The 144,179-nt window shown below is 32.2% G+C and overlaps 1 protein-coding gene across 1 annotated transcript; it reads right to left on the reverse strand.

Annotated features, from left to right (window-relative positions):
- Positions 1–39,788: 39,788 nt before the first annotated feature.
- LOC114331717 (farnesol dehydrogenase-like) lies at positions 39,789–70,385 on the reverse strand. The gene is made up of 4 exons (XM_028281340.1): positions 70,236–70,385; positions 53,877–54,338; positions 40,844–40,990; positions 39,789–39,911 (listed from the first exon to the last, which is right to left on the reverse strand). The coding sequence occupies exons 1-4, from the start codon at positions 70,365–70,367 to the stop codon at positions 39,870–39,872; spliced, it is 783 nt and encodes a 260-aa protein (XP_028137141.1). The 5' UTR covers positions 70,368–70,385; the 3' UTR covers positions 39,789–39,869.
- Between the last annotated feature and the right edge of the window lie 73,794 nt (positions 70,386–144,179).

Genomic DNA, 144,179 nt, shown 5'->3' on the forward strand with positions numbered 1-144,179 from the left:
ACTATTCAACGCCTGCAAATGATTAATATTCAATAGGTTCCGATGTTGGGAATCCCCCATACAATTAAAAATATACAGCAGATTTATCAGCTCACTTAATATTCGTCAGGTGCTTTTTCACCTAACGCTTTTAAAAAAATGAGCAGCTGAAACGCCTACACAATTCAATTTATTGAAGAAAAATAGGAGGCCATCAATTGTCGGACGTTGATAAAAAGGGGGCATTTCAGTCATGAATCAATTCGTACTTGTGTATGTTTGAGACTAAAATTTAGCCACAATTGGACGCTCGCTCGTCCTCTTTCCTTTTGCAAAATTAAATAGATTTAAAAAACTAACCAGCTGTGTTTCTCCAAATGTGCGTTAGATTATTTAATCAATGAATATCAATTATATTTATTTTTCTACGACCGTTTAATAACATGCTCATTATTCGCTATTTTTTCATAGATAATAGCACCCATTACTGTACCTGTGAGTAATAATTCATTACTCACGGGCTGAAGTTACTCACCGGTCATTACTCACGGGCTGAAGTTAGATTTAAGTGACGCATGCCACTTTTAATATTAATCGTATATAAACTCCAAATAAAATTACTTAAAGTTGTTTATTTAATACAATAATTATTGTAATTTATATCAATAATTAACTTCGAAAATTTTTTAAAGGAATTTTAACTGTAACAATGTCAGTATATTTTTTACGTTTATATCTTGTTTACTAAAAATTTTGACGTTTATCATTTACTTTAGTGACAGTGACATTAGCTCATTTTCTTCTTCTTCTTCTTGTAACAGGACTATGTCCTGTTTCTTCTGTTACAGTCTTTGCTGCGATCCGGAGCTCCAACTCTCGTACCATCGTTTTTTGGGTCTTCCTATGGGTCGCTTGGTGTTGGGCTTCTGTGTTTTCGCCCAATGCGCCATACGTTCAGGGTCCATCAGATCTACGTGGTCCCTCCACATGCGTCGTCCCGCTCTTTTCCACCTCACTACGTCCTGAACGCCTAGCTCTCTCAATGTGTCTTCGTTTCGTACTCTATCTCTGAGTGTGATACCTCTTATGGATCTTAGGGTTTTCATCTCTGTTGTTTAGCTCATTAGCTCATTTTGTTTATGTTAATTGAAATTTATAACTAATATTGTGTTTATTTTTCAAGTTATATTGCGTTAAATATGTTATAACATAATTTGTATAGTTATATTATTATTTATATACCGGGTGGTGAATTGGAAAACGGGCCATAGGAAACTCAATGTAAAATTCTAAATTGTTGAATTCCTGCTTCCCTAATTATTTTACATCAAAAGTCATGAGAAACTATTTGTAGAGGATTAAAATCTGTATTAAAAACAAAAGTTAAAATTGTTCTACGATTTAAACAGAGTTTAAAATTTTGAAAAATAGAATACATTTGCCATACCTAAGTAAGTGCGTAAAAGGCCACACGTTACTATTTCTGACAGTACGCAAACTATTGACTGAATAAAACATCTTTATTATTACTACTTTCTCCTCAACTGAGGACATCTTTTCGACTTTATTGTTTTTTAAACAATAAAATAAAAATACTGACAGTTCAAAATATTGTTAATATAATAATTTCATTGTGACCGAAGGCAACCTTATACACATTCTTGCACTGTGTGTAGCCTAAATTTGGCAAATACTTTGATAAAATTTATTATATTTTACAACATTTTGGAATGTGTTTAATTCGTAGAACAATTTTAACAATTGTTTTCAATAAAGATTTCAATCCTCTACAAATAGTTTCTCATGTCTTTTGATGTAGAATAATAAGGGAAGCAGGAATTCAACAGTTTAGAATTTTACATTGATTTTCCTATGGCCCGTTTTCCAATTCACCACCCTGTATAGTTAAATGTAAATAAACATTATAACTATTGAAATACCTACGTCCACCGACAACATCCATTTCCTATTTATTAGACTAATTGACAGTAGGTACAAATTTAAGAATTTTTCGGAAACCAATAGAACTTATATTGACTATTTCTAGTTGTATTTTTACAATAAATAAAAATTTGGTAATAGTAGGCAACCAATTATTCAGCCACGTACTAGGGGTAAATAGCATTTAGGTATTCTTGTAAATTATTATAATTTAAATCTCGAGTAGTTGATAATTAAATTTTTTACTAATTAAAGTAAAAAACGGTCGTAGAAAAAGCATAGTATTCTACTCGCATGTAATGGCTATTACTCACTCTGATGAATTACGACACTCGCCTACGGCTCGTGTCGCAAACTTCATCATCGTGAGTAATAGCCATCATTATATGCTCGTTGAATAATATACTATTATACGCATAATAGGTCTGTATAATATAGGCATGTACATATTATATTCGCTCCTCGACTTCGTTAGTGCCATAACCCTAAAAAAATGGAAAATTGTTTTTTTGCATATGTTCATTTAGGTGTTGTCTTCATTGTGCAATAATTTCATATAATTTAGTTATCTTAAAATCAGGATATTGCGCCTGTGTCATTATGACGTTTTCCGGTTTTGGAGCTCCCAGCGACAGCTAGACCGCCACAAGACAGTTTGGGTCACGCTGTGGTCGAGAGGAAATGTGTGGTAAGTAGCTTTCATTTTTCAATAATGCCCTAACATGTGATCATGCATTTGTTAACCAAGAAAATGTACTGAAGTAAAACTTTTCTAGTGCCGTAACCTGTGATATGGCAGTAATGCGTATTGGAATTGTGGGTTTTTGTGATACACTCAACGTTGCTGACTCTCCTAACCTATGTTATGGCTTTAATGCAAACTTGATTAGAAATAGATTTCCGATGGTAGTTCAGTCTTATTTGCAATACTGTTACATTATGTGCTAAGGCGTTATTGTAGGATAACTATAACACAGGCCTACAAAAAAAAAATTTTTTTGGTGCCGTGAATCTTTAAGCTGATTATTACTATATTAGGGGCGATAAATCGAAATATGGATTCCGTTTATTTGTATCAGCTTTAGTTTTATGGATATGGCACATTCCGAAATTAGTAGTTTAAGTATTTGAGATAATGAATAATTTGCTATTCAAAGGAAGGAAACTTCCTCCTCAGTATATTTCTTGTTCTCGCAGTATTATGCTCTATTTGTGCGGGACATAATACTTTAATGTCGTTACATTACCAGTCTTTAGTCGAATCAGAGAAAATAATCTTACCACCTCTCCATACTAAGCTAGGCCTATTGAAGCAATCCGTTAAGGCACTTGATTCTAATGGACAATGCTTCGCCTACATAGAAAGGAAGCTGCCCCAGATAAATACGGAAAAACTTAAAGCTGGAATCTTTGATGGACCACAGATCAGACTTCTTACAAAGCATCCGGCTTTTGCGGGGTCAATGAATAAGGAAGATAGAAAAGCTTGGCTTTCATTTGTGGACATTATGAAAAATTTTCTGGGAAATCGCAAAAGTGAAAATTATGCTGAACTGGTAAACCGTTTGCTGAATTACTTCCAATCACTTGGATGTAATATGAGCATCAAAGTCCACTATCTTCACAGCCACCTGGACCGTTTCCCTGAAAACTTAGTGTGACACAAGTGAGGAGTAAGGTGAGATATTTCACCAAGACATAAAAACCATGGAGGACCGCTACCAAGGAAGATGGGACACTCATATGATGACAGATTTTTGCTGGAGTTTGAATAGAGACTGTTTAAAAGTTCATTCCAGGAAATCACGCAAGCGAAGCTTTCGTTACCTACGTCAAGTAAAGTTTTTTTTTTTGTATTTTGTTAGTTTTTCTTTTCTCAAAACTAATTGTATATCTGTTTCATTGTACCAAGGGTTTTATTGTAGTTAAATGGCTTAGAATATAACTATTTTCTAATTGTATGATTTTTATTTCAATTTAGTATATCCATATCAGCATATTCGTAGTTTAATGCATAAAAGCTATAGCATGACCTACGTTATCTTGAAAACTAGAGCTGATAGGGCAAAACTAAAGTCATATTCGGAATCAGCACCCCAAATATACCTAAAATCAGGTCTTAACACTTTGGCACCAAAAACACTGTAGGCCTGTGTAATTGATCAATGCTGGCACAAGACGCTATTACTTATTATTATTAGTCGTTTAAAGGTCGTATTTAAGAGATTTAAAGCGAATTTATAGCACCTTTTTTAAATCCTTAAACTGAATTTTTAATAGCTGTATATAATTTATTATGGAGTTGGTCCTTTATTGTTCGGAGTCAGAATTTCATTTTGACACATTGCATTATCACGTTTCTTAATACATGGGCTGCAATATGTATATATACACTCAATAAACATAATTAGTATTTTCCTTCCTATTCCTTTAGCACAATGAATACCAATTCAAAAGCCGCCTTGATGTTGCGCCTAGTTCGCGACAATTCCTTGCAATACGAAGTAGAAAAGGACGGTGATTATTATATAACGTCAGAAATTGATTTTAAGGCAGTTCAAAAACCAATGGGTGCCAACTTTAATGTTGATGAAGCTGGCCAGAAGCATAAGCTTACTGAAATCAAGATTGCAAGGTACGAAAGGCCGGTCTACTACTTAATAGGTACTTCGTACGAAGACATAGATGAAATGAAAATTTTTTCTTGACATGCGATGAAATGCAATGAAAACAGCGACAAAGCAACAAAAAAGCTGTCAGATTATTACTGACGCATGCCTACAAGAAAAAAAAAAGATGATATTTACGAAAAGAAAAAGCGTGATATTGAAGATTTGCTTAGTCAGCTAGTCATTCCTGAAGCTTATGGTCCCATTTTAAGAACCATTTTAAAGTCATGAATGATCTTATCATTTTAAATAATTATTATAGTCAAAAATGAATAACCATTTTCAATTTCGTTGCAAAACGAAAATACAGCCGAACCATATTCCAGTCCAATCAGAGAGTGCCGCAAGCACCTCTACCGGTTTCGAAACTTATTAGTCTCTCATCAGGAGGCACATATGCTGCTCTCCCTGATCCAACCAAAACAAAACCCAGCGTGCAGTCCCGAATTGCAACGAACGAAATGGCATAGATGCCCTAGCGGCAACTGCTAGCAAAAGACTAAGTTTTCACTCTAATGGCACATACCATATCCCACCAGAATGAAAACAATGGGAACCTTCTCTGGTTACACCTCCGAGGCTTCTACAATTTGCAAGCCATACGGATGCTGAGACTAAGGAAGATGAGGGAATTCTACAATTTACAATTCACGTCACATCTGCTCAGCGCGGTAAAGTTCCAACGAGACTGGTTCCCTTCATACTCCACACAGAGTAAATGTAAATCAAAAATGAATAACCATTTTCAATTTCGTTGCAAAACGAAAATACAGCCGAACCATATTCCAGTCCAATCAGAGAGTGCCGCAAGCACCTCTACCGGTTTCGAAACTTATTAGTCTCTCATCAGGAGGCACATATGCTGCTCTCCCTGATCCAACCAAAACAAACCCCGGCGTGCAGTCCCGAATTGCAACGAACGAAATGGCATAGATGCCCTAGCGGCAACTGCTAGCAAAACACTAAGTTTTCACTATAATGGCACATAACATATCCCACCAGAATGAAAACAATGGGAACCTTCTCTGGTTACACCTCCGAGGCTTCTACAATTTGCAAGCCATACGGATGCTGAGACTAAGGAAGATGAGGGAATTCTACAATTTACAATTCACGTCACATCTGCTCAGCGCGGTAAAGTTCCAACGAGACTGGTTCCCTTCATACTCCACACAGAGTAAATGTAAATCAAAAATGAATAACCATTTTCAATTTCGTTGCAAAACGAAAATACAGCCGAACCATATTCCAGTCCAATCAGAGAGTGCCGCAAGCACCTCTACCGGTTTCGAAACTTATTAGTGTCTCATCAGGAGGCACATATGCTGCTCTCTCTGACCCAAATAGGACAAACCCCGGCGAGCAGTCCCGAATTGCAACGAACGAAATGGCATAGATGCCCTAGCGGCAACTGCTAGCAAAAGACTAAGTTTTCACTCTAATGGCACATAACATATCCCACCAGAATGAAAACAATGGGAACCTTCTCTGGTTACACCCCCGAGGCTTCTACAATTTGCAAGCCATACGGATGCTGAGACTAAGGAAGATGAGGGAATTCTACAATTTACAATTCACGTCACATCTGCTCAGCGCGATAAAGTTCCAACGAGACTGGTTCCCTTCATACTCCACACAGAGTAAATGTAAATCAAAAATGAATAACCATTTTCAATTTCGTTGCAAAACGAAAATACAGCCGAACCATATTCCAGTCCAATCAGAGAGTGCCGCAAGCACCTCTACCGGTTTCGAAACTTATTAGTCTCTCATCAGGAGGCACATATGCTGCTCTCCCTGGTCCAACCAAAACAAACCCCAGCGTGTGGCTCCTGATGAGAGACTAATAAGTTTCGAAACCGGTAGAGGTGCTTGCGGCACTCTCTGATTGGACTGGAATATGGTTCGGCTGTATTTTCGTTTTGCAACGAAATTGAAAATGGTTATTCATTTTTGATTTACATTTACTCTGTGTGGAGTATGAAGGGAACCAGTCTCGTTGGAACTTTACCGCGCTGAGCAGATGTGACGTGAATTGTAAATTGTAGAATTCCCTCATCTTCCTTAGTTTCAGCATCCGTATGGCTTGCAAATTGTAGAAGCCTTGGAGGTGTAACCAGAGAAGGTTCCCATTGTTTTCATTCTGGTGGGATATGTTATGTGCCATTAGAGTGAAAACTTAGTCTTTTGCTAGCAGTTGCCGCTAGGGCATCTATGCCATTTCGTTCGTTGCAATTCGGGACTGCACGCTGGTGTTTGTTTTGGTTGGATCAGGGAGAGCAGCATATGTGCCTCCTGATGAGAGACTAATAAGTTTCGAAACCGGTAGAGGTGCTTGCGGCACTCTCTGATTGGACTGGAATATGGTTCGGCTGTATTTTCGTTTTGCAACGAAATTGAAAATGGTTATTCATTTTTGATTTACATTTACTCTGTGTGGAGTATGAAGGGAACCAGTCTCGTTGGAACTTTACCGCGCTGAGCAGATGTGACGTGAATTGTAAATTGTAGAATTCCCTCATCTTCCTTAGTCTCAGCATCCGTATGGCTTGCAAATTGTAGAAGCCTCGGAGGTGTAACCAGAGAAGGTTCCCATTGTTTTCATTCTGGTGGGATATGTTATGTGCCATTAGAGTGAAAACTTAGTCTTTTTCAATTATTATAATATTTATTTTTTTGGAATAATGTCCTCATTTGCATACTTATAAAATGACAAATTTAGTTTATTAAAAATACAGTACAATATATTGACAATTTTGATTTTACAATTTTGCAGTTTTATTTCGTTTAAAGTTCAAGAAAACGATGTCTATCTCAATAAATTAATACAGGTTCATAGGCCCTAAGCCTAGAATTTTAAATATGGGCGCCCCAGCAATAGTGCCTTACCATATTTTACGGGTGAATTTCAGGGTAAAGCAATGTCAAGAACCAAAAAATAAATACTAGCATTAGATGGCTACATATATGTTCAACATTAGTGCAGAATTTGGTTAATTTAGATACTGTGAGGTTAGGTTCTAAGTGAACTTAGGTTTTAAGTGAACTTTTAATTTTTTTTTCTCTGGAACTACAGTAGTTCCAGAGAAAAAAATGAAAAGTTCACTTAAAACCTTTAGTGGAGGAAATGAAGCTGAAAAAATGGCAAAACCTCGCAATTTTTTCTTCCAGCATCGATTTGTACAAAGATTTGGGATTAGGCTCATACACCCTCTAGTTCATTTTCTATATTGAGCCGTTGTACGCTTTTGGTTTTTTAAGGGTGAAAACTACCCCTAATTATAAAAAATTATAAAATAACCTTTTAAACTTTAATATTGTCAAAATTTGGTTCTTATTAGTCACATAATGATTGTTTTATACTCTAAGATATACTATCATAATATTTCAACCCTTAAAACCACCCTTGTTGGAGCTATATATAAAACATTTACTTATCCTAAAAGACTAATTTAGGCTTGCATCGATTTATATAAAAATTTGGGATTAGGATCATCTCACCCTGTACTTCATATTCTATATCATGCTTAAGGGCGTTGATTATTTTTAGGGGAGTAAACTACACCTTATTTTCAAAAATTATATAAAAACATTGTAAACTTTAATATGGGTAAAATTTGGTTTTGGTTGATTAAATAAAGATTGTTTTATACTTTTGGGTACAATACCATACTATTTCAACCCTGAAAAACCACCCTTAATAACATTATAGTTTTTATAAGTAGATATTTTAATAGATCTATACAAAAAAAGAGTAGAATTAAAGAATTACAAAAACATTTATTTACACAAAAATACGAATTTACAAATATGTACAAATACAAATACAAATAGTTTTTTAGTCATATTTCAGTATACGCACCAATTCTGTGGTATTATACATATATTGAAAATTATCCATAAGCGGACTATCCGAATTTTTCGAAAAAAAAATTGGTTTTATAAACATAGCTCCTTCATTATTGGCGATAAAAAGTTTATTCAAAAATGACTTTGTACGGGTTTTGAAGAGTTATAAGACTGTCTAACGTAATTTCCGTAAGATCCCTCAGTTTTTAATTAGGGTGGGTTTAAAGGGCTCGAATAAGGGGGTGTTTGCTCGTAAATAGAGGTTTTAAACAGCTATATCTCGCTAACTGTTCACTGTAATGAAAATCTATGTACAAAAGAATTTTAGTTATTAAAAAACTACAATTTAGTAATGTATCATTTTTTTCGTATCTCCAGTATTTTCGGAGATATTTTGAAGTAAAAGGTGAAAAATGGGAAATTTCAAAAAAACTGTTTTCCTTTAAACTCCAATTTTTCTAAAATTAGGCCTTTTAAATAGGTCAAACATCTTAGGTGTATTGATAATACAAATAAAAAAGGAATTAGAGAAAGGCGAAGACCAATTTTTAATTAGGAGGGTAGTTAGGGGGTTGTTTTCACTGATTTTTTCATAGAAAAAAGCAGGTACCGAATTTTTTTGATCATAAGTCTCCTAATTTTCATACTAGAAACTATTTTGAGAGGTCTAACTGTATACTTAAAAAAAGATCATTTAAATTTTCCTCGAAAAATGCAAAGTTTTTTCGTTATTTTACTTCAAATGTTTCAAATTATGCATTTGAGGAAAAAAAGCTAACATTTAACATGCCGTATCTCGGTGTGTATTGGTCTTAAAGATATCATAGAAAAGGAATTTGATTTGTGTTACTAAAAGGTACAATTTTGATATATACAGTTTTTTTTGATTAAATGCATATTTTTCGAGGTATTCTCAAAAAACCCTCTAAAAAAGTCGATTCTTTCATCGAAAAACTGTTACTTTCAAGCGCGAATAACTCGAAAAATACTAGTTTTACGAAGAAAATGTAAAGAACATTTTTTTCTTAGAATAACTTTTTACATCGATTTACATATTTAAAATGTAATAAAAAATTCCCGTCCCTCAGATGGGGTGGCAACCACCCCCAAGGTTTTAGCGTACAGCGGCATGATATAGAAAATGATCCTTGGACTATTCCCTACCTTCTGTGAAAATTTCACGTAAATCCATGCTTGACGAAAAAATTGCGAGCCAAAATGCTTCATTTCCTCGACTACTTGTTTTTACTCTCCTGAAAAGTTTGCGACTTCGGGGTTATGACACGAACGAAGTCGGGGAGCGATATGTGAAATTATTAATATGATTTCAGATTTGTGTGGACTGTATTAGGTTTTGCTATAATACAGACGATATTATAAGTTTATAAAAATCTTACCAAAGTCACTGTTCACTTTCGTATCTATCAGCGTCACATATGCGGGTTTCACACGTGGTTGTTTGTGGTAGGAGGTTTAATTGTTTTTAGCGGCTTAGCGGTTCCTCTATGTCAGATTAGCGTCTTATACATACTATATTGCATAGAGGGAAAGGCGTTTGTTCGGCGATTGTTGAACCCAGAGAAATTTTTGCGTACTGAGAGATGTGTTGCCTTCGACGGTTAACACAATAGTGGTCTTTAACCTTCGGTGGCCATCACAAGAGAGATAGTCTTTCGTTTTCCAATGTCAAAGAATTCCTGTACATAGGTAAATAATGGTGTGGAGTCACTAGTAGGAATTGTTAATAAGGGTTGGAGTAGGAATTAGTTTAAAATTGAGAATGAAAACTATAGATATATCACAGCGAAAAATATAAGAATATTTGTCGTATGTAAAAGCTTAACAGGTCGGTTAAGACCTATGGCATTTTTATAAAGCATAATCACATATTAGGTTTACTAATAACAATAAATATTTTAAATAAAACTGAAACTACACAAAATTCATAACTACTCTGGAGGATCTGATGAACAATATTTCTCTATTTATTTCAATTTTGTGATTTTCTTTTCTCAACAAGTAATTGGACTTCGTAAATCCTAGGTTTTCACCTAATGTGATCGAAAGTGAAACTGGAAGTCGATATTTGAACCGTTCGTGTAACTTTGTGTCGACTGATATACTATTTCACTAATTTTGAGTCATTTTTACTATACTTTCGGTCATAATTGTTTAAACGAAAATGACTTAAAAATCGGAACTAAAGATTCAAGCTCGACTTTTCAGTACGCTTCAATTGATATGTCACGTACTATTTCTCTGACTATACTATGGCACTTCCGGTTAAAACTTTTTAACCGAAAATGTTATAAAAACCAAAATTACACTTGATCTCATTTGGCTAAGGCACGTCGGGAAATATATTGCTTATACTGTTTCGTTGACTTTAAAACGGTACTTCCGGTTTCAATTCTAAAACGGGAAGTCTTCGGTCAAATTTGTCATATCATCCTTGGTTTATAAGCTTTAATTCGACGCCTCATTTGTCATTATATCTGTATTATTAAGGAAGTAGTTATATTCGCGGACGGACGGACAGACGGACAAACAATCATGAAACCCGAAATATATATTTGTTCCCGTCTTGCTGAGCCGCGTCGAATAACATATCACTTGTACTATTCGGGTGACCTTAAAACAGTACTTGTTGAAGTTATACTTCTTTACGGGCGTAATGACGGTGAAATTTTATATGGGAAAACCTAGCGACCGGGCGCATGCGCATTATAACTTTGTTCTGATTGGATGTTCAAATGACATGACAAAAATTATCCAATATGGCAGCTGTGGCACAGCTGTGGGACTGTGTTTGGTTATAATGTATGCTTGTTGCGTTTTAAAATTTGTAGGAAGAGAAACAACAAACAAAAAGTTAGTTAATGGTTATACTGCCTTTTTAAATAGTTTTCATATTATATTTTTGGACTTATTTACATAGAAGAGATGATTGTTGCATGCCAATGTGAAAGCTCATCAAACTGTGCCTAGTATGAGTGCCGCAGATCTCGCTTATTCAAAGCTAAAGAATCTTTCACTGGTAAGTGTTTTATAAATAGTTGATCAAATTTTGTTATGATATTTGAACATAGCCACTTTGCACGACGCAAGTGATTGCGAAATGTATTAGTCGTTATACGGGCTCCGATACCTACCTTGAACCTACCAAAATACATAAGTAGTATGTAATACTTTTTTTTACATAATTTGATTACCATCAAAATTTATATCAATATTCACCTAATATATTGTCTTCTTACCCTATGTTTTGTTGTATTTTTTCAATTCTAAATCATTTCAATTCAAAATCAAAATAATTTGATTTACATAAGTTAAAAATGTCAAAAGGTTAATCTGTTTAGTTAAACGATCTTCGCACATAATGACAAGCTGCCTCTGTGGTGCAGTTTTAATGCGGGTGAATCCCAATACAACGCAAATACCAGCCGCGTGGTAAGTTGGTTCGAATCCCAATAGAAACTTTTATTTTTTTATTTTTTTTTATACATTTTATGATTGTAAGTATATTTATTATATAATTTTATTTTCAGAAAATACGTATTTAGTTAAAAATTTTTCCGACAATTAATGTTCAGAAATCATTTGTGGCATTTTTAATGTGTTTGTGTGTGTTTTATTTTTTTATTATTTTAATTTTTGGCACTGTTTTAATAAAAATGTTTGAGAAGTATTAAGTATAAATTAATTTAATATTTAAATAAAATATAAATAAAAAGTATATTAATTTCGTTTATAATCATATAATCATATAATCATATAATAGAAGTATAACTTCTTACGTGCGTACAAAGTACACACACATTCTTTTTTTTCTTTTGTATTTATGAAACCGAAATTCTAGGTCAATTTTTTCACCTTTAGTACTATCCTTGGATTATGACCTTGCATTCGACATCTCATTTGTCATTCTACCTAGTATAATGACGGATGAGTTGTGTTTAGGGAAAGACAGACAGAAAGACGAACGGACGGACGGACAGACAGACGTGGATAATTGAAAGTTTTCACATTTTTTCAAAATTGAGTAAAAACAATATATTTTTCTCTTTATTTCTTAATATTCTCGCCAATATTTTATACACAGTGTATAGTAAGTCTCCATAGTGGTCTACCTCTATACTGCCGTGATAAGGTAAAAAGCAGTAAGAGCCAAAATAATGGTTTTGAGTTATTTGCAATTTAAGATTTTTCCTTTCACACAATTTATTATTTCTTTAATTTTAAGCAGAAAAACGTTAAGAAACATTAAAAATTATGTCTTAATTTTTGACAAATCAAACAATTGTGGTACCCACTTGTTTTTTGGCTGGAAATTCAGCAGTTACTGTTGTTTGCTCCAATAATGAAGTTGTCTTCTTAAGCAGAAATGTAAAACTGTCAGCTATAGGTAAATACCGGTTTTAAAAATAAAACAAAAATGCAGAATACAGCGGTAGTGTAATCAAATAAAAAATCAAATGTAATTCACATTAGAAAAAGAAAAAAATTTTAATTAATTACATAATATTGAAATAACTATTCGAAATTTATTAAGTCTTCTACGACATCTTCTTTTAATGAATGTCAAAAATGCCGTGTGTTTTCAGGTATGAGAGGGCACAGTTGCCAAATATACCTTGTTTCTTTTGCGTAGGGACACCTCTACAATTATCGCGTAGTTTACTGGCAATTTCTAGTTTAAAATTTGCTTTAAGAAAATTGTGTTCTTTGAAATTTTCGTCGTTAATATTATTTTTATAAAAAAGTAATCGACTGTCTCGTCTTATCAGTACCACAGATTATATCGCAAACCAAAGGTCTATCCTGTTTGGCTTTTGAATCTCCAGATTGCCAGTTTAAAATATATTCGTTTTTTAAACAAATTACGTTAATTTTTTTTTTCATTTGACTTTTCTATAGCTTTGATAAAGTCGTTAAAGTCGTAAATATTTCCTCCTTTTGTGATCTTCATGCTTTATTTGACACCGGGATGAACAGAATCCGCACTTATGAAGGTGTGGCCTGTCTCAAAGTATTTAAGGGTAATTTCAGAGGTGGCAATCATTTTTGAATTTACCATTGTGACAAACATGGTAAATAAGCACCAATTTTTATTTTGGGCTGAGCAATTGTCTGTCCAATACAATACTTTAAGGGCATCCCTTTCTTCAACTAAAGCTCTACAATATGCAGATGCAATTTCTTCTGCCTTTCTTCCAGCCACTCCTTCATGCCACAAGAATGATATGTTTTTTAGTGCTTCTACTCTCCTTGTTTGCCATTGATGCAAAGGTTAGGTGAAAAGCCCCAAGTCGTCTTGTAAAAAATGTCTTCTTGCTTCCGGGAATCCTTGGTAACATTATAACTTTCTGTAAGTGTACACTCCTTACTAGTTTGGTTTCCACTTTTTCCTGTGCTACATCCTGTTTGTATTCAAATCTTCCTTTTTGGCCTCTTCATAGTGCTGTAGCCATTTCATGCAAGTTTTACAAGTTGCTTAAAACTTAATGCTTACAGACTCAAGAGACATATTACTCGTTTATAACAAAAAGCGTTAATTTTAAAAACATAAAAATATACCTACCATCTTGAGCTGATGCTTCTGCTTGTGTTATTAAGGACACTAAATATTTACCGTGTGAGGTGAACATGTGATGTTTACGCAAATTGCAGTATCTGAGAAGATACTGGCTTATGTCATGATATAATAAAACTTTGAATACAAATGTGAAGGAAAATAGCAGTATCTACTTTGTTAACCTTCGGATGACCAAGCGGGGGAAATTGTGACCCCAGCGTATGTCTTTCTTTAATAAATTCAAAAGTATTTTCAATTTTTAACTCATTATTTTTTTATTTGACTTTGATATCATTCTAGATATCCTCATATTTTGAAATAAAAAAAATTCCCTATATTTTACGAATAAAAAATATATTCTGAAGTTGATATTTAGTAAAATACCGCCTATTATGTGTAATTCCAAGTAGTTTTATGACTAATCACGTCGACTTTGCAAAGTAACAAGACACTTACTCAACATACACACTACACATGACACTAATACTCATGTTGTGACTGGCTGAATGACATAAAGTCTATGTCATAAGAAAAATAAAAAAAAAACTTCATTTTTTGTTAATTGTCATTTTTGACATTTTTGACCTGGGGTCATTTTTCCCCCTTGGTCATCCGTGTAACAAAAAAAGGTTGGTCATCGGAAGGTTAAGTAGACACTGCTGTTTACATTCACATTAAAAATTATGTTCCAGACCTCTGTGTAGGCAAACAGCAGTAATTAGTTATTATATTGGATACTGCCTGTTACCTTCACATTGAGAGTTACCTTGTTAGTTACTGTTGTACTTGTAAGTTGACTATAAATGTGCACCAAACCCTTTGTAAAAGTAAGAGCAGTTACTACATAGGTAGGATACATTAATATCTCATTTTTGACAAAAATGTCACTTACTGCCTTTTACCTTAACACGGCAGTTTAGTGGTCACACTTCAATTTGTCTCCATTGTAATGCAGTGGACATATGTGGACTTCCTAAAAATCAGTTGGTGTTATTTCATTTTACCATACTTGCACTATTAGTTGATATATTTATATTCTTTCCTGCAGCTCTAGACATGATCTTTTGTAAGCATCTTATGTCATTTTTTCCAGAACTTCTGTTATTTTTGAAGAATAAAAATAAATAGGATTTATTTAATTTCTTAGAAGCAATTAACCGATTAAATTACATGAATAATATACGAGTAATAGTCCTGTCGCCAGGGGGGGTACAACGGCCTCCTGTATTCAGATGGACTTACCCAAGTTTTTTTTTATGTATTTTGACCTGTAGAACACGAATTTTTTGGGTAACAGTTGATCCACATGTCGATAAGATTGTTATAAACCAAGAAGTTGAGGAATCACATAACAGCGATTTCTCGCAAAACAAAACATTTTTTTGTATTTTTTGGGCCATTCTAACCAAAAAATGTTCCTACAAATTTTTTCGTAGGATGCATAGTTTTCGAGATAACCGCGGTTGAACTTACAAAAAATCGAAAAATTTCAATTTTTGTACCCGAATATCTTTTGATTAAAAAATAAAATAGAAATTCTGCTTACCGCATTTGAAAGTTCAAGTCAAATTATATCGGTTTTAATTATTTGTATTGCTAAAAATTTATTATTTTATTGTTAAAAAAAGCTATAAACACCTAGTGCTTGAGTGATGTTTTCAATGATTTCTCATTTAAAATCGAACGAGTAGGTAGAAGAGGTAAAAGTGCAAGCGGGGCTATTTCTACGTAGCATGCATTAAAACGCATGTATTAGGCACGGGAAACACTATGTGTTTATAGCTTTTTTTAACAATCAAAAAATAAATTTTTAGCAATGCAAATATTCAAAACAGATATAATTTGACTCAAGCTTTTAAAGGCGGTAAGCAGAATTGCTATTTTATTTTTTATTCAAAGGTTATTCGGGTTCAAAAATTGCAATTTTTCGATTTTTTGAAAGTTCAACCGCGTTTATCTCGAAAACTATGTATCCTACGAAAAAACTTGTATTAACATTTTTTGGTTAAAATGACCCAAAAAATACAAAAAAAAATGTTTTGTTTTGCGAGAAATCGCTGTTATGTAATTCCTCAACTTCTTTGTTTATAACAATCTTATCGATATCCGGATCAACTGTTACCCAAAAAATGCGTGTTCTACGGGCCAAAATACATAAAAAAAACTTGGGTAATTCCATCTGAATTAAGAAGGCCGTTGTAACCCCCCTGGCGACAGGACTTGAACTTGAGGAATTACATAACAGCGATTTTTCGCAAAACAAAACATTTTTTTTGTATTGTTTTGGGCGATTCTCAGCAAAAAATGATTTTACAAGTTTTTTCGTAGGATACATAGTTTTAGAGATAAACTCGGTTGAACTTTCCAAAAATCGAAAAAGTGCAATTTTTGAACCCGAATAACTTTTGATTAAAAAATAAAATAGCAATTCCGCTTACTGCATTTGAAAGTTCAAGTCAAATTCTATCGGTTTTGATTATTTGTATTGCTAAAAATTAAGTTTTTATTTGTTAAACACAGCCATAAACACATACTGTTTGCCGTTCCCAATGCATGCGTTTTAATGTACGTAATCTACGTAGAAATAGTCTGTATGCGCGCCTACTCGTTCGATTTGAAATGGGAAATGCATTGAAAATATTATTCAATCACTATGTGTTTATAGCTTTGTTTAACAATAAACAAATTAATTTTTAGCAATGAAAGTAATCAAAACCGATAAAATTTAACTTGAATTTTCAAATCCGGTAAGCAGAATTGTTATTTTATTTTTCAATCAAAAGTTATTCGGGTTCAAAAATTGCAATTTTTCGATTTTTTGAAAGTTCAACCGCGTATATGTCGAAAACTATGCATCCTACGAAAAAACTTGTAAAGACATTTTTTGCTTAGAATGACCCAAAAAATACACAACAATGTATTGTTTTGCGCAAAATCGCTGTTATGTGATTCCTCAAGTTCTTTGTTTATAGCAATCTTATCGACATCCGGACTGTTACCCAAAAAATTCGTGTTCTACGGGTCAAAATACATAAAAAAACTTGGGTAAGTCCATCTGAATTAACGAGGCCGTTGTACCCCCACTGGCGACAAGACTATAACTTTTTTTGTAGAACTCAACGTTTTTTCGTAATTTTTTATTATTTTACCCATAGTTCAATCGAAAAAAAAAATCGTTTTGATTTATTAAACACAACCAAGTGTCCTCTATAAGCAATGCTAAATTAGAATCTAAACTAGTAATCTCCAGGCCAATAAAAGTTAAATTGTCAATGTTTGAATAGAAATTGTGAAAACGTTGGAAAATAATTGCAAACCAATATTAAAATCCATATTTAAACTTTACACACGTGGTGTTACGGAAACTAGCAATATTTGTGTAAGCTTCCTGGGCAGAATCCTCATAATATTTTGAGGTCTAGAATCTATAAATCAAAAACTGGATATTCTTGTTGAATCACCCTTTATAAATGTGCGTTAGATTAGTTAAGAATATTTCATCAAATATAATTCATGGCTTGTTTAAAAATAGAAATGCGAGATACGAATTAAATTACATGCCCGCTTGACTCTGATTGGTTGAAACAGGGGTAGTTTTACACAAGGGAGATATATTTACATCCAGGGAATGAAAACTTAATTTTCATTTGTAATTGAGTTTATGCTGCCAGTATTGTTTATTTCTTCGTAGTCTTTTGGCATTTTATTTTCACGTTATAGTATTTGTCTAAAAATTAACTTCAATTATTAGAAACAAATGGCATTATTAAATTTCAAATATGAATTCAGTATAGGATCATAAAATTCGATTTCACCAATAAAATTGCTCGTAAAAGTACATTTTCCTTTTATTTTGCTAATTAGCCCAGAGTATAAGTACAAGTATTTAGTAGGTATGTAATTCTAACTCAGATTTAGTCCTGGATATAGTAGAGATATTACATGTAAATTTGAGTGTTGGTAAAATCAATGATTTATTAAATATCGTTGAAGCTCCTACTTCTATACTTTTTTTTTCTAAAATATGGAAACCATCAGCATATATTATTCATTATTGTACACTTGATTTATTTACCAAATTATTGTCGCTCAGGAATTGGGGATAATACTACAATCGGGACAAAAAACATTTTTTTTTGTACAACCGTGTTAAAAATGCAATTTTTAGCACTCCATAAGAGCGTTAAAAATGCTACTTTAAAACACTAGTTCTTTAAAAATTTTAAGGCACTGCAGTTAAAAGTGAATTGCCAAATTGTTAAATGTCAAAATATTTATATTTCATTTATTAACATTAATATTAATAGTACAACTTGCGCAATTTGAAATAGGTGGTTGAAAAGGTTTTTAAATTTAATTTAAACTGTATTATCGCAATTTTAACACGTTTGTAGAAAAAAACTGTTAACATTTGTTAGAATATACAACGATAAAAGTAAGATGTTATTCTATAGTTGTTATGATTTACGTATTGACAGTATAGGCAGTTTTGATGTAATGTCAAGAAAAATATAAAAATGGAATGTCAGTCAAGTTCAAGTAAAAGTTTTTGTAGATATTGTCCTGTAAATGAAAATGAATAAATTATAATGGTTGATATATAAGACGTTTGTAGAAAAAACATTGTATGATATACGTGATAAAAAGTACATTTTTAAGGCACTCATGTGAATTGCAGAATTCGCTTCGCTCATTCTGCAAACTTTCACATGCGTGCCTTAAACGTGTACTTTTAACACTTATATCATAAATAACTATTATGTTGTGTTTTAATAGCATGCAAAATATTTTACTAATCGGCATTTTGAAATAAATGGCATTTCAGCTAAAGCAGATTTAAATAAAAAGTCAGTATGTAATTATGTAAACCTGCTATATGTAGATTTTGGTCTAAAAATATTTTGGAGAAGATTGTCAAAATTATCTAGTTCTAACAAATCATAACTACAATATTCTTGTAAAAATTATTTTTAGTGTATCAGATTAGTGATAATGTCTTTTGGTCAACTGAGGTGGTACCTTAATTTCATATAGATATACATGTTACCGGCCAAACCCGATTTCAGGACAAACTAGTTTGGCCTAGGCCAAACTATTTTATCCTGATATAAATACACACACTTCAGGCCAAACTAGTATTGAGTTTCCTTTCCTATCGGTATTTTGTTTTTTATTAGATATCTCAGCATAGTGTAAATAATCTTTTGTAAAATAAAATGCTTGCAAAAAAAAGGATACTCTCGCTAAAATTTTTGCTCCAAAGTTTTTAAAACATCATGCAATATATCCAGGGATAGTTTTTATAAATAAAAACAAGTATTTGGACTTCGTGAGTCCTAGGTTTTCACCAAAAGTAATCGAAAGTAGAACTGCAAGTCAATATTTGAACTCTTCGTGTAACTTTGCGACGATTGATATACGATTTTACTAATTCTGAGTCATCTTTATTTACATTCATATCATATTTTGGGTGACTTTAAAGCAGTACTTACGGTTTCAACTCTAAAACCGAAGTCCTATGTCAAATTTCTGATTTTTAATAGTTACCGTCCTTGGGATATAAGCTTTTATTCGACACTCCATTTGTCATTATATCTGTATTAATAACGGAGGAGTTGTATTCGCGGACGAACGGACGGACAGTCATTAAACTGGAAGTATGTATATACATATCTGTTCTCGTCTTGCGAAGTCGCGTCGAATAATATATCACTTGTAATATTACGGTGACTTTAAAATAGTACGTCCGCTCACATTTCTAAAACCGGAAGTCCTTGATTTAATTTCTCACCTTTAGTACCATTCTTGGATTTTAAGCTTTCATTTGACACCTCATATGTCAATCTATCTGGTATAGTGACGGCGGAATTATACTCGCGATCAGACGGACGGTCGGCCTAGATCAAATCTCTCAACCTTTAGTGCCATCCTTGGATTATAAGCTTTCATTTGACACCTCATTTTTCATTCTACCTGGTATAATGACGAAGGAGTTGAGTTCACGGACAGACAGACAGACGGACAAACGGACGGACAGACGGACGTGAGTAATTCAACGTTTTCACATTTTTTCAAAATTGGTGAAAACAATATTAATTCGTACTCGATTTTATTCGTAAGTGTATATTTTCTTTTAATTTTTGGAGAAAACCTCATCTTTTTATTTATTATTTTTTATATTATTTAATTATACAAGAATATATTGATTTATAGCATGTATCAATATCTTCATTTAATGTATCATATGATACAATATATCGAATTCCCCGAAAGTAAAAGTCCTTACATGTTCGCTAAATTACTTTTGACTCGGCTAAATTGGGTTAGACTAGGCCGTAATAGTTTATCCTGAAATGGGAGTCTTTATTATATCAGGATCAACTAGTTTGGCCTGAAGTGTGTGTATTTATATCAGGATAAACTAGTTTGGTTTAGGACAAACTAGTTTGACCTAAGCCATACTAGTTTATATTAACACGCTTAGGACAAACTAACTTGGCCTAGTTCAAACTAGTTTGTCCTGAAATCGGGTTTGGCCGGTAACATACATAATACGGATCATATTTTTTTTAAATTTTACTTTGTAAGGTCCTACATTTTATGTACATACTTGATAATGCTATTAACTATAACCCAGCAAGAAAAATGGTTTTCTTTACTTATCAAACTTTATAATTAAGGATACGGTTAAAGCTGTCCTTTACTTTGCCAATACCGAATCTGAATTGCAAATTTTTACAGCGTATCGCAGTTAATCTATTTACAACTGTTGGATAAGCAAGGTATTAAGTATAATATTTACAATTCGGTAAATCAGAAATATTAGACTACTCTACTTTGGAATAAATAAAGAATTCTCGTTAAAAAGAAACTGTAGAATAACGCGTTTCAAGGATGAGAAATGCTCTTGGGATTTATCTAACAGTTAGTGGGATCTGATTTAATCTTTAATTGAACTGGATATAAAAGAGTTCAAACTAATGATTAAATTATATACCATTTGAGGTTAATTTACTTTAAGCGGCGTTAAATTAAATGACTTTTCATAAGGTAGTGTGAAAATCTATGGACAGTGGAGACTGGTCAGGAACAACTACGGAGCAGCGCAATTTGTAGAAATATGACGTAAAAGCAATTAATGGTAAAAATTTCATATTTCACATTCACACCTTTTCGTTGAAAGTTAATTCACTTTTATGTTAAAAATGTATTTCATTGAACTGTATTTACCTAACCGAATTTCATTTGTTTTAAGCATCCGCACTATACTCGGGGCTTATTTCATAGCTCCCGATAAAGACATGCGTTTACTATGGAAACGACAGGCAGTAACTATGTAATATAATTTGGAAGCCCATCGGGTCTCGAATACTTACCAATGCTCACCATAAAACTTACCATTCGATTCGTTGAGTATATTGAATATTACATTAGATACATACTAGTTAATTGTTTTGGGTTCATAAAGTCAATCCGAATTCATAAGAAATCATAATATGAATGTGTGAATAAATAAAAATAAAATTCAGCTCTTTGCTAAGAGTTTTTATGACTAGTGGTGCGTTTCTCGAATACTAAGAATTGACTAGTATTCGATTCTTGAAAGTTTTCGAGATGTCTCCAGAGCTTAAACCAAAGTAATCTAGTGCTACCTGACGATAATTCTAACAATTATCTACAATATCACTTTTAGGACCAAAAGTCAGTCTTCAAAGCCTTACTTCATATCCTTCCTTAAACTTATATACATGTGGCTCGGGTCTACCCCAAAATCCCGACAGCCAAAATCCCGACAGCCAAAATCCCGACGGCCAAAATCCCGACACGCCAGAATCCCGACAGGCCAAAATCCCGACACGCCAGAATCCCAACAGGTTTGATAAGTTCCTTTTTAACATATACCTAACTACATTCATTTCTGGTATTTGTTTATGGCCATCTGTTTTTTATTTTTTGTTACTAAACCAATGTATTTACCATTTAATATGAACTAATTTTCTAAATAAAATTTCTAAAATAGGTATATGAATTAAATTATTATTTTTGCCAATATATAGGCCAATAATACTTGTATAATCAAATCCTCAATTTAAGTTTACTTTCATATAATAGATATTTATGATCATGTCCCTATACAACCTTCCATTTCAGTAAGTATAGCTTTTACATTATAAAAAGTGTTTAATGATTTTTTCTTTTTAATAATAATTAGTACCCGTACTAATTAGTAAGTAATAAATTTTTCAATTTCAATACTGTATTATATGATTTAGTATTACGTTTGAAAAGGAAACAATAAATATTCAAAATGTAGTGGTCGGGATTTTTGCTTATGCAAGGATTGTTGCATATCGGGATTTTGGCCTGTCAGGATTCTGGCGTGTCGGTGTGTTGGCCGTCGGGATTTTGGCTGTCTGGATTTTGGGCCTCAGCGATGTGGGTTACATTTTACTTCTATTATGACCCTTCCTTGTGTTAAAATTACTTTAGTTGTTATGTATCTTAATTAGCAAAAAACATTTTTTCTTTGAAAAGTGGGTTTCCAAAACTCACTTTTCAAACAGTGGAAAACCAAATGGGTTTCCAAATAATGCAGGGAAATAAAACAATACGAAAGAAAACATGACAGTTACAATAAGCACAAAAATGCTATGGAAATGTTATCTCGAAGCCATCTAGGATTTTAGAAACATGAAAATTATACACAGAAGAATTATTTGCGTTGGACAAAATTGGATCATCAGCTAGATCGAGAAGGAGGAACAGGACCGTTTATCCTTAAAGCATAAATAGAAAATGCCACTACAGCACCAAAAACCAAACAGGCCGCGGGTTCAGAGAAAATACACAAAATTTTATGTAAATCAGACAAAGATCCCTTGATATTTCTACTTGCACTTTTTAACAACATAATAATATACAGAGAGAGTCTGTAAAGTGGAATAAATTCAATATCTCAAATACTAATTGTTTTTTTGGAAAATGCTCAGACCCGTCGATTAGTATTTCAAATTGTCCTTTTTGACATTCAATAAAAATGTATACCGGGTGTCCCAATTTAGAGATATGACGTCATCGTCGATTTTCTTAAATGGCAACACTGTCATTTTGATAGCTAATTTGATAGGGTTTGTAAAGTTATACATAACTGCAAAATATCAAATTTTTATTCTCTACCATTTACAAGATAATAGAAAATAACAAAGTTATATCTGTAATTTGGAATATATTCAATAATTAAAATACTAACTGTTTTTTTGAAAAATGCTCAGACCCGTCGATTAGTATATCAAATTGTCATTTTTGACATATAATAATAATGTATACAGGGTGTCCCAATTTAGAGATATGACGTCATCGTTGATTTTCTTAAATGGCAACACTATCATTTTGATAGCTATTTTGATAGCGTGTGTAAAGTTATACAAATCTGAAAAATTTCAAATTTTTATTCCCTACCATTTACAAGATAATAAAAAATAACAAAGTTATGAAGAACAAAAAGTAATCAAATAATAATTGAATTTATTTATTTCAATTAAGAAAATGCTCATAACGTTGCCCATTGACAATTTGACAATAATTGAGGGCAACATTATGAGTTTTTGCTTAATTTGATATTTTGCAGTTATGTATAACTTTACAAACCCTATCAAATTAGCTATCAAAATGACAGTGTTGCCATTTAAGAAAATCGACGATGACGTCATATCTCTAAATTAGGACACCCTGTATACATTATTATTGAATGTCAAAAAGGACAATTTGAAATACTAATCGACGGGTCTGAGCATTTTCCAAAAAAACAATTAGTATTTGAGATATTCAATTTATTCCACTTTACAGACTCTCTCTGTATTATATAATAGCGGAAAAATCCTGCATTAGACATTTATTACAATCCCGAAGAAACCAAATAAAAATCATACAGGAAGAACAGCACAAAGAAGAGATCTATATCACAGCGGACATGCCCGTCGAAAACCTCTCTTTTGAAGAAACCCAAAAGGCCTTAAATAAGCTGAAAAATCACAAAGCACCGGGTACGGACCAGACACCAGCAGAACTTCTGAAATATGGTGGAGACGCACTATATCGCCAAATCCACCACTTAATACCACAAATATATTATGGTTAGAAGAAAGGATACCAGCAAGAGGGAAGGAAAAGATCATAGTGCCCATCCACAAAAAAGGGTACAAAAGAAACTGCGCAAATTATAGAGGGATTTTACTCCTAAATACGGCATATAAAATCCTCTCAAACATCATTCTTAATAGACTAACCCCCTACGCTAAAAATGTCGTAGGAGAATATTAAGCCGGTTTTAGGGCAAACAGATGCACAAGAGATCAACTACAGTGGAACTTGCTTACAGCATCATTGAAGGGTCCAGTAAAAAAATGACGCTATATCAGAGTGACGTTATACAAGAGGTAGAAAAAAATGAGATTTTAACGAAGCAAAATTTTATTACAGCATTATTGCTGCATTTAGGATAAAAAAATAAGAAATAAAACCTATTATGTATATAAAATTTACATTTTATGAAAAAGTTCTCCAATGTTGAAAAAAGTCAATTATTTTCTTCTGCACAACCCTTTCCGAAAAATAAAGTTTGCAAACCGGAAACCCATTGCACTTTATCCTTCAAAAAATAAAAAAATGACAACGTCTGTAAAATTTTATGACGCTATAGACGAGGGTTACATTATTTTTAGCCGATAAAACCGGGTTTTTAATCATGTTATCGAATAGGTTTTGGCCGGACCTATTAAAAATTGACGTTACAACCGAGATGACGTAACTACCGAGGCCGTAATATCCAAGTTCCACTGTATTTACGTTGAGACAGCTTCTAGAAAAGAGATGGGAGTATCTCTTTGTAGACTTTCGACAGGCATGTAATAGCGTAGAACGAAGCCAAATATGGAATGCCATGGCGGATTTCTTAATACCAAAGAAACTCATTCAGATAACTAAAGTATGTATAAAGAGTGGAATATCAAAAGTACGTGAAAATATTAAACTATCTGAGAGCTTTGAAATCAAAAGTAGACTCGTTGAACAGGGTGATGCTTTATCTCCACTAATTTTTAATCTTTTATTAGAGAAAGCCATGAGGTCGGCCGAAATAAAAACAGAACTGCTATAGGTTTAAGGTCTCAAGTTATTACTAGCTTACGCAGATGACATTGATCTCGGTGGAGCCTCTATCCTATCCACAAAAGCCATCTTCAACAAGGTGGGAGGGAGGAGCAACAAGCGAAGTAGGGCTGATGATTAATGAAGAGAAGACGAAATATATGTGTATAGATAGAACGACACGAAGAGACAGGATAGGACAAAATGTGACGGTCAACACCTTTAATTTCGAAAGAGTACAACGTTTTAAGTATTTGGGGGCCGTAAGGTGACAACGTTGTTACTGAAGAAATAAAAGACAGAATCCAATTGCCGTTTATTCGCACTGGATAAGCTTATAAAATCAAAAGATCTTACAAGAAGTTCCAAGATCAAAATCTACAAATCCATCGTCAGACCTTTATTAACATAGGGATGTGAAACGTAGACCATGATCAAATCAAATGAAGAGAAGCTCAGACATTATGAACGAAAAATACTTAAAAAACGCTGGACGGAAGGGCCGCCCGAGAACTTTATCGTACCGATCTATTATCGTTATCGTAATAGATACTGGCATTCTATACAAATAACAAAGTTACTCGTTATTTTGATATTTTAGAAACACCTTGTATACTTGAAAATATTTTATGGTTCTACGCATAATTAATTCCCGCATTTGAGAAAATGTTCGGGGACACACTATAGATTATTGCATAAATCAATAGAATATTAGTCATACTTTCATTTCAAATTAGTCCATTTTTCTGAGAAATTAATAGTTTACAATATTTGCATTTTACTGCATGGATTGTAATGAAATTTTGGGAGTAGCCCAAAGCCCAATCTCCTAATTCAAAGTCTATCCTATATACTATGGCGCTTTTATCATGGGGGCGGTTCTCACCACTTCTCGGGGATAGAACATTTTTATTTTCGAATTGCATGGAGCAAAAGGAAGAATTTTAAGAAAATTTAAAAATGCGCTCTATAATTTGATCTTATTTTTTTCACCCGTCCAACTTTTTGAAAGTAGAAATAACACTATATTAGGAGGTATTGCAAAAGAAAAACAATGCATTTAGATTCTGGTGAATGAGGGGTTAAATGTATGTACTTCTCATTTTTCCTTAAAGTACATTAGTCATATATTTTTTTGCACCATATCTCGCTTAGTTTGAATGTAACCGACATTTAACGATGCTCGTTTTAAAGGCCTTTTCAAACACTACAAAAGCATGAGCACTTTGAGCATGCACCAAAAAACAAACTCTTTTTACCTACCATATCTCTTTTTGTATTATAAATAGAAAATTTACGAAGGAACGAATCTCTTTGTTATTTATAATTAAAAAAAAATTTATATAGTGTTTTTAGTTCGATGCATAGTTTTTAAGGTATTCACAAAAAACCGTCCGAAAACGTGTCATTTTTAAATGAAAATGGCCAATTTTCAACTACGCATAACTCAAAAAGTATTGAGTTCTCAAAAAAAGTATAGATCAGTTTTTGCTTAAAAATAGGTTCTCTAGCCACTTCCATGTTTATTTTGACCAATAAATTTTCCACCCACTTGAAGGGGTGGGAATTGCCCCAAGATAAAAGCGCCATAGTATATAGGGTAGATTTTGTTTCTTGAGCTATTCCCTACTTACTGTGAAAATATCAAGTACATCGATGTAGTAGGATGGAATTCGGAGCCAAATACCCTCACTGACTGCCCTATAATAATGCTCTGCTATGATCGCGTGAGAGGGGACACACACAAGATTCTAGCAAAATTTCAATTTTCTGTAACTTTTCGAGTTTTTGAGTTACAGCACCGAGTTCTATGTCATTGGAAAAATCATTTTACATTCTTTCAAAATATGTAAAAGTATGTAAAAAATGAAGATTTTTTTTTCATTTCCGGTTAAACCGGAAGCCATATTGTGGGTAAAATTTATTGTGCTAATAGATAACAAAGTACTATATATGTCTGCCAAACTTCAAATTTTAGTTTCTATTACAGAGGTAGTTACGGGTACTCGAATATTTTTTTGTAAAAAATTCATAACTCCCCTCCTATGAGGAGTTAAGAAATCTGACCAATATTATTCAATTTACTGATAGGACATCGAAAATATATCAAAAAATAAACAAATTCATGTCAAATTTTGACCCCTTAAATATAGGCAACCCATAACTTTTTCTGAAAAACGATAATATTCTTGTTATAGCTCCATCTTTAGGCTATACAAATGTTTTTTCAAATTAAATTTATCTTAAATAAGTTTTTAGATTGGTAGGGAAATGTATCGGGTGGGCGGTCGGCCATGCTGGCCGCCATTTTGGATTTGGAAATGTCAAATTCCGTATTTCTATTTACCTATCGATGAGCTAACTTTAAGTTAAATTTCATTCGTTTCGGTCAAAATTTGCAAAAATGGGCGCCAAATAACCCCCCTATTTCGGCCCCCCTTTGAGAGGTTTTTTTCAAAAGCTTAATTTCTCGACAAAATTCTCTTAAACTTACTCATACCGAATTTTATCGAAATCGGTCCAGTAGTTTTTGCTGGGCGGTGGCGACATACGTACGTACATACGTACGTACATACGTACGTACGTACATACGTACATACGTACATACTTCCGACATGTTTTTTTTATTTGCTTTTTAGACTCAGGGGGATTCAAAACGTCGAAAAAAAGTGAAATCTGAAAAAAAATTTTTTGCACGATCCTATAACTTTATCTATTATACTCATACTGCGTATGTAGTACGATAAAGTAAAAATTTTCGTACCTCACCACGACAATAACACAAACCAGTATAGGATCAGAACCAACATTAAAAGCACTACAATGACACCGATATTGTCCAAGAAATTTAATCACAGCGACTAAGATGGGCAGGCCAAGTGCACAGACTTCATAACGAGAGACTTGTAATACTAGTAAGGGAGCAGATTCCTACAGGCAAAATACCACTCGGATGTTTCAGAATTCAATCAGATCTCCGAAAAATAAACATTCCATTTGACCCTAGGTTAATGGAAGACCGAACAAATTGGAAGAAAGTTGTACAGTCAGCCAGGACCCACCCAGGGTTGTAACGTACGTGATGATAATGAAGAAACCAAATATCCAGCTTTGCGACTGAAACTAAACTACTACTAAACTTACTACCCACTTATAAACTTAGGGGGTTTAATTTAATTAACCCCACTTAATACAACCTATCAGTTACATAACTTAAGCATTCATAGAACATAGAACAACATGTTCTTCTTCCTCTTTATAAGAAATTCTGATTGTTCATTGGCGGATTAACTCCTCTATGGAAGATTGTCACTATATCTTTTGCGCGGTTGCGTCGGCCGATATTTCTTCTACCGATTGGTGACTTCTCTCTTGCTATTTTGAGCAACCACACGTATCTCCCCTTTTCTGCTTATGTGGTTATTCCATTCTTTTTTTTTATTTAGTGTCCAGTCGTTTATACAGGGTGTCCAGAAACTCTACCGACAAACGAAGACAGGATATTCTTCAGGTAATTTTAAGACAATTTAACCAAATTCATCTTGTCCGAAAATGCTTCCTAAGTCCAAAGGGAGCTAGAGCTCTTTAAAAATGGCGTCTTGTAATTAGTTTTTCTTAAATGCCTCCAGAACGCTTCTAGATAGAAAAACAAAAATTGGTAAACATATTTATCTTCCAGAGATAAATCGATTCCATCCATTGCGAATTTATAGTACCGGTCATAGGCGTCCGTTTCGGGTAGGGTAACAGTTATTTTACCGCATAACTTTTTTGTCTGTAAAATTTAAGCATTTTTCGCTTTGGATTATTTAATTGTGAGGTATGCTAGTACTAAAATGTACTCTTGATTTAAGTCGGTAGGACACCGTTTTCTAGAAAAATCGATTTTAAAATTTTTCGTCTCTTGAATTTGAAAAAAAAATGAAAAAAATTTAAAAAAACTACGGTGTATTTTACTAACATAAAGCAAGAGTATCTTTTACTACTAGAATTCCTTATAATTTAATAATCTAGTGTCAAAAATGCTTTAAAATTAAAGACAAAAAGTTATGCGATAAAATAACCGTTGGCCTACCCAAAACCGACGCATATGACCGATGCTATAAATTCGCAATTAGTGAAATCGATTCATCTCTGGAATATAATTAAACGAACAAGTTTTCGTTTCTATCGAGTTTTTTTTAAATTTTTTTTTAAATTTAAAAAACGAAAATTTTTAAATCGATTTTTCTAGAAAACGGTGTATTCTATCGACTTAAGACAAGAGTACCTTTTAGTACAAGAATACTTCACAATTTACTAATACAGAGTCAAAAATGCTTAAAAGATAAAGACAAAAAAGTTATGCGTTAAACTAACCGTTGCCCTACCCAAAACGGACGCCTATGACAGGTACTAGAAATTTGCAATAGATGTAATCGATTTATCTCTGGAAGATAGATAACCATACCATTTTTTCTTTTTCTAAATAGAAGCGTTCCGGAGGTATTTAAGAAAAACTAATTACCAGACGCCATCTTCAAATAGCTACAGCTCTCTCAGGATTAGGAAGCGTTTTCGGACTAAGTGAATTCGGTTAAATTGTCTTAAAATTATCTGAGGAATCTCCTGTATTCGTTTGTCGGTAGATTTTGTGGACAACCTGTATACTGTACGTTACATTGTCTTCTAATCTATTATTCTAAATGTGAAATAAGCCACAATTTAACTTAAGAAATGATTTTATTGATGTTTCGAATTCTAACTCGGACGTCCGAGAAAAATTTACTCGTAAAGAACTCAAAAAGTATACAGGGTGAGGCAGATAAAAGTCCTATTAGAAATATCTCGAGAACAAAAGCAAACAGAATCATGAAAATTGAAATGAAGGGGTTTTGAAGAGTGATATCTTTAATGAAAATATTTTCATCGATTTTCTACTTCCGGTTATACTGGAAGTGGCTTATAACTTCGTTTTTTTAAATGGAACATCCTGTATATTTTTACATTTTTGGATTCTCCTGGATGTCTTCTTTCTTAAAATATGAGGTTTTGTAATGTTGTACAGGGTGGTTTAAAAGATAATTACATTTTTTTTCTTAATTTCCTAGCAATATTCACACCCTGTAGAATTGTAGTAGTTTGACATCGAAAACTCTATTTATGTTCAAATGATTTTTAATATAGTCTACTATTGTTAAAAATTGTTAGTATAGCTAAATGTTGAATTGTACTATACAGGGTTGGTCGAAACTTGGAAAGAGTATTTTATGAGTTTTCTTAAATGGAACACCCTATATTTTATTATTGTAATACAATGATATTTTATGCTACTTTTTTATTTCTTAAGCATTCCCTATACCTAACTGCTTTAATTTGTGAGTTATTGGTGATTCAAGCCAAACATTAATTTCAACAAAAAATACGTGAAATTCTATTAGGTTGGCCGTGAAAATATTTAATCACAAATAATTTTTCGGAAATAAATACATATTAATCGAGACTGATCTTTAAAATTGCCAATAATGGTTGAGCTATCAAAATAACTAGGTAGTTAACATTCTTGACGCAATTAACAATTAAGCACAAATTAAAGCATTTAGGTATAGGAAATGCTTAAGAAATAAAAAAGTACCATAAAATGTCTTTTCATTGCAATACTAAAATACAGGGTGTCCCGTTTAAGAAAATTCAGAAAATCCTCATTCCGAGTTTCGACCAACCCTGTATACTAAAATTTAACATTTAGCTATATTAATAATTTTTAATAATAGTAGACTATATTAAAAATATTTTTAACATAAATAGAATTTTTGATATCCAACTACTACAATTCTACAGGGTGTGAAACTTGCTACGAAGTTAATAAAAAAACGTAATTAGCTTTTAAACTACCTTGTATAACATTACAAAACCGCATATTTTAAGAAAGAAGACATCGAGTAGAATCTAAAACTGTAAAAATATACAGGGTGTCCCATTTAAAAAATCGAAGTTATAAGCAACTTCCGGTATAACCGGAAGTGGCAAATTGATGAAAATATTTTCATTAAATAGATCACCCTTCAAAACCCCTTTATTGCAATTTTCATGATTCTGTTGCCTTAAGTTCTCTAAATATTTCTAATAGGCCAGTTATCTGCCTCACCCTATACACTTAGTGAAAAAATGTTACAGAACAAAAGATGCATAGCATTAGTCAGTTTATCGATTTTCGGACATAATTTGAACATATGTTTTTTCACCCACGTGAAGGGGTAAAACTCACCCCCAAGGGCAAAAGCACAAATCAGTACAATATAATTTATTTTCTTTGACATTTTATTTATCCTATAAGCCTAATTTTATGCCAATCCAAGCGGTTTTTTTTTAATATTAAAGGTTTTGCAATATTTTACCGTTAAGGACAACTAAATAATTCTACAGTTTATGAAAACTACTCAATGGAATGTTTCTAATGAAATACCCTCGTGAAATGGAACTCGAATCGACCATCTTATCTATTCCATCATACATTCCAGGGGTGTACTTCAAAGTGATATTGAGATCAAATACAACTTGATTTGACCTGAACTTTTGGGTAAATGAGGTTAACAATTTCATCTAAACGGCAATATATTGTTCCAAAATCTACCCCAGGATAACAAGCTAAATAGACGTTAAGAAAGGATCCCAACCCTTTAGGTAAAATCCAAAATACAATGGTATACAAAATTCTTAATTAAGTAAAAACAATAATAATCAGTTAGGAAGAATGTATTTAATCATTAGGGTGGATAAATTCTAAAAATGTTTATGTTGGGGAATAAAACAGCAAGAGTAAGACTGGGACTTTTGCTCGTAAAAATAAATAAGAAATTAAATTAGATTTAGCTTGACGAATACATTATAATTTGGCAGAATGTAAATGTATACTAGGTCTGGATCCCGCGTATGAAAAAAAAGTTGATTAATAGCAAGCTGAAAATTTGTTAATAGCTTAAGGGTGTCTAATCGGATAAACTTTAATATATGGGAACACTGAACAGGGGCAATTTTAATTGTGGAACAGGTTAAAAATTTGGAACGGTCACACCACGAAAATGGCACATTTATTTTTTTCCGACATAACAGACTTAAACTCTCCGAATAGAGATTAAACTCTCATGCAAAAATCAGACTGCTATTTATCACCTGTCATAATTCCTGTCATTTGACATATTCCACATGTTCCACTCATCAAAACGCCCATTTGGTGATAAATAGCAGCCTGATTTTTGCATGAGAGTTTAATCTCTTTTCGAAGAGTTTAAGTCTGTTCTGTCGGACAAAATAAAAGTACCGTTCTCGTGGTGTGACCGTTCCAAATTTTTAACCTGTTCCACAATTAAAACTTCCCCTGTTCCAGTGTTCCCCTATACCAAAGTTTATCCAACTAGACACCCTTAAGCTATTAACAAATTTTCAGCTTGCTATTAATCAACTTTTTTTTCATACGCGGGATCCAGACCTATACTGTAAGTGCAGCAAAAAACGTAAAATGTTGAATATTTTAATATTTACAAACAAGCTATCAGGTGGAGGGATAATCAGGGTTAATAAGCAAATCAATGCTAAAAATATTTTTAAAAACTTCAAGTTTTATATTACTTAGATAGACGAGAGTATAGTAGTACATACCTATATTATTCTGTATATTTTATGTATATTCTTCTACATGTGCTCTGTCCGCTGAGAACGTTGTCCTGTTAACATCGCAATTTTGATCTTGTTTACTTCACTTTTAAGGTTCTAGTCCAATTTTCTAGATCTACTAGATCCACTAGAATTTTCGAAAGATCAAAATTTCAATTTTTCCATTTTTCGTTTCCTTATAGCTTCAAAAATAAGTTCCTAAAATATTTTGGTGAAATTCAAAATTTAAAATTGTCTACAGATATCGGCCTTAATTAAATGCGTTGTCGGCTCTCTCGAGGGGTTTACTGTAAAGAGTCCGAAATTATTAGACCAAAAGCAGTAGACCGAACTCATTAGACCGAAAAGCACTTTACGGAAACCTCACTAGACCGAACAGTAGGAGACCGAAAAACAGGAGACAGAAAAGCATTAGGTACTAATACAGGGTGCTCAAACAGGATTGTAATCTGAGCAAAGTTAACATCAACCACCCCTCACCTTTTATTCAGGATTAAGACTGGCAGCACAAAGTACTGGCGAGTTTAGAGGTTGTTCTTTTTTGCTTTGGTTTTTTTTTGTTTTTATGTGTTTTTGTTTTATTTTTTATTTATTTAAAAATTTATAAATTTAAAAATTATTTGTACCCAGTACTTTAAAACTATTCGGTGTATCCTTATCATACTTGGCAGAAACTGTAGGTACTGTACACCATACTAAATTAAGATAAATAAACGTTTGTAGCTACTACCAGAGGCGTACGACAGGGGATAGTGGCGGGTTGAACCTTACCCAAATTCTACGCCACTGAAGAAATTGCTATTTTAGTGTAACTTTTTGATTTTGCAATACTTTTTATGTAAATAATGTACTCTTCATTCGTAACGATAAAATGATTAGTTTTCGAGATATTTGAAATTAAAAATGAAGCGACACAATACATTAATCAAAACAATCGTGTCGTTTCATTTTTAACTTCAAAGATCTCGAAAACTAATGACTTTATCGTTACGAATGAAGAGTATATTAGTTTCATAGAAAGTATTGGAGAATCCAAAAATTGAACTAAAATAGCAATTTCACCAGTGCCGTAGAATTTGGAAAGGGTCAACCATCCACTTTCCCCCGTCGTACGCCTCTGGTAATAACCAGAAACGTTTGTGTACCATAATTTAATAGTCTGTACAGTACCTATACTTCCTACCAGGTATGAAAAGGATACGTCGAATAGTTTTAAAATGCTGAGCAAAAATAGTTTTTAAATTTTTAGATAAAACACCCTGTAACTCAGTAATGAACCACATTTTATTTAAGTATTTTAGGCTAAATCTTAAGTATTTTAGGCTAAATCTAACTGTAACGAAAATTAAGAAGAAACCCTGGGGAGCTTAATTACAAGTAAGTGGCTGATTTTTTGGTACTGGTTTCATTTAAGGGCAATTGCCCATTTTTTAATGAGAGGCTGTTTCATTAAAAAAACACCCTTTTTATACCATCTGAACCGCTTATGCTAGAGTAAAAAAGCTTTCAGCAATTATCCATGTACTGGTGTTATTCACAAATTTCTATAATGCACCCTCATTTTTTTTCGGAATCAACCCAAAAAAAGGAGTATTAATAAAGAAAGTGATTTTTTGGGATCCTTCACACACCATGCCCTTCACTAAAATGCTTCATATATTATTTTGAGCACGTTCTTATTACCCATGCTGGACACCAAAAGCGATTATTTAATGCAACCCATGTAGCCAAAAATTGTTTTTTTTTTGCTTTTTGACCCATATGGAGATATGCTCCATCAATAGGGTTTTCCGTAAATATATATGATTACTGCAACATTCCTGCGGAAACTCTTGTAATTCTTGAAAATAAACTGCAGAAACTACTCCTATCCCTTGGAAAGCATGTTTTGACGATTTTCTCATTACCTATGCATTTTTTTAAAACAAATCTTATAAGGAATTACAGATTACTATTTTTTCTACAAATAAGGTCCTATGCATTTTTTTCGTATAAGCAACCGTTACGGCACAGTGGTGCCGTAAACCTCAGAAATGCTTTGGCGAGCTCCAGTTTTTGTTTTATTTTCGCCACCTATTCATTTTATGGATAACGTGCTTATGGAAAATAAAGGAACACACTGTCTGCTACACATTATGACCTATGCACATTTTATTTTCTTTGCACCCTAAAGCCACAGTGATGGCCCAAAATCAACTTTTGATTATTTTTTTTTAATTCTCCTTTTTTTTCGGGGTAGTTCTGGGGAAAATATGGGGGTGCATTATACAAATTTTTAAATAACACTAGTACATGAATAATCTTTGAAAGTTTTTACTCTAGCATAGGCGGTTGAGATGGTATAAAAATGGGTTTTTTAAAATGTAACACCCTGTAATTAAAAAATTTGAAATTGCCCTTAAATGAAACCTATACCAAAAAATCAGCCACTTACTTGCGATTAATTGCCGCGTGGTTTCTTCTTAATTTTCATTAAAATTAGGGAAAAATAATTTTTTTTAAAAACATCTTTTTTTAAAATTTGTCAACTTTGGGGCGCCTCCCCCGCTAAACGGTGGGTGATAGACATATGCTGTCGGGAAATATATAGTAGGAAATATTGTCCTTTTTATTTTACTATTAAGTAAATTTTTTGCAAAACGTATAGGAAGGGCTACATTTCGCAAAAACCACAAATTACCCCCTTTAAAGGGATGAAAAGGGGGTTCCGGGGCGAATTTTTCTAAGAAAAGTTAGTCTCATAATAAGCACACCTTGATATACTAGAAAAAAAAATAAAATCGGACTTGTGTCGATTTTGCGAGGTTCAACTTCTGTTTCCTACACTATATCCTTAGCATTATGTTGTTTTATACGTACGTAGAACGTATTAGTACGTAGCAAGAATATCATTATATTGTTTTGTATGCCATTAGAGTGAAAACTTAGTCTTTTTGCTAGCAGTTGCCGCTAGGGCATCTATGCCATTTCGTTCGTTGCAATCCGGGACTGCACGCTGGGGTTTGTTTTGGTTGGATCGGGGAGAGCAGCATATGTGCCTCCTGATGAGAGACTAATAAGTTTCGAAACCGGTAGGAATGCTTGCAGCACTCCCTGATTGGACTAGAATATGGTTCGGCTGTGTTTTCGTTTTGCAACGAAATTGAAAATGGTTACTCATTTTTCATTTACATTTACTCTGTGTGGAGTATGAAGGGAACCATTCTCGTTGGAACTTTACCGCGCTGAGCAGATGGGACGTGAATTGTAAATTGTAGAATTCCCTCATCTTCCTTAGTCTCAGTATCCGTATGGCTTGCAAATTGTAGAAACCTCGGAGGTGTAACCAGAGAAGGTTCCCATTGTTTTCATTCTGGTGGGATGTAGAATAGCATTATGTTGTTTTATATGCCATTAGAGTGAAAACTTAGTCTTCTTTTTAATTTTTTTGTATTGAACAGTTTTATAACTCAGCTAGTTATTCCAATTTATAAGTAATCATTTCAAAAGGAGAACAGTAAATTTTATTAAATTTAGTACGAATAAATAATAATTTATTTAAATAATTTTTTTTTTTGTTAAAACAAAGAGACATCAGAATTAAAGCTTGATTTATTAAGTAAGAAATTGTTGCAACAAATTTAGATTTTAGTATTTTTTTTAAATCTTTTTAATTATAGATTACATTTATATGATATTGAATGTGTTTAATTTCCCTGTTTTATCCTGGAAGGAGTAAGCAACTAGAGATACTAGAAGCCACAAATCAAAGGTATTGTGTCGAATACAAAATTAGCCCTGAGAATAAAGTTTATTAGAAAATTTATTTTGAATTTGGTTTTGCTTGACATAGGCAGTAACTAAATTAATTGAGTAATTAATTAAATTCAGAATTTGCTAGTCAATCTAATAAAAGAGATAAAATAGAGCATATTTCCTTTGTTTTCGTTTTGAATTATTTACCAACCAAGTTTAATTTGTGTATATTATATTGCGCTTGTGGAAAAAAACAGCACTCATCTCACCAATAAATAGAATAATAGAGTGGAGCCCGATAGGAAGAAGAAAGAGAGGAAGGCCCCGAAGATCAAAGCAATGGAGAAAATAAATCTACAGAAAGACGACTGGCAAAACAGAAAGTTGTGGAGATAACGGTTGAGTGAAGGAACACAGTGAAAACTGTGGAAATCGTTAGTATATGTAAACGTTAATCTTCTTCTTCAAGTGCCATCTCCGCGATGGAGGTCGGCAATCATCATAGCTATTCGGACTTTGGAGACGGCTGCTCTGAAAAGTTCGTTTTATGTGCATCCGTACCATTCTCTCATGTTGCGTAGCCACGATATTCTGCGTCTCCCTATACTTCTTTTTCCTTGAATCTTTCACTGCATAATGACTTAAAGCAAGTTGTATCTCTTTCCACGTGTAATATGTCCGAGATATTCCAATTGTCTGGTTTTGATTGTGTTTAAGACTTCCATTTCTTTATTCATCTTTCTCAGAACCTCTTTGTTTGTGACGTGTTCTGTCCATGATATTTTTAGAATTCTTCTATATACCCACATCTCGAACAATTCCAGTTTTTTCATTGATGCCGCATTTAAGGTCCAAGCTTCCATTCCGTAAAACAGAGTCGAGAAAACGTAGAACCTAGCCAACCTTACTCTTAGCTCCAACCTTAGATCTCTTGTGCAGAGCACTTTTCTCATTTTGTTAAAATTCGCTCTAGCCTCTTCGATTCTAATTTTAATCTCCTGGAAGTAATCACTTGTGGAGTTGATAATTGTTCCAAGATATGCATATTTGTCTACTCGTTCGACGTTGGTTCCGTTTATGAGGAGATTCTCGTTATTTCTTTCAGTTTTAGATATTCTCATAAATTTTGTCTTCTTGATATTCATTGTTAGACCGTATTCTTGGCTATATGTCTATTCTGTTAACCAGTCTCTAAAGATCTTCAATATTTTCGGCTAAGACGACAGTGTCATCCGCATATCTAATGTTGTTATTGGGAACTCCGTTCACCTTTATTCCAGCTGTTTCGCCCTCAAGAGCTTGTTTTAGGATCTTTTCCGAGTAGGCATTAAAGAGAACTGTCGACAATACGCATCTCTGTCTCACCTCACGTCTAATTTCAATTTCCTGTGACAACTGTTCGTTAACACGTACTTTTGCTCGCTGCTTATATTATAAATTAGATATGATCCTGAGGTCGTTGTAGTCTATCTTCTTTAGTTTCAGGGCATTCATTAATTGTTCATGTCGTACTTTATCGAAAGCTTTATTATAGTAAATAAAACAGACATATATATCTTGATTGACGTCTAGGCACCTTTGTATTAGGATATTAAGTGAGAAAAGAGCTTCACGCGTTCCTAGACCTTTGCAAAATCCAAATTGTATATCATTAATATCTATGTCCAGTTTGTGATATATTCGGTTACGGATGACTTTCAGTAGCAACTTCAGCACATGGGACATCAAGCTGTTGGTGCGGTAATCGGCGCATTCTCTTGCGTTTTTCTGTTTTGGGAGACAAACAAAGATCGACGTTAACCATTCTTTGGGTAATACGCCTGAACTATAAATTCGGTTTAAAAGTATAACTAGAACATTAATGTGCTTTTCATCTAAAATTTTTATTAATTCGATAGGAAACATGTCAGGCCCAGGGCTTTTTCCTTTCTTCATTGTTTTTAACCCGTGTGCTATTTCTTCTTTTTTGATATCTGGACCTATTTCTTCTGAAGTAAGTTCTATGTTTTCCAGGTCTTCTCTTTCATCATCGAACAGTTCATCTATGTATTCTGCCCAGCGTTGTATTTTCTTATCCGTCTGTGTTATATTATTCCCGTATCTATCCAGAAGTGCACCAGTGAGATTTTGATTTCGTAGCCCTGCCATTTCTTTTACTTTCTTATGTAGATTAAATAGATCGTATCTTTTTTGAAGGTCCTCAATCTATTTGCATTTCTCTTCAAAGTGTTTTTCTTTTGCCTGCTTTATCATCCTTCTTATCTGGTGGTTAATCTCCCTGTATTTATTGTTATCTTTGTTCTTATGTTGTCTCCGTTGTTCCATCATATTGAGTATCTCGTCGTTCATCCATTCTTCGTTTCTTTTTGTAGAAGTCTTCCGTATTTCTTTGCACGGTTCTAGTAGGCAATGTTTTAGTCGAGCCCAGTGCTCGTCAATATTATTGGTGTCTATGTTCAGTTTGCTACACTTCATATGCAGTTCATGTTGGAGGCATTCTTTAATATTTTATTGTAAAATAGTAAAGTTTCTTTCTTATACGTCAACAAGAAACTTTAAAGCCAGCACTTAAGCCATTTAACGCCACACAGAAATCCTGATAATCAACAGTGTAGCAGAGACTGGAGATTAGACTGCAGGGATTTATATAAAAACGATCAATGTCAGGAACTTTTTCACCAAATTTCTGAAGGAATGAAAGAAAAATCTAATATATTCGAGAATGAAATAACACTGGCGATCACTAAACACAAGTGAAACAAAGCACTAAGAGCAGATACGATAACAGCAGAAATGCTCAAAGCCACAAAAGAAACTAGAATAAAATTGCTTCACTTTCTCTGTAACAAAATATGGTATTCCAAGTAATGGCCTCACCACTAGACAAAATCTAAAATAACAACAGTGTATTAAAAAGGTAGCTTAAATTAATGCGACAATTATAGAACCATCTTCCTTATTTCACATTCCAGCAAAAATTGCTACACATTATCTCATTGACAATGCAGATTATTGTTGCTACACATATTGCTGTAGATGTGATTGTAGAAAATTTTTCAGTCTCTTGCAAATAGAAAAATAACCCTTGCAAATAAAAAGCAAATTATTTGATTTACGAACCAAAGGTAGAGATACTCAAGAACACCTTCTGAACATGAGACAAACAAAAGTAGAGATACTCGAGAACACCTTCTGAACATGAGACTATCAGTCGAGAAATTGGAAAATATTGAAAAAACTAATTTATAGAATATTAACTTTATTAATTTAAATACAAATATACAAGATATAAATACACACTAACGATTTGAATACTAAACAATTTAAAACTGTTCCCCCAGTGCCTTGATCATTAGCTCATGAATCTGAAAATATAAATATTTCGTTAAAAAAATTTAGTAGAAGGTTTTAGTGAAGTTAAATTAATAAATTGTGAAAAAATTATGTTGTTGAAAGAAAACTCAATTGTGTTAGAAAATTGTGTAGAAATTTAGAAAAAACGTTTTTAAAATAATTTCAGTGATCTTAGCGGTGGTCAGCGATATTATGTGGACATTACATAGGAAGCGATATCTTTGTGGGCGATACAGTATACGGGTTTCTTTCTAAAACACAGGTTGTACTAGTTTTCATAGTTTTTGGTTATTTTTGTTGCAATATACTAATTATACTCGGTTTGAAAATATTTGATAGTATCGAACGCTTTCTTGCAGTCGATAAGTCAGGAGTAAATATCTTTAATTCGATTCAGGCATTTTTTAACCAAGACTTTCAATTAAAAGAGGGTCTGTCGCGTTCCAAAACCACACCTAAAGCTGAACTGTGTTTTACATAATCAGCAAAAACACTTTAACAGTGTGGTTTAACCTTATAAGGAGATATCCACTGCACGTCTTAGAATTTTCTTTTCTTGAGAAAGGTCACAAATGTAGACTTCAACCAGTCCAGTGGAATTTGGTATCTTATATTTCATGAAATAATTCCAACATTACATTCAAATTGTTCTAGTTGAAAACTTTTAAAAACTCAACTGCTATTTTCTTGCATCCTGTTGCTTTCCCATTTTTAGTTTGATCTTAAATCTGTTATCGGAGCTCTCTATATAGAACCAGGCAAGTCCTCGGTCAAATTTCTCACCATTAATACCATCTTTGGGTTATAAGCTCTCGTTCAGCATCTCATTTTTCATTCTATTTGTTCTAATAACGAAGAATTTGTGTGTACGGACGGACAGACACACATGGATAATTCAAGGTTTTCATATTTTAATATGGATGAAAACAATAATAATATTTACCTGTACATGTGGTGGTGTAGAAAGGACGTATAAAACTCCATCCGCTATATCTTCCGGTTTTAATAATGAATCTTTCAGTTGCTCGTAATATTCAGTCTTTTTAACTTCGTCAAGCATTTCTGTCTCAACAAATCCAGGACTTATGCTCTAAAATACAGTCAATATTTAAAGATAAATATGTAGTAAGATAGAATAGCTGTTTCGTCGTTAATTTATTTAAATTAATACTCACACTCCGTCTGCAATGCTCTTGGATTACGTTAGATGAATGGAGTAGCTCAGCAGCGGTGTTGTTGGTCGCAAGTCCAGATAAAGGAGGAAGGTTCGAGGGTGAGGCCAATGATCTGCCCTCGGTAAAGAAAGGAAAAGCTTATATAATCAATCACAAAGGCTCTGATACAGGACAGAAACTCAGAAACATTCCAAGACGATCTTACGAAAGACCAGGTCTACGAAAAATGATAACGAATTAAGAATAGCATGTTGTAAGATTAACTCATGGACCAACAGAGACGAAGACTAATAGAATTGAACATTCACAAAATTGATATATTCGCGCTCTTGGAAACTGGGAGAAAAAATTAAGGAATTTTAAAATGCCAGGATTTCCTACTTATAAAGGGTGTTTCATTGGGAAAGTAACATACGTTAACTGTAGAAAGAGGACACTGGGGTGGTCTCAAAAATACCATACTTAAATGATCTTACTTCATTAATAAAAAAGATACTGGGTATTTTATCTATTTTGCCATTTTCCTATTTGGTTCATAACTGTTTGACCACACCATATATGCATTTTATATTTAAAAATCCACAAGGAAAAAAGTTTTCCTGTAGTTGGCTGTATACCATGTGATACAAAAACAATAAATGCTGTATAAAAGGTATATTTAAATATACCTTTTATACAGCATTTATTGTTTTTTTCATTTTATATTTGGCACGTAAATATCCTTTAAGGTGTACAATAAACTAATTTATTTACAATTTTAAAAAATCCAAGTCCGGATTAAAAAATATTGGAAAAATATTCCGACCCAAAAACAACACACTGTACATTAAATTTTTAAAAATGAATTTTGCATTTAAAAAGAAAATGAAAAACAAAATTTAATGGTATATTTTGAATTTTCGGCAAAATGATTTTTCTGGTAAAATTTTTAATTTGAATTCTGAAATTATGTGAATTATTGCGAAAGCACTAAGTAGAAAAATATTGAAGTACGACTTACAACTTGTTAACCACACTGTATATTTGGATGTAGATATAGAACAGGGAACCAAGCATCATCAAGTAACAACTGAGAAAATCAACAAAATTGATTGTCGTCAGTTAGAATCGATTATTTTTAACAACGGTTATTTTAAGATATTTTAGGTTACGCCCAATGTTAGTATAGGTAATTTATACTTTTGTTGTCTGAAAGTAGTTTAAAAAATACCATTCATAAAATAAATATGCTACTTGGTTCCTTTTAAAAAAATTAAATTTCAATATTTTTTATATAATTTTAAAAAGAACCAGTCACTTGGTTCCATGCATAAATAGGATTATTTTTTTTATAAAGAAACATAAAATATATTGAAACGAATGGGTTTCAATGAACACAAGAAAATGTCAAGTCACCAAATAAAACAGATTTATTTTCCAACAAAGTAATGTGGTTCCTTGTACAAAATCGTAAAAAAAATATTTAATGCTACAAACAGGTATCAATAAAGGCAAAAGAAAATAAAAAAATGATAATTATTATTTTTGATAGAACTTTAACAAAATCTGCCTCATTATTCAGTTTCAGTTTCAAAATCAAAATCAACGTCACCATCATAACCATCTACATCATCTATAATAGCGTCATTAACAAGCAATGATGTAAAAAATTTTGCTCGTTATACGGTAACCAGTATTTTTTCAAACTGACTATAAAAAAACGGTATCTAAATATATTTTGATTTATTACAAAACACCAAAGTAATTATGTCTGACTACCTAATTTGTGTTCATCGAATAAGATGATTAGAAATATTATCGTGCAAATCGTACTTCAAAAAACATCTTAGAAAATACGGAAACATTTAGGTACATACCTATATGCACATCACTTCGGATTCCATAAATATCATATTTCTGAACAAAGAACCAATAAGAAGAGAATCCATATTATTCCTACTAGACATTTTAGAACATGGAACCAAACAACAATAAAAAGTACCAAACCCCCACATTTCACTTAACTTCATTATTGAAAAAGGAACCAGGTAAAATATTCAAAGTTATAAAATCCATATAAAAATGTAATAATTTGTAAACTTACCTGCTGTTTATTATGTGAATTGGCTTTTAAAAGATTTACATATTTGTTTCCACGCGACATTCTTATAAACTTTCAGATTATTTCGAAATCACTAAATTGTAGTCTAAAAACTGTGGATCTTTGTTCTAAAATTACTATTTCGCGAACCTGTACAAGAACATAGACATTTCGTCAATAGATGGCGCTAGGGGTATTATTTAAGATTTATATTCTGTAGCTGGATGCAGGGGTATTGTGTAAATCTATTTAACGACAGAAACCAATATTTCAAAATTTGGCGTTTGGTTCCGTGTTCTATATCTACATTCATTTATTTTATATTTAACACGCGAATATTCTTTAAGGTGTCGAATCAATTAATTTATTTACAATTATAAAAAATCCAGGGCCGGGTTAAAAATAATTGGAAAAATCTTGCGACACAAAACAACACCAAGTACATTAATTTTTTTTAAATGAATTTTGCATTTGAAAAAAAGATGAAAAACTAAATTTAGTGGTATACTTTGTATTTTTGGCAAAATGATTTTTCTGGTAAAAAATTTAATTTGAATTCTGGAATTAGGCGATATGCGAAAGCTCTAAGTAGAACAAATTTAAAATGTGACGTAATTTTAATTAATACCATTATTTAATCTAAATTGATAAAATGTTAACATTTCAGTGTTCTTTTGTTATTTGTAAAAAATAGTTTATAGCGAATATCCATCTTTAAATAATGAATGAATAATAAAGAGTCAATAAAAAATACATCAATTTAATCAACAAAGAACCTACAAATTAAAACAAAACAGCGAAAATTTGCAGGATTATAACTATTTAAAACTAAAGTACTTATTCAGAATTACCACCATCAAAAATTATTGTTATGTGTCAAAATGTTAATATTATACCAATTTAGATTAAATAATGCTTATAATTAAAATTAAGTCATAATTTAATTTTTTTTACTTCGAGCTTCGCAATTCACAATAATTTCAGAATTAAAATTCAAAATTTTTATAGGAAAATCGTTTTCCCGAAAATTCTAATTATACCGCTAAATTTAGTTTTTCATTTACTTTTCAAATTCGAAATCCGTTTTAAAAAAATTTAATATACGGGTGTTTGTATATAGGGAGTTTTTTGGGTCGGAACATTTTTCCAATATTTTTTAATCCGGCCCTGGCTTTTTTGTAATTGTAAATAAATTAATTGATTGGATATCTTAAAGAATATTCGCGTGTTAAATACAAAATAAATATACAGTGTGGTTAACAAGTTGTAAGTCGTATTTCAATTTGTTTCTACTTAGGGCTCTCGAAATTCACATAATTTCAGAATTCAAATTCAAAATCTTACCAGAAAAATAATTTTGCCGGAAATTCAAAATATATCACTAAATTTGGTTTTCATGCTCTTTTCAAATGAAAAATCCATTTTAAAAAAATTTAATGTACAGGGTGTTGTTTTTGGGTCAGAACAGTTTTCCAATATTTTTTAATCCGGACCTGGATTTTTTACAATTGTAAATAAATTGATTTATTGTACACCTTAAAGAATACTTGAGTGCGAAATATAAAATGAATATAAGGTGTGGTTAAAAAGTTATGTACCAAATAAGAAAATGGCAAAATAGGTAAAACACCTAGTTTCTTTGTTAGTAATTAAGTAAGACCCATTAAGTATGGTATTTTTGAGACCACCTAAGTGTCCTTTCTCTACAGTTAACGTATTTTACTTTCCTAATGAAACACCCTGTATGTACAAAGCAAAATACAAAGGGGATTATGCTACCTCAGGAATGGGTCTCCTGACTACGTGAAATTTGAAGAAAAGCACAGAAAATTTCGAATACATTGGCCATAGAATATATCCCAAAAAGACGAGCGACTACTTAGTATCTTTGGAGGAAAAATTTTTCGAACCATCTTTGGGACTATAATTATTGAAATTGATCTATGGCGTCGAAGGTATAACTTTGAATTATACCAACTATACACAGATGCAGAAGATTCTCTTCGACGTAGACAACAACCTCGTAGAAAATGGATCAAGAGCAGTATTTTTTCCACAGTAATAAAAGACAAAATAGAACAACACATGGACCATTATGGCGAAGAATATGATTTACGAAAAGCCACATCGTGTGAGATAATATAGTCCATTCTTTCACGGTTTTTGCTCTAAATTTTAAAGAACCGCTTGGATTGACATGAAATTTGGTATACGTATAGCTTACATGTCAAAGAAAAAAAGTGATATTGCGCCGATGTGTGCTTTTGCCCTGGGGGTGACTTTCACTCCTTCTTGGGGGTGAAAAAATATATGTCCAAACTAAGTCCGGAAATTGGTAAACTGACTAATTTTAAGTAAATTTTGTTCTATAGATCTTTTTCGCTAAGTCAACACTTTTCGACTTATTTGCAAGTGAATATGTTCATTTTTCAACAAAATAACCACATTTTTAGACGGTTTTTCGCAAATAACTCAAAAAGTAAGTATTTTGTCGAAAAAAAAAACGTTCTTAGCAAAATATAGCCTATAAAAAGTAAAAAAAAAATGGTGTACGCGTTAGGTCTCTGGATCTCGCTGAACCAGAGTTATAGCCAATGAAAAATAGATTCATATTCACCAAATTTCAAATAGAATATTTCGACGTGAAATATCCAAAAAATTAAGCACTCTTTGGGGAAAACTTATTATAACTTTTAAGTGTTTAAAAAAGCTTTATTTCTGTTTTTACAAAAAGCTTCTAGCATTAAATTTAAGCAAGTTACGCTCAAAATAAAGTTAGTCCCTTTTGTTTTTGCAAAAAAAAATCGGGAAGACCACCCCCTAATTAGCAACTTAAATTAAATTAATCGTTACCGCTCCACAAATTATTTTACTTATGTTGTGTTTATATGATCTGTAAGTTTCATCGACTCAAAGGGCTTATTTTTGAAAAAATTTGGTTTCAAAGTAAAATTTTTAAAAATTTAAATTTTGAAAAATATGCTTTTTTTCAAAATAACTTAAAAATTGTTAGAGATACCAAAAATCTCGAAAAACAAAAAAGTCAGAATTGCTTCTCTGAATATCATGCATTTTTTTGTTTTTCTGTTAGACAAAAATTGAGTAGGATTTGGTGTTTCGAAATTTGCATACATTCGTGATCAGTGACTCGTTCAACCCCTTTTAACTACAGCCCTTTCAATAATAAGGGCTTTGAACCGATAAAACTTACAGATAATATAAACAATGTATACACGGGTCAAGAAACTTGTGAAGTCGTAACGATTAAGTTCATTTAAGATACTAATTAGGGGGTGATTTTCTCGATTTTTTTACCAAAACCAAAAGGGACTAACTTTATTTTGAGAGTAACTTGTTTAATTTTGATGCTAGAAATTTTTTTTATAAAACAAAAATGAAGCTTTTTTTAAACATTTTAAATAAGTTGTAATGAGTTTTCCCCGAAATGTGCTTTATCTTTGGTTATTTCACGTTAAAGTATTCCATTTGGAATTTGACGAATATGAACCTATTTTTCATAAGCTATAACTCTGCTTCTACTAGGTGTAGAGACGTGATATATACACCATTTTTTTTTAATTTTTACAGGCTATACTTTTGATAAGAATATTTTTTCGACAAAATACTTACTATTTGAGTTATTTGCGAGAAACCGTCTAAAAGCGTGGTGATTTTGTTGAAAAAATGAACATATTCACTGCCAAATAACTCGAAAAGTATTGACTTAGTGAAAAAACTCTATGTAACAAAAGTTACTTAAAATTAGCCAGTTTATCCATTTCCTGGCTTTCTTTGGACGAATATTTTTTCACCCCAAGAAAGGGGTGGAAACCACCCCCAGGGCAAAAGCACATATCGGCACAATATCACTTTTTTTCTTTGACTTGTTAGCTATGTGTATGCCAAATTTCATATCAATCCAAGCGGTTCTTTAAAATTTAGAGGTTTTGCAATATTTTATCATTAGCCAAGCCGCACACCAAAGAAACATGAAACGAAAAACATGAAACATGAAACGAAAAACATGTTTCATGAAAAGAAAACACTGCTAAACAAATCTCAAAGTCCGCCTACCAATGAAACGAGTGTGATTCATGCTCATGACACATTTTTATTTTCGGAGAGTTTCATAAATGGCCGGACATATATTTGTTTAGCAGTGGTTTATTTCCATGAAACGTAATTTACGTTTCATGTTTCTTTGATGTGCGGCCTGCCTTAAAGAACGGACTAATAATCATGAGACAAGTGATGAAAAGAACAAAGAGAAATATAGTGAGATATATACATACTATGATTTTTATCGACTTGGAGAAATTATACGATAGCGTGCCCAGAAAACAAGTTACTGGTAATAAGGCATGTTAGAGAAAAATGTGTGTATATAACACAAAGAAAGTATAAAGAAACAGATACAAATAAAGTTAGCCAATGAACAAAAACAATACATACAGGCTTTAACAAGATGGTTTAGAAAATGTGGAAAAATAGACATACCACTACAAGAGAATATAATGGGTTTGTTCTAGCATGTAGTTTTGTATGGTTTGACACCAGATTATTGTACTGCTCTACTGCGCATGTTGAATCCACAAACTGGTAACAAACTGTTTCTTGCTAGAACGCTTTTTTACCGGAGTAAATACCAACGTCAAATTGTTTGTTTTTATTTATAATTTTGAGATTAGATTAGAAATACACTTTTCTTATAAGTATCTAAATTTTCAAGATTTATGCTAAATATTGAAAATTATTGTTATAAACGTAAATAATAGTAAGTAATACACTCAAAGCATATTAATTTCATTTAAAATTTATAAACCTCAAACAAATAATTCCAATGCGCAAGTCATATACTGAAAATCCGAACAAAATCCGTACTCTTTTGACCGTTTGAAGCTAGTTTGCAAACCAATATTTTCTTTCGTTAGAACGCTCGACTAGTAGTTTTAAACTAGTAATTTGTGTGCTTGAACGCCATCAATCAAATGCGCATGCTTCTGAAAGTTTCAAACCGTTTGAAACTGATGCTAGAACAAACCCAATATCACAAGGAAATGTATAGCCTTGTGGCTATGAAAGGCAAAAGAAAGATATATGTAAAAAGTATAGTGGCTAGTTGGAAGAAACTCCACATTTTCGATGTATAATAAGTTATTACTTTATAAACAAATATTAAGACCAGTATGGACTTATAGATGCCCACTATGGGGGTGTACTTACTAGACCAAGTAATATAAAATTTATACAGAGATTCCAGAACAAAATACTGAGAAACATTTTAGATGCTCCTTGGTATATGACAAACAGTGATCTCCATAAGGACCTAGAAATGGAACCTGGATATAATCATCAAGAAGATGGCAGGAAGTCATGAGCAACAACTTCATAAGTACGAGAATATTGAGGAAATCCAGCTCCTCGATTCTACTGGGCAAACTAGAAGATTGAAGAGGACAAAGCCTTTTGAACTAGTTTGAGTGATAGGTGATAGTCAAAAGCAGAGCATAGTGCTTGTCTGCCTGTGTATGTTAAAATAGTGCACGATCTTGTTATATTAGATAAGAGATGCTATGGGGTAAGCTCTTCATTTTAACGAAAATTAGCAATTTAGGTTAAATTAAAATTGCTCATTGATCAGTTATGAGCAGATTGTAATTGTAATGTACCATTCAATACAATGAATCATAATCGTAGTGATGATTATGGAAAAAAATATATGACAGGATTTTGTGCAATAAAATTTTTTATATTTATCAAGGATGTATTATTTGGTATGGCCACATATACTTCTGGTATATCGTCGGTGATGTGACAATACCTCCTATCTGCTTTTTGATGAATTTTGTAGGAGACGAAAAACCATTTTCAGGGTCATCTCCTTTTTTCACGTGTAAATTTTGACATGTTTTGTAGTAAATATATAGTTAAATTTACTACAAAACATGTCAAAAAATATCGTATGAAAACAAGAGGTGACTGTAAAAACTCATGAAAAAACCAAATCGAAGGTATTATGTCACATCAGCGACTATACCCAGGAAATGTCTAAAAAATATACTGTGAAGTGTGAATGTCCAAAGAAAATTCGTAGACATTCATGGAATGTTCTAACAAAATATTCAAGGAATGTTTAAAATGCTGACACAGGACTTTCCTGGGACAATTAGGGGACGTTCTTGTGCTTTTGAAGACGTTCCAGGAATATTTTCAATGTCCTATGTGTACATTCTAGGAACATACATACAGTAGGAAAAATGAAAAAATTATTATTACATGTACTTGCGCTGAGCAATTTTCTTTGTGACACGGTGACAGCAAAATACAGCGTGTTTTATATGTTTGTTCATGGGTATTCTTTCATTTTTCCGACTGTATAATGTTTGGTGTTATTAGGGAAATTTAAGATAAGGCAATTAAAGGATAAAAATGATCTATCCAAACAGGATAAATAATATGTAAGACCGAACACTTTTTTTTTTGGATCCGATGCTGAAGATTTGAACTTAAGTTTAGAAGAAGAGGACTGTTAAGACTTTGAAGTATATAAGATCAATGATAAGCCGAGATGTTACTTGTATGGATGATATAGAAATGAAAATTCACGTAGAAAACAAGCCGCTAAAACACTTCATGGAGTGATATGGAACAACACTAACCAAAGAACACTAAAAAGGATATTTCAGAGCATACTGCTGAATATAGATACTATAATTAGACCCAGATAGAGCGGAAGCATGTACGACAACTACAATACGAGTTAAAATATGAATAGTTGAATTGGCCTTTATGAGAAGATGTCTACAAATCACCAGTGTAGGGTAGGGTAGTAGGATAGGGTAAGAACAGAGGAAATATGTAACAGAACGGAAGTAAAATGCTCAATTACAAAAAGGTGAAAACAGCCTGCAGTGGTACGGGCATGTATGTACAAAGAATAACAAAACATAGGTGGCCGAAAAGAATATTAGATTGGCACTGCCGAAAAGAAGACAGAGAGGAAGACTTGCTGTAGTATAAGGTCATAGGAAATGGTATGATAGATAGCGACCTCAGAGAAGGTAACTGGGAGAATATAGTGTTATGTGGGACGAAAATAGTGGACGCATAATGAAAAAAGCTGAATAAGAAGAAGAAATTATTATATCCTCTTCAGTCCGAAGAAAAAAGTTTTTATTATTTTAACAATATTTTCTATTTTCGCTCCTCATTTGTGAAAACAATAAATGAAAATCTATACACACTATAAAAAAATTATTTGACAGACATAATATGACATGTCCAGCATAATGGACATCAGGACTTAGCTTTCATTTAATTTAAGTATGAAACTGAAAAAACATTCTGGTTCCGGAGAAATACACATATATTTTTCATTTTGTACAAAATAATCTCGTCTTCCTAGTGCATTCAAGAGGTTTAGGCAACGCGATAAGAATTTCTATTGCTGACAGAGCATATTGGCAAATGGTCTTTACTGGTTTTTCTTACATCTATAGGCAGTAACTGGAAAACTGTAGATCTTTTTACAGGAATTATGGGCACTTCATCTTCAGATGTCTCCGGTTTTCTTGAAATAGACGCACTAGCTTGTCTCCCACTTGCAGGCTTACCACATAGAGCTAGTGACCTTCCAACATACAGCTTAAATTCCTGTAAATCCATTTCCTTTGATCATTATCGCTATCTTCACTGACGAAATAATCGTTATCTGTCAAAATAGCCTCCAATGCACTTTCCATCAATATCCTTTTACTATATGTAACTAAACTTAAAAAATGTGAGTATGGTAACATATTTGGCCAAGTCCCAATGTCCAAAATGCTGGAGAAAAAGGTTAGAGGACTGCTAAAGTGCCCAGTTGTAATTATTTTCAAATATATATTTACCACAAATACGTCCAATCATGAAGTAACATACATTAAAAACAATCAATACTTTAAACTACAGAAAAACATTACAACTTACTCTATTTTTGTGGAGCCCCACCATCATAACTTAAAAAGTTTCACCACGTGTAACAACAAACTACCCAGGTAGGCGCTATTGTCGAATTATTCAAATGAATAAATTTGACTGATAAATAGGAAGTCCAATATGCTGCAATATAGGACGCAGCGATGCCCAACCCGAATAGTCACCGTGTAATAAATTAGTAAACATTGTCCAGCTGGCTGGACCTATGGACTGTAGTCTGGGCTGATTATTATCGGAGAATAGGCCATTTTTGGGAAAAGTTATTTACCAGCAATTTTATTGCTGGAATCGAATATTATGATTGTATATATTAATAATATAGGTATGCAAAGTCCACAGATAGTGTGCTACTTTTTTATAAACAAAATGGCGCCCGAAAATCGTGTTTTTTTCAATTTTTGCTCTATAACTACAAAGATTTTAACTTTACACCAAAAACACTCAAATAAAAATTCAGCGCAATTAAATTCTGCATAGAGACGTGTTTTTCCGATTTACTTAGACGAAAACTTTCCCCGGAAAAAGCGGGTTTTTCCAACAAAATCTTTAATTTTCAACTAAACTTTTAGATAAGTAATTGTTAATCAATAATTAAATAACTTGGTGACGTAAAAGCCCTTTTCATATAGATTATATTTCCAGAAGCCGATTGAAATTTAATAGACAGTTTAGCAACAATTGAATTGTTAATTAAAAATTTACGGTCGCTATAATAACCACAATAATTGTGATGTATAAGAATAACTATGATTTTTTCATAAAAAGAGACCATACCTATCTAATATACTTTACAGAATTGAAATTGGACTATTTAGACGGCCTCAGGAATATTTTAAAATTATAAAGAATTTTTTGGTTTAAAAACAAATAGAATACCTCGGGAAATATTAAACTAAATTAAATTGTAAAAACGGTATTCGAAAATCAGCGGCATAAGGCTTCATTTAAAAGAAAAAAACGTTTAATCATGATGAGTAGTTCCTGAGATACAACCGGTCAAAGTTGACCGGAATTTACGGCAAAGATATAAACAATAGGATCATAATTTTCCACCTTTTTATTTTTGTCCTCTTTCTCCACACCAATTTTCATGTCCTTAAAATACTCATAACATATATTATTATAATAAAAACTATCGATAATACGTGTGAAAATTGCCAAAAATAGCAAAATTCCAATCAAAAATTAGGTTGGAGAAAATGTAACCCCTTAAAGTTCAAAATCGGTATACGTTAAAATAATGCATTTTCTCGGCCTCCCATGGAGCAATTTCCTTCATTCTTTTTTTGTTCCCAAGTAACTCGAGTAGAGCCATCGAACTAACGCATTATTAAATGTCAAACTTGCTTTTGTTTTGTTATAATAAATTAATTTATTTATTATAACACAAAATTTTAACTTGTTTAAATAAAAATTGTTTAAATAATTATACAGCTTTCAAATGAGAATATTTATGTTTTTAACTTTAAAAGGTACACTTGTAGTAAGCTTATCTTAAGAAGAAGCCTACAACTGGAAAAAATATGTAGTTTTCTGTTCTTATAAATAAATTAATCTAATATAACAAAAGAGAAGCAAGTTTGACATTTAATAATACGTTACTTCGATGGTTCTATTCGAGTTGTTAGGGAACAAAAAAAGAATGAAGGAAATTGATCCATGGGAAGCCGAGAAAATGCATTTTTTTAACGTATACCGATTTTGAACTTTGAGGGTTACATTTTCTCCAACCTAATTTTTGATTGGAATTTTGCTATTTTTGGCAATTTTCACACGTATTATCGATAGTTTTTATTATAATAATATATGTCATGAGTATTTTAAAGATATTAAAATTGGTGTGGAGAAAGAGGACAAAAACAAAAAGGAGATGGTTTGAAAATTATGATTCTATTGTTTATATCTTTGCCGTAAATTCCGGTCAACTTTGACCGGTTATATCTCAGGAACCACTCGTCATAATTAAACGTTTTTTCTTTTAAAGAAGCGTCCTGCCACTACTTTTCGAGTACCGTTTTCACAATTCAATTTGGTTTAATATTTTTCGAGATATTCTATTTGTTTTTAAGCCAAAAAATTGTTTATAATTTTAAAATATTCGTGAGGCCGCTTAAATAGTCCAATTTCAATTCTGTAAAATACGTTAGATAGGTATAGTACCTTTTTATCAAAAAATAACAGTTATTCTTATGCATCATAATTATTGTCGTTATTATAGCGACCGTAAATTTTTAATTAACAATTCAATTGTTGCTAAACTTTTCATTCAATTTCCATCGGCTTCTGGAATTATAATTTATACGAAAAGGTCTTTTACATTCCCAAGATATTTAATTATTGATTAACAATTACTTATCTAAAATTTTAGTTGAATATTAAAGATTTTGTTGGAAAAACCTGCTTTTTCCGGGGAAAGTTTTCGTCAAAGTGAATCGGGAAAAACACGTCTCTATGCAGAATTTAATTGTGGTAAATTTTTATTTTGGTGTTTTTGGTGTAAAGTTAAAATCTTTGGAGTTATAGAGCAAAAATTAAAAAAAAACACGATTTTCGGGCGCCATTTTGTTTATAAAAAAAGCAGCACACTATCTGCGGACTTTGCATACCTATATTAATAATACATACAATAATAAGATTCGATTCCAGCAATAAAATTGCTGGTAAATAAGTTTTCCTTGTATTTTGCTAATTAGCCCAGCGTACTGAGGAGGTTAAACATACTACGTTTATAATTGGTTGCTTACCGTCACTCTTATTTTTGACTTTAATGCGTTTAGTTCGTTCCTTAATGTTTCTGTTAAAGCAGTCACTGCATATTTGGTTGCTGGATACACGTTTACTTGCGGAAAATTAATTACTTTATGACCGAATACGCTATTCATTTGAATAATATGTCCATCAATATTATTCTTTTTCATGATACCAATTGCCTCCCTTGTTGCTATGCATAATGCTAATAGATTAACATCTATAGCTGTTTTCCAAGCTTCTGTGTAACCATCTATTAGACCTACGAGTTTTCCGCAACCAGCATTGTTGACTAGGATAGCTACAGGACCAACATTTGCCGAAGTCCATTTGAAGATTTCTTTTATGTCTTCTTCTTTGGTCATGTCTGCTTTGACTGAGTACAACTTCCCCTTTTTGCCTTGAATCTTGTGAGCTAATGCATCTATTCTTTCTTTTCTTCTAGCAGCACCTACTACCTATAAATAATTTTTTGTTCAAATTAATTGTATAAGAATATAATATAATATTATAGAAAAAAATCGAAAAAAGAGATTCTCAAATTATCGAAGTCATTTATTGGAATTAGACAGCAATCATAAAGACCAATAGGCGAGCGTCAGCAACCCCTAAAATGACGATATACCGACTACCGACCACGAAAATCAACTTTCAGGTGAATGGCCAATTTTAGTTATTCTTTATGTTTTCCTGGTCTCTGAGTCCGAATATGAAGTTTATTTTTATCTACAAATGGTAAAACATTTTCAAAAATCAAATTTTTGCAAAAATTCGAAAAATCAATTTAGATGATTTTTCAAATTTAACTCGCTGTATCTTTGGTCTCTGTAAACATTTCTTTTTGAACATTTTAATGTGTCATCTCTGAAGTATTTACATAACCGTGAAGTTTATCTGAAATGTTTAAATTAATTAAAAGGGGACTTGTTAACATTTTGTCGTCAGATTTCGTTAGTTTTATGTTTACTTAAAAAAGTTGAGTGACAAACATTTTAGCTTGTAATTTTAACTAACACAGTATTAAAACATGTCTCATGAAAAAGTTTTCTGGAAAATTTTAAATTAAAAGATACAACGGAAAAAAAGTTTTGTGACTTTATAGACGAATGGAACTCCCCCAAAACACGCTTATTTCTCGAGATGCTGACCACGGTGTGGTGAATTGCTAATTTTGGTCATACTTTATATTTTTTATCGTGCTAAAAACGAAAATGAGGTTTATTTTGAATTTTAATTGGGGGAACATTATCAAAATAGCAATTTTACCCTAAAAATAAAAAAAAAATTACATTTGTCTTATAATTAAAAGTTGCACCTTTCTTTTTCTATAAAACATTATTTTGTTCCTGGTATTCTATATTTTAACACAAACTTGATTAAAAAGCTAAATTTCAAATTTTGTCACTCAACTTTTGCGATTAAACTTTGCAATTCAGGAATCGGTGCCTTTTACTTTAAAAACTTCATATCTTGTATTATAATAAGAATGAAACATTAAAGCAGATCCCATTGTCTTTAGAAATGTAAGATATATTATACAGGGTGTAACAAAAATACAGGTCATAAATTTAATCACAGATTCTGGGGCCAAAAATAGTTCGATTGAACGTAACTTACCTTAGTACAAATGTGCACATAAAAAAAGTTACAGCCCTTTGAAGTTACAAAATGAAAATCGATTTTTTCCAATATATCGAAAACTATTAGAGATCTTTTATTGAAAATAGACATGTGGCATTCTTATGGTAGCAGTATCTTAAGAAAAAATTATAGTGAAATTTGGACACCCCATAAAAATTTTATGGGGGTTTTGTTCCTTTAAACCCCCCCAAACTTTTGTGTACGTTCCAATTTAATTATTATTGTAGTACCATTAGTTAAAAACACTATTTTAAAAACTTTTTTGCCTCTTAGTACTTTTTCGAAAAGTCAGTTTTTATCGAGATATTTTGAATATTTTTCAAATCCACCACATATTTGTATATGGTTAAGTACGATTATGGAGACTTGGTAATAATATGAAAATTTATTTATGATTTACCTTTTTCGGTATATTTTGAACCATATTAAAAAAGAAGTCACATCTCGATAAAAAGTGCCTTCTCGAAAAAATACAAAGAGGCAAAAAAGTTTTAGAAACACTGTGTTTAACTAACGGTACCACAGTTAAAGGTCAATTGGAACATACACAAACATTTGGGGAGTTTAAAGGAACAAAACCCCCATAAAATTTTTATGTAAACATATTTAAAAAGAAGCCGCAACTCGATAAACACTGCCTTGTCGAAAAAATACTAAGGGGCAAAAAAGTTTTAGAAATATTGAATTTAACTAATGGTACCACAATAATAATTTAATTGGAACGTACAAAAAAGTTTGGGAGGGTTTAAGGGAACAAAACCCCCATAAAATTTTTATGGGGTGCACAAATTTCACTATAATTTTTTTATTAAATTTTCCTGCCATAAGAATGCCACATGTCCATTTTCAATAAAAAAATCTCTAATAGTTTTCGATATATTCGAAAAAATTGATTTTCATTTTGTAAATTCAAAGGGCTGTAACTTTTTTTATGTGCATATTTGTATTAAGGTAAATTAGGTTCATTCCAACTATTTTTGGTCTCAGAATATGTGAGTTAATTTATGACCTGTATTTTCGTTACACCCTGTATATACACTGTAAAAATTTCAAAAAAAATATTAAAATGAAACAGAGTTGTAGCGAGTTAAAAGCAAAAAAGGTGATTTAATTATTTTTTATTTTTAGGATAAAATTGCGATTTTGACAATATTCCCCCACATAAAATTCAAAATAAACCTTATTTTCGTTTCCAGCACCATCAAAAACATAAAGTATGACTAAAATTAGCCATTCAACACACCGTGGTCACTATCTCGAGAAATAAGCGTTTTTGGGGGTGCCGCTGGTCTATAAAGTCACATAACTTTTTTCCTATTGCATATTTTGACTTAAAATTTTCCACATAACTTTTTCATGAGCTATATGTTAATGGTGTGTTTGTTAAAATTATTATAAACTGAAAAGTTTGTCGCTCAACTTTTTTAAGTAAACATGAAATTAACGAAATCCGACGACAAAATGTTTAAAAATTAACAACTCCTTTTTTTAATTTTTTAAGCATTCTAAAAAATGTCGTTGTTATCTAAAGACTTCAAAAATGATACAGTAAAATTTTCAAAAGGAAATGTTTACACAGACCAAAAATACAGCGAGTAAAACTAAAAAATCATCAAAATTCATTTTTCGCAGTTTTGTTTAAAATTTGATTTTTGAACATGTTCCACCCATTTTATATAAAAGTAAACTTCATATTCGATTTTAGCGACCACGAAAACATAAAAAATGACCAAAATTTGCCATTCACCTGTCATGGTCGCTTTGTCGATTTCTAAACCTCAAATTAGGGGTGTGCCGCTCGTCTACAATGGTAACACATCAAAGCTAATTGAAATATAACGAGGTATAAAACAGAGTTGTTTGATATCACCGATAGTGTTTAAAGTCTTCATCGCCCTCTTCAGAAGGTATCAGGATAAACGAACAACGATTAAATAACAGCTGCTATGCAAATGGCACTATTTTAATGACTGATTCGGAACATAATCTTCAGGTAGTGTTAAATCGGGCCACTGAAAGGTCACTGAAAAAATGGAGATGAAGATCAATACTGCGAAAACCAAAGTTATGAAAATATCAAGGAACAAAAAATTACCCCTTCCAATATATATGTATATGAACTACCAACAGCTTGAATCCATCCTTTAAAGGTAGAAGACGTCGAAATTGAAGTTGTTGACAGCTACATATACCTTGGACATACGGTAAAAATTAGCAGAGACAAACAAACTGCTGAGCTGCTAACAAGAATAACTCTGGGATGGGCAGCATATGGAACACTACGTGATATTTTTAAAGGTGATATACCTATCAGCTTAAAAAAGAGCCTTTAATAAATGTGTCCTGCCTGTTCTTACATACGGCGCAGAGACACTTACCCTAACAAGGACATCTGAATGAATGAAAAATCATTGTTGGGCATAACGTTAAGAGATAGGGTAAGAAACGAAGAAATTCGTAGAAGAAGTGGTGTAGAAGACATAATAAAACACATAGCCAACATTAAATGGAAGTGGGCAGGACACGTCGCTAGAATGAGATATGATAGGTGGACCAAAAAAATCTTGGAGTGGAGACCGAGAACGGATAGACGAAACCCGGGAAGACCACCCACAAGATGGACTGACGATATAAAGAGGATTTGTACCAACTGGATTGCAGCAGCGCAGAATAGATCTGAATTGAGGTTTTTCGAGGAGGCCTATGTTCAGCAGTGGACGACTATGGGCTGATGATGATACATATATCTTGGCTGCTGGTTCAACAATCAACTTAGTTTTAAATAAGAAGTAAGTGCGAGGATTGAGGTTACCGGACACGGCTTTGTCAAACTGAAAAGGTTATGTTGTAACAGTAGCACTAATATCTGCATGGCTATGTATGGTCTATAGTCTATAATATTGTATGTAACGGAAACCTTGACGCTCAACATGTTTAACTTGATGAACAAGTTAGAAGTCTTTGAAAATATCTTGGACAACCCGCTTTACCGACGAAAATGTCCTGATGAGAATCGGTACAGATATGGAGCTGCTAAAGACCATAAAAATTAAAAAAAGTTAGCTACCTGGGATACATAATAAACAACGAAAGGTATCGCCTAGCGCAACTGCTCTTCTTCTTCTAAAAGTGCCTATCTTCTGGAGATGTTGGCGACCACATTGACCCATCTTATTCTATTTACGGCAGTTCGAAATAGATCAGTGTTGACGTTAGACCAGTCCACTTCCTAAAATTGGCCAGCCAGTATATACGTCTACGTCCAGGGCATCTCCTGCCCTCAATCTTGCCTTGTAGAATCGACTGTAGCAGTCAGTATTTTTCATTACGCATAATGTGGCCGAAGTAAGCCAATTTTCTGTTCTTTACGGTGTTAATTATTTCTTTGTCTTTTCTTAGCCTCTGGAGAATAGTTATATTAGTTGTGTGTTGTATAATATGAGCCCTCAACATACGTCGGTAGCACCACATTTCAAACGCCTCTAAACGTTTTATAGCATCTTCTGTCAGGCTCCAGCTTTCAGCTCCATATAGGAGGACACTAAAGACGTAACATCTAAGAATTCTTATGCGTATATTGATACTTAAAGAAAAGTTGCACAAAATCTTCCTGTTAAAAGAGCTTCTGGCTTTATCAATACGAGTTTTTATTTCGTATCTATGATCCCAAGTATCCTTAATATTGCAGCCCAGATAGCATATTTTCTGTACTATCTCTAGGGGTGTATTGTTTACTGTAATTTGGGAGTTTATGTTGGTGTTTTTACTAATGATCATTATTTTTGTTTTCTGAAAAGTGTAATATTAGGCCGTATTTGTTACATGCTTCTACAACATTATCCATGATCCTTTGGAGCCCCTGCGCACTATCTGCCAGGAATACTGTATCGCAGGGGTGGGCAAATACTTTTAAGCGCGGGCCAAAATGAAATTTTCAAAATGTCTCCCGGGCCGGAGACCTATACCATATCCAGTATGTACGCTGCGCACACGCTAATGTTTTTGGTGGATGTTGTTCTCTGCCCAAGAAATTTTTTTGACAACAGTACTATAAGTATTATTTTAAAGACTTAGGACAAAGACATTTGACTGTTAATAATAGATAATACTAATAAGAAATTGTCTTAGTTGGCTGTGGGTGAAAATGCGAACCATTTGTTCCCAGTAAAGTTACGAAATTTTTAATGTGATAAAAAAAATATGTATGATAGGTATGTATGATAAAAATAAAAAAATGTGTATCCAGATAAAAAATGATATTCAGAAATTCAAGAGCAGCCTTAATAAAGATAAGGAAATTTCTGAGTAACCAAAGATGCAATCTGCAAATCTGATATCGAATGGTAAAACGTTATGTCAAGTCAACCATCATCGACGAAATTCAAAGGAGACAACTGATCTGGTATGGTCATGTAGAAAGAATTGACGACGACAGGCTGCCAAAACAAATTTTAAAATTGACGCTAAGAGAAAGAAGAGAGGAGGGCCGAAACAATCCTAGCTCTGTGGAATTCAGAAGGTATGTCAAAAAGGAACTTTAACACTGGTGAACGCAACCACGGATGAACGAAGCTGGAAACTGGGAACCGTAAGCCAGAGAACCCTATAAAAAACCGGGATAATAATAAAAATGGTATGTCCACTCTATTCTCGTTTATTGGATTGTTAATGCTGACTTCATGAAAAAGCTGGAAGCTTTTGAGATGTGGCTTTTTAGAAGAAAATCCGAAAAATATTCACCCCTGGACGGGGTTAAACATAGATGCTTTTAAGAAAAGCAGAAGATAGAGATTCATTTCATTGAACACTACGAACACTAATACTGTTGATTTCAACAAAATCGCATAAAAGAGATGAAGAGCGTAGGCGCAAAATTTCGGACCAATGCTTTTTAAATGCATTCCTTCTTTCGAATTCTGAGTAGTTAAAAAATATTTTTGAAAAATTTAAACGCAGAATGAAAGATTACATTATTACCGAGGGCCGAAAATCCCTTAGAATAAACAAACAGTTTCTTTTGAATGAGGTATTTAAAATTAAAAAACAATTTTCTCTTTTTTTTTCACCCCTGTGACTTAAAATAAACATAGAAGTTTTCAGGGACTTTCGGCCCTCAGCAATAATTTAATATTTCATTCAGCGTTTAAATTTTTCACAAATACTTATTAGTTTTCTCAGAATTCGAAAAAAATTAACGCATTTAAAAAACATTGCGCCTATGCTCTTAAAAAAACTTGCTTGTGGGATTCCTCAACGGGCCGGATAAAGTAAGCAAAAGGGCCGGATACGGCCCGCGGGCCGGCTTTTGCCCTCCCCTGCTGTATCGTGTGCATATCTAATATTATTTATAAGTTGTCCATTTATTGTACTGATCATCCAAGGTAATATTAGCTTTTATCGCGCTGGACAACCCGAACGTACCCAGAGGGTACGTTCGAGCCTGCGCATTACAAAATCGAGCGTTCGTGGAGGTCGAATTTTTCCCTCTGAACACCTCCGGATTTTTAATTCGGTGTTCGCGCAGTACAGAAATAAGATCCTGAACGTGTCCGGGATACCCTCTCGACGTTCGAGGATTTTGTTTCGGATTTTAAGTTCGCACAGGCGCACAAAATATTTGGGAAGAATTTCTGGACATTCTGACCATTATTCTGTTCTTACTCCTCCAATTCTTAACCTAAAATATTGTGATATTGTTTTGTTAAACCACTTGTAGATGTAGATTCTGGTTTTTATTTTGTAAAGTGTTGTATCACTTCAATATTCTTCAAACAAATTTTAATATTTTTTATATTAAAGCTTTTTAGTTGTTTTTGTTAATGCTTTCCATTTATGATGTTTATAAATAAGTAGGTACCTTTTCTACATAGTATTATTATCTTATTACTTTTCATTCGAATAATTATCTATTACGGTAGTATAACAATAAATTGTACTCTGTTTTTACTTAATTTCTTCTATCTAGATGAGCTTATAAGTACCTACATATTCTTGTGGTTTATTTTTCAGTTTAACGTATGAGTTAAATTAGTCGCTTATTGAATAATGAATCATAAACAACACATCAAACTTATTCTGAAACATTTATTGTGTCTTGTTATATTTAATTATTTTTGTGGTGTACAACAAACCACAAGTCAATGCCACAACCTATCAAATATCAAAATTGGAAATGATTGCTTTACTAATTTATTCCTTCCTTCAGATAATGTTCGACCCCCAGGAAGTTAAAGGTAATGTTTATATCTAAATAATAAGCCGCAATTTCCAAGTAACTCAACAATCTTTTACTCTCTAGAAAAATTTTAGCCGGATTTCGGCCTGGAAATACCAAATTATATTGTCGAAATAATAAAGACGCTAATCAAATTTCTAACTTCTAAGAAAGTCATTGAATAGAAAGTTAATCCTTTGCCTGTTGCTGTTATTCTTTTTGTATCTTTGTTGAAATAAAAATTTGTCGCATTTGCGTTTTTTCTTGACATTTATTTCGAAATAAGAAAGGGACAAGAAAAGGCTTCTTTCTCTAACCTTAATGTATGCAACCCGTCATTACATTACGAATCCGAAAATTGTTCGTAGAGCGAAAAATCCTGAACATGTCCAGGATAAGTTTGCGTGGGACGCCTGCGCATTGGAAACTAATCCCGAACTTACTCTGAATACGTTCGGGTTATCCAGCGCGAATACTACTATTGCCTTGATTCAACATCTTTGTTGGCCAGTTAGGCCAGTTGTTAGTACTCAGTTAGGCCAAACTAGTTAAAAACTTAACTATTAGATAAAGTGTAAATAAAATTAAAAGTGACAAAGAAATGGTAAAGACATGGCATTAAAAAGGAAAACGAAAAGAAAATAGTGTATCAAAAAATATAACAGTTTACGAAACCCAGGAGTCCAGGAAAGAAATTGCATGCATGAAGAAATGCAGATAACGAACAATTACCCAAAAGAATGATAGTAGCAAAAATATGTATCATTCACAAAAAAGGAGATCAGAGCGAATGCAAAAAGTACAGGGACATATGCTAAACTGCGCAACATATACATAATATTTGCATGGCATATAAAGAATATATTTAAAAAATAATGGAAAATATATTTTTCTACGAGCGTGCAAAAATGTCTACTTTCGCGCACGCATTTTAGTTTAGAAAGTTTCACTTTTCCGCACGCGTGTTACTTTTCCGCACGCGGTTTTTACTTTTCCGCACGCGTGTTAATTTAGATAATGTTAATATGGCCTTAAAGTAATTATAATACATGCAATAAACTAATATTTAGATATTATTTACTAATTTATTTCAAATATATTGTTGTGATCTTATTTTTGAAATCTGATGCTGTTCTCAGATGTAATTTATTTTATTTAATTAATTAATAATTATCTCATTAGTCAAACAGATCAAATACCAATATAGTGTCAATCTCAGGGCTAAATTATAATATCAATTACTTACTTTCGTGGCTTCAAAATATTTCTCAGTGGATTCCTAATCGGGATAGATAAAAGAGAGTAAAATAATACACACATATGAATTTCAATTAGCAATTATAAAATCGTTTATTTTATCTAAATGCATTCAATGCTTAATATTTCTTATATCTTATCTTTCTATCTTTATTTAATATAACATTTACAAACATGGGAATCTTATTTCTTTTTGTCTCCAAAGTTATTTTATTGAAAATGAACTATTATGATTTATCAGTGATAAATTAATTTAGGTTTGATGAAAAATTTTTAATAATGATTGTGTGCCTCAATATTCAATGTGGTATTTAATACATAAACCATACATTCATGTCATAACGAAATAGACTGACCTTTACTGAAGATTTGACAATGTCTTCACACAAAACACGTTTCCTCCTATCTTGGGTTGCGATCAAACGACTCGTACCAGCTTCCCAGTAAAGCCTCTGCTCCTTTCTGAAAACTACGCCTCGTACAGCTCGCGTTCCTGCCTTCTCCTGATGCCGTGTTCTACCTTTTTCAAACACTTCAACAAAACCGGCATACTCTAGACTCAAGGAGTTATATACTATCTCGACTCGGCCTAACACTCGTTCCTCGATATCTTACTTTTTAATTTTCACAAAAAACAAACTAACTATACCGGCGTTTTACTTTTTTGTACACACCTCTCCAAAACTGGCCTTCGCCTTTCGATCGCCAAAAACATTCTGCCTCATATCTCTCATCCATTCTCCTACTTCCAAATTACCCCTTCCAGCATTCAAAAATCAACCAATCCCAAGCAACTTTCAAAATAACCGTAATACAATTTTGAAATAAGTATATCGATCGGACATCACTTTTAAATGTCGTCTGACTACTATACAGGGTGAGGCAGATAACTGGCCTATTAGAAATATCTCGAGAACTAAAGGCAACAGAATCATGAAAATTGGAATACAGGGGTTTTGAAGGATGATCTATTAAATGAAAATATTTTCATCTCTTTGCAACTTCCGGTTATACCGGAAGTTGCTTATAACTTCGTTTTTTAAATGGGACAACCTGTATATTTTTACATTTTTGGATTCTATCGTATTCAACACGGATTCTATTCGTATTTATCAACACAACTTTCCTTTTTCTAAATATCTTAATGGATTTCAAGAAAAAATAATATTCCCCATTTCAATTTTACTTTCTACATTAATAAAACATTTACAAATTTAATGACCTATTATCTTATTCACTGGAGTATTAGTTAGCGGTGGTTAATGACAAATCCTTCCGCGAACACTTTCTTTGTACACATCACTCTAATTGTTTACTGGAGTCGTATTGTTCCCGCGGTTCGTAAACACTTCTCCGAATCACTCTCTTAACAGCTACCTATACATAATTTGTTTTATACAGGGTGTTCCAAATTTACATGCCCGTGGTCGAGAAAAATTTAAACCTTTATTTTAATTTGACTTTAATTTATAATTATAAACTTTTATTTCTTATATCAATTAGGAATATAACAATATCTTATTGTGTTCCTGTTTTAATGAAATTAACGCGACAATTCGATGAAATAAAATTATTTTGACATAATATTCGAAAGTGAAATCGGTAGGCAATAACAGTCGTTTTGAATCATCGTCATGGAAACCAAGATCTTCGTCATGCTAACTACTTATATTGAAAGTTTGGTTTTGACAACCTTGTCAAAGAATGAATTTGTGTATGTATGTATTTTCATATTAATTAAATTAACTGATTAAGATTTGGTAATTTTTTAAAAACTCTTAGAAAAAATATTGTTCCTAACTCTTGCAGAAAGTCTCTTTTCCGCACTCGACTGCTTGCCGAACTCCCGCTTCGCGTCGTTCGGCAAACTGCAGTCGCGTGCGGAAAGGAATGACTTTCTGCACTTGTTAGGAAAATAACTATAGTGAATTACTGGCAGATTTTAGACAAGGAAGAAACGCAACAGAATCAGAAGTGGTACAGCTTATGGGGAACAACTACAACTAGAGAGCCAACAGTATGACTTACCTTGGTTGTAATCTAAATGAGAACATGAACAAAGAAATTAGAATACGTATAAGTATAGAAAGCCAGCCAGAGTTACATTTTTAAAGATAAAGAAAATCTTATGTGGAATCAATATAACTTTGAGACTAAAAATTAGATTAGTAAGATGTTACCTGTTCTCTATTCTGTTATATCGCACCCTCGGTGCAAGACTGCAGTAAGTCAAAATAAGTAAGTTTCGAGATAAAGACGATTTTGTTTATTTTCTTGCTACTATCGGTGAAATAAGACACAAGTTTTAAGAAAAATTAACATTTAATTATGATTTTGCATGCTTTTCAGCCTATATTACATTAACCAAAAATAGAAATTTGAGTAAAATAATATTAATGCAAAAAAAATTAGGAATTTCAAAGTTACAACATTTTTGCACGGAAAAAATTGTTAATCACTACACATTTAGTATTAGAATTTCAAAGTTACAACAGTTTTGCACGGAGAAAATTGTAAAAAGTGTAGTCACATTTACTTTTACAGTAAAACCTGTGTTACCGGCCACCTGCCAACATCGGCCACCTTTACTAACGGCCAGTTTTAAAATTCCCCAAACCAATTATGTATATCTAGACTACAAAAACTGGCAATACCGGCCACCTTTCTATATCGGCCAATAGTTCTTTCATTTTTAGTGGCCGTTGCTGACAGGTTTTACCGTAGTTGTTGTCCTCTTCTCGTACATAATATTGTGCCAAAATATTTTTACAGTAAAACCTGTCAATAACGGTCACTAAAAATGACAGAAATATTGGCCGATATAAAAAAGTGGCCGCTAATACCAGGTTTTGCAGTCCACACATTTTGGTTTGGGGAACTTTGAAACTGTCCGGCTAGTTCAGGTGGCCGGTTTTGACAGGTGGCCGTTAACACAGGTTTTACTGTATAAAAACTATGGTGGGCTTCTGGTATCATACCCGAATGGCATCTTCTTCTTCTTTAAGTTCCATCTTCTATCGAAGGTTGGAAATCATCATGGCAATGCGGACCCTGTTGACTGCCGCTCTAAATATCTCTGCACTACTGCATTCTAACCATTCCCGTAAGTTCTTAAGCCAGGATGTTCTTCGTATGCCGTTAAGCCGAATGGCATAAGTATACCAAATCTTTCTTTTTGGCCATTTGAATTTTTGGCTGTTCTTTGGCAAGTTTTCTGAGAATAGATATTTTTGACCTCTCAGTATTGTCAATACACAAGTTTTAAGATAACTGTTTTTCCTTTCATGAGAAAAAATACTTTTTGGTCGTAAATAATTAATCTTAATTTACGTGGTTTTAATCCAATCTAACAAATAAATGGTCAAACGACATCGCACACATCTTATGGAAAATAAATATAATGCATTAAAACACGTCAATAACGGTCACTAAAAATGACAGAACTATTGGCCGATTCAAAAGGTGGCCGCTAATACTAGGTTTTGTAGTCCACAAATTTTGGTTTGGGGAACTTTAAAACTGGCCGGCTAGTTCAGGTGGCCGGTTTTGACAGGTGTTAACACAGGTTTTACTGTATCACACAAAGGAAATAAAATTTACATGAATAGATTGGTCTCGAAAATCTTTGTTTATTGTCTCAGCCGTTAATGGATTACGTAGACATAATATATATGAATAAAATTAAATGCTGTATATTAAAATTAAACACCACAGATATACAGTAAAACCTGTGTTAACGACCACCTGTCAAAACCGGCCACCTGAACTAGCCGGCCAGTTTCAAAGTTCCCCAAACCAAAATTTGTGGACTACAAAACCTGGTATTAGCGGCCACCTTTTTATATCGGCCAATAGTTCTGTCATTTTTAGTGACCGTTATTGACAGGTTTTACTGTAGATATTAAAATAACAAATATCTTACTTTTTTAATTGCTTGTTATCGAATCCGTTGCAATGTTCCGTGCAAAACTGTTGTAACTCTGTTACATTAGAATTACAACAGTTTTGCACGGAACTTATGTTCAAAAACGCAAAATAGTTAAACTGTTGTTGTAATATTTAGCCCATTAAGCATTTGAAAATTACCAAAGTTTTACAGGGGATAGATATGCATGTTTACAATCGAATTCCATGTTTACTTCATTTTCATAAAATTTTGAATTACTGCAGTCTTGCACTGAGGGTGCGATATTATGGTGTCGAAAATTAGGCTCGAACGAGTACACTTTTTAGAAAACTGGAAGCCATTAAAATCTAGGTGTATCGAAGAATCCTTGGGCGGGTATAATTTTTAACGAGGTTGTTAAGTAGCGAATGGAAAAATTTACAGAAGGGGGCAAAACGGTTAAAATTCGAAAACTTGGGTATTTTATTCATATTATGCGTCACCCAGAAAGATATAATGTATTTTAATTTAATAATACAGATAGGCAAAAGAAGTGGACCAGGACGAAGAAGAACTTGATGGCTTAGAGTAAAAACACAGTGGAGCGTCGCACCTCGCCAGGCCCATTTCTGCGCACATCGCATCCCGGAAAACAAATTATTTTTTTCTTCAAAACGTAGCGTGTAGCGAGGGCTTGACGAGGTGCGATGATTCGTGATGTGCACTGCTATTTAAATGCATTACATTGTTTCTTCATTAGCAATCGGCAATATGCGCAGCAATATGCCAGGGCTTCGATTTTTGACCCTTCGCTTCGTTATCGAACGTATTCGCTACGTATACTAAACAGATAGGAAGCGAATACGTTCGATAACGAAGCGAAGGGTCAAAAATCGAGGCCCTGGCGAGGTGCGATGCGTCACTGTGTCTTTACACTTAGAAACCTGAGAGTATGATTTAACATATCCTTTACATCCCTTTTCCGAGCTGCTGTCAACAAAATTAGTATAGCCAACGTACGATATTCCAGTATGGCACAGAAATAAGAACAATTAAATATTGAAGCAAACAACATCACCATGGAATTAATATAAAATTAGTAATCATAAACAAATTCAAGAGTTAGATTAAGCGTGATTTTCAATTTATCAGTATTCGTAAGAAACATAAGAACAATAAAAAAATACCTCGACAATTTTAAGTGGTATGTGAAGCGAAATCAACACTATATATGTATAATTAGGGGAGTGCATATAGATTTTCACTTCGGAAAAAAATCAAACAAAATAGAACTTTTTGTAATTTCAGTAAGAAATATTTAATAAACAACATATCAAAAAGTTCTACCCGAGAAGTGGGTGCTTCATTTTTTAATAAACAAATGAACTGCGAAAATAGATGTTTTTTTTAAATACCTCCGAAAATATAAATTAAAAAAAAACACTTTGAAAATGAAAAATTCAGAAAATTTTACAAAAAAAAACTAATATAAAGATTTTTCTAAAGGTAAATCTGTAGCTTCTATAATTTTTTATTTATAACGCTAAAGTCACCCTTCTCACAAACATTGGCGCACTGTAAACGAGCCTACGGCGAAGTGTACGGTTGAGTTTTTTACTGTAATTCTTGAACTTATCGATCAAATGAAATTTTTCAAATTGAACATGAAAGAAGAGTAATTAAACTATCTTAAAGTTATAATAAAAAGAAACAAAATGTATGAGCATAAGTACGGTGTGGGCTGAAAATTATACTTACATGAATTTTGTTTAAAAATGATTTAAAAATGTGTAACTAATACAATTTTCCTTATAAAACTCTCAATTTTGCACAACTTACCTTTCAAACATCTTACTAAACACTTAATTCAAAAAAAAAATCTCAAAAATTTAATTCAAATGATACGATGTCTCAAAAAATGTAATTTTTGAAAACTTCATAGTTTTACAGAATTAACACCAATTTAAGACGGTATTACGCAATTTTCAACAGATCTATTACAGTTTTATAGGTGTTTTTTTAAATCTCAGGATATAGTCTTTAAAATGCACTAACTTATTTTACTTGAGAAATGAAATAAACTATTTCTTTTTGAGCAAAATAAGAAAGATAACAAAAATGTAATACAAAAACCGAAAATTACCAGCTAAAAAAATGTTTATACAAAGTGATCAAAACTTTTTTCTGTAAAACTTATCTAAAATACATTTAAAAATAAGCTTCAACAATAATAAATGTTTAACAAAAAAAAATTTTTTAGCTCTTATACAGTATGTCTGCGTAACTTGGAACCAATTGATAACTTTTTAATTATCAGTCTTACAAAAAAAGTTATTGTTTATAAAAGAATATGTATGTCAAAAAATATGAATTTCTCTCAAGAGTAAATTACATACCTTTATATTTCACAATATCGAAAATTGTTATAAAGAAAGGTTGTTTGGAATTAAAAAATATATTTCAGTGTTCAACTACATCCTTCTAATTAAAATATTGTGAATAATAAAGGCACGAAAAATTCATATTTTTTACATACCTCGTATAAAACTGAAAAAGTTTAATATCTGATGGTTGTATCATAGATTTTAGACCAGGTTGAGCATTTTATGAAGAATAACGTTTTTTCGTAAAATTGATAATAAAATAGTTACAATAATTGTAATAAAATCATGATTGGTATCCGTAATTTGAAAAACAATTGAATTTTTTTTATTAGAATAACGTTATTGTATTTTAAAACATAGTTTTTAATTTCAAACAACTTTTCATAATAGCATTTCTTCATATTCTGGAATAAAAAGGTACTTTACTCTTTAAAGAAATTCATATTTTTGACATAACTCGTATAAAATTGATAAAATTTGATATCTGGTGGTTGAGTTTTAGATTTTTGACTATCCAGACTATTTTATGAAGAATAACTTTTTTTCGTAAAATAGACAATAAAAAAGTTTTCCATGTAATTGCTAGACGCAAACATGCTGTATAAGAGCTTCTATATAAGAATTTTCAAATTGTAAAGCCATATTCGGATTCAGCATAACCAAAAACAAAATAGAAACATATTTGATCAAAGTAAAATGATGAATTCAACGATATTTTTTAAATTATTTATACAAAAAAATTGTTATTGTTTAAACAATTAATAAACAATTAGCGGCCAAATCTGCGAGTAGAACTTTTTACTTTAACATGTATATATAAACTAGCAAAAAAAGTTTTAGTAAAATATAAGCTTATGCTTATTTGACTTATTCCGAAACAATGCATGTTTTCGTTCTAATTGCACTCCCCTAAATATACTCTGGAATATTATAAAAACATTAATTGTATTAATTAAATATTCGCTACCCTTACCAAAAGTCCATTCTCCACTAATAGTTCTGCAATGGCTGCCCCTATTCCTGAACTGGCACCCGTAACAACGGCTACTTTGCCTTTCCATCTGTCCATAGAAAGAACCATCGTGGAACTATTAACAAAATGCATTAGGAGGAGTACCTACTGCATACACTTTTTTTATATGCTTTTAGATCTCAATAATTATCCAATTAATATTTATAGTTATAGATTTATATTTATATTTATATTTACAGTTAGAAGCATACAACAGTGCATCTTTTATTGCGTTGTGCGGTCAAAATAAAATTATTACACTTTTATAAAAAAGAAATTTTTTTATAATAAAACGTTTTTATTGTTTATAGGAGAGAACATAAAATAATTTGACGATATAAAATGCTTTTTTTAATGGCATGGACTTTATGTCAATCAGCCAGTCACAACATGACTACTGTATCAAGAAGAATAAATATTTAAAAACCGTAAGTCCATAAAATATCAATAATGAAGAAAAATTAGTTCGATAGCTGTTGAGACGTAATTTAAGTACTGAAATATTAAAAATGGTACTGCTAAGGTCAGCTAATTATAGCTTCCTTTTAACAATAATTAACAACAAGTTTACAAATAAAAACCAAAGTAAAACTATGGTTACCACAATTACGCTAAGACTATTGCTGGTAAATGTACTTATTTGCAAATTAATTCATTCAAAATTCTTTTAAACTTTTTGCATATAAAGAATAATTTAGTCCGATATTAAACGTTGAAGACACCACGGGTATTATATATAGATAATAACGCTTTCGGTCAACGTATATCCCTCGGGCCAAAGACCCTCGGTATATACACCATTGACTCAAGCCTTATTATCCTTATAATACCCTTGGTACCTTAATAACTATATCAGACGTATCAGTATTTGCTAGAGTTTTCGAAATATTAATTTAGTTACGACCCTTTTCGATCATATGAAAATTTTGTGTTCTTAAGAGCACACAGTAGCGATCAACAGGTAGCAACAAACGCGGTCCAAGATTGCGAAAGTTCTGCGAACTTTCAAAAGTGAGGCAACAGTGCGTCGGTAATGCGACACTGACAGTGACGTTTATACTATCAAAAACAAAAATTTTTATACATATAGGTGCGAAATGTTGCCAAGTCAGTGACGTTCGCTTTCTTGTTATAAAAAAATTGATTTGTAGTTCCAATGTGACACAAAATATAGGCACGGGATAAAAAAGTTTATTTGAAGAAAGTGTATTTTTTTGTGTTTGTTAATGGCGGTACAGGCTCCTTTTTTCAATATTTTATTTAGTTATAGAGTAATTTCCACATACTAACATATTTTTGAAATTGGCTGTTTACCGCCATTTTTTATTATGTTGCGAATATGTGTGCCAAATATCTCGACAAAATATTCAAAATTAGAGACGCAATCTTGGAACGCGTTTGTTGCTACCTGTTGATCGCTAATGTTTGCTCTTAAGGAAGTTTCTACATATCTCTCTGCTACATTGATTGACATTCTGCCTCCGTATCTCTACAAATTGATTAATCAGCAATTTTGCAGGCAATATTATCTACCAAAAGTATGAATATCAGCAGTTTTTGAAATACATTTTCCGTTTTTGTAATATGAATATATACACTGTATACAAATAATATACGAGGGGGTTGTAAGGCAGTTTCAGTGTTAGGACGTTTTGAATTTATTGAGGGTGTAACGGTCCACCCGTTATAATATCATTTTTAGCGCTTTAATTAATTTTTTTAATATTTACGTGACGTCACATTCTATACGGAACATTCTACGCCTCTGTTGGTGAATTTAATTCGCGTTCCGTGGTCGTTGACGTTCTGATCGTTCTGAAAATTTGACAAAGCGATCTTCCGTTTTCCGTTACTTGGCTGTGAAGTGTGCTAGGATTCGGTCGACGAACTTGGTTCCATAATGGCGGAAGGTTTCATTTCTTAAGCCATTCTATTTGGAAAAAAAATGCAGTCCCACTGTAGTAAAAATGGTATCCCATGGTTTTCCCAGAATCCATCCAGAGTTTCTAGAGGGACAGTAAATGAACAACTGACCTATCCGGTAAATAACTTTTTGACATATAAAGGTTAGGGGATATTACATAAATTTTCTTTTAAAATATTCTTTCTTAATTTGGTTTCTCTTAATCACTCCACTGTATATAATATGTGTTCGGAGAAAATTCTCATAGTCGTAATTTTTTGGTGTAGTAAAGTTTAAAGTTAGTCCACACCCAATATTTCATAAATTGTGAATAAAAAAAAATGTAATGCTATGCTCATATAACACTGGCAATATAATTATCCTATAATCTTTTGTTCTCAATATCATATTCTGTATTTAAATACTACATCAAGGTCACACACAGTATCTTCTTACATCTGATAAGCCTTGCTAATTGATGTTTTTTATTGCTGTTCATTCTAAAAACCTCTTCTTCATTACTTCTTCTGTTGTTTTTTATTCACACATGCTCGAGTGAAAAAAAATAAACTAAAACTGGGAATGTTTTTTAGCCATTTGGGGAGAAATATTAGAACCTACCATGTAAATCCTTCAACCACGTGGAAGGCGTCGATTCCAGCCACGACCACAGCCAAGTCACTATTGGGGTTTTGGGAACAAGCTTTTTGGGAGACATTCCAGCTCCTTTTCGTCCTGCCACCTGGGCCTACGGGGGGCATGGAGGCGCATCATGGTGATGCTCATTTTCTAGGATGCAACCGCAATCTCGTTTGGGAACATTTAGTGTTGTGCATTAAGTAACTTTGGTTTTTATATTTCAGACATTTGATTTAATGCACCATGTTAATTAATTTTTTTTTCCAGATTTAGTTTAGCTCCGGTTTTTTTTTAATATGACATATTTGTATATTATTGTATTTGGTTCCCAAACTTTGTATCTACGGTAACTTCTTGTGCACAGGAATAAGCCTAGAGAAAATTAGGTTTTTAATACTTTATTATTGCTTTGATATTGGTTTATGTAATTCGGGTAAATTTATTTTGTAATATTACTTGCTTGTTTCCCAAATATTTTCTTGTTATTCGCTTTATTTCGATTGTTCGGTTAATTCGTCTTTACTTTATTTCATTGCATTTTCTCGGTTAATTTAGGTCATCGTCTCGGTATTAATTACTTCATTACTATCACTTTATTCATTTGTATATTTAACTTTATTTATTCATTATGGTATTTTCTCTTAGTGAAGCTTGGGCCTATTTATTTGTAGTATTTTCATCTTTGTCAGTTTCATTTAGTTGTACGTAGCAGGCGTACTATAACCATTTGGTAGAAGACTCATGTGAGTTGTACCCTATATGTTAGTAAGAAGTACTTATACCTTTAAGTTTTGTAACAGATAACATTATTGTTGTTATCTCAAATATAACTTTTTGTATAACTTATGTCATTTTAGAGTCACATGATATGCACTTTGCTTAACTCAGAGATTGTTAAAAATCTGGTAGTAAATTTTAATAAATATTTATTTATTTTGTATATCATTTATTTTTATTATTCCTTTATGTTCATTATTACAGGTTTAATATATGTAATATTCGACAGCAGTGTAAGATACCTGGGAAAATGATCGAAGATCATTTTCATGGCGCCCATGATTTGTTGGATTTATTTATCTTGTTCTTCTTTAGAAATTATTCATCTTCATTCCTCTTCAGTACATTATTATTATTTTATTAGTTCACCTTTTAGTCATCATTACTATCTACATAGAGCTACTGTTCTTCGACAGGCATGCAAACGAGCCGTATCCATCCTTGAGTGTCAAGTTGTTCTCTTCTATCTATAGCTAGCCAACTCTATTCAGTTTGCCTCTGTCCCTTCTCTCTACTTCTACATTCTTCCACTTTCCTTTCTTCAGTACTACCACAAAGTAGTATTGTATTTTTTCCTACTGCGGCTTCTCAACGTAGAAGCCACTTCACCCTTTTCTTTACACACCCCACATTATCTTCCTTTACAGCCCATCTCTCTTCATTTTTATACCTAGTCTTTTCTATCTTTTTTTTTCCTTACTTCTGTTGGAGTACATCTTTCTTTTTTTTACTTTCACTCCAACAGAAGTTTTCTTCTTTTTGTTACAAGGGTACCATAAATCTTGCGAAATATCAACAAATACTTCAAAACAGCCTACTACAACGCATTGTAAAATTAACTGTTGGCGAGAATTATATTTTTCAGCAGGAATAAGTAGCCTGTACCTGTAACAGGGCCAGAACAACAAAAAACTGGTTTTTAAAGGATAATATAAACATCATTTTTTGGCCTTCTAATAGTTTTGATCTAAATGTCAATGAAACAATATATCATAAAATGAACGAGATATTAAGGAACGAAACTAGCCCACAACGGAGTACCTACACGTACTTAAAGCCAAAATAGAGATGATTTATCCCAAAATGTGCAGATCCTTTGTCTAGTCTGGTCAATGCATAACCGAATTTGAGCACTTATAAAGTCTAAAAATGGCGATGCCACTCAGTTTTAAAAATAAATATTCATTTAATGTCCCAATATTTAGATGCCAACAAAATAATCATGTTTCCTTATTTGAATTAGTTCTGCTTGATTATGTACCTATATTATGTTTTTTTTTTGTTGATTGAACATCACTACATTATTTGTAATTAACTAATTACATAGTATTACTTTAAAAAAATTTATTAAAAAAAAACAATTATCTGAATTATGCATGTATTTTAATTGGTAGGTACAATGTATTTTAGTCATCACATCAAATACAAGGTAAATCAAAATGCAATTATATAATCTAACGTAGATTATTATTTTTAAATTATATATTTAATTAATTATTAATGGTCTGGAATAACTGGTGTCTGATCGGCCTATGGGGGAGCAGTACGGCAAGGGATAAGGTATTGTGGCTTGGTGATACTCCTCCATAGATCCCTACCGAAAGGCGTTGACGCCTAATAAAGGTATATATTGTTGTGATCTGCTTCTTATTTATTTTATATTGATTATTATTTATTTAATTAATCATTTAATTGTCGCAAATCATATATCAAAATTGAATAAAAAATCTCAGGGTGCCTTTTAATATATAAAAAAAAACCAAATTATCTTACGTTATATTTTTCTTCTCTCGTGGGTTCAGTATCTCTGAATTGATCCTAATCGGGATAAAATAGGGAAAAGAAATAAAGCAAACTATTAAAATAAAAATACAGAATTGTCTTTTATTTATCAAATTAATACTCTGAAAACTATCGAATCTAAAAAACCTGTGGACACAGATGTCCGAATGAAATTTATACCACTTAAAATTATTATCTTTACAAAAAAACAATTTATCGGTTTGTTCCCGATGACTTTGGTAAAACAAATTAATCCAAACAAATTTATGTCTTCGCAAGGTTACCTATATTTACTATTTATATTTTGAAATATTGGAACTTTAATTCATATGCTTTTTACTCAAAAATTTATTTCCCGAACATAAAAATCTCTTTCACATAAATTGACTGACCTTTTGCTTCCCTCACTCGGATGTCTTCTCGTGACTCCAAACAGCTCTCCCTCGTTGATTATGTTAAAGGCTACTCATCAAAGCCTCTCTCCGTTGTCCAGCTTCAAAACTGTCAGCATACCAGTACCAATTCTCCAACAAACCGTGTTTCTTTGACACGTTCTCGATACAACAAAACTCCAAAAATTATCTGCTCTCCTTCTCACAATACTACAGAATCAAAGAGGTATTTCGTCTCGATTTGATCTGTCTCTCGTTCCACTTTTCAACACTATTCTCCACTATCAACCAGCCACTGATATATGCTAACTATCTACTCCACTTAACACGTCGAAAACCGCTTCTTTTCGCTGCCAACAACATAATGAATAATTTTTCAACCTCTCTCCATCATCCAATCCATCTTTTCCCCTTCCACATTCCAAGAATCAAAACATTGACTTTTCCTTTTGACAAACAACAGTCACCCTCAAATTTGTTCCGACAATCCTAATTACTTTCGGAGAAAATCTCCCACATATACTCGTATTGAAAAGAAGATATTAAAATTCCAACTTTCTTTTCAATTATCAATTTCGAGAAATTGATAATTACAGTAAACAATTTTTTTCCATTTTAAATCTAACTACATAGTTCTTTTCACTTTAATTATTCACAAAAGTCTTTAATGGTTCCTCGGAAAGCTCGTTAAAGGAGAAATCTATTTACATCCTAACTAAATTCTAATAAATTTTAAAACAGCTCAATATACAGGGTGTATCAAATTTATGTGCCCGCGTTATTAAAAAAAATTTAATTTAATTTTTATTTTGCTTTTGATTGATAAAATGCAAACACAATAATATATATTTTATTTCCATTTATATTTTGTTACATAATTAGCATCAACAAGTCTATCAGTTTTTATCATATGAAATGTTCTGGCATTATTTTAAACTAGCGCAAAAATAAAAAAGTAATAATATTGATAGCCTACGTTCACTGAACCGTGAACTAGAAACAAGATTAGAATTACGGGAACACAAAAAAGGCTGATTATCCTCAAACTTTTCAGCACTCGTGGTCTCTACTCTAATCTAAATTAATAACCCATTGTCGAATATTTGGGTTGAGAAAATGAATTTTTCTAAAGATAAATTAACTTCCTTGTGGGCTCAAACCGTCTGAGATTTCCGTCGACAGTAAATAATCCTTCTACTTGGTAACCTTGCAGACTATTTCTTGAAAAGTTTCCTCAGAAAACGCTCCGAACTAAGAAACTTGAAGTGTGTCACGAGGAAGCCTGAAAATTATATTTTATTTTTTCCCTTAGGGGTAAGTACTATCTATAGTGGGATTAAGGATGTTTACTCCGCTGGGATATCCATCATGTTACACTGCTAGATCGAATATACGCGAGACGAGGATTAAGTTATAGACTGGTAGAGATTTGGATGACGGTAGTTGTATACAGTAACAGTATATTATTAGTTATTTTTGAAGTAGACGTACAGGATGATCCTATCAGCAAGTATGTGAAGGGTAGATATGTATACATTATATAAAATTAAACTAAATTAGAGGAAAATATCTGGTTTACTTCTATAGCTATGCGGGAGATGTAAACATTAGTTGCCAGCGATGTCGTCATTAGAAACATGGACATTAGAGTGGAACGAAAAAAATTATTTTATAATTTCAAGGTGTAATAGTGATAGAGAGTTGCCTATAGCCATTGTGAAGCCAAAAATAAAATATTTTTCAAGCGAAATATTTTTAGAGGTGCCGCAAAAGGGTTGAAAGTTACCTATAATTTTTAGTTAAATTTTGCAAATTTTTATGATTTTGGTTTGGTAAAAAATAGCTACTGTAATGTCTTAATTCCTATTTTAAATGATAAATACACACTCTAAAACTACTCTTTCAAGATAATTTTAGTTTTAACTTACAACAATCCATTGTTTATTTTTACTAAAACTGGCAAAGTTTGAACTCGAATTCCACATTTAAAGAAATAATTAATAGGAAATATTTATTAAATTCTTTAATACAATTTAACATTCTGACTACAGCAGAAGAGCACATTTCAATAGTAGAGGAACCTGAATCAACCTTGCTAGGGTATATAACTTCTGCTTCCGGAATAGGTGAAGCTATAAAAGATAATGGAGCATTTTTAAGAGGACAATCTTTTGAACATTTCCAATATAACAGGTGTCGGATTTGATGGAACTGCCACTAACACCGGAATTAGCAATGGTGTAATTGCTTTTATAGAAAAAAACCTAAATAAGCCGCTGAAGTGGCCAATTTGTTTGTTCTATACCAATGAATAATTGCCTTTGCATCATTTGTTTTGCACATTGGATGAAAAAACTAAAGACCTTAATGAATTTGGAGTGCTTTTAGGCAAATAACTTGAAATCTGTAACCAGCTTCATGTGGTTAATTTCGTTCCCATACAAAACAACCTCCCTACTTTAGAGATTAAGGATGATCTAAGCACAGATCAAAAATATTTACTTGAAATGTGCAAAGCAATCTCCAGTGGTGTGTATCCTTCTGATCGTTATTTAAAAACCCATGGGAAATTAGCTCATTCACGATGGCTTACGTTGGCCAATCGCCTTCTTCGGTTATATGTTGCAACAGAGAATCCTTCAAATAATCCGACAACTGTAACTATGTATGTGATGAAGGTGTATGTCCCAGTCTGATTTCATATCAAACTGAAACGATTTTTTGTAAATGGATCAAGACATCTATGGAGACTCATCAAATTTTCACGTTATCTTTGTGAGGAACATCTCTAAATAATTGATCCAGTAATTTAAAGGAATGGGACAAGAGAGAACATATAAGGGAGCTAGGTTTGCTGCGACTTTTGAAGGCAAGATCGGAACTCATAAATGGTGTAAGGAAGTTTGTTGTCCCGAAGCCTAACTTTATTGTCAATGACTTACATTGATATAGATATAATTAACTGGACGGTAGAATAAAATTACTTAGCCTCCTATGACAAAACATGAACTGACGAGGACTTAAAAAATATATAAGTGAAGCAAGAGACCCTAGTTTTCAGGTGTAGTGTGTGGATTTTCCGTGTTTTCCCTTTCATACACAGGCAGTGAAAAGAGCCATAAAGCTCGTGACTGTGTCATCTCTTAGTGTCTGTGGTCTTGAAGCAAAAATGGCTTTGTTAGAGCAAAGATTTCTTCCCAAAAGATCATGCCCAAATTTGAGACAAAAAACCATTTTATTTAAATATCAAGATGAATATTGTAACTAAAGAAATCTTATAGGAATGTGTACATATAGCAATGATAGCAATGTTAACTGTTATTAGAAACAATATTTGCCTAAGAAATGTTAGTTACGTCACCAGGATAGATATAAAAAATATTTGAAATTTTCTGTATTTTTTGTTAAAAACCTATCTTTTTAAAGCTCTTGCGGCACCTCAAGATGTAAACCTAGAACAAAAATATTTTGTAGTTTTATTGTAGACATGATAAGGCAACTTTCGAGTGCTATTAGAAAGTTCCATGAGAGAGAAAAAAAAAATTTTTTCCATCCTTTCGTTCCACCCTTATGGACATGGCTATTTTATTCAGTTTTTGAATATTTTTGAATAAAACTTAAGTAAAAAAAAATAACCACTTATAACCACTTTCAATTCCGTTGCAAAACGAAAATTCAGCCGAACAATATTCTAGTCCAATCAGAGAGTGCAGTAAGCACCTCTACCGGTTTCGGAACTTATTAGTCTCTCATTAGGAGGCACATATGCTGCTCTCTCTGATCCAACCAAAACAAACCCCAGCGTGCAGTCCCGGATTGCAACGAACGAAATGGCATAGATGCCCTAGCGGCAACTGCTAGCATAAAGACTAAGTTTTCACTCTAATGGCATATAAAACAACATAATGCTATTCTACATCCCACCAGAATTAAAACAATGGGAACCTTCTCTGGTTACACCTCCGAGGCTTCTACAATTTGCAAGCCATACGGATGCTGAGACTAATGAAGATGAGGGAATTCTTCTAACTTAAGTGCTTGTATATTAGCGTAAATTATTCATTAGTTTTAATAGGATTATTTTTCACTATCTATGTATTCAGTGATTACAATAATTTATATCATCATCATTATCAATGGCGTTACAACTCTTCGTGAGTCTTTGCCGCGTTTACTATCGTCTTCCATGTTTGTCGGTCCTGTGCCACTAATTCCCATTGTCTCACTCCCATTTTCTCCAGATCTTCTTTGACTGCATCTTTCCACCTTTTTCTAGGCCGTCGTACATACTTTCTTCCATCTGGCCTTTCCCAGAACACATTGTTTATAAGGCCATTGTCGTTCCTGCGTATCACATGCCCTGCCCATCTGAGTCTATTCGCCTTTATATATCTGACTAGATTTTCTTTTCTGAATAGAGACTCTAACTCGTTATTGTATCAATTTAATTACTTTTCTTTTTGTTAGCGTCCATGTTTCCCTTCCATACGCGGCTGCTGGTCGTATATATCTGGATTTTTGCACCTCGTGAAAGAAGTTTTGATTTCTTTAGATGTTGCATTGAAAAGAAATATCTGTTTCCTGCCATTATTTGCATTTCAACTTCTCACTCTATTTTGTTGTCATTTGTGATTGTTGCTCCTAGATATTTCAATTATTTAACCACTTCGAAGTTATGATCGTTTACAGTAACGTTTTGTCTTATTCGCGGTCGTTCTTGTTTTGAGATGATAGACGACCATGTATTTTGTTTTGTCTTCATTTATTTTTAGTCCGGTGTTTAATGCAGCTTCTTCAAAGCTCGAGAAATTATCCTTAACTTCTGATGTTGATTGTGCTACTGCATCTATATCATCGGCAAAGGCGAATATGATTTTTGCTCCCCAAGCAGTTATGTCTGGTTCGATTCTTGGATAGATTTTTCGCATGACATATTCTAAGGCTAGGTTAAACAACAATAAGGACAACGGATCTCCCTGTCTCAGTGCAGAATTTACGCAGAAAGCATTTAATATTTCCCCCCCTATTTTAACTTGTTCAAAGCATAGGCGTAACCAGGGGGGGGTTTGGGGGGTTGTAACCCCCCCCCCATTGGGATGTACTTTCAGCTCTATACGCTTAATATCATATCCCTCAGATATTTCCAGTAGTTGTAACCCCCCACTTTCAGGTAGATGTAACCCCCCCTTAGGATCATCCTGGTTACGCCTATGGTTCAAAGGAGTTACTTACATCATTGCCTTCCATAATGTTGCACAGATTAACTGAATCATAAGCCTGCTTGAAATCTATAAATATCTGATTCACGTCTGAATTATACTCCCAATACTTTTTAAGCATTTGTCTTATTGTAAATATTTGATTAATAGCCGATCTTCCAGGCCTGAAGCCACACTGGTAGTCACCAACTATTTCTTCGGCGTATGGTAGTAATCTTTTTAATAATACCGAAGCCAATATTTTATACGTAGTATTGATCAGTGAGATCCCTCTGTAGTTCATGTATGATTCCTTTTTTCCTTTCTTGGTACAATTATTGTACAATAATTGTACCAATACACAAGAAAGGAAAAAAGGAATCATGCATGAACTACAGAGGGATCTCACTGATCAATACTACGCATAAAATATTGGCTTCGGTATTATTAACAAGATTACTACCATACGCCGAAGAAATAGTTACACGTAGTAATAGTTCGTAGTACACGTAGTACGTAGTAGACGCAATACGTAGTAATATTAGTAGTAATAGTTACGGTAGTATTATTATAATACTACCACACCATTCTTTCGGCATCATTTCTTGTTGCTACGCCTTTCCTATTAACTGATGAATTTGACTTATTAGTTCATGACCGCCTTGTAATTAGCTCGGCATCAATATTGTTCAGACCAGGGGATTTATAGTTTTTAAGCGTTTTTGGCATACCTCATTTCTTCCATGCTTGGTGGGGGTATTTCTAATTCGACCGTTTGATACTCATGTTCTCCGTTGTTTCAACTATTTTCATTCATTATTTCACTATAATTTATATACAGTCGAACCCGCTTATTAGAATACCTGTTAAAGGAATATCCCGCTTTAAGGAATAGAAATTTGCGGTCCCGGAACCTTTCTACTAGCCACCAATGATAGGTTATTAGAATATCCCTGTTATAAGAATACTTTTGCTTGGCACAAAGGCTATTCCAATAAGCGGGTTCGACGTACTATAAAATAAAAAAATAAAAACTAATAATCGAGAACAAAGAAAAGTTATAAAGTGATTTTAATAATTTACTGTTACTAGGGAATGGGTAGATAAATTTTGAACATATAACTAAAATTGAATAACTAAAATCGTTGTTTACATGCCCTGCATCGCTTATTGAAATATAGTATAAAATGTAGATTTCATTTGGGTTCCCTGGCCTTTCCCCATCTTGCTACAGTGCAGTTTGATAAATCTTTTATGTATATTCTAGTAAATATTAGTCTTTTAAACGGGATGGTTCCCGTGAGTTGACTGGATACCATAGAGTTAAATAACTTTTAACATACAAGTAAAAACTCGTGTTGTAATTGGTATAATTTTATTTACAAATTAAAATTTAAGAAACTAAATGGATTAAATAGGTGTTTAGAACGAACCATTTCGGACCTATCAGTACGTATCCAGTGAATGTTGTACTTGTTAAACCGTCCCAGAACCAACCAGTGGTTGGATTTAATTCAAAATATTCCATTTAGTATCCGGCAAAGCATGTGGTTTTTACCAGACACATTGCTGGTAAAAACCTAGATGGGCTGGACACATTGCTAGAATGCCAGATCACGAACACACTAAGAAATTAACTTTTTCAAAACCAGAGGGCACAAGAATTAGAGGACGACCACGAAGAAGATGATGTGGAAGAAGACCTAAAAATTCTAGGCGTCATAAAATGGGGGAAGCTGCCAGGAATCGACAGGAGTGGCGAACTATTTGCGAGCAGGCCAAGATCTACAACGGATTGTCGAGCCACTTATGATGATGATGTGGTTTTTACATGACGGTGCTCCAGTTCATTACATTGCTCTTTTTCACATTTTTCGAAATAATTACCTTCGAGGCCGATAGGCAGAGAAGGACCAATTGTTTCGCCATAGCGATCACTGGGACCCATTTGCAACAATGGTATATGGAGAATAAGGCTCAACCACTAGTTATACCAACATTACAAAGAACCCTCTGTAGCAAATTATGAAAAAATATAAAGCTTGCGCTGGGCAGGTTACCGTATAAGAATGGATAACGACAGAACACCTAGCAGAACGCTTAGCGGAACTATAACTATGGTGGGACGTAGGCCAGTACGAAGACCAAGGAAGAGGTGGATAAACGAAGTGATAACCGATGTTAAAAAGATATTGAGGGCGTACAACTGGAGGAGATCAGCCAGGGACAGATACTTGGAGGCGGATGCTGGGGGAGGCCAGGGCCCGATTTATGCGAGAGAGAGAGAGAGAGAGAGAGAGAGGGGGGGGTAGAAAGAGACAGAGAGAGCGATCACTGGAATTGCCAAAAATTGATTATTTCATAAGCGTAAGCGTGAAGAAAATACTGAAACTAAAATAGGGATGCATGGTTATGGCACACGAAATGCAAGAGGAGAAAAATTATATAACTTCTTATAACAACAAAATATATATGCCATGAACACATATTTCAAAAAACAAGCAAACCGAAAATGGACGTGGATATCTCCCGATAAAAAGACGAAAAACGAGATCGATTACTTTTTATGTGGGAACATAGACATTTTTGAAGACATAACTGCTCTCAATCAGTTCCCAACTGGCAGCGATCATCGTCTTTTAAGAGCAAGGATTGTTTTTAAACAGACCAAAACCCGTAGAAACAGGCCACATAATTGTAATCAGATAGATCAAACTAAAATCCGACAGAAGGGAGATGAGTACAAAGAAGTCTTCAGAGAAGAATTTGTAGAATATTATCAACAAGAAAATACCGACATGAACACAATTAATAGAGAAATGCAACGAAAGCTCTTGAAAGCAGGCCTGACTGTGGCAAAGAAAACGAAAAGTAAAGAAGACAAAATAAGCGTTGGTACAAAACGGTTGATGGAAAAGAGACGCCTATTTCTAAGCGAAGGAAAGCGAAACACCGACGGTTTCAAAGAATTAAATAAACAAATAAAGAAGGGAGTAAAGGAATAATTAAGGATCTACAATGAAAACAAGGTAGAAAAATTATAGAAAAGAACCGAGGCCTAAAATGCTTAAGACCAAACATAGAAAAGCCTCTAATAATCTCATTAAAAGATAAAGATGGAAAAGAAACAAGAGAAAAGAACAAAATCCTAAAAGTTATACAAACATTTTACCGTGATTTATATTCCTCAAACAAAGACCCAGATAACACTGCAAAGGAAAAACTTAAGAGAAAGTTAATAATGTCAACTCAGAAGTACTCACTAATATAGAATCCTTCGAAATAAAACAACCTATGGCACAACTAAAGAAAAATAAGGTGCCGGGACCAGATGGAATACTTGCCGAAATGTTAAAGGAGGGGAGTGAAATTATTCTCGAAGAATTGAAAAATCTTTTCAAGGAATGCCTTCACAAAGGAGAAGTCCCAGATGATTGGAAAGAAAGCTTGACAATAATTCTCTTCAAAAAAGGAGACAGGGGAGATCTGAAGAACTATAGGCCAATTTTCCTGTTGTCCCAAATGTACAAACTGTTTATGAGAATAATAACTAAGCTAATAATCTATCGTCGAAGCTTAATAGCTATCAACCGGTAGAGCAGGCAGGATTCCGAAAGGGTTACCGTACAGAGGATCATCTTACATTCAGAACCTTAATAGAGAAAGCCAATGAATATCACTTGAACTTATACATTGGCTTCGTTGATTATGAAAAGGCATTCGACTCCATAGAACTTTGGGCAATAGAGAGAGCTATGAACAACTGCAGGATAGATTCTCGATACAGAATGCTCATACTTAATATTTATAAGAAAGCTACAATGAAAATACAAATAGATGAGAAAACCAAAGATATACCAATCAACAGAGGAGTTCCCAGGGAGACGTTATTTCACCAAAGCTGTTCACGTTGGGACTTGAAGACGTGTTCAAAGACATTAACTGGGTAGATAAAGGAATAAATGTTAATGGAAGAAAACTGAGTCATTTGAGATATGCTGACGACATTGTAATATTCGCTACAATTTTCGAAGAATTACAGACCATGATGACGCAACTATTTCAAGCTTCGGAAAAAGTAGGTCCTAAGATGAACTTGGAAAAAACAAAAGTAATGACGAATACACCGAACATTACAAAAATAACGTTGAATGACATAGATTTAGAAACAGTAAGCGAATACATCTACGTGGGACAGATAATGAAAGTTAACAAAGAAAATAAAACTGCCGAAATTACTAGAAGAATAAGGTTAGCGTGGGCAGGATTTGGAAAACTGAGTTGGATCTTGAAAAACACTAAAATAAATCAATATTTGAGAACCAGAGTTTACGATCAGTGTATCCTCCATACGCTTACGTATGGTTCACAGACGTGGACACTCATCAAGGCTAATATGGATAAAATAGTAAAGGCACAGAGAGCGATGGAAAGACCAGTGTTCGGGGTGAGGCTCATAGACAAAAAAACAAATACATGGATTAGAAGCAAAACCAAAATAAAAGTCACAGGGGAACATACTGCCAAATTAAAATGGAGCTTCGCAGGACACAATGCCCCACTGAAGGATAAAATATGGAATCACGAAATACAACAATGGAGACCGTGGTTAGGAAGAAGAAGTAGAGGAAGGCCACAAATGAGATGGGCTGATGACATAAAGAAGTCTGGAGGACACAACTGGAAACAGGTGGCGCAAAATAGACAACACTGGATTGAATTGGGGGAGGCCTATGTCCAAAGTTGGATTACTGAAGGCGGAAGAAGAAGAAGCGGGAAGCTGTTAATAAAATTTACTTAAAATTTTTAAGAAATATGGCTCGGTCTTGCATAAATCTTGTAGGTTAACATTTTAAATATTTACTTGAGAAAAGCGAAAGTTATATTTTTAATAAAATTAAAATAATATTAAAAATGAAACTTTATTGGGACCAAGTTTTCTGGTAACACCTTCGTGGTTTCTCAAATTTGCAAACCAACGAATTGCAAGGGAGGCTGAGGGAGATCTAAAAGCTGCATCTTAGTTCTCGCCAGCGCGGTAAAATTCCAACGAAAAATGGTACCGCATGCTCAGTTAGGAGTAAAACTAATATAAATAAATAATAATTTCATTGTAAAACGAAACAAGAGCCGTCTTATAATTCATTTCGTTCAAAGAGCACTATAAGCACCCTAACCGGTTTCAAACCTTATTAGGTTATCATCGGTTATCATCAGCGAGTGTACATGTTAGAGTTCAAGTTGATTATTAGTTAGAGGTGACTATTTCTAGTTTGAGTCAATTTAAACTAAAACGAGCAGCAATAGTTCATTTGAAAATTTTAACTTAACTTTTACTAGTTGAAGTAGACTCTTCCTAACTCTCGTTAGTGAATGTAGATCGGGGGGAAAAGAGAATTAACTCTTACTAGTTTGAGTTCACTATTCCTGGATCGATTCAGTAAATGTAGAATCTGACGTGCTTTTTTGATGAGTGTGCATCTCGTTGTTTTAAATGTTTCATCAACTATTACTTATCAGTAATTAGGTTTGAAATCGGTAAGGGTGATTTTGGTGCTCTCTGACATACTAAAATGATCGACCAATGCCACACTAAAAATTCACCCTATATAGATACCTAAGAAAAATTCGGATAGCTATTGTAGTGTTTAAGATAAAACACGTAAACCTAAAAGAACTAAGAAAAACCTAAGAAGCAGTTTCTGAACACTAACAATTCACAACATTTTAAAACAAATTTAGATAATAAAAATGGATTTCGAAATTCAGGCTTCCACAGAATTTAAATTAGAAATATTTTATGCACGAGTCAACGTTGTACTGATTATACCAAATCAAATATTGTGTGTCCAGACCAAATCAGCTAGTGTGTAAATGTAAATGTATCATTTGGAATACATTACAACATCACTAACTAAATATCCAGAGTTATTGCATGTTAAGCAACTCAATTTTGGTATTAGGCTAATAAAACTATTCGGTTTGTTTTGTGAAATTTTCTAGAGACTATTTAGAAAAATATTGTATTTTTAAACGCCTTTCTTTAGTTCAATAGTTTCCGTCAAATTTTTAGACGTTAATATGACTGACTTTTCTTCAATGCAAATGAATGAAAGTTTGCAGACATATGCATTCGCGGGAACAATACACGAATAGTCAATAAAATAAAATTTTGTCTATTAATAGTATGATACAATTGATCCAAAAAATGGCATAACCCAGACATCCAAAGTGAAAGTTATCCTCCAACACCAAATTGTTATATATGGTCCACATACTGTTCAGAAAAAAGTCACACTATTTTGAGCGTCGCGTTTTGGGGGGGGGGGGGGGAGACGGGGGAGAAATTGGTAAATTCGTAGTTTTTTACGTTTTTCGTCAATATTTCTAAAACTATGCGGTTTAGCATGAACAACCTTCTATACAAAAATATTCTACATTAAATTTGAAATAAAAAAGGCCCTACGCATAATCCTTCTAAAATGAACGGTTCCAAAGTTACAGAGGTAGTAATTTCTAATTGGTCCAAAAAAGGCCTAACCCAGACATCCTAAGTAAAAGTTTTCCACCAACACCAAAAGTTTGAAACCTTTACCGAGTGTAGCTAATGATATGAACTATTTCACTTTTTACGTTATGCTTCATAAATAAACCATAATGTTTCAAATTTTGAACGCTCATATATTTGTTTATATAAAAATAAAAAATTTGTTTATTCGTGTCAAATTTAAATATGATACGAAACAAAACTTCAACCAAAACTCGAATTAAAAAAATTCGTGTATTTATCGTAGTCTTAGAAAAACTACCGGTAGAGACGTTTTGTGCTACAATTAACATTATAATTCGTTATTCACGAGAAATTAACAGGGTCTACACCGTGTAATAGTAAATCATTAGAAGAGATAAAACATTAGAATTCGTTTTGGCGTATTAATTAATTAAATGCTTTTCTTTAGTTCAATCGTTTGGGTCAAATATTTGGACGTTGCAAATGATTAAAAATTTGCAGACATATACATTCGAGGGAACAATATACGAATAGTCAATAAAAAAAAATTTTATGTTTATTAATTTTATTGCTTAAATAAAAAAAAAACGATTCTAACGGAAAATGCTTACATTCTCTTGTTTTTTTTACAATGAAGAAATTTGAAACTTTTACAGATTGTAGCTAATTATATGAACTATACATAATTTAACGTTTTACGTTAATTTCTTACGTTATGCTTTATAAATAAACAATAAAGTTTCAAATTTTTTGCCGATTCTGACTACTTTTCATGTTTGTACATCATATGTTTTAAGTATACATATTTTAATAAACTTGACGATATATTTTAATGTTTGAAAAGTGTAAGACTAAAAAAGTGAAAAATAAAAAATATGAAAAAAAAATTTTAAGAAACGCTTTGCTTTGGTTACGGGTGACTAAAATTAAAAATATTATAAAAAAACAACTAGAAAAGCAATTTAAAAAAAATTGAAAAAATCTAACACATTCGTTAGAGAAAAGCTTGGGGCGAAAACCGTTTATTGGATGAAGACGCGCCACGCTTTTCTTTGTCGAATGCGTTACGATTTTTTCAATTTTTTTTATTTTTTGCTTTTATAGTTGCTTTTTTTATATTTTTAATTTTAGTCACCCGTAACCAAAGCAAAGCGTTTCTTAAAATTTTTTTTTCCTATTTTTTTATTCACTTTAATCACATTAATGAGTCGGTTTAATTGTCAGGTGTAAATATGTAAGTGAATGTTTTATTCATTTGATAACTCCAACATTGTGGTCATAAGGTAAGGATGAGTAACCAGTCTCAAAAAATATAAAATATTACTCCTAAGCACAACCCTAGAAATGAAATTATGGGATTCGACAAGAATACCATTCTAATATTTTTGTTTCGGTCACGACATGATCCAAACATATTTTTTTTGCGTGATTACAAAAGTTTTAATGGTATACAGCAGGCATTATCAATATTTTTTTTGAAGCTCTTGTCTTCTGGCAATTTAATATAAAATATTATTTTAATTGAGCAATTATTACAACGTGAGTTAAATACGTATATTTTGACATTTCTATTTCCAATGCGATACGGTTAGAAGATAAATACCAAAGAAGCTGGCTGCTCGGCTTCAATCTCCTGTTGTCCCGATGATCTTCCGTTTTAAGACTAATAATTTTGTTGTTTCACGCTGGTTCAGTGTCCACATCTCAGTTCCATACGTTATTCTTGCGGGGAAAGTAGCGTAGCTAGGTAGTAATACTCTCTCTTTCCTGAAATGATTATAGATGCTTCATATCTTTCATAACTTTTTTCGGCTATTATCACTGCTGCGAAGTATTTGAATTCTTTTATAACTTTGAAATTATATACATTTATCGAAACGCCTTATTCTGTGTCTTGGATTTTTGGTTAGTACCAAACTGGCTTTTTGCACTTGATCTTATCTTCATTGATCTTAATGTAAATTTTCCTGGCTCTGCATTCAAAAAGAGGAAAAACTTCTTGCGAATCTCTGGTGGATGGTGCAATTGTATCAACATCATTAGCAAAGGGTAGCAAAGAAATTTGTAAATTATTGTTGCGCTTTCCTAACTGCTTGCTCCATGGCAAAGTTGAATAACAAAGGAGAAGGTGGATTGCCATGTCTTAGATTCATTTCGATTTGAAACTCGTCTGATGTGCTTCTGCCAATAATTCTGATACTTATATTATGTATTATGCCTACACATGTGGGCTACTTGCGTTAGCTTTCTCGGTGCTCCCATTTCCTCCATTACCTTCCACAGTGTATAGGTACCAATTTTCAGAGGCATACGATTGTTTAAAATCTACAAAAACTTGATGTACATCTTTTTTGTATTCCCAACTCTTTTCTTAAATTTTTCGCAATGCAAGGTTGCGGGTATAATGTAAAAATAATTAGTCATTTAAACGCAGCTAATTTAAAATTTATATACTTCTTAAAAAATAATTATGAGAAATCAACCACTTGCAAAAGCATTTTTATAGGCCAGAGTAATAAGACAAAAATATACCTTGTTCCTGACACTTCAACGGCCAGGGTACTGAAGCGTTTTTTCGGCAGGTAATACCTATAAGAACAATTTGTAACTATTACCTGCGTAGGATCTGGTGGCCATTTTTATTTATAAACAATTTAGTGTCAAAAAACGGCCTTTTTCCCTTTTTTTCAAATTAATGAAAAACAGTAAGACTTATTGTTTTCTTAGTACACACATCTTAGTACAAAGCTTAATACACTCGTTTATTGTTAATATAATTGCGAAAAATAATCGAAATTTCAAAAAAAATAATTTCGGAATAACTATTGTAAAAATAAGTATAGAGCTTGAAATTTTTGTCAAATGAGGGTTCTTTGGTGCTTAATATGTGACAAAAATTTCAAAGCGAATAATTTACTTAATTGTTTAAATTTTATTCAAGTTATTTATCCCAGAGAGCTTTTTTCTACAATAACATAAGTCAGAAAAAAATAATGTTAGAACCATTCTACAGATGTCAAATGAAAGAGCATGAACTAAACTTTCAAATTGGTTTAAAAAAATTAATAAATCATGCATTTATTAGTAATAAATAATTACGCCACAATATCGTCAACTTTTCTTTTTTTAAATCCTTTATACTTTTTGAATAACTTTTAAAAAAAAAATCTATTGTTTACCGTGTCTTAGGTGCATAACTACTGAGTAATGTTATTTATGTGATAATTGATGAGAAATTTTAATAAATATAAATAATTTATTATATAAAAAAATAAAAAGTTTATAAGGGTAAATGTGAACATACTTTTGCATAATTATTTATTACTAATAAATCCATTTTTTATTCACTTTTTTAAGCCAATTTGAAAGTTCAGCTCATGCTCTTTCATTTGACACCTGTAGGATGGTTGAAGCATTATTTTTTTCTGACTTATGTTATTGCAAATAAAAAAATATAAAAAAAAATTTTAGGAAACGCTTTTCTTTAGTTACGAATGACTAAAATTAAATATATTATAAAAAAATCAACTAAAAAGCAAAAAATTAAAAAAAAATGAAAAAATCTAACACATTCGTCAAAGAAAAGCGTGGCGCATCTTCATCAAATAAACGGTTTTCGCCCCACGCTTTTCTGTAACGAATGTGTTAGATTTTTTCAATTTATTTTTATTTTTTGCTTTTTAGTTGATTTTTTTATAATATATTTAATTTTAGTCATTCGTAACTAAAGAAAAGCGTTTCCTAAATTTTTTTTTATATTTTTTTATTTTTTACTTTTTAGTCTTACACTTTTCAAATATTAAAATATATCGTCATGTTTATTAAAATATGTATAAAACATGATGTACCAACATGAAAAGTAGTCGGAATCGGCAAAAAATTTGAAACTTTATTGTTTGTTTATGAAGCATAACGTAAACAATTAACGTAAAAAGTGAAATTATGTATAGTTCATACCATTAGCTACAATCTGTAAAAGTTTCAAGTTTCTACATTGTAAACAACAAGAGAATTTAAGCCTTTTTAATTAAAATCGTTTTTTTTTTATTAAACAATTAATAAACATAAAATTTTTTTTATTGATTATTCGTGTATTGTTCCCACGAATACATATGTCTGCAAATTTTCATTCATTTGCATTGGAAAAAAGGCAGTCAAATTAACGTCTAAAGATTTGACGCAAACTATTGAACTAAGTAAAAGCGTTTAAAAAAAGCTCTCTGGGATAAACAATTGAATGAATCGCTTTGAAATTTCTGTCACATATTAAGCACCAAAGAACCCTCATTTGACAAAAATTTCAAGGCTCTATACTTATTTTGATATTATTTTGTAATACGCCATTTTAAAGCTTTTTCCATTCTCTCGAATATGTTTGTACTAAGAAAACCATATGTCTTACTGTTTTCCATTAATTTGTAAAAAGGGAAAAAAGACCGTTTTATGACAGTAAATTAATTATAAATAAAAATGGCCGCAAGATCCTACGCAGGAAATAGTTACAATTTGTTCTTAAAGGTATTACCTGTCGAAAAAACGCTCGCTTCAGTACCCTGGCTATTGAAGTGTCATGGAACTACCTTATTACCCTGGGCTATTATAACTGCAACCAACTTCAGTCAATAACTGGTTTGTATACAATAAACTTATTTGGAAATTCTATGATAAAATACCTGTCTAATGATGTCTCACATATGGTATATTCCCTATTGCATTTCCATCTATGCAATCTGATCCTAATAAAAGCCATTTATATTTTACCGAAAAATTAGTATTTTACATCTTTTTAAAACAAACTGAAGTTACAAAAAAACCGGAAATAATACCTTTAAGGGACTATCAATTAAAGAAATAATAAAAATGTCCGAAAATGATAGACTTAATGACATGACTTAATGCTAATTTGAAAATATGTAAAAAATATATATTAATATTTTTTTAATACATATTATTTTATTCCTAAATTAAAACTACTGCTAAATATAGTAATCAATAATATTATTGTTAATGTATTTTTGAAGGAACGGTCCTGAAAGAATCAAAGGAAAAACAAATCTAGAGAAAATCCCAAAAACCTTTTTAAAAAGGTTTTTTCTTTACGTTTCTAAAGCAGGTGCACGCCTTCTCATTTTGTATAAACATAAATAGAATAGAATGGGGTAAAATATGGAGACCAGCTTTCAGAAGTGCCCCTGCTGAAAAACAAAATGTTCTACTTTTAGAAAAGAGCTCTGAGAACGTGTAGAGGATATACGACAACGGATTTCTTTATTTACTCGTATATTTCTTTTCCTTTTTACACGGATCTTGTTTTTAGGGACATGTATATGGTAGCGATATCAAATGTACAAGGTAGCCCTAAGGATGTGTGAAGGTTTTGTTTGCATAAGAAAAAAGCAAATCGGCCTCGTGATACTTGAACTGCTTATTTTCTTTATAAAAATTTTTGGACCCAATCGCCAAAAAATATATGAAAAAAAGTTTTATCGGACAAAAGAGATTGCAGGATTAAAGTATATTTAAGGGAAAATGAAAATGTAGTATGTCAAAGTGTGTAAATATTTTATTTCCTTAGCTGAGCGCTTTCGACATAAACGTCATCATCGGAGCTAATGCTAAAATAAAAAAAGAGATCTTGTAAGAAAAAGAAGTACAAAACTCTTTTTTTACTTACGTCAAATACTAAAAAAGTACCGCTACATAGAGGTGTAAACAAGTGCATCTTAGGAATGTAAATTTGATTTTTAAATTGTGAATGCTAACTTAGTCCTCCGTACAACAGCAAACAGCAAAAAAACAGAAAGAAACGGCCACATACACGTTGCACAAAAACATATAAACTTTTTTCATGGTACGGGTGTCGATATCACCCGTCCATCCTTGGCCTAGTAACAACAGCTGACTGACAAGGTCGGATACTACTAGGTCGGATGTTACTAGGCCAAGGATGGACGGGTGATATCGACACCCGTACCATGAAAAAAGTTTATATGTTTTTGTGCAACGTGTATGTGGCCGTTTCTTTCTGTTTTTTTGCTGTTTGCTGTTGTACGGAGGACTAAGTTAGCATTCACAAGTTAAAAATCAAATTTACATTCCTAAGATGCACTTGTTTACACCTCTATGTAGCCGTACTTTTTTAGTATTTGACGTAAGTAAAAAAAGAGTTTTGTACTTCTTTTTCTTACAAGATCTCTTTTTTTATTTTAGCATTAGCTCCGATTATGACGTTTATGTCGAAAGCGCTCAGCTAAGGAAATAAATTATTTACACACTTTGACATACTACATTTTCATTTTCCCTTATTCATTCAAGTGTGTACAAACTTATCAGTCTTTCAACTAAAGTATTTGTGTCTTTTTTCTCTCTTACGTATATTATTAAAAAACAAATTTTAAATATAAACGTTTGAAATAATAATTTAGCTTTGCTTATTAGCTCAAGACAGAAATAACAAGGAATGCAATTGTAAAAATGAAAAGAATTTTCTGCAACAAATATCTTAGATTAGAACTGAGAGTAAGAGCTCTGCCACGATGTTACTTGTTTTTGATACTGCATAATGGACTTAACAGCTGGACATTGAAGCAATAACACATCAATAAGCTACGGTTTTTTGAGATATGGTGTTACAGAAGGATGCTTAGAATAGCAGGGACACAGAAAGAATAGGACCCAGTAAATGAACGGGAAATTTGGCAATACCGTTTAAGTTTCAGGGCAACTCCGAATTGCATGAAAATTTGGATATAGGTTCTACTTACCCTTCACTTCAAAGTTAAATTTGTGCCGTTGGTGGCTTTTACTTGGGGTGAAAATTACCCCTTCTCGGGGAGGAAAAAACATACGTTCAAGATAAATCTGGAAATGGATAAATTGACTGATTATAAGCAACTTTCGTTCTATAGATATTTGTTAGTACAGTCAGTACTTTTTTTTTATTATTTATTTATTTACGGGCGAACCCATTTTACAAAATAAGTACAATTTTAAAACAAGTACAATAATTTAAAAAAAATACAATTAACATGTCAAAGGTTTAAAACAAAATAAAACATTTATAAGCTAAAAATTACAAGACAATTAAACATGAAAGTACACAGAAAATAATATAAATGTTAAACATAAAAAGTAGGTACCTACATTTGATAATAACTGTCGTCAAGTGATATTTGACAATACGGCCTTGAATATATTTAAGCTGTAGGAAAAGTCGAGTTCCTGAAATTGATTTGCAATTCTTTGGCTTCGAGATAAGAACGAATAATGAGCATAATTTGTTCTATGCATTGGTACAGAAAATGAAACCAATTATTTTCTTGTCTGGCGGTTGGGAACTGCGAAATTAATTTTGGCTAACATATCTGGGCAGTCGATTTGTGAGATAACCAGCTTAAATAATAGAATTAAGTCGTGATGTAATCGACGGCTTTTTAATGTAGTAATATTTAGCATCTGTAAAATATCGTCATAATGCATATTCCAAGTTTAAACGCAACATGTCTAAGGAATTTATGTTGCACATTCTCAATTTTATCACTGTACAACTGATAATAGGGAGACCACACCGAAGAGCAATATTCCAGATGAGATCTAACCAACGAACAATATAGAATCTTTAATGGTTGGATGGACGTAAAATCAGAAGTAACTCTTTTGATATATCCAAGAAGCCTCAAAGATTTGTTAATGATGGTTTTAAAGTGCTCATGAAAAGTTAGTGAGGTATCTAGCCATATTCCAAGATCTTTGATTACAGTTTGTGATGAAAGAAGAGATGTATTAATACTGTAATCATATAGTAAAAGGTTATTAGTTCGATAAAAACGCATGGCATGACACTTACTTGTATTCAGTTCCATACCATTATTGATGCACCAACTTTGAAGTTTAGTCAAGTCGTCTTGTAATTTTTCAGCATCTTCACTTGACCTTATTACAGAAAATACCTTTAAATCATCATCAAATAGGAGTACCACACCATGGTGAAAACTTTTAACTATATCGTTAATAAACGGATTAAACAATAAAGGTCCCAAGTGGGATCCTTGTGGTATGCCAGAAGTTACAGAAATTTCATTGGATTTAATACTGTTAAAACGTACAATTTGTTTTCTATTGAAAATATAATCTGCAAACCATTTTAGTAACGATCCAGTGATACCAAAATTTTCAAGTTTAGTTAATAGGAGCTCATGATTAACTCTGTCAAAGGCTTTTGATAAGTCTGTATAAATAGCATCAACTTGATGACCTGCCTCCATTGCTTGTGTTATATAACTAATAAAATATAGAAGGTTGACTTCTGTAGGTCTGCCACTGCAAAATCCATATTGTTGAGACGCTATTTTGTGCCTAAATACTAATGATAGATGTTCTGTTAATATGGCTTCAAACAGTTTGGGAATGGTGCTTAATATATAAGAAAATGAACCAGTGTCTTAATGACACTACAGACTTAAATTAATTTACATTAAAAATGTTTCCATTGATAGAAACAATGTTTAAAAATTAACTTCAAACAATTTGTTCGTATTAAACACTTTTTTAATTACCTTTTAAGCACCCAAGAAGGATTCCATTTTTCGAGTCTAATTTAATAAAGTGAAAAGGTTCTGCCTTCTGAAGATCAATATTAAAACAGACAGGAGTTTCAAAAGAGTAATTGTCGAAAGAAGGGGCTTAAAACACATTTTTAAGGATGAAAAAAATTATTTAAAGTATAATTATATAAGCTTTTTCTTATAAAACTTAAAATAAGTTTAAAAAAAACTAAGCTTGAGTGAAAATTTCCCATTATATACAGGGTGATTGGTTAGTGAGGTAAAGCTCCGTAGATCCGTTATAGTAATAGACAGCGATAAAAGTTAATAACAAAAATTGTAGCCAACTTTGAGCTTTACATTACAGAATTAGGTAGAATGTTACAGGGTGTTCGATAACACAGTGACAGTCCAAAGTTTTTTTTTTAATAGAACACCCTCTATTTTATTTTATATTCGAAACTCTGTTAACTTCTTAATCACAAAAATGTAAAAGTTGAGTATGTTATACAGGGTAATTACAAAGTTATAAGCCATTTTATATGAAAACCGTAACAAGTTCAACTCCCTGTATAAATAAAAATAAGCACAACAGCAATGATTATTGATGCCATATTTTTTTATTTTCAGAATTTTTAAAATGATTAATATTGATAACTTTCTTTATATCCATTACAGGGTGAGTCAAAACGCAACTACATTATATTCTCAATAATTTTAAATAGAACACCCTGTATTTTATATCACTATAATTACCATTACCGTACTTTAATTTGTATATAACATTACCTATATCTAAATTTATTAGTTTTCGAGATATTTTCATTTTTCAATGTACCAGTAGCGTGGCCACCCAGATTACCAGAATTTAATAAACTGGCCTGATTTTTTTTTGGGTTAGTTTAAAACTGAAGGTTATAAAATACCTCCAACAACAAGAGATCAAATCAAAAATAGAATACAAAGTGTATTTTGAAGTGCTAACTTACAAATGCTTCGTAGTGTAAGTAACTCATTCAACCGTTTTTGGGCATGCATAAATAATGTGTTAGAAGGTCATTTTGAACAACTTATATAATTAAATATTTAAAATATTTTATTAAAAGTAGCTTTTAATTTTTTCAAAAATGTTGTATTTTGTGTTCATGTTTTTTTTTTGTAAAATTTTTTACTTATAAATCATTTTTCTTTATTTGTTACATTGTTATATTTACATACAAAAGCAGTTTTTAATTGTTTTCACAAAATGTTGTATTTTGTGTTTGTGTTTTTTTTTTAAATTCATAACTAATAAATTATTTTTCTTCCTTTATTTGTTACACTTACATACAAAAGTAGTTTCTAATGGTTTCAAAAATGTTGTATGTTGTGGTTATATTTTTTTTGTAAAATTTATTACTAATAAATTATATCTCTTACTTAATTTACTACATTGGTACACATATTACCAAATTGATAATCAGTCATCGTAAATTGTCAGATTAAGATAATTCAGTCACGGCTTATTTAAAATTTAAAAAGATTTAGACCCGTAATTAATAATTTTCTCCGAAAAATGAAAATATCTCAAAGAATAATAAATTTGCGCATGTGGAATGTTTTAAAAAAATCTAAGTACGGTAATAGTACTTTTAGATAGTGATATAAAATTCAGGGTGGTCCATTATTTAAATTTACTTGCGAAAATAATGTACTTGCGTTTTGACTCACCCTGTATTTAATATAAAGGAAATTATCAATATTAATCATTTATTAAAATTTTGACAATAAATAATAAATATAGCATCAATAATCCATTGCTTTTGTGCTTATTTTTATTTATACAGTGAGTTGAACTTGTTACGATTTTCATATAAAATTGGTTATAACTTTGTAAATACCAGGTATAACATAACAAACCTTTATATTTTTGTAATGGAGAAGTTAAGGATATTTCGAATATAAAATAAAATACAGGGAGTTCCTTTAAAAAAAAAACATAAATTTGGTCTGCCACTGCGTTATCGAACACCCTTTAACATTCTTATTAGTTTTGAAATGTGAAGCTCAAAGTTAGCTACAATTTTTGTTAAATTTTATTGCTATCTATTACTTTAACGGATTTACGGAGCTTTATCCCACTAATCAATCACCCTGTATTATGTTTAATAAAGAAAAATTAAAAATAGAGGGATGACACGACTCTATAGACTAAGAGACTATACATAGACAGGTAAAATTGGCCAATCATTTGAGGCATCGTAAGAGTCTACAACTTATATAGTAGGACCTAAAACAAAACCTTGGAGCACTATACCGTAAATTTTCAGCGGCACATGGGTCGATTGTGGAAAATCAAAATGTTCACTTATGGACGGGATAAATAAATTAAAGAGTATGTACCCCCTTTAGGATAGGCTAAATTCCCTCACTCACAGATTTCAATGTTTTTACATACTATTCTATGTGATTAAAAAATAAGACTCATGAGACTCATAAGAAACATTTTTCGTTTTTATTTTTTTGGTAGGATGTAATCAATTTTAAAACTCCAAAAAATTCACACGCATACTTGAGATTTTTTCGAAACATTGTAACGTGCCTGTTTTTTTTGAGAAAAATTTCTTACTTGTGTTCAAAGTTTTTCTGATGGGTGAGAGGAGTGTGTAACGTTACAAACGTCACATCTTTGTTATTCTATTTTTAAATAAATAATTATTTTACTTTATTTTCTTTAATATTTCATTAATAATCATTTTCTTCTATTTGTTTTACCTGTTTTCTTCGTTAAAAACTCGTTGTCGCCCTCTTTTATTATCTTCTATTTACTATATCTCTTTTCATTTAAATCATCATAATGAACGTACCCCGTATGAAACGAAAAAAAAGGCGATGGACTGCCCTAGCTAATTGAAATAATATTAGAAAATATTACCTCAATCATCCAACATAGCCATCGCTACAGCCTTAGCTTTAGGTCAGTCTCTCAAGGTGTGTGTTCCTCTTGTCCTAATCTTAGAAATGAATTATGAAAATTTGTAATGAAGCAAACAAAACAGTATTTTTAACTAATCATGTTTAATGTTCGATAAAGATATAATAAAAATATGACTTAGTAAATGCGTTAACAAATATATTCAAAATCTTGCCAAAAACTAACAATTCTGTATTATACTTATGCCTGACTTGTGGTGTTGGTTCGATGGTAACTTTTTGATGTCGAATGGTACTGCTGTAGACTTCTTGTAGACCTGGGTAGATGTTCGGCCTCAGATACCTGCAGCTGAAGATGTTGGGTGCTGGAGTCTAGACGATATGGTCAATGGTCTTCATTTAGTCTTAGTTTCATCACCGGTGTGGATGGATTGATTCTGGAGGCTCCCGGGGGGAGAAAGGTTGATTATATTCCCAAAACTCAAGAGAATAATAAAGTCTGGAAATAGATAGCTATTATCAGCTCTGTAATTGCCTTTTATAAGATGACCACCACCATTTTGAGAATTTAAATGACAGCATGAACTGTAGAAAGGTAGGCATGTTCCGTGTTAAGACAGATATTTACAGAGTAAGAATATACGGGGTACGTTCAGTATGCTGATTTAAATGAAAAGAGATATAGTAAATAGAGGATAATAAAAGATAATAATAAAAGAGGGCGCCAACGAGTTTTTAACGAAGAAAACAGGTAAAACAAACCGAAGAAAATTATTACTAATTAAATATTAAAGAAAATAAAGTAAAATAATTAATTAAAAATAAAATAACAAAGATGTGACGTTTGTAACGTTACATGTCTTTTTTATAGACCCATAGGTTAAGCGTACATAATCTCAAAAAAATTTTTCTGGAAAATAACGTATAAGTTTTTTTGGAAATGGCTATAGGTCAATGTGTAATGTATAAAACACTATATTTCTATTTTTTTTTCAGATTTTTAGGTGAAGTTCGCCATCTTCAAAAAATCGGAAAAACTGTTTTTTAAGAGTTTATTTTTTGAATAATTTCAAAACTATATTGTCACCAAATGTCCACAATTAAAATAGAGCACAGAACATTCGAAGACATACGAATCCGACGAGAAGTGCGACAATGTTGCATCTTATCACCGCTTTATTTAATCTGTAGTCTGGATATATTCAGTTTACACTTAAACGTTTCAGAGAAACATGAGACGAGGTACAAGGTGGAATTAAGATTATGTATAATTGTGTATTGAATATGGTTAAGATTGTGTATGGGAAGGTGTATGCCAACGGACTAATAATAAAGCATGTAACTGCCCTAAAATATTTGGGAGCAAATGTCGATAACCAGTGTAACCAAAAAAAAAAAAAAAATAAATCCTATCAAGAGTCGAATAAGCGAGAAAAACACTTATGAATATGAAAACATTTTTTTAAAAGATCACACCTTAGTCTGAAACTTGGAATCCGAATGATCAGATGTTATGTTTTTTCTGTCTCGCTGCATGGCTGATAAAGTTGGACAAAGGACTCTGAAACAGAAATAAGAATAGATGCCTTCGAGATGTATATTAGGGTGGATCAATTATAGCAATATTTTAAAAAAATTTACACATTGATTTGGAATACCCACCAAAAGTTTCCTCTAGTAACGACAATAAAATAGTGTTATACTTTTTGATAAAATTACATCTTCTGCCCTCAACCGGCCTTTGAAAAACGAAAAAAAATGGAATAATAATCACAAAATAAAAAAAAATTGACAAATTGAATTGTAATACCCACCAAAATTTACCTTTAGTAACGACAATAAGAAAGTATTATTACGATTTTTGGATAAAATTTCATCTTCTGTCCTCTACAGGCTTCTGAAAAACGAAAAAAAACAATTTATTGGCATTATTAACAGAAGCCCTGTCCTGGCGGCCCTGGTTTGTTTAGTATGTTGGTCCCATCTTCTAGGCGCGGGGGTGCTGCGACTTTGGACTTTTAAGAAACAAACTGAGAAGAGCGAGAGATCAATGAAGAAATGGTTTTATGCAAAACTACCCCGAAACTTTGAATGCCATATATTTTGAGGGAAGGAAAGAAAATATTGAAGGCAAGCCCCACAGAAGAACCGCACTCGACGAGCACGTTTCATTATTTCAAGAGCCAAGCTCTAACATTTTTAGAGTACCCCTTACTGGATACTGGATCGGCTCTAAGCATTTGTCAAAGTATTGTGAACTTTTTAGAGAGTTATAGGTATAATCTAGAAGAACTAGTGGTAGAAGGATATGACGGAACTGTGGTAAATACCGGAAGAAAAAATGGTATAATTTCTCAACTAGAGTTAAAGTTAGGCCGCCCTTTACAAATATTTATCTGTCAGCTTCATTCTAATAAATTGCCGTTACAGCATCTTTTGCAAAAGCTTGACGGTCAAACTCAAAGTCCAAGAGCTTTTGCAGGAACTGTAGGAAATCAAACAGTGCATTGCGAAAATATGCCGGTTATAAACTGTGACATTATTGACTGTGAGTTACCAGAAGTAGATTTATTTGACTTTAGTACCGATCAGAAATATTTGTTTCAAATAAATTTGTGTCGCAATTTCTACAGGGGAATGTTCTGTGGATTTATTAAACCAAAGCCCTGGAAAGTTAAGTCATTCCCGATGGCTAATGTTGGCGAATTGCATTATACGTCTTTATATAAGCACTGAAAATCCAACATGAGGACTAAAGGAACTGACCAAATTTATTGTCACCGTATATGCTCCTTTATGGTTTCAGATTAAATGCAATTCATCATGTGTGAATGGTGCAAAGCATGTTTTACGAACAATTAAGCATAGTCGATACTTAAAGCAAAATTTGAAAAGTTTTATAGACCTTGTAATTCAAAGATATGCCTATTTTGTACATCCGGAAAATCTTCTGCTATGACACTCTGACATGACACTCGCCCGCATATAAAATAGGTTACATTTCGTCGCATTCTTAATGCAAAACTAAGGCCAATAATAACTCATCTAAAATCCTACCATTTATTTTCCACAAATTAATTTTGAAGCAGATGATATTGATCTTATTGATTGACAAAACAATAAAATAACTTGCCCTCCATTGCTTTAAGGTTTGAAAGTAGAGGATTTGAAAAACATTATTTCCGGATCTCCTGAGAAAATCATTGACATCGCTATATTTCCCTGTCACACCCAATATGTAGAGAGAATCGTGAAGCTCGTAACTGAAGCATCTTCATCGGTTCTTGGATCACAAAAAAAAGACAATTTTATCAAAACAAAAAATTGATTCGCGCAAAGATATACCAAAATTTGAGTCCAAAAAAGACTACAAACAATAGATAATCAAATTTAAGGGGGAGGGTAGGGAGTGGGTAGAAGAATAGTTATGACATAGTTAAAAAATATTTCAATGGAATATCATTTTTATAATAATAACATGTACTTATTACTTAACTTTTCATTTAAAATCATAAGTTCGCATTTTTTATTTTTTTTTTATTTTTCAGCCCCCGGTAGAGGGCAGAAGATGATATTTTTTTTGAAAAATCGCAAATAAAGATTAGGTTTGTAATATTAATTGGCAACTTTTGCGCACCATTCCAAAACGGTTTTCGAAACTTCGATTTTTCGATTCACCCTAATGTATACAGTGCTACTCAAAAGTCCGTACCCCCCCTCGTATATTTTGAAAGGTTATACCTATAATCGTGAAATTTGGAGGGAGGAAATAAACGGACGTAACCTTCTTAATTAGTCATGACAGGTGACGTAATTATGACAGATGACTTTACAGCGTCACTGTGACAGATAATTTTAAATGGGACTTTATGGCAAGTGATACCTCGTTTTAAAGGTATTGAAAATACCTATTCAGTTATACTAATTTTGTTTGAGTTTAAGCTAATTTTGATGAATAAATGAAATAAAAATAAAATTGTAGTTTCGCATTTAATTAATAAAAATTCAAAATTCCGCATATGATTACTTGTAAAAAGGTAAACGTTGACGTAAAAAGTACCAGAGAATTGAAAAACGTCATCTTTTTTGACAAACAAACCATAGGCGGACATTTGAATTTTTATTAATTAAATGCGAAACTACAATCCTATATTTATTTAATTTATTCACCAAAATCAAAATCAACTAAAACCCAAAAAAATTAGTAGGACTGAATAGGTATTTTGAATACCTTTCAAACGAGGTATCACTTGCCATAAGGTCCCATTTAAAATTATCGGTCACAGTGGCTCTGTAACGTCATCTGTCACTATTACGTCACCTGTCATGACTAGTTAAGAAGCTTACGTCTGTTTATTTCCTCCCTCCAAATTTTACTATTATAGGTATAACCGTTCAAAAGATACGAGGGGGGGTACGGACTTTTGACTAGCACTGTATATACAGACGAATGCTAAGAATTCTATGGGTACAAAATGTTACTAACAATGAGGTAATTTGGCGCTAGAATTAACAAAAAGAATAATCAAAGAAAGGAAAATACAATATTTGAATGATATGTTGAGAGGTGAAAGTTCAGAAAGTAAAGATGAATTAAGTCAAATCATATTAAAAGGTAATGTACAGGGCAAATATCAGTACGATGCTGCCAGAACTCGTATCTAAAAGACCTTAACAGATCTTTCGTACAGAGAGAGACATAAGAGGATTAGCACCCCTATGTCAATCCCAAGAAAATGTCGAATTAAAATAAAGGCAACAAATGAAGAAATTTTACAATCGTAATAGTTTAAAATATTTTCTTTTTGTTATTATGTTAATAATAATTTTTTTTCTATAATTTTTCTTCTTTCTTTGACTGAATTTGTGTTTGTTTTCAGGTAAATGGCTGATCATAACTAGAACATAATGTGCTTTTTTGCATGTAAGTATATTTTATCTTCAAAATAATAAAATAAATTACTGCAGTCTATACCTATATACACTTACCGGCACAAAATTCCGCCACCCAAAATTTTTGATTAAGTTTGACCATTTATAACTTTATTAGATATTTGTGCTCCGATTTTCAAGACTCTTGCACCAATTTGTAGGTATGTACATGTATTGATATTGTTTGGTATTATTCCGGTAACACAAACATTTTTCTTGCATGGCATTATACAGGTGTGAACGGAAGCGTTGTATTTTCTCCTAACTTTAAAAATTCTGTGGAAAAATGGAAGAGCTGATTTTGTTTCATAGTCCTGTCATATTATATCGGAGGCATCATTAAAATTTTGGTTTTTTAATTATCCGAATATCTCTTGTCTTGTAAGAGCTGTACCATTTTTGTGAATAAAAACACTGATGGACTCATAAAATAGAGGTTGGATTGATAAGATTATAATGACCCGCATTCAGCCCAGATCTCAATCCTATTGAGCATTTATGGGATGAATTAAAAAAGCTATTCGCCGTCGTCCTAGGCCTCCAGAAAATTTGATACAGTTATGGCCCTGGTAGAAGAATATCGGGCTATTCCCCAGGCAAGGATAACACATCGTTATTCGATGCCAAACAGATTGCGAGCATTCGTTTATGCAAGCGGTGGACATACTCGTTATTGAATTGTTTTGTTTTGTTGTTAATTTTGTTTTGTTTTGTTAATTTTAGTCCGTTTGATATTTTTAATTAAAAAAACCTTCAAATCAGTGTCTTTATTTACAACTCTTACAACAAAAGAGATATTCGGATAATTCAAACATAACACCTCTAGCATAATACAAAAGGAGTATGAAACAAAATCAGCTCTCCAATTTTTCCACAGAATTTTTTAAATTTAGGAAAAAATACATCGCTCAATTCACCCCGTATAATGCCATCTAAGCAAAAAAAATTTTGTTACCGAGATAATAACAAAAGACATAAATACATATACCTACAAACTGATGCAAGTATCTTGAAAATCGGAGTACAAATAAGAAAGTTATAGTCTAAAGTCGCGTTTACACGATGGTAATTGGCGAGACAATTGTCATTGGACAATTGTCATCACGTGGTTGCGGATTGTCGGAGGCCAGTCCAGTTGAAAGAGAAGATGTTTACACGGAGCCAACTATTGCCATGGCAGTAGACGACTAAAACATGGCCGACTGCTCGTCATCTAGAGGGAACTGGCAAAAAACAAGACAGCACTACTGGCCTACACCGTTCACAAGGTGCCAATTGTCGCGACAATTAAGATTTCGAGTGGTGAGGGGCTCACTGGGCGCAGCTCATTGTCCTCAGTCTACTCCCGGAGACAACTGAATTTTGGGCCAATTATGAGGGCAGTTGGCAAGGCAATTGGCCTGAAGTGTTTACACGAACATGCCAGTAAGTTGTCTTCTGACAATTGTCTCGCCAATTGCCATTTTGTAAACGCGACTTAAGAGCTAGTGAACCCTCGGAATAACGGTCTTCCTGTAAGGCTAAAAATTTGACATTTATTTATCATAGTACACCAAGGCTAAAAACCTACACCTGGCAGGCATCAGTCCTGCACGTATATCTACCAGGTGAATCGAAAAGTGCATAGTTTAGGGGAAAAATAAACTTTCTCCTGTAAAGTTTAAATTTAAGTATGTGTTTGAGTTAGTCAGAAGAAATGAGTACAATGACAGGCGATTCTGAACAGTATAAGACCTTGCCAGGCGAGGGGAAAGTTTAGCGGTTTTTCCTAAAATTATTATTTTTTGCATCGAACAAATTTTTTTTAGGTTTTTTGAATAATTCCAAACAGAAAAGGTTTTTAGTGATTTTTCTCTTAGGTTAATAGTTTTTGTTATATAAGCAATTAAAAATTTTGAAAATTGCGAAATCGACCATTTTTAACCCTAAGTCGGACATTTAACTAAAAATTTCAATATTGCCAAGGTAGGTGGATATTCTTTGAAAATTGACTGATGAAATCCCGAAGAGTTTTTTACAATACAATATCGAAAACCCCTTTGTTTTTTAATTGCTAATCAAGCGGGCGCGACACTGTAGTATAAGTGAGGACATTTGAGTTTGCATAAATTCATTATCTCGAGAAAGGGCAAATTTGAAGAGAAATCCTCAGATAGGTCGATTGTTATTCTTAAATTAGGACTTTTTGGCATATATAGGGTGAGTTTTTAGTGCGGGATCGGTCGATAATTCCATAATGGTATAGAATATCGAAAAAAGGTATTAAGAAAAAATGTAGGCAATGCTATTCTCCAGGCTAGAAAAATAATGTTCATTTCTACAGGGTGATCAATAACTGCGTGGTATATCAAACATATAGTTTTTTAAATGGGACACCCTATATATTTTTTCATATTTATATTTCTCTAATAATTATGGTTCATATAATATAGGGTTTTGCATTACTATACAGGGTATTTAACAAGTTATGACCATTTTTATTTCGAAATCCCTATGAGATTAATACCATGTATATAAAGAAGTAATTCATAAATAATAATTTGTTTTATATAATGAGATAAACAATATGCCGTAGTTTTTAAATTAAGTTTAATTAAAATCATTGACGAATATTTGTATACAGGGTGAACTACAAAACCAAATTACGATTTTCTCAATTTTTTTAAATAGATCACCCTATATTTTATTTTTTAAAAACATTATATTTATGATACTCTTTCATTTTTATATAGCATTTTCTATACTTAAACTGATTGCTTTTCGAGATATTTTTAGTTTTCTTCAAATTTCGGGAATACATTCAATTTTTCTAGTAGAAATAAGTTAGTATTGAGCGATAATTAAACAAAATTATTTTTATTCAATAAATAACTGACACAAAATATAAACCATAACAATACGCAATGAGTGTACCAATAAATTTGATATTAAGAAATTATTATATTTCCCTAATATACAAGAATCGTTAAATTCATATAAATAATATAAAAAATTTAGAAAATATTTTATTTACAAAATAAAAATTTATTTTGTATATAATAATATAACGAGATTGTTTTTATTCAATAAATAACTTATACAAAACATAAATCAAAACAATATACAACTGATGTAACAGTTTTTAGATTGTTATATCAACAGTATTCTAAGCCAATAAGTGTGTAGTGAAACATTCAATTTTATAAGCATTTTTAAGCTACAAAGAGACTACGATTTTCTCATTTTTTACATAGATTAGCGTATATTTTATTTGTTAGGAATGTTGTATTTACGATACTCTTTCATGTTTATATAGCATCTCCTATACCTGAACTTATTAGTTTCTGAGATATTTTTAGTTTTCTTTATTTGCCGGGAATACATTCAATTTTTATAAGTAGAAATAATTTAACAAATAAGAATTGTGTAATAAAATAACAAATATTTGCATTCAATTAATAACTAACAAAATATATAAACCATAACAATGTTTAATGAATGTACCAATTAATGTGATGTTAAAGATATAAGTCTAAAGTAAATGTTGAAAATGCCCACCTTCAACGTCTGTGCAATTTTGTAACCGATATTCAAATGGCCGAGCCACATTTCTTAACATTTTTGTAAGTCAATATTATTAAAAGCTCTACCTATTCTTTTTTTATATCATCAGGCGTTGTTGGATGCTTCTGGTATACAAGGTTTTTTATATAGCCCCAGATGAAAAATATCAATTTTGGAAGAACTGGAGCACCGTCGTCGTGTAAAAACCTCAACCGTCAAAAAATGTGGGCAACACATAATCGCCAACAATAGCATCTTAAACATTTATAAATCACCTAGTTTGACTATGAGTGTTAACCAAGTAGGGATTTGTTGATGCATAGTAATGAAAAATAGTATGAGAATTATATTATTAATAACTGCGCGCCACAATCTGCAATTAGGAATGTGTTACTAAAAACTTCCTATCTTAGAATTCTCTTGATATAACAATCTAAAAACTATTATATATTGTTTTGATTTATGTTTTGTGTGAGCTGTTTATTAAATAAAAATAATCTTGTTATATTGTTATACACAAGACATATTTTTTTGTAGGAATTTTACGATTCTTGTATATTAGGGAAATATGATAATTTCTTAATATCACATTTATTGGTACATTTACTGCATATTGTTATGGTTTATATTTTGTGTTACTTATCTATTGAATAAAAATAATTTTGTATAATTATCGCTCAATACTAACTTATTTCTACTAGAAAAATTGAATGTATTTCCGATATTTGAAGAGAACTAAAAATATCTCGAAAAGTAATGAGTTTAAGTATAGGGAATACTATATCAAAATTAAAGAGTATCATAAATATAATGTTTTAAAAAATAAAATATAGGGTGATCCATTAAAAAAAAATTGAGAAAATCGTAATTTGGTTTTGAAGTTCGCCCTGTATACACATATTCATCAATGATTTCAATTAAACTTAATTTAAAAACTACAGTATATTGTTTATCTCATTATGTTAATATCTCATTATGTTTATCTCATTATGTTGTGTTAATCTCATAGAGATTTCGAAATAAAAATGGTCATAACTTGTTAAATACCCTGTATAGTAATGCAAAACCCTATATTATATGAACAAGAATTATGAGAGAGACATAAATATGAAAAAATAGATAGTGTCTCCCATTTAAAAAATTATATGTTTGATATACCACGCAGTTATTGATCACCCTATAGAAATATGCATATTTTCCAAGCCTGGAGAATATCATTGCCTATATTTTTTCTTTATAACTTTTTTTGATATTCTATACCATTATGTAATTATCGACTGATCCCGCACAAAAACTCACCCTGTATATAATACTGGTCACGTCATCCATCTGGGCGTGATGACGTAATCGATGATTTTTTTAAAGGAGAGTAGGGGTTGTATGATAGCTCATTTCAAAGGTTATTTAATTTTCTATTCAGTAATATAAACATTAACATAATTATTTATATAGTTATTTGAAATTTTTAGTTAAATGTCAGATTTAGGGTTAAAAATGGGCGATTTCGCAATTTTCAAAATTTTTAATCGCTTATATAACAAAAACTATTAACCTAAGAGAAAAGTCACTAAAGAACTTTTCTATTTGGATGATTCAAAAAACCAAAAAAAAAAAATTGTTCGATGCAAAAAAAATAATTTTAGGAAAAACCCCTAATTTTCCCCTCGCTTGGCAAGGTCTTATGCTGTTCAGAATCGCCTGTCATTGTACACATTTCTTCTAAATGACTTACTTAAACACATACTTAAATTTAAACTTTACAGGAGAAAGTTTATTTTTCCGCTAAACTATGCACTTTTCGATTCACCTGGTAGATACTCGTGCAGGGCTGATGTCTGCCAGGTGATGGTATTTAGCCTTGGTGTGCTATGAATTATCACTATACAAATTTCTAGCCTTACAGGAAGACCGTTAGTCGGAGGGTTCACTAGCTCTTAGACTACTATAAATAGATTGTCAAACTTAATCAAAAATTTTGGGTGGCGGAATTTTGTGCCAGTGAGTGTATTAAGTATACAAGTTTTCTAACTTTTAAACAGAAATCTATCAGTTTATTTACCAACTTTTCTTTATTTGGATCACGATATTTCAACATTTTTAACTTAAACGACGGTAGATTGTCTATTCTATTCTATCCCAAGCAATTAGCTTTAAAATTTTGTGCTAGTCGGGTAAAATAATTATCTTGATATAATTATTAAGGTACCAAGGGTATTATAAGGATAATAACGCTTCAAGCCAATGGTGTATAGACCGAGGGCCTTCGGCCCGAGGTATATACGTTGACCGAAAGCGTTATTATTATAATACCCGTGGTGCCTTCAACGTTTAATATCCGACTAAATTATTCTTTATATGCAAAAAATTTGAACGAATTTTGAATTAATTAATTGTAAATAAGTACATTTAGCAGAAATAGCCGTAACGTAATTGTGGTAACCATAGCTTTACTTAGAGTTTTATTGGTCAAATTGACAGTATTTAACTCGTTATTTAAAATTAATAGGCCCTAGGGCGATATTTTTCAATAACACGACCTTGGGCGTTATATCGTACTTAATAGACTTCGAAATAATGTCATTATTTGTTAAATAAATAATAAAGCAGTCGGACGTTAATGACATTTTGATTGAAATATGCAATTAAAGTGTTGGTTTGGTGTCAACCAGAAACCACCTATTTTTAATAGTATCTACAATATAAAAAATGAATTATATATGTTTTTTTATATCTCTACATATTATTGATTGCATAAAAATATGTAATTTAGTCGCTATTTTTTTAACAGATTCTAATATATATTATATTTAGACGGGATTAACCCATTAACGCCCAAATATATTTTTTTAATGATACACAGCTTGTATTTCAATTCTTTCAGAGATGGATTTCATCCATCGTACATCATCCTCTTACGTACCTTCATCTATCTTACGTTCCTCATCTTTAGACCATCATCCTCTAACGTACGTTTCACCCTCTTGGGCTCTTCAGGGAGGTCTGTTATGAATCAAATAGAAAACAAACTCTCTCCCTAAGCAAAAGTATACAAATATTTCGATTTCAGACACTGTAGCGGCATCCATTTAACACAATGAGAAGTCCTAGATCCGAAAATCTTAAGAGTTCTATTGTGGAACCAAATTTCTGGTTACAACCTCAATCAGCGCTTTTAACAATTTATAAAACAAATGGACGATGAATAAAGCAGACGAAAGGGACTCTACAATATACAGTCACCTCCCGTTAATTCATCTAGGTGACGGCCGTAGCCCAGCGGCATGAGATCTGGCTTCATAAGCCAGAGCCCACGGGTTCGAGCCCCGGCAACAACAATCCATTTTCATTTTTCATTTCTAAAAATGATACCGATACATCAGTATCAGAGTGCACCAACTCAAAAAACATAGTTCTTCACAAATCAACTTTAACTTATTTTTTCTGGGAGAAAATATTTTTAATATGTTGTAAATGGTCCATTTGTTTTTCAAATAGAACAAAATTTTGGAATTCAATGTTATTTTATGGTTCTTTTAGCTGATAATTTTTGATTAATTCTTTTTTTAAAGAATTCAGATTTTCTTTTTAGTTGATGCACTATGAAACTGTTGACACATGATTTTTTAACAGTTAGTGCATTTTGTATAGGGCATTTGTATGGAAATCAAATAAAATTATTTAAGTTTTTTTTTCTTATAAAATCACTATTGTTTCCTTGTTATGAAAAAATATAATAAAATCAAAACAATTCTGGATTGCCACTTACTTCAGCAGCGGCAGAAGTTGGTAAGTTCTGGAAAAACTGGAGGTTTATTGGAGAGGATGAGAGATGGTTCTTCATAAGCCACGCTCATTCTGTTTTATCGAATATTTATGACATTATAATTTTCTTCAAAATAAGACTTCGTTTACATTATTTTTTGTTGCTGGTTTTTCTCAACTCTCAGAATTTATATTTCGCTCCATTTTATTTTGTCTCCAGCTTCATTTATATTAAAAATGTTCCCAATTTTTTGTAAACTTTTACTTCATACACTTCGGCAATTTCTTCTGTAGCGTACCAGGCCGTCCAGTTTTCTTCTTCTCTTCTTTTTCTTCTTTTTCTATAGACATGACTCTGTCTGTTTTTTCCATGTGCCTCTAGTTAGTTGACGTTTTCCATCGTTTTCGTGGTCTTCCCGCTGATCGTCTTCTTATTGGGGAACCGTCTCTCGCTGTCCTGACTACTCTATTTGTTGTCATTCGGCTTATGTGGTCATTCCATTCTATTCTTCTGTTTCTTACCCAGTTATTAACGTTCCCCACCTTGCATCTCCGTCGTATATCTATACTTCTAGGTCTGTCCCATAGAGTCTTACCATCGATATTTCGAAGGGATTTCATCTCCGCTGTTTCGAGCAATCCTTTTTATCCTCTCTTTGTCGGGTCCTGTTTCTGCCGCGTATGTCATTTTTGGTCTGGTGACTGTTTTGTAAATTCTGCCTTTCATTTCTTTTCCGATATTTTTATTGAAAGTTTTCTTAGCCAGGCTAATAATTATCGGTACCATTTGCGATAAAATATAGAGCGGGTTTCCTTTTAGGTATCTTTTTTCTTTTTCGATGAGGGCATAAATCGCATAACCGTCATTTTGAGTATGTCCAACTACTAAGCGTTTGTGGGTTATGCTTTTTAGTGCTAAGTTTTGACAGCAATATAAATACAAGCAAGCAATGCACTTGTTATTGTTTTGGCCCAGGCAATTATCGGAGTAAAATATGTGCTCATATTGAGGTCCCATATTTCGTGAGAAATATCACAAATAGTGAAGTTACAACATGATAGGCGTCTCATGTAAAAAGAAAATCACTCCGATCTCCATTTGGTAGTGATAATACAACCTGGAGATGAAAGCAACAAACTACAGTACTGTCATCTTCCTTTGAATCCTTGATATCCAACTCCTTCTCTAACCGAACCTGATTTTTTTCTCTGATATGTAATTTTTATTCTCAATTACTTGAAAAGATTTGATGTGGGACCTCACGAATTCTTTTTCGTCATCTAGCACCCTTGGTAGCCCAGCATTTTTTTCCTCCTCGATTGTCATTCTGTGCAAACTGTGTTTTTTTTTTAAATTGCTGTGCATGCTTTTTCATTATTATCCTATTCGAAATGTAAAGTGTTCATAAAGAAAACTTTACATACTCAAATTTTTTTCATTTCTCATCTCAAAATAATTAGTTATATTTTCGCTTCTATGACTCCCTTCTTTCTTATATTATTTTTTTGGCTTAACCGGCATTACATTGTTAACTATAAAATCTCGCTGCCTATTTAAATCACCAAGACCCCAGTAGTTATTTAACAGTTCTTCTCTTTCTGTATCACTAAATTTTTCTGAACATTTAATTTAGCAACGGTCAGTGCAAGCAGCTTTCACAGATCATTTTGAGTTAGTAGCTGACAACAGTTCTACCGATCAAGTTTCATTATGCACTAACTCAAAGTGATGCAGTATGAAACTACGACGTTGTAAAAAAAATATTCGATTCTGCATGTTGACAAGTCAAAATTTTTACAATTGGTTTGGAATTTTGAGATGGTGTAATTTGAAACTGATAAATAAACATATTTTAACCATTTCCTCATACATATCTCAATATTGAAAAATTTTGAGTTGGTGCAGTCTGATACTGATGTATCGATACGATCCTCGGAGAGTACGTTAAGCCGTCGGTCCCCCTGGGCTAGTGTACATCGACACTAGTTACTTGAAACATGGTTAAAGATGTAAAAGACGCCGGAACGATCCGAAACGATCTTCCGGCAAAAAGGGAGATTATTATTACGATATTATTATTATTATCTAGGTGAAAATTTTATCCTAGAATTCAAAAGGGAGGGAAGATTGACCTCTCGAACTTTACGGATGATAATCATTATTTAAGTGGAGAAAAAACTAATATTTTTACAAAATTTACAATATTTACCTTTAATTTTACAATATTTGTGAAAAAAGTTATTAATATGAAAAATTCTTGTAATGATAAAAATTCTGCCACGTTCATTTTTTAAATTTTGATAGATCAAATCTCAAAACCAAAGAGATACATTCTCTTTCTAAATATGAAAAACGAAGTACAGTTAAACACATTTTTATCACTGATTATCAGTTTCATTTGAGAAGGTTAAAATTGTTTTCAGACAGAAATATACTGTTCAAAAGTAACCTCAAAGATATTATCTTTTATCCTAACTGCTTATCCATCAAAACGCGGTATTAATTGTATTTCGGTCTATTATTTTTCACACGTGGTATTAGAGTCCACTAGCTTTATTATCGAATCAGGGGTTTTTAGTTTCTTAGAATTTTAAAATATTGCAGTAGATGTCACTTAGCTTGCTTGTATTTGTCTCATAATTGACGACATTTTTCTTTTTATTGATATGGTACATTTCCAGAAATAATCTTTTTTTATAATTTTTTTCTATGTCTAAGATTTTGAACCCTGATAAATCAAATGCACGGGCTGTTATGTTAGAATGGTGTGCTAATGCACAGGAATTTTTTTCTGTTTTGAAGTCACTTGTGTGCGGCGTTATCCTGTGTTTTAACCACTGCGATGTTTGCCCTATTTACTGTCTATTACATTAGAGACAAGAAAGTTGGTAAATGAGGGACCCTTATTTAAAATCAGTGTCTGCTATCTAAGCTTCGAGAAAAAGTTGTAATTAGATATTCTGTTGTATTTAGCTATGTTTCCTTTGGTGTTGAGGAAAAGGTGTAGAAGTGAAGTGGAGTAAAGAGTAATTTTTTTTTAACTAAATTTTAGAATATTTATCTAAAATTTATTAGTTTAACAAATTCTTATGAAGTACACTTTTTACCAACTTGTTTTTTGTTTATTTTCATGCATTAACACTCAAAACCAAAGAAATAATTTATTATTTGTATAAATTTATATAAAACCAAAGAAATATATTCTCTATATGAATATCTGTATTAGTTTCATTTGTGAAGGCTAAAATCGTATTCAGATAATAACATACCTTGTTTCGAAAGTAACCTCAAAGATATTATCTTTTTATCCCAACTACTTATCCATCAAAAGAGCGCCAGCGATTCTGCAATGTAAACCTTAAACCTTCAAAGAAAGAAAAACCGAAAAAACCAATTTAATTTTCTCAGCGTAACAATTATTTTCAGTTTCGGACCATTTACCTTCCAAAAGCGGTTTTACCAGAGACGTTTTGTCTTATTCTCCACTTGCAGCAATTCCTCATTTTGAAGACCGTCTGACTATATTTTAAGCTATCTCGAATGCGGAGCGGAATAAGTTTTTACAGGTCATGGTACGTTAAATAAAAAGCACTAATGATTTTAATGAGATGGTTTTGTTTACGATACATAAAGTACAGTTTATTACAAAACCGCATTCTTTACTTAAAACGAGTAAAAAATTTAACCAAGCTAATTTAGAATGTAAGAAAATTTAAAATATTTTCTTCTTCATTACGATTTTAATAGGCTCAGAAATGAGCATGGTGTGGCTATATAGTAACTCCATTTCTGGAAATAGTTACTTCGTTGGTGAATAAAATATTCTTAATATAATTGGCATCCCATTTATTTTCTTTCAAAAACCAATCACAAAATCCTATACGTTTGGGAAGCTCTTGTGGGAATAATTCTTGAACTGACATTATTTGGAGGGGGTAACTGACGTAACTGTCCCTTGCCGTTCTGTACTCTTTATGCGGCTAAAGGCTCAGTTACACGACGCTAGTATGAGTCATTAATTCCGTGTACTAATTTTTAGTACTGTCCTTGTTTAAATTGGTGTTTCATATTCCAGTAGAGTCTTCGCTGCAGGTTTTCATGCTGCTCGAGTAAATACCCAGCAAACAGACCGACGTGTTAATTACGTGAATTTTGGGTACATTTGTCACCAATATACGTAAATTGCTTACGTGAATTTCACGTGAAAATTTGGTTGGAATGTCGCATTTAAAATACGTCTTTAAATTACGTGAATAACTTGTCTTCAATAGACGCGTTATTAACCTTAAATAGCAATTAAAGGTTTCGGGAAATTCACGTTGCAAATACGTGGTGATTAACGTATCATTTAGGAAATGTATATATATATATATATATATATATATATATATATATATATATATATATATATATATATATATATATATATATATATATTAGTATTCACGTGAAAGATACGTCCTCGGTTCACGTAAATAGTTCGACCTTAATTAACTTATGAATCACGTAATTATTATCCTCATAAGATATAAATAAAACAAGCATATAAAGTATTAACAATGTATTTATTTAGTAGAATTTAGAGACTTTAAAACATTTGTCTTATATAATTATTACACAAGATAATGAACCAAAAATGGTACCGACCTAAAGACACATTAAAAAATGTACCAACACAAAACACAACACAGGTCACTTTTTATTTCGAGGAGGACACTTTCTTGGTTTTTCTAATTGCATCATTGGCACTTCAACCCTCGAACAGTGAGGTAAACGTTAATACGAAAGACATTATTATAAATAAACCCGCCTAAAATAAAACGAGGGAAATAAGGCTGTTCACGTTTCACTTTTTGTTGTGAGAAATGTTAGAAGCTGATATTAGAGGTTATGGTCATCGATTATAAAAATCGATTATTTTTAAATTACAGTGAAACTGTTTTACTTACTTTAAATTAGTATTACGTATTTTCTTTTTGTTTTTAAATATCTTCTACTATTAACTAATTGGTCTTACTAAAAATCTGTTTCAATACCAGAATAATATAAAAAAAATAATCCTATCGAAACGTATCTATTATTCGATAAATCGATTAATTTAGTTTTCGAACCAACTATGTTAGTCTCTTACCGTGGTCACGTGATAGTATTTAAAGGAGGAAAAAGGCTTGGTAATACACTTCATCATTCTCAACATCATTTTAGCTCTTGTGATATTTTTAAAGAAAAAAATGTCAAAAATAGCTTCAAATCAAGGTTGGATTGAAATAGTTATGCTAAATGATTTTAAAAGCGAAATCATAAACTTTTTGTTTAAATATTGGTATTTTATACATTACTTTTACGTGAAAGACATCTAATTTTTCGACGTCCATAAAATACAGTGAGTAAAATTCAAGCGATACGAATTTAACCAACACCGTTGTAAAATTTTGTTTTCCAAAATATTTCTCAAAATTTAAAAAAAGGAAGTTATTTCTGTTTCGTGATTATTACGTGAAATAAACGTACCTTTGCGATGTAACCGACATTTACACCTATTATAAAAAACATGTACTATATTCGTCATTACGATTTTATATTATTCTAATGTCAAACATATATAAAGGAAGCACTAATATATAGGTGAATGATTTGGCACTGAAATACGTTTTTTTCCCGTCATAAATCACCGAGTTACGTATCCGTTGAAATTTACCGTAAATTTAACGTAATAATCACGTAACTGGGCTCAAACCTGTTTGCTGGGTAGCAACCAATCCTATCCACTGAAACTATTAACTCCCCCGCCAATATTTCTCCCACGCAATACTCGACTGTATGCCGGACTAGCACCTTAGAGACTGGTTATTCGCTTCTAGTAGCTAATACCAGTACTCATATTTGCAAGAAACTAAACGAAACAACTCGACTACTAAAAATTTCTCTTAAGCCGACTGGCGCCTACGCCTTATATATTAAAAACGATTTTAGCGTGTAGAGGCCACTATTCCTGTGAAACACTCGTCTCCAGTATTGACTCCAGTAACTCGTACCAGTTACTATCGTCGTGTAACTGAGCCTATAACTCCTAGTTCAGCAGTTATTACACTTATGTTTATTTCTTGATTTTCATCATTACGATCTTTTTTCAAACCTAGAAACAAGTTTGAAAATCTTACAATCGTCATATGACGTTATGGTGATTGTAAGATTTTCAGTTCCTTAGTTTGACAAACTTCACGCACCTGATTTTGTAAAGTGACAGCTTTCCCTTACACGTTCCTTGCCGATAATGCGCTGGCGCGTCTCTACATCATTTTACCGACACGCCAACGATGCTCTCGCGCTTTTAGATAGGGCCTTATTTATTACAAAAACAACAAGCAGCTCTATGTGGAAACCTACCCAGAATAGATCGGTTTTAGGACATTTCGCCGTCGCCGTTTCGCCGTCGCCATTTCGCCGTCGCCGTTTCGCCGTCGAGCCATTTCGCCGTCGAGCCATTTCGCAGTCGCCATTTCGTTGTTAAGGATCGTTTAAACACAGCGATAAATCAAACAACTTTTCAAGGTCAATCGAGTTGTTGCAACTTATCATTGTGTGTAAACGGTGCATCGCACAACTTATCAAAGTTGGAGTTGAGTTGAAGGTGGTATCGCATTGAATCGCAGCGTCTAAACAGCGTTTCAACTTGTCATCACAACTAGTTGCTGTGACTTATCGTTGTGTTTAAACGACGCTTTAGCATTCGAACTTATAATTTCGGGATGATCATTACTTGTATATAAGTTTTGAATGGTTTTCGAACGATTATATACTACCACTTTTGCATAATGCAGTTTTTTATTTTTGATACAGTAAAAACAATTGAAATTGAAATCCCTTTTCTCAATATTGTTTATTTCCGAGAATCTGATAATAGTCATATTTATCTATTTAATGATTTATTTTTGGTTTTACTAGCAACATCAGCCTTTTATTTACACTGACATTTAGTATAAAAAAAAGTTAGTATGCTATCACGTTCGTGCGACATTTAGTATAAAAAAGTTAGTATGTTATCACGTTCTTGTAAACTTAACCAATGCCGGGATGACGACGGCGAAACGGCCGACGGCGAAGTGGCTCGACGGCGAAACGGCAACGGCGAAACGTCCCAGTCCGGAATAGATCGGCAGTTAACGGGTTTAATGGATATGAATTGCTAGTCATATGCGGTTGTCCGGTAAATTTCTATTAGGGTACGTATCTGCATACATAACGCCATGTCCCGTCATTCCTTTTACATTCATCAAATTAAAAAATGAAGGAAAAGGCAGCCAAAATTAATATTTCTGTAGTTGGTATTCTTACCTAAAACTAATTTTAGTATTATTACAATTTTAAACGAGCAGTTCTAGTTTATACGTGGGTGGTCCGAAAAGTACTTAGCCTTTCCGCCCGATGGCGCCACTATCGCAAGAGAAGGCTATTGTGTAATACATTCTCGTGGACGGCATATATCAAAATCTCAGCCGAATCTAATTCGTAGTTTTACCACCAAACAGATATGAACTGACGACCTGAAGCATGTTAGAAGCAACTGGAAGCCGCATAAGATAGAGAGATATGAAAAGGGTTGAGGGAGGCCAATGTCCAGCAGTGGACGCGAACAGGTAATGATGATGATGATATATTATACTAAAAATAGTTGAAAGCGGGAAGGTTTAAAAACAGTCTCTAAACGTCTATAAAAAAACGAGAAAAAAATATTTTCCCACGTTAGGCTTTAACACATAACATAAATTTCATAAAGAATTTTTAACCCATTTTGAAGCAATATTTAAAATGCGAGATTATGTTGAAACTTTAACACCCCGTAACTTTTTCTGGGTGTACCTTTGCATAGGTAAGTTAAGAGGATCGGAACGTATTTTCGGCTGCAATGCTATTCAAATGAGAATTCATTTTTTTCGAATCCTGAGAAAACTAGTATTTTTGAAAAATTTAAACGCAGAATGAAAGATCACGTTATTAGTGAGGGCCGAAAGTCCCTGAGAACTTCTATAATGTTTATTTTAATAAGTTACAGGGGTGAAAAGCTAAGAGAAAATTTAGTGTGATTTTTAATTTCAAATATATTATTCAAAATAAACTTTTTATTTATTCTAAGGGACTTTCAGCCCTCGGTAATAATTTAGTCTTTCATTCTGCGTTTAAATTTTTCAAAAATATTTATTGGTTTTTTCAGGATTCGAAAAAAATAAACACAATGCCGTGGTAATATTTTCCAAATCTATCTTTGTCTTAGAACGCACTCAGCCGAATATAATATTGTCAGCATATATTGTCAGTCAGACACTGACAATCTGTGACAATTTTAAATATTTGACATTGCATCGGGAATATGTTGAGTTATTGATTAAATATTATTGAAATATAGTGTATTTGATAAATAATTGATTTAAGACGTGAACTTAATAAAAAGTTATTTATTGTGTATTATTTGTGGAAGATCCAAGCAGAGAATACATCAGGATAATATATTCTGTGATCCAAGTATTTTGTTGTTAAAGATGTTCAAAATTGTAAGCGTTCCATAACAACATATTATTAAAAAATCACTTTAACACTTTTCTTCTTTTCTCGATTGAGTATTAGCCTTTGTTGTACAAATAAATTATTACAATCACTGAATACATAGTTAGCGAAAAAATTATCACATTTATTAACTGAATTAATAATTTCCAATTATAAAAATAACAGTTATCCAAGAACATTCAAAACCCATCTCTTTAAATTAATGATGACATTTTCAAGTAGAATGACATTCTAGTAATGTTTACATCAATACCAGTGTGAATTTTACTACACGTAATTTGCCGTGTAAAGACAGAAAAAGTAGGGATACACGTAAAATATTTGCGAATTATGTACCCATAGCCTTAAGCCAAATCGACTTATTTTCATCTCTAACAATTATGTCTTATTAGCAGACCGACCGAGAGTATTATTATTAGTTTTATTTGACCAAAATACCGCCTTTAATTATTAAGTGACCTACTTTGAATTGGTTTCATAAATTCAGAACCAATAAAACGACATTAAATACGTTAATCCTGCCACTGGTAACTTTAAAATATAATTGATGTTTTCAACAAAGAGCTCGAAATTTGAATAGCTCGGCGCGGATAAAAACTGGAGCCAAACAGGTATTAACTTAATTCACAGCAGGAATTGCCTGCTTTGACAGACCTGAAGAATAAAGGTATGCTAATTTTTAATCTGGCTGGCTATTCTGACTGACTTATAGAAATGGCGGAAAAAAACCATTGTTTTTTTTTTAATCGTATACGTACATATTCATACGAACCTTTATTTTTAAATGAGAACTAAATCTGTGTAAATTGAAAATGACAAAGTAAAGTTGAGCAAAAAGTTAGAAAACAAAATATACGAACTTAAGTCATTCAATCTTTCCAAGAAGATAAAAGACATTTATTACTATTAGCGCTTAACAACTACTGGTATGATTTAATTTTGAGAATATCTCACTATTTAGTTAAATACATCTTGTTCTTCTTCTTCTTCTTCTTCTTCTTCTTCTTCTTCTTCTTCTTTTGCTTCTTCGTCTTCTTCAGCCTGTTTCCATCCACTGCGGGACAAAGGCTTCCCCATGAGTTCTCCATTCTTCTCTGTCTTGTGCTATTTGTTGTCAGTTCTTGGTGCCAGTATCTTCCCATTTTTGCTTTGATGTCGTCTAGCCATCGTTTTTGTGGTGTTTCTCTACTACGACTGTGCTCGCGTGGTCTCCAATCTACAATAGATTGAATAGATTCTCATCCACCTTTCGATGTTTGGTCGTACTACTTGTCCTACTCATGTCCTACACTTGTTCTATTTCATTTGCGCAATTATTACAATAACATCTTCCACCTTTGTCCTGCTTCGCACGTCCTCATTTCGTATATGTTTCCTCAGAGATACTTCTAACATAGCTCGTTCGATGTGTCTTTCTCAATCGATTGGCTGATACCTCTGTGTGACGGTATCCATTCCATAGGTCATTATAACTGGTAGAATACAACTGTCGAATACCTTTTTATTTGAATTTATTTACTTTGAATTAAATACATAGTATTGTTTAATATAATAAATATGCTTAACATTTTTTTAATTTAAATTTTTTCTCATTATTTTTTATATAAATATAACTCCTTCAACACGATTATTTTTACTAATTTGTGAAAGCGTAGCACGATTTCTGTAGCAGCTTCATAAATCCAAATTTTATGGATATTGCAAGCCTTGTACACTGCGGGGGGTATACTCTAACTAAAGCGTCCGGTTTGACATACCATGCTTTCTCTTATAAATGTTAAGCCCCTTTTTAAGGTTTATAATTGCAATTGAGACTAACTTGGGTATTTAAGAAACAATCAGGGTTCAACTTCATTTCTTTAGATACCTCTAGATCTTCTAAAAGGTTCAATTCTCTAAGATTTTAATTTTGGAGGTTTGTCAATTTTTCATTTTTTGGACCTTCTGTAAATTTCAACATGTCGTATACCATTCAATCCAAGATTTATGTAACTTAACTTTAGACTGTCTTTGATACATTTCCCATTTCATTTTGAATTTTAATTTTTCAACATTTTTTTAAATTTAAATAATCTTAATTTCCTGTGCATGACAAGTGTCAGTTGTTAATTTTTTGAAAAAGCTTTTAAAAAGCCAGCATTGGATTCTCTATTCATTTTGTCTGTCACCTCAGCTCCATCCAGATGGTTGGGTGCTTGCACCCATACCATGAACAAATATTTTTTTATGTGTTTTTTGTGGAGTCTCTTAATGTGTTGTCTTTGAGATGTTTCTTCATTAAATTTCGAAATTTTTTGTCTTTTGAAGAATTTTTTTTTATTTTACCTCTAATGAATGTTTCTCTTTAGTAATAGTACTTTTCAATTTTGACTTAAGGGCAGAGGCGTAAAGTATCGCCTGTCAAAATTTTCAATGTGTTTTAAATGTATACATGTTTTTCGAATCCTGAGAAAACTAATAATAGTGCAGTCACTGAAGGTGGATATGAGCTATTACCTCCGATTTCGTTGAACCTCAATCGATTTACATGAAAATTGGTAAGTCGTTAGGGGATAGAATGCCACCCCTTCTAGGAAGTGACAATTATTTTATTAAAAATAACCCCATAATAAAATAGAAGGACAAATTCTAAGCAAAATTTGTTATATAAAGTTGTTAAAATAAATCAAACCTTTTTAAGTTATTAAAGATCAGATTTTAATTTTTCGTCAGAAAAATGCACGTTTTTGACCGATTTTTCATAAATAACTCAAAAACTAGTTCAAAAAAGTTATTATTACCAAAATTGAAGCTAATAAGAACTGAAATAAACTTCTTACTAGAAAAATCTTTTAATAATCAAGTATATTCAAATGGGAAATAAGCCACAATTTTACCTAAAAATGATTTTATTAACGTTTCGACGCCCAAGTCGGGTGTCGTTGTCAAAATACAAAATAATACTAAATAAACAAAAATGTTGTTGCTTAGTAAAAAATTCCTCTAATAATTTATTTAATCTGACTCATTTATATCGGCAATTCAGACACGTATTATACATTTTAAAGTAGACGACTTTAAAATGATATTGCCAATATTGATGAGTTGCGTTACTGATTTTTTACTAAGCAACAACATTTTTGTTTACTTAGTATTATTTTGTATTTTGACAACGACACCCGACTTGGGCGTCGAAACGTTAATAAAATCATTTTTAGGTAAAATTGTGGCTTATTTCCCATTTGAATATACTTGATTATAAAAATGTCACAAGAAAATAGCTTCAGAACAAATCTTTTAATGTTAACTAAAAGTGAGTTATAGGTAATTGAATGTATATTTATTTCGGTGAGTACACAAATCTAAGTATTCAAGCTTATATAACGGGAAAACGATGCATTTTATAAAATATACCTACTAAGCACTTGTCAAAGTACTTAGAAATATCTATGAACTGAGCCCACGAAATTAAAATTTATGTCTAATTTTCCGCCCACACCGTACTTATGCCCATACTTTTTATTTATTTTTATTATAGCCACAACATAGCTTAATTGTTCTTCTTTCATGTCCAATTTATAAAATTTAATTTGATCCATTATTTAACGAATTACATTAAAATAACTCAACCGTGCCCTTCGCCGGACGCTAGTTTACAGTGCGCCAATGTTTGTGAGAAGGGTGACTTTAGCGTTATAAATAAAAAATTATAGAAGCTATAGGTTTTTAGAAAAATTTAGAAAATTTTAGAAAAATCTTTATATAAGGTTTTTTTTGTAAAATTTTCTTAAATTTTCAATGGCCAAGTCAGTTTATTTCTGAAATATATATTTTCGGATTTATTTAAAAAAACATCTAATTTCGCAGTTCATTTGTTTAATAAAAAATGAAGCACCCACTTCTCGAGTAGATTTTTTTGATATGTTGTTAATTAAACATTTCTTAATGAAATTACAAAAAGGTCTATCCTTTTTGATTTTTTTCGAAGTGAAAATATAATTCTAAATAAAATTACTCTAAATAAAAGCAAATCAAGCCAAGATTTAAAGATAAAAAGCTGGTACGCCGCCCCTTATTGTTAAAAATGTGAATATAATTCCCATTTTTTCGTTCGATGTCTGTATAGTCAAATTTAATATGTTAATGTTCGTTATGGTGTGAAATTTTATTCATTTCCTAAAAAATGTAGACTGAATCGAATCGCTTATTCAAAAGCCTTCAGTTTACCTAAAATATAAAAAACATTTTTCTTGTACCAAAACCTCGACGATGGAAAATCGATAAATAATTTATGCGTCATTAATCAACTGCGATAAAGCCCCCAGAAAGTACTAAAAGGGAGGACGATGGGATCAAAAATACATAACACTTTATTAAGCAAATGGCTGTTTAAACAACAGTAAACGCAATTTATGTACTTTATTATTTTTAAATGATTTTTTGCAGAGATTTTATTAAAAAACTGGGTATAAGGTTTCTCATTTACTGAAACTTTTATTAGATTTGGATTTTGGAGATAAGTTAGATAATAAGATCTAATCTAAGCTTATTACATAATATTTCAGTTTTCTAAAACAAAATCTACATACATTGCATTAACGAACACTGGACAACAAAGAAATCTAATGTTTTGTTCCAAAAAATTTATTGAGTGATTCTTATAGTACTTTCTACAGTGAATCCAAAAACGATAGTTTTTTTATATCACTTAATTATGGTGTTCTTGCGACAGTCCGATATTAATAACTATTGACAGCTTTACTTACTTTACTTTATCGTGTCCGAGCATGGTATTCATAATATATTATGGTCCGAGAGCTGTGAGATATTTTTGAGTAGATATTTTAGGCAACCTGAAAATTTTTCAGGTGACTCTTCCTTGATAGCCTAATGCAAAAATGCCGGTCTGGGTGTAGGGTAGCGGTTATTTTCCACAAAAATCCTCCCCAAATTTAAAAAAAGGGTAAAAATTGTTATTACAAAAAATATCATTGACTTGACTTTAAAGTAAATTTAAATATTCAAATATAAAGAAAATCAGGCGATTTTAGGGCGATTTTAACTCTGCAAGATACTTGCATGGGCGCCCCGTGATTATTTTCATGGGATGCATCTGAACCAGAAGATTTCATCTGAATCTGTACATACTAATAACGAGTATAAAATATACAGCTATATATGCATAGCTATGTAAATTCCTTCCGGACAGGGAGGTGCAATTTTTATTTTGACAGGGTATATTTTAATATTAAAAATAAATATTCTAAAAAAGACAGGTTTTTTTGGTGAAATTTTCCAATTGCCAGGTGATCAAACAAATTACGCGTGTATTTAAATGAAAAGCTCTATAACTAAGCAGAAGTGTGAGAAAGCGCGTATACCGATAGCTGTTTGCGTCCTCTGTTGTAGCAGAGCCAGTCCGTTCGCTCGAGAAAAATCACATGACCTGGCGATACCCATGTTTTGCCTCGAAAAGTTAGAGTAGTTATTATACGGGGTGTTTCATTAATAATTGTCCATATAGTAACTGGAGAAACCTTACCACAAAATACAAAGATTTAACCTAAAACACTTAAATAAAATATGGTTCCTTACTGAGTTACAGGGTGTTTTATCTAAAAATTTAAAAACTATTTTTGCTCAGCATTTTAAAACTGTTCGACACATCATTTTCATACTTGGCAGGAAGTATAGATACTGTACAAACTACTAATTTATGTTAAACAAACGTTTCTGTCTATTACCAGAAGCGTACGACGGGGAAAGTGAATGGTTAACCCTTTCCAAATTCTACGCCACTGGCGGAATTGCTATTCTAGTTCAATTTTTGGATTCTCCAATACTTTCTATGAAAATAATATACTCTTCATTCGTAACGATAAAATCATTAGTTTTCGAGATCTTTGAAGTTAAAAATGAAACGACACGGTTATTTTGATTAATGTATTGTGTCGCGTCATTTTTAATTTCAAATATCTCGAAAACTAATCATTTTATAGTTATGAATGAAGAGTATATTATTTACATAAAAAATATTGAAAAATTAAAAAATTACACTAAAATAGCAATTTCGTCAGTGGCGTATAACTAGCCACTAGAAGGGTCAACCAGACACTATCCCCTGTCGTACGCCCCTGGTAGTAGCTAGAAACGTTTATTTATCTTAATTTAGTAGGGTCTACAGTACCTACACTTTCTGCCAAGCATGATAAGGATACGCCAAATAGTTTTAAAGTACTGGGTACAAATAATTTTTACATTTTAATCATATGAATCATATAATAAATTATTTAAAATAACTGTGCCGTTTCATATTTAACTTCAAATATCTCGAAAACTAATGACTTTATCGTTACCAATGAATAGTATATTATTTACGTAGGAGGTATTGAAGAATCAAAAAATGGCACTAAAATAGTATTTCCTCCAGTGGCGTAGAATTTGAGAAGGGTCAACCATTCACTATCCCCAGTCGTACGCCTCTAGTAGTAGCTAGAAACGTTTGTTTATCATAATTTAGTAGGGTGTATAGTGTTCGCACTTTCTGCCAAGTGTGAAAAGGATACGTCGAATAGTTTTAAAATGCTGAGCAAAAATAATTTTTAAATTTTTAGATAAAACACCCTGTAACTCAGTAAGGAACCACATTTTATTTAAGTGTTTTAGGTTAAACCTTCGTATTTTGTGCTAAGGTTTCTCCAGTTACTATATGGACAATTATTAATGGAACACCCTGTATAGGTTCATCTTGGTTCTCTTACTTAGGGTCAGGCCCGGCCTCAGGGGTGGGCGGACTGGGCGCCTGCCCAGGGCGGAAAATTCAGGGGCGGCAAATTTTAGAGGACAGCCAATTTTTGAAATTGAAGAAATAATATGTATACACCGTTCTTAGGCGACAACGCCCTTCGGTAGGGATCTATGGAGGAGTATCACCAAGCCGCAAGCCCTTATCCCTTGCCGTACCGCTCCTCCATAGGCCGATCCGACGCCAGTTTATCCAGACCAAGCCGTAGACTCTGTTGAGTTTTATACTACGGCGTTGGCCTTTTATAAATTTCATGACCTAGCTGAGGCTCGAACCAGCGACCGCAAATCGCAAATCCACTAAACTTGTCGATCGACTGAGCCCCAGCTAACTGGACCGTCAAGACCGACAAAGAAATAATAACTTATGCTTTTAATATTATAAAAAATCAATATTATGAACAGGAGCGGCAAAAATGCAACTGTAAAAACGAGAATTAAATAAGTGAAACAATAACCATTGCAAGGATCGGAATTGCAATTCGACGGAAAATCGACAACACCGCCTTCTTCTTCATCACATAAGAATAGTAGGATCAAAACTAAACTAAATTCACTGAAAATTCACTATATGGACAATTATTAATGAAACACCCTGTATAGTTTTTTGAGTAACTTTTTCTTAATTAAAGAAAAATAATACGTAATATACAATAAATTTTGCAAATATGATAGAAAAAGAGAATTTTATTATTATAAATATATAGGTAGAAAAGTATAAAACTATAAACTAAATTAATTCTCCGTCAGACTCCCCTCGAGTCTGACCTTTTATTTTAGCTCATGTTTCTTTCCTTCATAGTGTTGAGTATTTCTTTTGCCTTTTTCATCTTTCTTAATGTTTCCGTATCTGTTTCGTGTTGTGTCCATGATATTTTTTACATTATTCGATAACACCACATCTCAACAATGGCAAATCTTTCTTCAGATGTGCCCGTGATTGTCCAGGCTTTGACTCCTAAAATGACAGAGAATATGTAGTAACTGAATTAATTAATCACTAATTAATTTTTAATTAATTCTAAATACATAATAAACGACTATTTACAAATCATGTAGAACAGGAATTTGAGTCTCGAGGGGAGTCTGACGAAGAAGAAGAGAATGAATATTTAAGCTTATATGAGGAGTTTGAAGAAGAAGTACAAGATTCGGACACAGAATTAATTTAGTTTATAGTTTTCTAGTTTTATACTTTTATACCTATATATTTATACTTACTTACTTACTTACTTAATCAGTAGACCCATTAGTACCTTTCGGTGTAGGGCCATTTATAATACAATTCATTAAATTACAATTCAATAAATTACAATATTTTACAATCTTCTGAATTGTCCTAGCTCTTAACGAACTTTCTCCATTCCTTCCTATTGGATGCCATCTGAGTTGCTTCCTGCCAAGTCTTACCCTTACTCTGCAGTATCTGCGAAATGTCACTGTTCCATTCTTTGATGGGCCTTCCTCTTCTATTCTTACCTATTGGTTTGGCTTCCCACACTCTTTTCACTTGTCTATCATTGTCCATCCGGGTTAGATGTCCGAACCATGCCAATTTTTTCTTCTTGATTGTGTCGAGTATCGGCTTGATTTTGAGTCTTTCTCTTATTTCTTCATTTCTGATTCTATCTGTTCTTTTTACTCCTATCGTTCTTCTGAGGTATTTCATCTCTGCTGCCTGTATTCTGCTCTGGTGTCTTTTGTTTAATATCCAATTTTCTGCTCCATATGTCACCGTAGGTCTATATATTGTTTTGTATATTGTCATCTTGGTCTTTGTTGATATTTCTTTGTTATTAAGGAATCCTCTATTTAGTGCTTGGAATAGTTTTCCTGTGTTTTCCATTCTTTTGTTAAGATCGTCCTCTATGTCTCCTTTGTTGTTGATTACTGTTCCTAGGTATTTGTATGAATTTGTCTGTATTAATTGATGTTGGTCTATCATTATTTCTATTTGATCTTCCGTCCCTTGTTTCCTTGATATTTTCATTATCTGAGTCTTCTCTTTGTTTACGTTTAAGTTGTATTTGCTTGCTTCTAGGTTCCATTTCTCTAAGTTGTATTTCAGTTTTTCTGCTGTTTCCGCAATTAATACTATGTCGTCTGCAAATATACACATCTCAGCGTTTATCATTTGCATTCTGTTCCAACCGATGCAGTATTTCTTGAAAGTTTTCTTACATTCTTTCACTATCTCATCTATTACATTTATGAATAGCACTGGGCTGAGACTTCCCCCTTGTCTAACTCCTTGAGTTGTTTCAAATGGTTCTGACTGTATATTTAACATTCTTACTGTATTTGTTGTTTTCATGTATATACTCTTTGTTGCTTCTATCAGTTCTTCGCTTACTTCCTTCTTCTTTAGGCTTTCCCATATATCTTTTCTTTTGACTGAGTCGAAGGCTTTTTCCATGTCTATAAAGCTCAGGTATATTTCTCTATTTTTCTTTAATGCTTTTTCTATTACTTGTTGCATGGTAAATATATGGTCTTGTGTGTTGTGTCCTTTCCTGAATCCACTTTGTACGTCCTCTAATTTATGTTCTATTTCTTTTCTGATTTTCCTTTCTATTATGGTTTCGTATACTTTTGCTGCTACACATAGTAGTGATATACCTCTATAGTTCTTACAGTCTCTTGTGTTTCCTTTTTTGTATATAGGTATAATTACTGCATTTGTCCATTCTCTGGGTATTACTTTTCTCTTCCATATTAGGTTATATATGTATAACAATTTTCCTTTTGCTTTTATTCCTATATATTTCATCATTTCTGGTGCTACTTCATCGCTTCCTGGTGCTTTTCCAATCTTTATCTTTCTTATTGCTTCTTCTAGTTCTTCTTTTTCTATAGTTTCTGGATTTTCCGTGTTTCTTATGGATACTCTCTTTATGTGGCTTTCCTTCTCCATTGTGTTCACTTGATTTCCATTCAGTAACAGCTGGAAATGTTCCCTCCATCTTTCCATTATTGTTTTATCGTCATTTATTATTATTCCTTCCTTGTTCATTATTTGTTTCAGTTTCGTTTCTTTGTTGCTTCTTAGGTTTTTCAGTGTTCTATAAAATAATTTTACGTTTTCTGTGCTGTTTTCTTCCATTTTTTCTCCGAATTTTTCCCAACTTTTCTTTTTCTCTTTCCTAACTATCTCTTTAACTTTTGTTCTTTTTCTCTTATAATTATCATATTTTTGTTGTGTTTTGTCTTGTATGTATTCTTTCCATAATTTCTTCTTTTCTTTTATTTCTCTTTTCACTTCATCGTTCCACCAAGACGTTCGTTTCCCTCTGTTGTTATTTCTTGTGGTTCCACATGTTGATTTAGCTGTTTTTATCATCGCATTTTTAAATTTTCCCCATTCTTCTTCTATTGTTTCTGTTATTATATGTTCATTGTCTATTTCTTTCTCTAGCCCTTCTGTGTATCTTATTTTCGTTGTTTCTTCCCTTAGTTTATAAATTTTTATTATTTCTTTGTGTTCTTTGTTTATGTTCTCATTTCTTTTTATTTCTTTTCTTTTGCTTTTGAATGTGGTTTCTAGTAGATAGTGGTCACTACCAATTTCATAACTCCTTTTCACCCTTACGTCTCTTATCCAGTTCTTCTCTGTTTTTTGCACTATAGTATAGTCTATAATTGATTGTTCGTCTCTTGATTTGACTTCTCTTGTGATCTTGTGTATCCTTTTATGTTGGACTATATATTTATAATAATAAATTTGTCTTTTTCTATCATATTTGCAAAATCTATTGTATAGTACGTATTATTTTCCTTTAACCTTTAACTACATGCTCTGGCGTATTTTGTACGCCAGATATAAGAATTCTACTGCAAATATACTTACAATTTAATTTTTAACCTTGTTTATCTCTCTAACCTATCACTGGAATGTGCTTTACAATTTGGTTTTAATTTTGTTAAAATCGGCCTTCTGAGAGGATCGTAATTTACAGTTTATTATTTGTTGTTTCCGGTGGTGGACAATATACGCCACGATTATATTAATATAAGTAGTAATATAAGTACATATTTCAATTATTTTTTAGTCATTATGGCACAAAACATATTTTTCTTTATAAACAATACTTTTTCTTCTGTAAAAACTCACATTTCAAAAAAAATTTATTAGTAATTTTATTTATCATGGAATCCAGTTATTCCATGATTACAGTTATAAATCCCAATTGGCTTACTGAAAAGGAACTCCAAATATTCACTGATGCCGAATAAGGTTTATAACAAACAACTAAGTGTATTTTTTCAAAAAACAGTAAACAAATCCGCTGTTTTTAAGTCTATATTCTTGTGGCGTATAAAGTACGCCACGCGTGTAGTTATGTTATAACTTTATGCGCGGGTAGTTAAAGGTTAATTAAGAAAAAGTTACATAAAAAATTATAATATATAATAATTATTCTAACGTTTTAAGGTACAAAAACATGGGTATCGCCAGGTCAAGTGATTTTAAGAAAAAGTTACTAAAAAACTATAATAATATTATATAATAATTAATCTAACGTTTCAAGGTACCACGACATGGGTATCGCCAGGTCACGTAATTTTTCTCAAGCGAACGGACTCGCTTAGCTACAACAGAGGACGCAAACAGCTATCGGTATACGCTCTTTCTCACACTGCTGCTTACCAGACCTATAGCGTTTTTCATTTATATGCACGCGTAATTTGTTTGATCACATGGCACTTGAAAAATTTCACCAAATAAAATCTGTCTTTTTTCGAATATTTATTTTTAGTATTAGAAAATGCCCTGTCAAAATAACAATTGCACCTCCCTGTCCGGAAGGAATGTACATGTACAGCTGGTTCCAAAAAAAACCTGATACGACTTTTATAGCGTATTTTGTAGAAAATTGAGCAGTGTACTTTCTTCTTCTTCTTCTTCTTTTTGTTTTTGGTCTCGCTGCAAGGCAATTACCAGCACGATTTATAGGCGATCTTGATGTAGTCTGGCTCTAAGCCATATCAAAATCGCTGACTATGTTCTTGTAAAAAGCTTTTGATGAGGTGTGATATAATGAATATGAGTTTAATTATATTTAATTTATTATATTTTAAAGGATAAATACTTATTATTTACATACTGTCACTGTCACTGCCAAATCTTAAAATTTGTCAGATAACTTCAACCTCAAAAAATGGCTGTTTGTTTGTTTATTTTATTATTTGTCTGTCATAATAAATATAATATAATGTCAGACCAATCATACACTTCTCAAAATGATCAAATCTTACTAAGAGTCGTATCAGTCTTTTTAGAAACCAGCTGTACATACCTATGCATGTATAGTTGTATATTTTATACTCGTTAATAGTATGTACAGATTCAGATGAAATCTTCTGACGTTCAGATTCATCTCCTGAAAATAATCCTGGGAGTTAAAATCGCCGTCAAATCGCCGTCAAGTCGCCTGGGCTGTTTATTTTCTTTATATAAGGATATTTAAATTTACTTTAAAGTCACGTCAATGATATTTTTTGTAATAAAAATGTTTACACTTTTTTTAACTTTGGGGGGGGGGATTTTTGGGGAAAATAACCGCTACCCTCCAACCAAACCGGCATTTTTGTTTTAGGCTATCATGGAAGAGTCACCTGAAAAATTTTCAGGTTGCCTAAAATACCTACTCAAAAATGTCTCACAGTTCTTAAGCTTAAAATTTCGGCCCAGTATCGGACTATGTCGGTTTCATCTTTGTTGGAGAACCACAAATCTTCGAAGGTACACCGACGAGGACATTTCCTGCATGTAAGAAGATGTTTCATATTCTGTATTTCTCTACAGTCACAGTTCAAATCATCTTGATCTATTTGACCCCCTTTTACCATATTTGATTTTACTGGAGCGACTCCCGTTTTTATTCTATTCATAGTTTTCAACGGTTTAAACTCCAGAGATTGGCCGGTCCATTAAACCTGAGAAAAAGAAAAATACTGTGGCGGTTTATCCTGCACTGTTCCAAGAGAGCTTTTCCTGGATTTTAGTCGCTTTCATGTTGCTCGATCTTTGTATGGGGCATGCCGTTTTACCATGTTGGATTTTACTGGAGCGACTCCCGTTCTTATTCTATTCATAGTTTTCCACGTTTTATACTCCAGAGATTGGCCGGTCCATTAAACCTGAGGAAGAGAAAAATACTGGGACGGTTTTTCCTGCACTGTTCCAAGGAAGCCTTTCCTGGATTTTAGTTGCTTTCGTGGTGTTCGATCTTTGTATGGGACATGCCGCCCGTCCACGATCTGTTTAATTTTATCCATGTGCTCTGCAACACTTCTTCGTGTTGACGGTTCTACAAAACCCGCTGCTTTATATAGATTTGAGAGTGGCGTCGGTTTCATGCAACCCGTTACTATCCTGCATGTCTCATTTAGCACTGTATCAACTTGTTTGATGTGAGCAAATCTACCCCGAATGGGGCATGCATTGCATACTCAGAAGTAGAAAAAACACAGTGCCTGTGACGTTGTTCTTAATACACCAGCACATGCACCTTACTTCCCGTTAGCTTTCTGAGTATGTTGTTCCAAGTTGTTACTTTCCCTCTCGTTTCTATACCATGTTGGCTATAGGTGAGGCATCAGTCCAGAGTGACTCCAAGATAATAATATATATATATATATATATATATATAGACTGATCTGTGTATTCTAATGAATTACCATTCCATGCAGTTTGAAGTTTTGTTTGGGCTTCCTGTACGAGAGGATGGAAAGCTCAGACTTGGGTTTTGGAAGAAATGGGTCTTAGAGCATTCTGTAGATAGTAGCGCGTCATGATTTTTAAGATAGTTTAGAGTTTTTTTTCACCATTTCAAATCTATAGTCTAAGAGCTAGTGAACACTCCGAATAACGGTCGTCCTGTAAGGCTAGAAATTTGTCTAGTGATAATGCATAGCACACCATGGCTAAAAACCATGCCCTGGCAGCGTATTTACGTTTCCGTGTTCATTTCAAGACCGAGTAGTTTTGAAATCGGCACGTAAACGGCGGAGCATATCTGCTTTCAGACACGTGTGCATTTCAAGACGTTTAATTTTGAAATGCGCACTGGTTTGTAAAAGAACATCGCGCCTAAAATTATCACAAATACGTGTTAAGTTGTAACATTATTTTATTTTATTTGAACTGTTTATCACAAATCTGCAGAATAACAAATTATCATTCATTGGATCTGTGGAAATAAAACAATTTTGTTACCAAAGTTAACTCCTTTTTTTCTTTATAATTTTTTAAAAAACTCAAAGTAGTGCCAAAATATCCTGTCAAAATAAACTATTACGATACGTATACATTTTGTAGTAATGCACAACAATATAGGTACTAAAAGTGTTATGTATATTAAAAACATATTTTAGTTACAGCTAAACAATTATTGTTCAGCAAACATATTTTTAGATATTTTTAAAGCTATTTTTAAGAAAGCAATATCAGAGGAAGAACAGGGTATATCAATATACGGAAAATTCTTGAAAAACAAGATTCGCAGACTACACCGCTATTTTTGCAGACAGTTTAGAAGCACTGCAACGAGTAGTACCTAAATAGATTACATCAAGTCAGTATAAAATATGGACTACGAATGAACGTTAAGAAAACCAAGTTCATGATTAATTCTAAGCAACATACAATAGGAAGGCTAGATATCGAGGGAAAACAAGTAGAAAGAGTGAATAACTACAAATATCTGGGAACCTGGGTAACAGAAAACAACGACCAAGGTAGAAAAATCAGGACACGAATCGAAATTGCAAGAAAAGCATTTATAAAAATGAAAAAAATGTTTGTTAATCGAGACCTTTCTCTGGAACTGAGAATAAGAGCATGCTACCTGTTCTCGACTTTTTTGGATGGAATGGAAAGATGGACACTGAAAGTAGACAACATAAAGAAGTTGGAAGCATTTGAGATATGGTGCAATAGAACGATTTTGAAAATACCATGGATCCAACGAGTTACGAATGCACCTTAAATAATTTACTTAAAGTTAAATACACAACACGACCCTCAAAGCTAAGTTGATAAACAGCACGTGCAACGAATAATAGACCTATTAGTTCTATGCACTTGTTTTTAGAATTCCAACGCCACATGTTTCGGTACAAACCCTTGCACATTTCGGGGGTTGGCGCTTTCAAATCAACACCTTTTTGGAACTAGATATATATCACCGTTTCGGTATCCGTTTCAAAACCGGAATGTCTTGAAATGAACACGCAAACGGAAATACGCGCCCTGGCAGGCATCAGCCGTGCATGTGTATCTACTAGGTGAATCGAAAAGTGCAAAGTTAAGGGGTAAAATAAACTTTCTCCTGTAAAGTTTAAATTTAAGTATGTGTTTGAGGAAGTCATTTAGAAGAAATGTGTACAATGACAGGCGATTCTGAAGAGCATAAGACCTTGCCAGGCGAGCGGAAAGATTAGGGGTTTTTCCTAAAATTATCTTTTTTGCATCGAATAAAGTTTTTTTAGGTTTTTTGAATCATTCCAAACAGAAAAGGTCTTTAGTGATTTTTCTCTTAGGTTAATAGTTTTTGTTATAAAAGCGAGTAAAAATTTTGTAAATTGCGAAATCGGCCACTTTTAACCTTAAATTGGTTATTTAACTAAAAATTTCAATGTTGCCAAGGTAGGTAGATATTCTTTAAACATTGATTGATGAAATAATATAAATTTTTTTAACTGAGAGTAGGGGTTGTGTGAATGCTCATTTGAAAGGTTATTTAATTCTCTATTCAGTAATATAAACATTAACATAATTATTTATACAGGGTGTACAAAAATTTTTTTTTCTTTTTGTCTAAATTAATTTAAAAAAAATTGTACACCCTGTATAAATAATTATGTTAATGTCTATATTACTGAATAGAAAATTAAAAAACCTTTCAAATGAGCTATCACACAACCCCTACTCTCATTTAAAAAAATCATCGATTACGTCATAACGCCCAGACGGATGACGTCACTAGTAATATATATATATATATATATATATATATATATATATATATATATATATATATATATGCCAAAAAGTCCTAATTTAAGAATAAACATCAACCTGTCTGAGGATTTCTCTTTAAATTTGCCCTTTCTCGAGATAATGAATTTAAGCCAACTCAAACGTCCTCACTTATACTACAGTGTCGCGCCCGCTTTATTAGCAATTAAAAAACAAAGGGGTTTTCGATAATGTATTGCAAAAACTCTTTGGGATTTCATCAATCAATGTTTAAAGAATATCTACCTACTTGGCAACATTGAAATTTTTAGTTAAATGTCCGATTTAGGGTTAAAAATGGCCGATTTCGCAATTTTCAAAACTTTTAATCGCTTATATAATATAACAAAAACTATTAACTTAAGAGAAAAATCACCAAAGACCTTTTCTGTTTGGAATGATTCAAAAAACCTAAAAAACTTTTTTCGATGCAAAAAAAATAATTTTAGGAAAAACCCATAATCTTTCCCCTCGCCTGGCAAGGTCTTACGCTCTTCAGAATCGCCTGTCATTGTACTGTACACATTTCTTCTAAATGACTTACTCAAACACATACTTAAATTTAAACTTTACAGGAGAAAGTTTATTTTACCCCCTAAATTTGCACTTTTCGATTCAACTGGTAGATACACGTGCACGGCTGATGCCTGCCAGGTCATGGTTTTTAGCCTTGGTGTGGGGCAGATTGCAATTGCGCGCAGCGGTCAGGGCTCTCAACAGGGTGTCTAAGCCAATGGTGCAATTGCGCGCACGTCTTTAAAAAGGTATGCTGTGATTGCGCGCAAAGTCGTAAATTATAGTAAACGGAAGTTTTATTTACTTCTTATTCGTTTTGAACGGAAATTTTGCTAATTTTAAAAAATTAAGATAATAACAAGTGAATACTACTTTGAAATAGTTGTGATAAAAAAAAAACTAAATAGTGTTTCTTTTATAATTAATATTTATTGTATTAAATAATGTACACCTGGTTCCAAAAAAAACTGATACGACTCTTGACGCGTATTTTGTAGAAAATTGAGCAGTGTATTTTGAAGGATAAATACTTAATATTTACATACTGTCAATGTCACTGCCAAATCTTAAAATTTGTCAGATAGCTTATTCTGTTCCACGGTTATTAGACTTTATTATTAATCTTTATTATTAATACTTTCTCCGCATCTGAGGGTATCTTATCAACTGTATTGTTTTTAAACAATAGATGATAAAATAAAAATATTGACAGTTCAAAAATGTGAACATTATTGCATTGTGTGTGGCCTAAGTTTGGGCTGAAAACTGAAATGTATTACATTTTTACAAAATTTTGGAATATGTTTAATTACGTAGACCAATTTTAACAGTTGTTTTCAATACAGATTTCAATCATCTACAAATAGTTTCTAATGTCTTTTGATGTCAAATAATTAGGGAAGCTGGAATTCAACAGTTTAGAATTTTACATTGAGTTAATGCAAAATTGTGACGCATGTCAAAATTCTCAATGTATTTTAATTGTATTCATTTTTTTTTTCGAATCCTGAGAAAACTAATAAATATTTTTGAAAAATTTAAACTCAGAATGAAAGACTACATTATTACCGAGGGCTGAAAGTCCCTGAAAACTTCTATAATATTTATTTTAATAAGTTACAGGGCTGAAAATAAAAAAAGTGTGATATTTAATTTCAAATATTTCATTCAATAGAAACTGCTTGTTTATTCTAAGGGGCTCTCCGCCCTCGGTAATAATGTAATCTTTCATCCTGCGTTTAAATTTTTCTAAAATACTTATTAGTTTTTTCATGGATCAGTTGTTTGTTGTTTGTTTATTTTATTATTTGTCTGTCATAATCAATATAATGTCAGATCAATCAAATACACTGCTCAACATGATCAAATCTTACTAAGAGTCGTATCAGTTTTTTTAGGAACCGGCTGTACATATGTAGACATTTAATTTGAACATGCCTTATAACATATAGTTTTAACAAATTCTATTCTGGATATTTCTTTATTTTTAAATTTCTCTATCAAATTTGTTACATATTTTAATGTTATTTCATAATTAATATTTTTAATTTTTTTTTGGAAATGTAAGCTATTTAATTGCACATAATTAATTAAAAAATTAATGTATTATATATATTATATATTATACAGTACAATTTTCAAAGGAGGAAGACCTAACCCTTCGGTCCAAACCTAACTTTCGGGTATTAGAGCTGCTGATATATACCGCTGCGCGCAATCACAATATACCGTTTTGTTTACCTGCCTTAATCCTTCCGTTGCGCGCAATCACAGCAACCCTCTTAAAGGTAAATTTCAGTACCCCAGGAGGTAGTTGACCGCTGCGCGCAATCACAACCCACCCTTGGTGTGCTATGAATTATCACTAGACAAATTTCTAGTCTTACAGGACGACCATTAGTCGGAGGGTTCACTAGCTCTTAGACTACTATTTCGTTGAGTACCTGAGGGTTGGTCGTGTGTATGTATATTGAAAAATATTTGTGTTAAAACACTTCCCTGTAGGAGGAATGGCTAATTTTGGTCATACTGTATGTTTTTGATGGTGCTGAATACGAAAATGAGTCTTCTTTTGAATTTTACGTCGGGAACATTGTCAAAATCGCAACTTTGCCCCAAAAATAAAAATAATTAAATCACATTTTTCTGCGTTTAACTCACTACAACTGTTCCGTTTTAATATTTTTTATCGCTAACCGTCATTAAAGTAATTCATTATTGTACTCATTTGCCGCCATTTGCGGCAGTAAAGTAACACTTTATTGTACTGAAAGAAGAATTTTACTTTACCTGCCGCGATTAATCAAATCAACTGAGATTGAATGTAAGTGGTCGATGGCAGTAATCGATTATTTATTTGAGTGACCTTAAAACTTATTTACTTTAATTATTAAAAATATTGTACAAAATTTACGTTATTATTAATTAAATTTGTCAGCAAATGAAATTCTGTAGTATTTTGCAATTATATTTATAAAACATAAATCACAACTTTACAGATTTAGTAATTAGGTATTCAATATTGATACCTAACAACTATCGATTAAAAATCGAAATCGCCAATCATGCAAGCAAGAGCCTTCTGTCATTACTGTCATACAAAATTTTTATTTTGTGTAAAAGTAAAAGAATTCCTTAATCTTTTAAGTTTCGTATTAATGCGAATATAGTATGAAATGGTGTTTTTGTTAATTCTATTATATAGGACGATGATAGATATGTAAGTACTGATAATTTGTTAGCAATAGTATATTATTTAACGAGCATGTAATGATGGCTATTACTCACGATGATGAAGTTTGCGACACGAGCCGTAGGCGAGTGTCGTAATTCATCAGAGTGAGTAATAGCCATTACATGCGAGTAGAATACTATACTTTTTCTACGACCTTTTTTATTTTAATTAGTAAAAAATTTAATCATCAACTACTCGAGATTTAAATTAGAATAATTTACAAAAATACCTTAATGCTATTTACCCCTAGTAAGTGGCTGAATAATTGGTTGCCTACTATTACCAAATTCTTATTTATTGTAAAAATACAACTAGAAATAGTCAATATAATTTCTATTCGTTTCCGAAAAATTATAAGCTTAAATCTACCTACTGTCAGTGAATCTAATAAATGGGAAATGGCTGTTGTCGGTAGACATATTTTATATAATATATAGTTATAATGTATATTTACATTTAACTATACAGAAAGAGTCTGTAATTTGGAATAAATTCAATATCTCAAATACTAATTGTTTTTTTTTGAAAAATGCTCAGACCCGTCAAATAGTATTTCAAATTGTCCTCTTTGACATACAATAATAATGTATACAGGGTGTCCCAATTTAGATATATGACGTCATCGTTTATTTTCTTAAATAGCAACACTGTCATTTTGATAGCTATTTTGATAGGGTGTGTAAAGTTATACATAACTGCTAAATATAAAATTTTTATTTTCTACCATTTACAAGATAATAAAAATTAACAAAGTTATGTCTGTAATTTGGAATAAATTCAATAATTCAAATATTAATTGTTTTTTTTTTGAAAAATGGTCAGACCCGTCGATTAGTATTTCAAGTTGTCATTTCTGACATACAATAATAATGTATACAGGGTGTCCCAATTTAGAGATATGACGTCATCATTGATTTTCTTAAACGAAAACACTGTTAGTTTGATAGCTATTTTGATAGGGTGTGTACAATTATACATAACTCCAAAATTTCAAATTTTTTATTCCCTACCATTTACAAGTTAATAAAAAATAACCAAGTTATGAAAAACAAGTAATCAAATAATAATTTATTTATTTAATTATTTCAATTAAGCAAATGCTCATAATGTTGCCCTTAATTATTGTCAAATAATCAATGATCAACATTATGAGCATTTGCTTAATTGAAATAATTAAATTCAATTATTATTCGATTACCTGTTTTTCATAACTTTGTTATTTTCTATTATCTTGTAAATGGTAGGAAATAAAAATTTGAAATTTTGCAGGTATGTATAACTTTACACACCCTATTAAAATAGCTGTCAAAATGACAGTGTTGCTAATTAAGAAAATCAACGATGACGTCATATTTCGAAATTAGACTCCCTGTATATATTATTATTGTATGTCAAAAATGACAATTTAAAATACTAATCGACGGGTCTGAGCATTTTTCAAAAATACAATTAGTATTTGAATAATTGAATTTATTCCAAATTACAGACATAACTTTGTTATTTTTTATTATCTTGTAAATGACATAAAATAAAAATTTGATAATTTGCAGTTATGTATAACTTTACACACCCTATCAATATAGGTATCAAAATGACAGTGTTGCCATTTAAGAAAATCAACGATGACGTCATATCTCTAAATTGGGACATCCTGTATACATTATTATTGTATGTCAAAAAGGAAAATTTGAAACAATAATCGACGGGTCTGAGAATTTCTCAAAAAAAAACCATTAGTATTTGAGATATTGAATTTATTCCAAATTACAGACTCTCTCTGTATATAATATAATTCTATAACTATACAATGTATAGTTATAACATGTTTAACACAATATAACTTGAAAAATAAACACAATATTAGTTATAAATTCCAATTAACATAAACAAAATGCGCTAATGTCACTGTCACTAAAATAAAAATGATAAACGTCAAAGTTTTTAGTAAACAAGATATAAACGTAAAAAATATACTGACATTGTTACAGTTAAAATTCCTATAAAAATATTTCGAAGTTAATTATTGATATAAATTACAATAATTATTGTATTAAATAAAGAAGTTTAATAAGTAATTTTATTTGCAGTTTATATACGATTAATATTAAAAGTGGCATGCGCCACTTGAATCTAACTTCAGCCCGTGAGTAATGACCCGTGAGAAACTTCAGCCCGTGAGTAATGAATTATTACTCACGGGTACAGTAATGGGTGCTATTATCTATGAAAAAATAGCGAATAATAAGCATGTTATTAAACGGTCGTAGAAAAATATATTTATTTATATTGTCTACTATTCATCACGGCAAATCAACTTCGCTGCGGCAGGCTACACTACACTTCATAAACAATGACGTAACTATTAATTATTTATAATACTAGATATTATAATTTTTTTATCCCAAGAGGTCAAATGTCGAAGGCTATAATTTTGGAAAAAAAAATCGTAGAGATTTGGTGAAACATACAATCTCCTTCTATGTTTCCATATTCTGATGTAAATAAATACGTAAAACACTTTTAAAACTCTAATTTTTGGGTTTGAAAATAAGGGGGCATATTTCGTTATAAACACTTAGAGCTGAAGCGGCCCTGTACATCCTATGAGTTTTTAACTTACAGATTATTGTTGCTGAAGGTGAAACGAAGATTTATAAAAGAATAAAAAATTTCTACGACCAACTGAAGCCGAGCTAAATGTTGGGTTTGAAAATAGGGGGGCAAATTTCGTTATATACATTTAGAGCTGAAGCGGCCCTGTACATCCTATGAGTTTCTAACTTACAGATTATTGTTGCTAAAGACATAACGAAGATTTATAAAAAATAAAAATTTTCTACAATTAACTGAAGCCGAGATAATTGTTTCTTTTTTCTTAAATCGTAGTGCCTTTATTTATAACAAATACGAAATTATTTTACAGTCATTGACTAAAGAAAAACTTATGTTATCTTAAAATAAAAATTATTGTAAAATATAGCTACATTTATTTATTAAAAATTATTTTTAAAATCGGTGCTTTTGCGAGCGGTCGAATTTTGCAAATCGACTGGCTCGCTTCAAATCCGGGAGCTCGGAAAATTTTTACGTAACTTGTATTAAATTTTGACCGAAAATAATTTAATAATATTACCATTATAATATACAGTCTATTTACCACCGTATTTGTTTTTCTTAATAAACTTTTATATGTTAAATATCATTTCTGAAGAAATAATATTACAAAAATGATACATACACCTATATGAAATATATAACTATATTTTTAAATTTTTCATTGTTATATAAATATAATAATAATAATGTTACTTCTTATTATACAATATAAAACTTTTTCTTCTTGTAGTGACTATCCGTTTTGGATGTTGGCGACCATCATGGCAATCTGTACTTGCACACTAAATCGTTACTGCTGCTCTAAACAGATTTGTAGTTGTTGTGTTGAACGACGTACGTAAATTTTCTAGCAAGGTAATCCTTCGCCTTCCTGGTTCTCAGTTTCCAAATGGGGTTTGCCAAATTGTCATGATGGTCGCCAACATCCAAAACGGATAGTCACTACAAGAAGAAAAATGTTATATTGTATAATAAGAAGTAACATTATTATTATTATATTTATATAACAATGAAAAAATTAAAAATATAGTTATATATTTCATATATTATATGCATCATTTATGTAATATTATTTCTTCAGAAATGAGATTTCACATATAAAAGTTTATCAAGAAAAACAAATACAGTTTTCAGTCAAAATTTAATACAAGTTACGTAAAAAATTTCCGAGCGCGCGGATTTGAAGCGAGCCGGGCGATTTGCAAAATTCGACCGCTCGCAAAAGCACCGATTTTAAAAATAATTTTTAATAATTAAGTGTAACTATATTTTATGTTAATTTTTATTTTAAGATAAAATAAGTCTTTCCTTAGTCAATGACTGTAAAATAATTTCTTAATTGTTATAAATAAAGGCACTACGATTTAAGAAAAAAAAAAAACAATTATCTCGGCTTCAGTTGGTTGTAGAAAATTTTTATTTTTTATTAATCTTCATTTCGTCTTCAGCAACAATAATCTGTAAGTTAGAAACTCATAGGATGTACAGGGCCGCTTCAGCTCTAAATGTTTATAACAAAATTTGCCCCCTTATTTTCAAACCCAACATTTAGCTCGGCTTCAGTTGGTCGTAGAAATTTTTTATTTTTTTATAAATCTTTGTTTCGTCTTCAGCAACAATAATCTGTAAATTAAAAACTCATAGGATGTACAGGGCCGCTTTAACTCTAAATGTTTATAACGAAATTTGCCCCATTATTTTCAAACCCAAAAATTAGAGGTTTAAAAATGCTTTACGCATTTATTTACATAAGAATATGAAAATATAACTCTTTAGAAGGAGATTTGATGTTTCACCAACTCTCGACGTTTTTTTTTTCAAAAATTTATAGCCTTCGACATTTGACCTCTTGGGATAAACAATTTATAATATCTAAGCAACAAATTCATTAATCCGGCTTTACAATTTTTTTTATGTTTGGAATTGAAAGATCTTCATTTTAAAGCTTTAAAAATAAAAAAAATTATTTGTACAATACGGCCATTTTGGACCCTTCGCAGGCAGTTTTGCAATAACCAATAAACGAAATTAAACTTACCATAGCTCAAATTGTAGGTTTTTTAATTTAAAATTTTCTATTGAAAAGTTTTTCTCTAAAATCAATATCCTAAGCTGCAAAATTAAAAATCTTTAAAAATTGCAAATTTAACAAATGAAAATCGCAATAAAAAAAACTCACAGTATTTTTGGTCACATTTTAGTAGAATTTATTCCTGGCATCGTCCTTTATAACACCTGATAGGTTTCAAAAATTCCTGAATTATATCACGTTTTTTCACCCACAGCCTGGGGTACATGTTCCACCATTTGTAGATAAAAATAAACTTTATATTCGGGTTCAGCGATCTCGAAAACATAAAGCGTGACCAAAATTTTCCATTCACCTCTCATGGTCGCTTTTTAGATTTCTAGGCCTCAAATAGGGGTGTGACACTAGCCTATTATATTATGTTACTAACGTGTGATCCAAAATTATTGTCACCATAGGTGGCTCTGAACGACAGAGATAGCTATATAGTGTATGTCCATTCTTAATTTAGATATATTTACCAGTTTACGTCAACTTTGCAGTGTACGTCAACTTCAAGAAAAGTTAGGTTATGTATGTAGAGATGTTGGTTGTTTGATTTTATTTATTATTGTTATTTATAATTTTGTTAATTCTTTTTATTTTTGATTAAAGTTCTGTGTTAAAGGTTGTGACTGATTTTTTATGTTTTATAATGTTAATCAAAATTAATTGATAAACCAATGATATAAATTCAGATTCAAAGAG

Source organism: Diabrotica virgifera, chromosome 4, assembly GCF_917563875.1.
Source record: "Diabrotica virgifera virgifera chromosome 4, PGI_DIABVI_V3a".
Taxonomy (NCBI): domain Eukaryota; kingdom Metazoa; phylum Arthropoda; class Insecta; order Coleoptera; family Chrysomelidae; genus Diabrotica; species Diabrotica virgifera.

Coding starts and splice junctions, on each gene's coding strand:
- LOC114331717 (XM_028281340.1), bottom strand. CDS start 70,367: ATGCATTTTGTTAATAGTTCCACGATGGTTCTTTCTATGGACAGATGG. Junction 54,339..70,235: donor TAGTGGAGAATGGACTTTTG/GTAAGGGTAGCG, acceptor AATTATTTATAG/GTAGTAGGTGCTGCTAGAAG. Junction 39,912..40,843: donor CTACACCACCACATGTACAG/GTAAATATTATT, acceptor TTATATTTTCAG/ATTCATGAGCTAATGATCAA.